Source organism: Dipodomys merriami, unplaced genomic scaffold, assembly GCF_024711535.1.
Source record: "Dipodomys merriami isolate MVZ:Mamm:240054 unplaced genomic scaffold, mDipMer1.0.p SCAF_726, whole genome shotgun sequence".
NCBI lineage: Eukaryota > Metazoa > Chordata > Mammalia > Rodentia > Heteromyidae > Dipodomys > Dipodomys merriami.
Genome location: NW_027206320.1, coordinates 216,347 through 360,525, shown reverse-complemented (window position 1 = coordinate 360,525; position 144,179 = coordinate 216,347). Strand labels below are relative to the sequence as shown.

Sequence of the window (144,179 nt, the reverse complement as noted above, 5' to 3'; positions counted from 1 at the left end):
TTTTTAAATTTAATTTTATTGTCAAGGTGATGTCCAGAGGGGTTACAGTTACATATGTAAGGTAGTGAGTACATTTCTTGTTGAACTTGTTACCTCCTCCCTCATTTTTCTGCCACTTTCCATTCCCCTGTATTCCCCCATCTCCAACATATTGTCTTATGAGTATCACTGTTGCATTGATTTACCCTTTGTCCTTTGTTTCACCCTTTTGTTGTTCCCCTTCCCTTCCCTAATTCACATAAACGTGTATCTCCAATAAATCTCTCAGAAAAGTCAAGAAGTAGCACTGGCTCAAGTGGTAGCATGTTAACCTTGAACAAAATAGAAGCTCGGGAGAGCACTCAGGCCCTGAGTTCAAGCCCCAGGTTTGGCAATAAAAACAAACAATACCACAAAGAATGATTTAAAAGCAATTTTGTTCCAAAGTTCATGCTCAGAACTAGTCTGCATATGTACTTGCTTCATAGAAGAGATACACAAAAAAGACATCTCATTGTTTGGTGTGGATTCTCAAGACAGGCCACAATTTATCACATGCATTTAGTTGTCAACAAAATCTATAATATTATTTAAGTCTGTATGTGCAGGGAAATTCTGTCAAGTTAAGGGTCATAAGGCATAACCTTGATCTGAATCCATCTAGCAGTGATCTATTCCAACTCTGAAAGAGCATTTCTGATTTAAAAAGGAGTAATTGCTGTACAAATTAAAGCCTATAAATGGTTGTAAATGTCATTGATATTAGACAAGTGCACTTTTATCTAGACTATAAAAATGACTCATTCCTTTGACCTCTTAATTTTCACTGGTTCCTAGGGTTATGGCTCAAAAATGCAAAACAGATGTTATATCTTTCACCTCTCTCATTTTCTAGTTACCAGATAAGGAATAGAGACTAGTACTCAATATTTTACCCAATATTCCTATAGCTGGATTCATCTGTTAGATAAATAACTAGGAAAAATTAGAACAAGAATGATAGGCTGCATTTAAAACTAATGATTTCATCGCTGATGTACACATAGCTTTTTATTACAGCCTAAGCTGCTAGCATTACACAATCCTGACATCACCACTTGGGAGAAAAAGCCACACATACAGTTAACTTCACAAAAGAACAGAATTGCTTGTCATAAAATAGCTGTAGCAAGAGTGGGGAAGGAAATGTCCCAATCTTTAAAGTAAGTTCAGAACAAACAAGGCTTTATTTGTACAATCTGTCATCTTTGCTGTGTACAATGTTATCATAACCTGTTTCCAAAGGCATTGTGATTAAATGGTACCCGAGCGGTGGCCTAGATTTCCTTAGAGCCTCTTCCCCTTCCTGTCTCACCTTTCCGCTCCTGGCCAGAGCTTCAGAGCTGTTTTTTCTGTGCACTTCCCTACCTGATTACATGTAATTTTATCTTCCCACTTGGATACTTTTCAGACTGCTGAATTGGAGTCACACATGTACACCAATACTATGCAGATTGCTGCAGTGCCCTCTTCATTCCAACTAGTAGCAACTGTTTGCCATTTAATTTAAAATCTACCTTCTGGCCTTTAGGACCCATGTAAGCGTGTCTGCCACAAAGAACACGGTATTATCATCTCTTCACAGCCTTCATCATGGTCAGGTGCTGGATGTTCTATTCTTGCAGCCTGTCTCCTCCAAGCATATGCTGTCTTACTTGTTGCTATTTTATTTTTTCTAGTTATTTATCGATCAGATTAATGCTGCTTGGGATGGAGTTTGTGAGAGATGAAGCCTGGGGCTCCAATCAGGAAGGGTTGAATGAAACTAATACCCTGAAAACTTCAATCTGTCTCCTATTAACATCTTACGTTCCAACGGTATACATTGTGGAATAGGTAAGGTGCCTACAGTGGAAACTAAAGAAGAGATTTGTTTAGTCATTGTTGGTGTGTAAGCTAGGTAAATTCTACCACTCCCCTGAGAGCTACACAGATCTGTATAATGCGATATGGCTTCACTCAGCCATATCACAATTACCAAATCTTTGACTCTACTTCTTTCTTCCATTACTAGATTCAAATATGTTATATAATGAAGTATGAAAAAAGTAAGAACACTTAGTGGCTGAAGCAACACCTTTAAAACAATAGCAACCTTCTGTTTATGAAATGAAAACTAAGGGAAAGTTAAATGAATTTTTATTGTCATACTCTGACTATACATTAACATACACAAACCAAGACAGTTTGTTATTTTGATTTTGATTTTTTTCACTATCTTTTGTTCAGATGACTTTTATTTCTTGCTTTTACATTGTTTCCAAATTATATGTAGTTACAGTGATTGTAGCCAAATATCTGCTAAAAATCCGTGGGAAAATAATGTTGTTTTGCAAAATTAATGTGTGTGTGTGTGTGTGTGTGTGTGTGTGTCTGTAAATACAGAATCATTTATGTTAAGAAATTGGTCCTCATAATTGGAAAGGCTTGGTAAGAGGAAACCTGCAAGGTACACAGCATTTCAGAGACCCCAAGAAAAGCCACATGTGTAGTTTATTGAGGAAAAGAAAATACTCTTATGGAAAAAGAAAATGTCAAGGACCTAGTGATCGTCTGTGTTCTGTAGAGGTTTTCTATTAAACATGGGAAGTCCAAAGAACTGTTCTAAAATTCTGCTGCTTTAATCGTTAAACACTTCCTCAGAAACAAATTTATAAGTATATCCAGAAGGATGTTTGTCAAAATATCTAGTCACCATTTTCCAGCCAATTCATCAATATGAATTTCAAAAATGAAAACAGTCCATACCTTTTTAATGCTGTATCGCTATCATGTTTATTAAATTATTTGTTATAGTTTCCAACTGAACTCCTAGTATGTTTTTCTTTGGCTGAAACATGTTTAATTACTTCATATTTTGTGGCTATTTCAGTTTAATGTAACTAAATTATACACACACCCACAGCAATATAAAAGGAAATATGAGTTAACTTCTGTTTATTAAGGAGATGTCTTTTTCTTATAAGTTTCTACAATATTCTGAATTATTAAACGCATCAAAAATTCTGAGATATGTGTAAGTCCTCAATTCATTTAAATCTACTAACTTTACCCAGATCTAAATTAAGCAAGGTGAAGTACATTCCTGAATTAATTCACATTCCCACCAATAATGTAAAAGAGCTCTTTTTTCAACCCACATTCTAATCTAAATTTGTTACTTTTTTGATGCTTAAATGAGATGTGATGGGATTTCAAGGTAGCTTTCATTTGCCTATTTTTTCTTTTTTTTTTCTTTTTTATTGAGAAAATAGTATACAGAGGGTTTACAATTACATGGGCAAGATAGTGAGTACATTTCTTATCAAGCATTGTAACCTCCTCCTTTGTTTACCCTTCCCATCCTTTCTCAGCCTCCCCCCCCCACCTAATCCTCCCCCCCCATCAAATTTGTAAAGTTCATTTTTGACATGACAACTTGTACTTCTCATTGTTGCATCTGGTCCAACTGTATCCTTATTTAAACAACTTGTTTTTCCCTTTCCCCTCCACAAATTACACAGACATCAAATACAGTGAAATCCGGGGTTATACTGTGGGGGAGGGACATACAAAGCAACAAAGAAATAATCTTATAAATGCGTTAGAAGCAAATGTATGAAAGAAAGAAAAAAACATTTAAATACATATCTTAGGGTTAATTTTCCTAACATCACTTCATCTGATCTTTTCTGCTTGACTCATACATATACTAGATAGTGCAAATAAGGGAAAGGATGGGACCTATGTTTCTTTGGGCTTGGCTTACTTCACTTAATATAATTTTTCCAAGTCTTTCCATTTCCTAACAAATGAGGCAATGTCATTTACCCAAATGTTTGCAAACAAGACCATACTAAAGCTTCCAGCACAACTATATTTATTGAAGCATTATTTATCATAGCTAAGATATGGAACCAACCCAGATGCCCCTCTGTAGATGAATGGATCAAGAAAATGTGGTCTATATACTCAATGGAATTCTATGCCTCCATCAGAAATAATGATTTGCCTATTTTTTCTGATGGCTAATTACATTATACATGTCTTTGTGAATTTACTGGCCATTTGTATTTTTTTTCAATTGAAAGTACATTGATTATTTGCCCATTTATAATTTTTGGTATTTAATTTTTTGGTTCTTTATATATGCAGGATGTTAAATTGCCCTTCACCTTTTTCAGTCACTTATGAACTATCATCTCTCTTCTTCTTTATTCAATAACACAGCAATTATATTTTTTCTCCTCAGGTATTATTGTCATTTAATTTTTTTGTTGATTATAATATCTTAATATTTCCAATTCTGTCTACCTTCTTAGTTTAGAGTATTAATAAAATGCCAAATAATATGATCTGCTTGGATGTTTATTTTGTTGATCTTTAACAACTTCTCATTGACTTCTATTTTCCCATGATTTTTCACACACATTACTTGGTTTGTATTGGCTTATACTAAATGAATTACCTTTTTATGGAGCAGAAATGTATTCATAATTTTTATTAGCAAAACTAATGTGCAGACTTGTTTAATTATGATATTTACAACATAAATGTAGCGTACTTCAAATAGTTGGGAGGTTATTACTACTTTTTATCCATAACGGTTACAACAATAAACCTATCACTCTAGCTAGCTCATAGGTTCTTTCAAGCTTCCAAGTTAGTCGACCTGATTCAAAACTTTGGCAAAGTAGCAGGATACAACATTAACCCTCAAAAATTAATGGCTTTCCTATATGCCAATAATGAGAAGAGCATGGCTGAAATCAGGAAAGCAAATCCTTTTGTAATAGCCCCACAAAAAATAAAATACCTAGGAGTTAATTTAGAGAAGTGAAGGAACTCGATGATGAAAACTTTAAAAACTTAAGAAACAAAATTCAAGCAGAACTAAGGAAGTGGGAAAACCTTCCATGCTCCTGGATTGGAACGATTAGCATCATGAAAATTGCAATACTGCCAAAGACTATCGACAAATTCAATGATATACCTATCAATATTCCAACCTCATTCTTCAAGGAAATAGAAGAAATAATCCAAAAATTAATATGGAACAATAAAAGACCCCAAATAGCAGAAAAAATCTTAGTAGAAATAACAGTGCTGGACGAATATCAATACCAAATCTCAAACTCTACTACAAAGCTATAGTAATGAAAACAGCTTGGTACTGGCAAAAGAACAGACCTCAGGACCAGTGGAATAGAACTGAAGACCCACAAATGAACCCACAGACCAATAACCACCTCATCCTCAATAAGGGAGCTAAAACCAGAGAATGGAAGAAAGACAGCCTCTTCAGTAAATGTTGCTGGCACAATTGGTTTAACACCTGTAGAAAACTAAAGCTAGATCCCTATATAGCACCCTCACTAAAATCAACTCCAAATGTATCAAAGATCTCAAAGTCAAAGTAGACACCATGAAAACATTACAGAAAGGAATAGAAGAAATTGTAGGACTCCTTCGCATGAGCCAAAATTTTCTTAATAATGACCCAGAAACAAAACAAATCAAAGAAAAGTTGGACAAATGCGAATGAACAAAATTGCAGAGTTTCTGCATGTCAAAGGACGTAGCTAGCAAGATAAATAGAAAGCCCACAGATTGGTAGAAGATTTTCACTAGCCATACAACAGACAAGGGCTTCAAATTTAAAATATACTGAGAACTCAAAAAATTAAATCCTCCAACTATAAATCCTCAAAGAAACAACTGCCCCCTTAATAAGTGGGCTAAAGACTTAATAGAGAAACTTCTCTGAAGAGGAAATAAAAATGGCCAAATGGCAACATGAAGAAATGTTCAACTTCTCTAGCCACAGAAGAAATGCCAATCAAGACAACATTGAAATTCCATGTCACCCCAATTAGAATGGTGATAATCAAGAAATATAATAACAACAGATGCTGGACTGTATGTGGTCAAAAGGAAATCCTACTGCATCATTAGTGGGAGTGTAAACTTGTTCAACCACTTTAGAAAGCAGTATGGAGGTTCCTCAAAAGACTCCACATAGAAAAAAACAAAATAAAACAAAACAAAAAACAACAACAAAAAAGACTCTAAATACAGCTCCCCTATAAGCCAGCAATCCCACTTTTGGGCATTCACCCAAATGATCACAAACAAGGCTATATTAAAGCTACCAGAATAACTATGTTTATTGCAGCATTGTTTACCATACCTAAGATTTGGAACCAACCCAGATGCCCCTCAGTAGATGAATGGATCAAGAAAATGTGGAATATAAATATAGATATTTATATATATATACACATATATGTATATATATATATATATATATATATATATATATATAATGGAATTCTATGCCTCCATCAAAAAGAATGACATCACCCAATTTGTTAGGAAATGGAAATACTTGGAAAAAATTATATTAAGTGAAGTACGTTAGGCCCAAAGAAACAGAGGTCCCATGGTTTCCCTTATTTGCAATAAGTAGTATATGTCTTGGACAAGCAGAAAAGGTCAAAAGCTATGTACATTTGATCATATAAGATGATTCTAAGTGAAATGAACCCCAAGATAGGGACACAAGAGGTTTTATCTTTCTCGCTGTTTGTTTTAATATACTTATAATGTGCTATGTGATTTTTTTTGTTTCTTGTATTTTCTTCCCCCATGGTATAACCCCTGTTGTCACTGTATTTAATTGTGGTGTCCTGTTTCTTGTATATACATTTTTCTAACTTGGGGAGGAGAAGGGAAATAACAAAATCCTGAAATAATGATACAGGATGATCCATTGTAACAATGAGGTGTACAAAACACTATTTTGAAAATGTAGTTTACAACTTTGTGGGGGGGAGGAGGAGGGAGAAGGTGGGGAGGAAAGGAATGGTAGGGGAAAAACAAATTAGAGGGTAACAATGCTTGATTGGAAATGCACTGATTACGTTACTCATGTAACTGTAACCCCTCTGTACAATATCTTTGCATAAAAATTAAATCCCCCAAAAACAAATCCTCAAAGAAACAACTGCCCAATAAATAAGTGGGCTAATGACTTAAAGAGAAACTTGTCTAAAGAAGAAAGAAGGATGGCCAATAGACACATGAAGAAATGTTCAACCTCCCTAGCCATAAAAGAAATGCAAATCAAAACAACATTGAGATACCACCTCACTCCAGTTAGAATGGCTAAAATCAAGAACTCTAAAAACAACAGATGCTGCAGGGGAGGTGGACAGAAGAGAACCTTACTGCATTGTTGGTGGGAGTGTAAATTTGTTCAACCACTTTGGAAAGTAGTGTGGAGGTTCCTCAAAAGACTCCACATAGAGCTCCCCTCTGACCCAGCAATCCCAATTTTGGGCACTTACCCAAATGATCACAAACAAGACCACACTAAAGCTACCAGCACAACTATGTTTATTGCAGCATTATTTACCATAGCTAAGATCTGGAACCAACCAAGATGCCCCTCAGTAGATGAATGGATCAAGAAAATGTGGTATATATACACAATGGAATTCTATGCCTCCATCAGAAAGAATGACGTTGCCCCATTGGTTAGGAAATGGAAAAACTTGGAAAAAATTATATTAAGTGAAGTAAGCCAAGCCCAAAGAAACATATGTCCCATGATTTCCCTCATTTGCAACAGTTAGTATATGTATGTGTCAAGCAGAAAAGTTCAGATAAGGTGATGTTAGGAAAATGAACCCTAAGATACGTATTTTAAATGTTTTTATTTCTTTCATGCATTTGTTTCTAACGCAATTATAAGATTATTTCTTTGTTGCTTTGTATGTCCCTCGCCCACAGTATAACCCCTGTTCACTGTATTTGATGTAGGTATAATTTGTGGAGGGGAAGGGGAAAAACAAGCCGTTTAAACAAGGATACAGTTGGACCAGTTGCAACATTGAGAAGTACAAGTTGTCATGTCGAAAATGAACTTTACAACTTGTGGGGGGGGAGGATTGGTAGGGGGGTAGGGAGGATGGGAAGGGATGGGAAGAATAAACAAAGGAGGATGCTACAATGCTTGATAATTAATGTACTCACTATCTTGCCCATGTAATTGTAACCCCTCTGTACAGTATTTTCACAATAAAAATATATTTTAAAAAATGAAGAGGTACTCATTTCCTTAATGTGCAACTGTAACTCCTCTGTACATCACCTTCACAATAAAATTTTAAAAAATGAAGAAGTAGGTATAAGTTTTTAACTTTGTTGCCTATTAACAATTTATGGTGATAATCACTGATGTTAAGTATTCTCTTGTTGAAGCCTAACAAAACGACTGCTTTTATCCAGCCAGAGAATCTTCCTAATCCCTATTTTGTACTTCCTCCTCCTCAGACATCATATTATTGTCCTTACTTCTCAGACAAGGTGATAATGATGATGATGATAATGCTGCTGATGATGATGAGGAGGAGGAGGAGGAGGGAGGAGGAGGGGGAGGAGGAGCAGGAGAAGAGGGAGGAGGAGGAGGAGGAGGATTTTTATTATTATTGTCCATACTGGTGCTAAGCTCAGGACCTTACACCCTTGCTTTGATTTTTCCTCACACCTTGCACTCTCCCACTTGAGCCACACCTGCTCTTCCACCTTTTTTCTGTTTATTCCAAGATAAGAGTCCCATCCATGTATTTATCTGCCTGGGCTTGCTCTGAACCAGAGTTCGCAAATCACAGCCTCCCAATTAGCTAGAGTTTTAGGTGTAAACTACTGGTGCCCAATAAAACATTCAGCATTCTCACCAGGAAAACTATCAACTGCCCCACATCTGGAATACCATATTGATCAAAAAAGTAAGGGTTAAAGGAAGTGCCAGCACATCTGTGTGTAGCCATGTCTGCTCCTGGACACTGGGTACCCTTTCCTATCATCTGCTCATTAACTCTACCTTCAATTGTCTGTCCTGCTTCTCAGGATATTAATTAGTCTCTTGCTGTCATCACCATGCACTTAAGGAGGTTCTTATCTCATATTTCACATTATTTTCAGTATCTCACAAATGCCTTTCACAGAGTTCTCATATTAAAATAAATAGTTTGCTATATATTTTATTAAGTAGTTTAATCTAAACAAATTAATCTATCTTCATATCCCAAATTCGTAGCACCCTATAGAATGATGACTGCAATTCTGCCTACTGTCCATACCCCCAATTCAGACCTATCTCTGCAAGATTTCACATCCAAAATACAAGCAAATACCATTGATAGTTGTTCACCAGTCTCTCTCCTACCTACCAACTTCCATCCAAAAATTCATTTCAATCAGATAATTGTGTTAATCTATCTTCAAAAATTCTCTCAAGGAAATATGTCTTAATCTGCACTAGACACTGGGTCTTAAACTTGGGACTTGGTTCTTGTCCTGGAGTTTCATCTACTACTTGAGCCACTGACCCACACCTGACTTTTACCTAGTTACCTCAAGTATCTTGTGGACTTGCATTTTAATTTTTTGCAGAGCTAATTTTTAACCTCAGACCTCAGACCTGACTCAGCCTCTTGAGTGGCTATGTTTACATCAGATATGAGCCACCATGTATAATTCTGCTTTAGATTTTGACATTCTTCTCTTTAAGACATTCTAATGGTTTCTCTTTCACGTAAACTACAATAAAACTCTATGGGAAGCTACCTAATGCTTCTTTATCACTTTACAGTTGTTGTGTTTTTTTCCCCTCTAATTGGATTGCTCTTCTTTCCAATAGAACCTTAACTCACTTTATTTACTAGCACATGTAAATTAGTACCCTACTCTCCACATACAATCTTACTCTGATTATTTTTATTCATCTCCCATTATCACTGCATGAACTAATAAATGTGAATGAATGTGTGTGAGTACTGATCACCTGTTGTTCTTTATCTGAAAATAATAGTTTGATTTTCCTATTATGAAACTAGCTCTGATTCATACTAACGTTTCAGTATGTATCTCATTGTATAAATCAAAGCACTCATTCATGAACCTATTGAAGAACATGCTAATGTTACATTATAATTTAACAGAAAAGTGGGAATTGGTTAGAAATATTTGTCAACTATAACTTATGTTAGAGAGAGGAAGGTTGACACTTTGAAGATTCTACTTAAAAAAGTAGTTAATCCAGGTATACTGCAAGATCATTTCAGTTGTGTTATTTACTGCAGCCTGTGTTAGAGATTTCATGCTGATTTGTCTACATAAGTGGAGAATAAAGAGAAAGGTGAGAAAAGAGTTTGAAGGTGTAAAACAGATCCAGTTCACACAAAGCTGTGTAAATTGGACCATGTTCTATGTCAATGGCTTTAAGCCATCTGAGGCCATCTAATTCTCACTTTGCAGGAAGCAATTCATAATGCCAAATTCTTTGACTAATTAGAAGGAATAGAATTATTTTTTAATATGTTTAATGCTTCTATAAGTGTTTCCCCAGTGAACTCTCAGAATTTGCTCTCTAATATTGTTATGAAAAACTACCAAGCTACTAATTTTTCTGATAAGAGTACCTAAGCTTTCTATTCTCATAATTAACAACCATAACATTCTTAGCAATGTGCTTTCATGATTGTGGATATTTGCATCCATCTTTTGATTTTTAACGAATTTGAAGGCATGTATGCAGAAATTAATTGGCAATAAAACACATAAATATATTAGTTTAATTCAATTCAACTCTATTAACTAAATGAGTTTACTGTGCAAATATATTTAAAACATAGTGATGATTGCTATTTTACCTACAGGTAGGTTCATTCACCTTCATATTTCAAAGTAATATAGCCAAGGATATATTTAATTAATGGTTATTAATTGTAGTCTACATAGCATGTAACAACAAGAGCAATAAGTAAATTAAATAGGCCATTTAGAAATGTAATGTTATACTATTCACATAGTGTGTAATGAGGAGAAGGAAATATATAGGACCATTTTATAGAAATGTGAAGTGGTTCATTTCATCAAATATGCTATACAGAGGAGAGAACTGGAGGTCACCTGATGATCTACCTAGGGAGATAATGCTTTTGTTGTTCTTTTTTTGTTTTGTTTTTGTTTTTCCTCTGGGACATTGGTTTTGATTTAGGAACCCCCCTTCTCTTTTTTGTGGAAATACCGTACTGAGGGCTTACAATTACATGGGCAAGGTAATGAGTGCATTACTTATCAAGCATTGTTGCCTCCTCCTTTGTTGCCCCTAACTATCCCTTCCCATCTCACACCCCACCCCAAAGTTGTAAAGTTCATTTTCGATATAACATCCTGTACATCTCATTTTTGCCAGTGAACAGTCCTAAGCCAGAGAATCACACCAAGTGTGCCATCACAGGACAGAGAGTTAGGCAAGAGAGGGGAAGCCAAGGCAAGGAGACACATCTGAGCGCTTGCCAGCCAGCCGTGGTGGCTGCAGGGCACCATACCTGAGCAACAGAGAGTCCAGGACGAAGGAGCCAGATGCAGCGGGCAAGCGGATTCTACTCAACACCAGCAAGAACCGACAGGGAGCAGACATCTTCATCCTGCAGTTTGCAGACCAGAGACGACCCAGGAACCAAGAATCGCTGTGAGTAGAAGCCCGACATACTCACTCCTTCTCAGGGAGCAGAGGAGGGAAGGCCACCCCTTCCCCCCCCCCAGTACCGGAGATCTCCATCTTGGATACCGACAAAGCTTGGAGGAGCTGCTAGCTCCAACTCAGGCCTTGGAATAAAACGAGTCATTTAGCAGGTCACAAGAACTTAACGGTGGCATGACCTGCCAGACTCAACTCCATCCAGGGAAAAGTCACCCAGCTTGGTCGCCAGCCATAGGAGTGGCTTTCCTCACTGGGTAATCAGAGCCAGAAGCTGCCCCTCCCTCTAGCAGCCTTGGCAATCAATTGAAAAACAGAAACCCTGAGAATGGCTCCAGGCTGGGCTCTGTGAGTTTTTCACAAAATAGCCCCAGGGAAAAACTACTGTTTGTTGAAAGGCCTCAACTCTACCCAGAAAGTAGCCTCATGACTGCATCCCCCTCTTTTGTGATTCTCAAAGCAGATCACCCTCCCATTAAACTAACCTGGGAGGGGGATCTCAAAATTTTGGGTAAAGCAGAGCATTTTTCTGCCTGTTCGAACAAAATGACTTAAGAAACCAATCAAGCCACAGGACCTCAAGCAGACCAGAGACTCCAACAAGAGGTTGGTTACAGACACAAGGGAGATACAGGATTTTCCCACCCCTCCCAAAAAAAATAAAAAAAAAATCAAATAACATTTTTTTTTCTTCTTCTTCTTTTTCTTTATGTTTTTTGGTACCTTATATATGAAAAAAAATTTTCTTTTCTAAAATTTTATTAATCTTTAATTTTTGCCTTTTTGAAAAAAAATTTTCCAGTAACTTTTTTTTCCTCTTATAATTTTTATTTTAGGGATACGTTAATGTGCGTTTTTCTTTCTTTTCTTGTATTCTTTCTCTTTTTTTTATTTTAATTATTTTTTTGTTTTTTGTTTAGCTCTACTGAACTTCTGATCTTTTTTTCTCCCTTTCTTATCCTTTTCACCTTTTCCTCTCATTTGTTCTTCTTTATGGAACTTAACTCTTGTCCTGCACATCCTCAGATAAACCCGTAGGTAACTAGAAGAACCTATACCCCATTGTGTACACACTTCATCCAAAAATTTATTACTCAATTCAAAACCTCTGAGACTTAAATTCCTTAATAGCAGTACTACCTCATTATACCTATATAATATTTTAAGTGTTTTTATTTTTAAATTTTTCACATCTCCTCTATCTCCCTCCCCTTCTCTCAATATATTCACGTTCTTCTCTAACTAGATTGTTTTCGAAACGCCATATTATTATTGATTTTTACTTTTCTATTTTTTTCTGGTCTCTTTTCTTTTCCCTTTCCCTTTCTTCATTTTTTCTCTCTCTCTACTTTCATCCTACCCAACCTATTTCGTTCATTATGATTAAGACTTGGTTAACTCTCCCTGTGCCTCCCCACACCAATCTATTCCTATTTTTTACCCACATCTCTCCCTAACCGTAATATTTTCTGGTTTTCCAAATTCTTCTCTGGGGTTCGAAGCCCATTAACATATAGTTGTATGATTTTGAATAGATATATCTGTTGAACTAGATTGTATCTGAAGACTATTGACTGTACAAATTCAGACTTTGGTTGATGGTTGCCTTAAGATAGTGTTCGAGCACAAAACTGGTGCTATTTTCATCTCAAATGGGCAGAGTAAGCCGGAAAAACACAAGAAAAATGGCAAATCCGGGTATCTCATTTCCCAATCTTGATAATCAGGGGACAGAACAGATAATGAATAAACCAGAGGAGAGTTCCCAAAAACTCTACAAACACTGCTGGCAAACATGATAAATAAAAAGATAGAAAACATACAAAGGACTCTGTATGAGAGTGATAGGGAGAGAGAGGAGGCAATTCAAAATTTTATACAGGAATATCATAGTGTGAGGAAGCTACTCAAAAACTGATACAGGATTTGCATGAGCAGCCTGAGAACACTCAAAGAGAAAGGCAGGAATGGCGGGAGCAGGCTTAGAACACTCAAAGACAACTACAGGAATCCCACAACGGGAGGAAACTAATCAAAGAGTAATACAGGAATTGAGAGAGCAGGAAGATAATACACAAAGATCACTAAAGGCATTCATGGAATCCATTAACAAAGAACTAAAGGAAGTCAGGGAGACCACAAAGGGAATGCTGAATGGAACCCAACAGAAGGAATGGGAGTCCAAAGATACCACAACCAATCAACTAAGTGATATGAGAATAAACACTGAACACCAAATTAAGGAAGTAAAGAAATTCATACAAGTTCTAAAACAGAGCTTCCACAAAGAATTTGAAGCAATTAAATCTGACCAATTAGAAGGAAAAAAGATTAAAAAAAACAAAGTAGAAAGTCTTGACAGCAGGTTAGACCATGCAGAAGATCGAATCTACGGGACTGAAGACAGCCTAGATATTATAGAGAAAGAACATACAACCATCCAAGACAAGTCCAAGAAATATGACAGATCTATCCAACACTTGGAAGACACAATCAGTAGGCCTAATCTAAGGATAATGGGTCTAGAGGAGCACCTAGAAACAGAAGTTAATGGTATAGGAAATTTGTTTAACGAGATCCTAGCAGAGAACTTCCTAAACATGCAAAAAGATAGGCCTATTCAGATACAAGAAGCTTTTAGAACCCCAAATAGACCAGACCAGAATAAGACATCCCACCGTCATAGTATAATCCAAACAGGATCAACTCAAACCAAAGAAAAGATCCTTAAAGCTGTCAAGGAGAAAAGATTAATCACCTATAAAGGGAAACCAATTAGAATCACCTCAGATTTGTCAGCAGAGACAATCAAAGCAAGAAGAGCCTGGAATGATATATTCCATGTCCTAAAAACAAACAACTAGCAACCAAGAATACTGTACCCAGATAAACTCTCCTTCATAACTGAAGGCCAAATAAAAAGCTTCCATAGCATAGAAAAATTGAAACAATACATCTCCACCAAACCAGCCCTACAAAAGATTCTTAAAGATGTCCTACAAATACAAAACCAACAAGACCACAATAAAAGTAAAGAAACTGCACCCAAACTGAGAATCCAAGAACCATAGGAAGAACCCAGTTTTCGCAGCCCCCAAGAAGTTGGATAACATGGCAGGAACTCCCAAATACCTCTCAGTACTATCTCTTAATGTTAAGGGACTGAACTCCCCAATTAAGCGACATAGACTGTCTAGTTGGATTAAAAAACAAGACCCTTCTATCTGCTGCCTTCAGGAGTCACATCTTGCCCGTAAAAACAAACACATTTTCAATCTTAAAGGCTGGAACAAAATCTACCAAGTAAACGGCCCCCATAAACAGGCAGGAGTTGCAATCCTAATATCAGATAAAATAGACTTCAAATTAAAATTTGTGAAAAGAGATAAAGAAGGTTGCTACATAGTAATTAAGGGATATCTCCTTCAGGAGGATATTACAATTCTAAGTGTCTATTCGCCAAAAAATAGAGCACCCAAATTTATCAAAGCAATCCTACTTTCCCTCAATTCCCATATAGATCCAAGACATTAATTGTTGGGGATTTTAACACACCACTCTCCCCACTATATATATCAACACGGCAAAAACTCAACAGAGAAATCGCAGATCTAAACAGCTGCATAGATCTACTAGACTTAACAGACATCTACCGAACATTTCACCCAGCAGCATCAAAATACAAGTTTTTCTCAGCAGCACATGGAACATTTTCTAAAATAGACCACATTTTAGGCCACAAAGCAAACTTGTCTAATTTCAGAAACATTGAAGTTATACCTTGCTTTCTCTCTCACCACAAGGGAATAAAATTAGAACTCAACACAAAAAGTCACCAAAGAAAGTCCGGTATCACATGGAGGCTGAACAACACACTGCTGAATCATGAGTAGATCATGGAAGAGATTAGAAAGGAAATTCAAATGTTCATGCTATTCAACAAAATGAACATACAAAATTCCAGCTCCTCTGGGACACAGCAAAGGCAGTACTCAGAGTCAAGTTTATAGCTCTGAGCTCCTACATCAACAAATTGGAGAGATCTGAAACCAACAATTTAATGACAATTATAAACCTCCTTGAAAAAGAGCAGCAAAATAAACCCCAATCCAGTATACGCAAAGAAATAATTATAATTAAATCAGAATTAAATGAATTAGAATCCAAACAAAAAACTATAGAAAGAATCAACAAAACAAAGAGTTAGTTCTTCGAAAAACTTAACAAAATTGACATACCCTTAGCAAATCTTATCAGAAAAAGAAGAGAACACACCCAAATTAATAAACTCAGAGATGAGAATGGAAACATCACCATGGAAACAACCAAGATTCAGAACATTATAAGAGAATACTTCTCAAAACTTTATGCTAATAAGTTTGAGAACTTGACAGAAATGGACCTTGTCCTAGCAAATATTGACATGCCAAAACTAAACCAAGATGAGTTAAACCATCTTAACAGGCCCATATCAATCATTGAAATAGAAACAGCAAGAAGAGACCTCCCAGCGAAGAAAAATCCAGCACCAGGTGGTTTTACAGCGGAATTTTACAAGGCCTTCAAAGCAGAGCTCACACAAATATTCCTCCAACTCTTCAATAAAATTGAAAGAGAAAGTTCACTACCAAATACATTCTATGAAGCCATCATAACCCTCATCCCAAAACCAGGCAGGGACTCATCAAAGAAAGAGAACTATAGACCCATTTCTTTGATGAACATTGATGCAAAACTTCTCAACAAAATTTTGGCCAATCGACTTCAACAATTCATCCAAAAAATCATACACCACGATCAAACAGGATTCATTTCAGGGATGCAAAGCTGGTCCAATATATGCAAATCAATTAATATTATTCATCACATCAAGGGCAGCAAGAATAAGAATCACATAGTTATCTCAATAGATGCAGAAAAAGCATTCGACAAGATCCAACACCCCTTTATGATGAAGTTTTGGGAAAACTAGGAATCCATGGAACATTCCTCAATAAAATAAAGGCTGTATATGACAAACCTACAGCCAGCATTATACTTAATGGTGAAAAACTAAAGCCATTTCCTCTTAACACAAGAACAAGAAAAGGTTGTACACTCTCTCCACTTCTCTTCAATCTAGTATTATAATGCCTAGATACAGAAATGAGACAAGATGCTGCCGGGCACTGGTGGCTCATGCCTGTAATCCTAGCTGCTCACGAGGCTGAGATCTGAGGATCGCGGTTCAAAGCCAGCCCGGGCAGGAAAGACCATGAGACTCCTATCCCCAATAAAGCACCAGAAAACTGGAAGTGGCGCTGTACTTGTGTTGTAGAGCTCTTGACTTGAGCTGAATAGCTGAGGGACAGCGCCCAGGCCCAGATTTCAAGCCCCACGACTGACAAAAAAAAAAAAAAAGACAAGATGCAGACATAAAGGGGATCCAAATACGAAATGAATAAATAAAACTCTCCCTCTTTGCAGACGACAGGATCTTGTATTTAAAGAAACCCTTAGACTCCACTCCCAAATTACTCAAGGTGATTCAAAACTTTGGCAAAGTAGCAGGGTATAAAATTAACCCCCAAGAATCAATGGCTTTTCTGTATGCCAACAATGAGAAAAGTGTGGCTGAAATTAGGAAAGCAACTCCGTTTGTAATAGCCCCACAAAAAATTAAAAACCTAGGAATTAACCAAAGAAGTGAAGGACTTCTATGATGAAAACTTTAAAATCTTAAAAAAGGAAATCAACACAGAACTTAAAAAATGGCAAAACCTCCCATGCTCCTAGATTGGAAAGATTAACATCGTGAAAATGGCAATACTTCCCAAGGCTATCTACAAATTCAACGCGATACCTTTCAAAACTCCAACGTCATTCTTCAAGGAAATAGAAGAGGCAATCCAAAAATTCATAGTGGACAATAAAAGACCTCGGATTGTAAAAACGCTCCTCAATGGAAAGAACACTACCAGAGGAATATCAATACCAAATTTCAAACTCTACTATAAAGCCTTAGTAATCAAAAGAGCTTGGTATTGGCATAAGAACAGACCTCAGTACCAATGGAATAGAATTGAAAACCCAGAAATGAACCTACAGACCTATAGCCATCTAATCTTCGATAATGGAGCTAAAAAAATAGAATGGAAGAAACACAGCATCTTCAGTAAATGGTGCTGGCAAAATTGGTTAACTACATGTAGAAAACTAAAGCTAGATCCTTATCTATCACCCTGCACCAGAATCAACGCCAAATTTATTAAAGACCTCGAAGTCAAAGCAGACACTCTGAAAACATTACAGGATGGAATAGGAGAAACCCTAGGTCTCCTTGGCTCAGGCTGAAATTTTCTGAATAGAGACCCGGAAACACAACAAATCAAAGAAAGGTTTGACAAATGGGATTGCATGAAGTTGCACAGCTTCTGCATGGCAAAGGTCATAGCTAGCAAGATCAATAGAAAGCTCACGGATTGGGAGAAGATCTTCACTAGCCAAATAACGGACAAGGGTCTCATACCTAAAATATACTTGGAACTCAAAAAATTAAATCCCCCAACAACAAATCCTCAAAGAAACAACTGCCCAATAAATAAGTGGGCTGAAAACTTGAAGAGAAAATTATCTGAAGAAGAAAAAAGGATAGCCAATATACACATGAAGAAATGCTCAACATCCCTACCCATAAAAGCAATGCAAATCAAAACAACATTGAGATTCCACCTCCCTCCAGTTAGAATGGCAAAAATCAAGAACTCTAACAACAACAGATGCTGGAGGGGATGTAGACAGAAGGGAATCTTACTGCATTGTTGGTGGGAATGTAAACTTGTTCAACCACTTTGGAAAGCAGTATGGAGGTTCCACAAAAGACTTCACATAGAGCTCCCCTACGACCCAGCAATCCCATTTTCGGGCATTTACCCAAATGTTTACAAACAAACCACACTAAAGCTACAAGCACAACTTTGTTTATTGCAGCATTATTTACCATAGCTAAGATCTAGAACCAACCCAGATGCCCCTCAGTATATGAATCGATCAAGAAAATATGTTATATATACACATGGAAATCTATGCCTCCATCAGAAAGAATGACATTGCCACATTTGTCAGGAAATGGAAAAACTTGGAAAAAATTATATTAAGTGAAGTAATCCAGGCCCACAGAAATATAGGTCCCATGGTTTCCCTTATTTGCAATATCTAGTATATGTATGAGTCAAGTGGAAAAGGTCAGATAATGTGATTTTAGGAAAATGAACCCTTAGGTATGTATTTTAATGTTTTTTTTTTCTTTCATGCATGTGTTTGTAATGCATTTATAAGATTATTTCTTTGTTGCCTTGTATGTCCCTCCCCCACAGTATAACCCCTGCTTTCACTACATTCGATATCAGTATAACTTGTGGAGGAGATGGGGAAAAACAAGTCATTTAAGGATACAGGTAGACCTGTTGCAACCATGAGAAGTACAAGTTGTCATGTCAAAAACGAGCTTTACAATGTCGGTGTGGGAGGGGGGAAGGTTTGGGTGGGGTGGGAAGGCGGAGGCTGGCAAGGGATGTGAAGGGTAAACAAAGGAGGAGGCTGCAATGCTTGGTAAGAAATGTATGCATTATCCTGCCCATATAATTGTAACCTCTCTGTAAAGTATGTTCATAAATAAAATAAAATTAAATTAAATTAAAAAAAAAAGAAAAGAAATCTGAGGTGATTCTGATTGGTTTCCCTTTATAGATGGTTATTTTCTTCTCTTTTTGTTGGTCTCAATTGATCTTGTATGGATTATAATGTGACAGTGGGATGGCCTCTTCTGGTCTGGTTTACCTGGAGTTCTACAAGCTCGTCGTATCTGAATAGGCCTATCTTTTTGCATATTTGGGAAGTTCTTTGCTCGGATCCTGTTAAAAAAATTTCCTAGACCATTAATTTCTGTCTCTAGGTGCTCTTCTACAACCATTATGCTTCTGGTGGTGTCTTCCAAATATTGAATAGATCTATCATATATCTTATCTTGTATTGGTCTTCGATGGTTGTAGGTTCTTACTCTATAATATCTAGGCTGTCTTCAATCCCCAAGATTCGATCTTCTGGATGGTCTCACCTACAGTCAAAAATTGTATTTCTAATGCATTTATAAGATTATTTCTTTGTTGCTTTGTATGTCCCTCCCCCACAGTGTAACCCCCGTTTTCACTATATTTGATGTCAGTATAACATGTGGAGTAGATGGGGACAAACAAGTCGTTTAAGGATTCAGGTGGACCTGTTGCAACAATGAGAAGTACAAAATGTCATGTCAAAACCAGCTTTACAATGCCGGTGTGGGGGGGGGAGGGGGGTATAATTGGGTGGGGGGAGGGGGGTAAAATTGGGTGGGGGGAGGGGGGAGGCGGGGAAGGGAAGTGAAGGGTAAACAAAGGAGGAGGCTGCAATGCTTGGTAAGAAATGTATCCATTATCCTGCCCATGTAATTGTAGCCCCTTTGTACAGTATGTTCTCAAATAAAATAAAATACAATTTAAAAAAAAAAAAATTTTCTACTTTTTTTTTTTGTCTATTCTTTCTAATTGGTCGCCTTTGATGGCTTCAAGTTCTTTGTTGGTGCTTTGTTATAGAACTTGTATGAACTATTTTACTTCCTTAATTTGGTGTTCAGTGTTTATTCTCAAATCACTTAATTGATTGGTTATGGTTTCCTTGGACTCCTATTCATTCTGTTGGATTCCATTCAGCATTCCCTTTGTAGTCTACCTGACTTCTTGGAGCTCTCTGTTTATGGATTCCATGAATGCGTTTAGTGATCTTTGTGTATTCTCTTCGTCTATTGATCTTCGTCTATTCTCGTCCCACTCTCTCAATTCCTGTATTACTCTGATTAGCTTCCTCACATGCGCCCAATTCCTGTAGTTCTCTTTAACTGTTCTCAGCATGCTCACTCCATTCCTGATTTTCTCTTTGTCTGTTCTCAGCCTGCTCACACAATTCCTTTATTTCTCTTTTATCTTCTCAATCTGCTCATGTAATTCCTGCATCAGTCTTTGAGTAACATCCTAACGCTAATGAGATTCCTGTACTGATCTTTGGCTTGCCTTCTCTTTCTCCGTATCATGGTTTCACTGAGTCCTTTGCAGGTTTTCAATCTTTTCATTTACCATGTTTACCAGTAGTATTTGTAGAGCTTTTTGTGAACTCTTCTCTGGATTATTCATTATCTGTTCTGCCCCCTGATTATAATGAGTGGGAGTTGAGCTCCCCGGACTTGTCATTTTTCTTGTGTTTTTTCCAGCTTGTTCTGCCCATTTGGGATGAGAGTAACACCAGCTTTGTGGTAGAACACTATTTTAAGGCAACCATAAACCAATCTCCTTAGTTGCACAGTCAAAAGTCTGCAGATACAATCTATTTCAACAGATACAATCTATTCAATATCAAACAGTTATGTATTAATGGTCCACACACAGCAAAGAAGAATTTGGCAGAAATTAGGGAGAAATGTGGGTAAAAATAGGATTAGAGATGTGGAAAGGTAAAGGGGGAGTGAAATTAACCAAGTACTTATTCTCAAAGAGGAAAATGGATTGGACAGGATGATAGTAGAGAGAAAGCAAGAAGAAAAAGAAAAAAAAGACAAGAAAAAATGGAAAAACAAAAATTTATAATTAAAAAGTGAAACACTTAAAATTATGCAAGTTTAAAGAAGTAGTATTCTGAGAACGGGGATAGGAAGAGAGGAGGTGAGGGATAGAAAGGAGACATGAAAAACTAAAAAATAGAAAATGCTTAAAATATTTTATAGGTATAAAGAGGTAATACTGCTACTAAGGAATTTAAATCTAAGAGGTTTTGAATTGAGTAATAAATTTTTGGATTAAGTGTGTACACAACATGGTATAGGGTCTAATAATCAATGTCGGGTATATCTGGGGATGAGCAGAACAGCAATTAAGTCACGCAAAAAAGAATGAAAGAGAAGAAAAAATGAAAACAATGAGAAAGAAAGAAAAAAGGATAAATAATTCAGTAGAGCTAAAAATAGCACACACAGATATACACCTAGAGTCTAAAATAAAAATTATAAGAGGAAGAAAAAAGAGATTAATAGAGAACAATTTTTTCAAAAAATTAAAAAGTAAATTTTTTTTAAAAATTTAAAAAGTTAAAAAAAGGTACAAAAGATTTCTTTTATTTTTTGGGGGGGATGGGAAGATCCTATATCACCTTGTGTCTGTAGCCAGTATCCTGTTGGAGTCTCTGATCTGCTTGTGGTGTTTGGTTTTCCTGTGGCTTGATTGGTTACTTAAGTCAGTTTGTTTGGACAGGCAGAAAAATGCACTGCTTTATCCAGGATTTTGTGATCCTCATCCCAGGCTAGTTCAGTGGGAGGGAGATCTGCTTTGAGTATCACAAAAGAGGGTGATGGCTGTTTCCTCTAGTTTGGAGATACTGTGATGAGGCTATGTTCTGGGTAGAGTTGAGGCCTTTCAGCAAACAGTAGCTTTTCCCTGAGGGGCTAACTTCTGAGACACTCACAGAGCCTAGCCTGAAGCCTTTCTCAAGGTTTATGTTTACTGAATTTCAATTGATTGTCTGTAGGGAGTGGCAGCCTCTGGCTCTGTTTACCCAGTGAAGAAAGTCCCTCCCACAGGGACATAGTTTTCTCTGCTTGGTCTGGGTGAATTTTTCCTGGGTGGAGCTGAGCCTGGCAGGTATGGTTAGGTTCCTGTGACCTGCTAAATGACTCTTTTGTTTTCTTCCAAGGCTGAGTTGGACCTAGCTGCTCAGCCAGGCCTTTGTCAGTATCAAAGATGGAGATCTCCAGTAGTGGGGGGCAGAGAGTGGCCTTCCCTCCTCGGTTCCCTGAGAAGGAGTGAGAATGTCAGTGTTCTACTCAAGACAGTCTTGGTTCCTGGGTCGTCTCTGGTCTACAATCTGCAGGATGAAGGTATCTACCCCTTGTCAGTTCTTGCTGGTGTTGAATAGAATTGACTCACCTGCTGCCTCTGGCACCTTTGTCCCGGACTCTTTGTGTTGTAGGTATGGCTGCTACAGCCATCGCTGCAGCTGCCGCCACAGCAGCAGCCATGGCCTCTGGCAAGTGTTCAGATCTGTCTCCTTGCCTGGATTTTCGCTCTCTGGCCAAACTCTCTGTACTGTAATGGCCCACTTGGTGAAATTCTCTGGCCTAAGAGTGTTCACTGGAACACTACAACTGCTTCCTATATGAGAGCTTGTTTATCCTCCAGCTTCTCCTCCTCCATCTTCCGAGAACTCCTTAAATGTGTTTCTTAAAAATAGAAATATTTTTAAATTCTCATGCACACTTCTCATTAGGCAGTTCAGATGTTAACTGAATTGTTGTCAGATTTATTTGTGTATATGTAAGATTGTCTTTGAATATGAAGTTTGGCCCTGGATGCTGTCCTCTGTCCTCACCTTTCCTTTTGTTTTTGCTTGCTCAAGGTTGGCACCTTCTCACTTTCACCACATCTTCCAGCTTTTTGGTTTTCAGTTGGAGGTAAGAGTGTCTTTTTTGCCTGCCTGACCTGGTTTTCAACCATGATCCTCAGATTTCAGCCGTCAGGTGATCTATTGAGTGTTTTCCTGTCCTCTTTTGTGAAAATATACACCCCCCTGGCATTAAAGGTAAAAGAACAACTTAAAAGTTGTTATGATACTCCCAACCCAAAGAAGATACCTGATATACTTGATTTAAGTGTTAAGATATAAAATTTGGATTTGTGGAAAGACTGAGTCTCTTTAGTGTCATTTTGGGAAAAGTAAATCAAATATTCAGAGCATTCCTAAATAAAGGGAATAAAGTAAACCTCTTTTCATGAGGAGTATTAATGAGAAGAACAGTAGTTTTAGTCATTACTGTAGCCTACTTGAAACAGTTTCAAAGAACAGATGGTCAAGTATATTTTCTGTGTAATAATCACTGAATTCTAAAATTATTTGTTTTCCTTAGCATTTTCTGTTTGTCCTCATCCGCTATCTCATTTGAGACATACACCTTGTACAAGGGCATTCTGTAGTCAGTTTACATTTTATAGATAAATAATTTTAGGTTTTTAAAATTATATAATTTTAGGTTTTTAAGAATCAGAAAAGTTAATAATAATAATAATAATTTTCTGATGTCCTTCACATTTCTCCACATTTTATTATATTGGTTTCATATGCTATCAGTATATTTATAGGCTATGAAGTATGATTTTGGTTTCAGTTTTTGTGCTGATATTGGAGATTGAAATCAGTACATTGGTCTGTCACTAATGCCAGCATTGATGGCACACATTCCTGTGATTCAGGCTAATCAGAGGCTGAGATCTGAGAATAAAGGTTCAAATCCATCGTGGTCAGGACAGATTATGTTGCTCTTATCTTCAATTAATGACTAAAAAGCCAAAAGTGGAGTGGCTCAAGTGGTAGAGCACCAGGATTGAGCAAAGAAGCTAAAGTGTAGTAATGTATAGTTCCTAAAGGATAGTTCCCAAGGCCTGATTTTAAGTACCAGTACCAAAACACAAGCACACACAAGCACAAGCACACACACACACACACACACACACACACACACACACACACACACACATGTTTTCTTTGTCCCCAAAGCACTAAGGTTCTCTTTATGTGCTCCTGAAATCTACTTTGCTTTATTTTTCATTCGGTTGGTGATGTTTCCACAGGGAGAGCAAAGAAATGGCTGTTACCTGAGTCTTGGCTGTCTGTGCTTTTGCTGGGATGACTGAGGTCTGCCTTATTGAGCATTGAGTCACAGAGAAAACTCCATGAAGCACATGGAGGGAAATATATGAGAAGACATTCATTCAGGTAATTCTTCAGTCTATCTTTCTCCTGCCAAGGGTTTTTCTCTCTCTGTAGGGTGAGTTCCTTTTCTTTCCACGTAAAGCTGAACATTGTATAGCTTTCTGTGTGTGCCCACATGCAAATAAGGCTTTTGTAAAATATCAGCCATTGAAAACTTGCTCTTTTTTCTCCTCTCACCATTACTGAGTTTCTTGCCAGCCTTCATTGTTCTGAGAAAAATGGAATGATCTAGAAATTGTCATAGGATGTTTATAGATGTAAGTCAGAATTTATAGTTCTTTTGCTCTAGTGAATTGAGCATCATCTATGTGAATTTATAGACAGCCTTTAGGGAACTTATTTATATGGTATAGATGAAGTTTTGGATATGATATCTCTATGGAAGTCCAAAGATATCTTTAAGTACTTTGTCCAAATTAAACAGAAACTGAAAACACTTTAAAGTTTTTTGTTTTAATCAGAGTCTTCTATTAATTTGGGATGTAGGATTTTTAAGTGCTGGAATCAATTAATTTTCATTTGTAGGAAAAGTGGCAGAAAGGAATATACCTGAAGATACAATATATGTTTTCCCTTTTGATGAGTTATGAAGTTTAAGTTTGATTTCAGAAAAACTATTGTGAGAAGTATCAATATACAAATCCAGTTTCTGAGATTAATTAGATTAAATTAGTAGGAAAGGTATTTTGTTTGCAGTAACAATTACAATATGCTACATTGAAAAGTGTGTGACATGTTTGTGTAGTTGTGTAGTTAGATAACATTAAGGTGGTGTTATAGATTTTAATAAATTTCTGTAAGCACAAGAAAAAGTGTGAGAGATGTTAGAGTTTTACACAGAGCAGAGAAAATACCAGATGGTCTTCAATAAATGCTCTCATTTTTCCATTCTTTTTTGTGTATGTGCTGGTATTGGAGTTTCAACTTAGGGTCTTGTGTTTTAATTAGCTTTTCCCTTAAGGCTGGTGCCATACTACTTAATCCATACTACCATTTCCAGTATTTTTGCTATTTATTGGCAATATGAATATCACAGATATTGCTGCTTGCTGCTTGAGAGCTCTTCGAATCTGGATCCTCAGATCTCTGCCTCCTATGTAGCTGGGATTACAGGTGTGAGGCACCAGTACTCTGAGAGATGCATTCATTTAGTCATGTTATGTGGCAAATTACCACAAATATATTTGTTTGTCCATTAAATACCAACAATAGTAGGATATAAGTTTGGTAGTTTGGGTGTAATTTGTCTCTAGCAGCTGCTCACTTTCTACCAGGGGCCACCAGGCTATAGTCTCTCATGGAATGTAGGGATCTCTTCCAAGCTTAAGGGATGCCTGGTATGCTTTAGGTTCTGTGGTTGTGAGACTGTGTTTCTGGTCCCCTATCATACAACCACTTTTGTCAGCTCCTAGCCACCTCCGTACATTATTGACAAACATATTCTCCTTACTGTTTGATTCATTCTGTTGGCATCACTGACTTCTAGAAAGGCCTTATTTTGCACTCACTCCTTGGAAGTAACTCACACCCAAATCTTGTGGGAACTCATTACATTTGTAGAATCTCTTTAATTTTGTTGTCTAGCAGGGCATATTGTGGGGTTAGATCCTTCCCAGACTGGAAGATACAAGATATCTCAAGGTTCTGATTTGTTGTGTATCACCTGATACACATAAAAAGCTATTTATTAGCTGGAGGGCGGTGGCTCATTCCTGTTATCCTAGCTATTCTGGAGGATGTGATCTGAGGCTCCCGGTTCAAAGCCAGCCATGGCAGGAAAGGCTGAGAGACTATTATCTCCCATAAACCACTTAGAAAACTGGAAATGGCACTGTGACTCAAGTGGTGGAGCACTCATCTTGAGCTGAAGAGCTGATGGACAGCGCCCAGGCCCAGAGTTGAAGCCCCGCAGCTTAAAACCTAAGTAGAAAAAGCTATTTACTCTTCTAAGTGTCCTCAATTTCAGACACTGGTAATGTTTTGTTATTCTTTGATTTTTAGCCAATGAAGTGTGAAATTTAAGAAAAGGAAAGATACTTCCTTTGGTGGAGTGGAAAACAATTCAGCAGTTATAGGGAATGAAAGGCAGTTAGGAGTAAAACTGAGGATAGATTCAAGAGCAGTGGCAGTGGTTTCAGAGATGGGACAGAGGTAAACATGACAGATATATTTTAAAAAGAGATTATGTGGCTGAGAATGTGGTTTAGTGGTAGAGTGTTTGTCCAGCATGCATGAAGCTCTGGGTTTAATTACTCAGTACCACATAAAAAGAAAAAGCCATAAGTGGCAACGTGGCTCAAGTCAAAGGGCGCTAGCCTTGTGCAAAAAAGAAGCTCAGTGACAGTGCCCAGGCCCTGAGTTCCTGCCCCAGGATTGTCAAAAAATAAAAAGAGAGAACATGTTAATAATGGATGAGAGAGGGATGCAGAGAACAAATTCATCACTGAATGTTTCCTCTATTTCAAAATCAAGACATCATTGCAGAGACAAAAATGGGGCATAAAGATGGTCCAGAGAGAACATATCTTATGAAGAAATACAAGAATTTTACTGCAACTGTCCTGTACAGATAATCCATTAGACATAATTGTGACTTTAAATAGCACAAGAGCTCATTTTAATAGCATAAGTGTTATCTGTAGATTTTGTATGGGTGCTGGTCCTCAAACTTGATAATACCCTAGGTGCTATTCCTATTTTTTCCTCGAGAATATTACTCTATTACTTAAGCCACAGATCCACTTCTGACATATTTGGTGATTAAGTGGACATAAGCGTGTCATGGACTTTTCTTGACTCACCTGACTTAACAGTGTTATCTCAAAATCTCAGCATTCTGAAGAGCTAGGATTACAGTTGTGAGCCACTAGCACGCAGAGAAGCATTTCTTTTTCTGTGAAAGGAATTAAAATGTAGAATCATCAGGAAGATTCACCCTCAGTACAAAATAAATCATCAAGACCAGTTCACGAATACACACACACACACAAGCACACAAACAATCACACATAAGCTTCTCAGGTGTCTGTATCTCTTTCCCCAAAGGAATAGTATATTCTAAGAGGTAAATTGTGGTGTCACAGGCTCTAATCCCAGATATTGAGAGTTAGAGGTATAGAAGGATGGAGTAATGAGGGTGGCTTGAGTGAAGTTAACACAAGACTGTATGAAAAGCCAACTGAAAAAGAAAAAAAAAATGGTTGAGGGAATGCAGGCACAAATGGTAACGTATTTGCCTAGTAAGTGTAAGGCTTTCAGTTTATTCCTCAGTTCCATGAAAAAGACAAAAAGAATAGCATCTCAGTCCATTTTGTCATGGTTTAACAAAATCCTTGAAGCTGTATACTTCATACGGAAAAAAAGGTCTATTTCAATCACAATAATAGTGGATGCAATGTCTAAATAGCAGGCTAGCACATGGGCTATGGCCCCCTAGGTGCATCATATCACAGAGGATCTTGGCATCATGGCATGTGCTAGAATGACGATGATGTTAGTCCCTTCAGAGTTGATGAGATGGCATTAATCTATTTATGACTGAAACCTCTCTTAAAGGTTCCACCTCCTGACACTGCTACATTGAGAAGTTAAGCTTCAGTGTGAGCTTTGATGGTGACAGACCATCAACAGGCTTCTGACAGAAGCAGGTGTGACCATTGGAAGCCGAAGTCATTCATAAACTAGGCACCTTGGACAACTGCTTCAATCTCTTTGATTCTGATATTTTCTGTATTTGGGGCCATCTCACAGCTAGGATCCATCGAGTTCATGTCTGTTCCATGTGCCAGCTTGTTATGCTGAGTGTGATATAAGCTGTTAAACAATAGGGAGAACAAGGACGGAGATGGACACAAAAATGGAGGTTTGTCATTCTTCATGACACTTAATTAACATTAATAGATTTTATAGGTAAGTCATTAGAAAGCTCTATGTCATTATACAATACTTACATAGAGCCATGTAATACCTACTGTATGACATGGAAAGATACCTTGTAGAGCAGCCTGTTTACACATAATACAGAAAATCCTATGAACACAAAGGATGGGGAAAAAATAAGTTCTGGCCTACAAAATTAATTGTCAACCTCAGAGTCAAAGCACACACCCTGAAAACATTACTGGAAGGAATAGGAGAAACCCTAGTTCTCCTTGGCAAAGGCTGAAATTTTCTTAATAGAGACCCAGAAACAGAACAAATCAAAGAAAGGTTGCACAAATGGGGATTACATGAAAGTGCAGAGCTTGTGCATGGCATAAGACATAGCTGGCAAAATCAATAGAAATCCTGTGGATTAGGAGAAAATCTTCACTAGCCATACAACAAACAAAGGTCCCATATCTAAAATATGCTTGGAACTCAAAAAATTAAATACCCCTACAACAAATCCTCAAATAAACAACTGCCTGATAAATAAGTGGGCTAAAGACTTAAAGAGAAAATTCTCTGAAGAGGAAATAACAATGGCCAATAGCCACATGAAGAAATGTTCAACTTCTCTAGCCATAAAAGAAATGCAAATCAAAACAACATTGAGATTCCACCTTTCCCCTGTTAGAATAGAAATATAATAATAGATGCTGGAAGGGATGTGGCCAAAAGGGAACTCTACTGTATTGTTGGTGGGAGTATAAATTTGTTCGACCACTTTCGAAAACAGTATGGAGGTTCCTCAAAAGATTCCACATAGAGCTCCCCTATGACCCAGCCATCCCACTTTTGGTCATTTACCCATACTAAGGCTACCAGCACAGCTATGTTTATTGCAACATTATTTATCATAGTTAAGATATGGAACCAACCCAGATGCTTTTCAGTAGAGAAATGGATCAAGAAAATGTCATATATATATATATATATATATATATATATATATATATATATATGTAAATTCTATGCCTCCATCAGAAAAAATGACATCGCCCAATTTGTTAGGAAATGGAAAGACTTGAGATAAAAATATATTAAGTGAAGTAAGGCATGTCCAATGAAACATAAGTCCCATGGTTTCCCTTATTTGCAGTAACTAGTACATGTCTTGGACAAGCAGAAAAGTTCAAAATCTATGTACATATGACCAGATAAGATGAAGTTAAGCGAAATAAACCTCAAGATAGAGACGCAAGTAGTTTTTCCTTTCTTGCTATTGTTTTTAAACTATTTATAATGTACCATGTGATTTTTGGTTGCTTTGTATATTCCTCCCCTATGGTATAAACCCTGTTTTCACTATATTTGATTCTGGTAACCTGCACCTTGTTCATATACTTCTCTAATTCGGGGATGGTAAGGACAAACACAACATAGTTAATTAAGGATACAGGATGACCCATTGTAAAAATTTGATGTACAAGACACTACCTTGAAAATGAACTTTACAACTTTGGGGGGGGTAGTTGTTTAGGTGGGAGGGAATGGATGGTAGGGGAAAAAAAGGAGGAGGCAACAATGCTTGATAGGAAATGTACTCATTACCTTGCTCATGTAACTAAAACACCTCTGTACATTATTTTTGTAATAAAACACCTAGAAAATTAATTTTATATATGGTTATGGGTCAGTACTAGCACTTGAATTTATGGGCCTTCCACTTACTTTCACACTTCCACCTGGGATCTGTATCTGTGTTTATGTTTTCATTAATCTTTTTGTAAACGATAAATCTAGTAAACACTGTCCCCTAATATATGTATGAAATAAGTTTTGGAAATTTTACAAGGACTTAAATCTTTTATGTTACATTCATCATTCTACTATCTTTCAGTTTCTAATGTTTGTTGGAAGTTAAAGACAGGCTCTCTGTTGCATTTATTAGGAAATATTTTGCCTGGCCCCAGTCTATAATCCTAGCACCTAAAGAGGCTCAGATGAGGAGAATGTTGGCTTGAAGCAAAAGCAGAGAATTCCATGAAACTCCATCTCCAAAACTATGTATATTTACGCATATATAATTATATATAACATATTTAATATGTAATATATTTGTGAAATATATACATATATACATACTATATATCTGCAGAAGATGGGCACACTGAAACAATTGAAAGCACTGATTTAATTTCACTGCTGTCATTCTACTTTAATGATTTCATTGAATGTCCTGTCCAATATATATTTGTACATATCAGGCAAGCTGTACCCCATGTCACATATGAGTGTAAGAATAATAGGGTTTAGCTTATTATATAGTAGCTCATCAGGACAGAGGAAATATTCCTCAACTTGCTTGAGCCAATCTTTATTGTTTGTTCCATACTGTGCCTCTCCTTTGGGTCTGCAGTTTTCAGTTTCAAGATGATATTTTGTTCTTTTAGAGACAAGTGAATGGAGAAATGTATGTGACCTCCAAGACAATTACCTCTATCTGGCTAAAATTCATATATTCAAATGGGAAATGTGCCATCCCCATAGAATACAAACGAGGACTCCCAAGCACCAGATGTCTACATTGCAACAATTGTAATTTCCATGCAGGAATATTTTATAGGGACAAAATTAAGGTACCAAATATGTCCTTCAGCAACTACCCTTGGGAAATCCTCATGCTCATGCTAAAGTCATTGACCTTCACATTGCCTTTGTTATGCAACACGATGTTATTGGGTTTAATGTCTCAGTGTTCATTTATATATTCATTAAAGTAATGCACAGTACTCACAATCTGAACAATCTCGTGACTTCATTCTTGAATAGGTGTTATGATTTTCACATATATGTCAGGAGGTCTCTGGATGGCCAGTTCCACTACCAGGTATTGCTGCTGATCCTTTTCCCTCACCAGGTATGACCTAATCATGTGTGAGTGATGGAAAAACTTAATAATATCCATCTAATTTTTTAATTTTTTTGTGGGTCCTAGGGCTTGTAGTCTGGGCCTAGGCACTGTGGCCGATCTCCTCAGCTTAAGGCTAGTGCTCTACCACTTGAGCGACAGCAACACTTCCAGCTTTTTCTGTTCTTGTGATGCTAAGGAATTGAACCCAGGGCCTCCTGAGTTCAAACATCTACTACTGATCCACAATCCTGGCCTGTCCATCTCATATTTGATCTGACAATTGTTGAACTCTCCCTTTAGGATTATTTTCATTACCACCTTAGTGTCTATGAGGTGGTGCTAGGTCAACTTTACATATCCATAGCTACCATAGTCAATGATCTCCTCCTTCACACTGTATTGTTCAGGGAAAATCTCCTGCCATGGCCAATAATCTCCTTCATACTGTCTTGTTCAGTGAAAATCTCCTTTTCCTAAGAGCTTGAGGATAATTCACTGTGTTCCCCCATCTTTTGCTAGGATAGCAAGAAGTAAATCTACCTAAATTTAGCTAAGCAAATAACAACCCCAGAGCAATAACCAAACGGAAATACTCAAACCCAAACAAAACATAGCCCCCCTCCAAATAAAAAAAAAAAAAAACTACCACACACTCAAAATTGTCAATGTAGAACTGAGTCCAGCAGGTCACCAGGAAATCCCAGCACTTTAATGGACTGCAGAGACCACTCACAATGGCTGCAATGGACCAATCACAGGTTGGCATAAACCCACTGGCTCTTTTAGTCTTGAGCCTGTAGGACTGTTGCCAAGGATTCTACAGGTATGCGAGGCGCACAGAATGATGCCATGCTACAGCCATGGCAGTGTTGCAGGAACTACCAGGGCATCAGCCAATGCCTTCTGTCCTTGGTGGCTGCAGGTCCTAGTGTTTGATCCTATAATTTTTTCCTTCAGTACCATCCATGTCCTCATGTCTGATCCAGTTAGAACGCTGGCCATGTGCAGGAGCCAAACATACACCAGTGGTTTCCATTCAACATATGTGCAGGTCTTGGAACTTGCTCCAACAATTTAAAAACAAAGTGAATTCTTATGTATTTTAGGTGCAGAGGGTACATGACAAAGGGTCCAATTGGAAATTTTCACTAAAGTGGATCCAGATTTTTTTTTTAACTTGATAATAAAGAGAAAATTCAAAGAAGTAGTGAAGGCATATGAGGTGTCCATATTTGTTGAATTATAACCCCCTTACACAACTGCTTAAAATAACATTAAAGTCTTTATTTGTTATGGACTTTATGTATTGTTGGAAACATACAATAGATCATTTTTGGTCTTTAAAAATCGTAATATCAGAGCCGGGCACTTTTGGCTCACGTCTGTAATCCTAGTTACTCAGGAGGCTGACACCTGAAAATCACAGTTCAAAGCCAGAACATGCAGGAAAGTCTGTGAGACTCTTTTCTCCAATAACCCACAAAAAACCGGAAGTGGCACTGTGGATCAAGTGGTAGAGTGTTCGCCTTGAGCTGAAGAGCTGAGGGATAGCTCCCAAGCCCAGAGTTCAAGCCCCATGACCAACAAAATAAATAAATAAATAAAAAGTTATAATATCAGTATGAACTTTGGTGTTTTCTTAATGGAATCCAAGATTAGCTGCGTAGCTCTTGAGAGGAACTAAAAGAATAACACACGTTTGAATAATAACATATAACAATAACATGCGTTTGAAAGATGGCAGGAAGTATCAGCCTACTGCAAAGTGACTATTGCCAGGATGAATCCCCTATAGAAATACTTTTTTTCCTTTTCAGTATTTACTAATAAAATCCATCCTTGTATTAATGGCAATACATTACTACTTTAATATAAATTAAGCACGTTCTCTATTCAACTCAGTAAATTTTGACAACTATTTAATTATGTAATCTTGAGTCCCTTATAAAGTCAATAAGTTGGCACTTTTGTCATTTACCTTAAAATGCAACGTAACTAAGACCAAGAAAGTTTTATAGTTAGGTGGGTCATGAAAGCAGCTGTTTTCTCACTTAAAAATTAAATCCAGTAGGATACTTCATGGAATCCAAAATCTGAACAGCTGCTCTAACTTTTGGATTTTAAAGACCTCATCAATTTACTCAAGATATTCAAGGTCTTTTTCTTTAAATCTAGAATGATTGATGTTAAAATAATAGTGTATCACTTCAGAATCATCTGATACTGTAGCAAAATGCCTTATGCCATACAGCTCCATGAAACGGGTTATTAACATCTATAAGAGTGAGAGAAAAGAGAGTATTATCCTTTCCAAAGACAGTTTCTTAACAGATAGTTTACATCAGCATTCTTGAAATCCATAAGGCAGTGTGTTGATATGCTCAAAGTGAAGAACAAAGGTTGGAGTAGGGGACTTATGTAATAAAACCCCTGCCTAGAATATTGGAGGTCATCAGCTTGAACTCTCCTATGGCCAAATCCATCAATATTCCTTTAGAGAAAGAGTTATAGCTGTGTATTTCAATTTCATTGTGATGTTATAAAAAATTCCTTAACCCGTAAGAAAGCCCCCATTTGACCACAGGTGTGCATTGTAGGAAAAAAGATAAATCAATAAAAGCAAATTCAAATAGTCTGAGACACTTACACAAGTTCTGGACATCATTTTCTCTTGGGCTGCTGCTGTGCAGGCCCAATATTTGATCTGAAGTGAAACTTGGAATTACAACAGTTAAAACCCAAAGTCTAGTAACCTCTAAATGGCCTGTGTAACTCCTTAGTTCTCATACCTGACACTGTGACTTAGTGGGAAAGGCAGAGGGCAGATTCCCAGCTATTGCAGACTTCTGCCATAGTGAACAATGAGCTACCAACTTCAGTCATGTGTTTCCAGTACAGACTTGGTTCAGGTCTTTGAACCTGAGTGTAGAAGTTTGACTCTCCATAGTGTGAATTGGAAATTTGGCCTCTTAGTAAGATAGGTTTGGAGGACCTTGGGTAACTGTGGGCTAGTCTATTTTAATAGCTTCTCCTTTATGCACATTTGGTTTAGATGCAGAGATACATAACTAACTAGTAGGAGTGGTCACCTAGGGTAGAGCAAGAGAGCCACAGGAGAGGGACAGAGATCAAACTCATGCCATCTGCCATTTTATGCTGCTTGAATTGACAAGTTCTGCATGAATTTTAGTAATTCAAGAATAAAAACTATGGGTTGGGAAGGTGGCTCAGTGGTAGATCACTTGCCTTGTATGCATGAGGCCCTGGGTTCCATTCCTCAGTACCATATAAGCAGAAAAGTGCCCGAAAGTGGCGCTGTGGCTCAAGTGGTATAGCTCTAGCCTTGAAGTGAAGAGCTGAGGGACATCGTCCAGGCCCGGAGTTCAAGCCCACGACTTCCCCCTCCAAGAAAAGAATAAAAATTAACATTACATATAGATTTTTTAATTGCCTCTTTGCTTCTGACAAAAATTTAAAGTAAAAATGAATTTAAATGGAAAGGCAGTATGGTAAGAGCAGGGAAAAGTAATGGAGCACTGATTGTGGACAGCTCCTGAAGTCCAATCAGGAGGCTTTATTTACCAACAATGGGAAATAATATGAAACTATGTAACAAGAGAGGGCCTGCCTGCCATTTCTCAGCAACAATGCAGCCCTGTCTGCTTTCCTTAGCAACAGCCCTGCCTGTCTTTCCTCATTTATGCCAGAGCCAAAGGGCTCAGTATACCATGACTATGGGAGGATGTTAGAGCTGTCTTTGTAAGATGAAAAAGAAGAAGCCCTGGATCCCTGGATATGTCTGGAAACCTAGAAAGCCTCTGGAGCCTTAAACTTTTAGGCTTTTAGATACCAGTCTTCCACAGAAATTAAACATTTAGAGAGAAAGCCAAGATGTGCTCTGAGGTATGTAGATTCCCTTACTCAAAGAACATAAAGACCTCCTAATGACACAATCCTCCCTGCAAACAACAGCCCTTCCTAGTGAGGCTCGGATTAGAAGGCACATTAATCTTTTCTACCTGCCAGAAACCAGCCCACACCCTGAGGGCACCAGGACAGCAGGGAGGGGGGCTCATCCTTGTCACAAACCAAGGATGAAGCTCAGAGGAACACACATAATCTAATAATTTACTCAGACCTCCTAAAATTCCAACACCTTCCAGAAGGTGTTGGATCAAAAAGATCAAGCTGTCATGCCCAGCTCTAAAGCCCAAATTCCCCACCCAGTGTGAGCCCAATTGAGTGACATACAAGCCAAGTACGGCTCTCTGATAAATTTCCTAAAACCATTAGACTCCATGCCAGCATGATGTCACTTGTCTTCTGGTGACAAAGCCTCGGGATCTTTCAAGAGAGAAGCTGTCAGGACCTTAACTCCACCTGCCATGGGCAGTTCAGAAGCTTTACTATTTTGCTCCCTCAGCGACTAGTTTAATTTTGGGATAATCTCACCAACACAGTCTCCTAATACCACTGTCCCCAAGGGGAGACCCTCCATCCAACCAAACAGTCAAACAAACTGGAGGTGTTCTCTTTGGGCAGGACAGACCAGCCTTTCCATGAGTCTATTTCCAGGGGCTCCCTTTCCCCCCAGATGCCTTGGAAGGGACATCTGCTCCCTCCAGCAGCAGGCCTGCCATTCCTCCCAGACCTGCACTGACCACAGCAGCTTCTAGACAGCTGGACACTGCATGTCCAAGTTAGGAGAAGTGTTGTCTCCAAGTTGTATGATTCAGGAGATGCTAGGCAGTTTTTTGTGCTGGCAGGTGTGCCAGGTTGAGGACTCTGCAAAGCCAACCAGCAAGGGTTCACCTACCAGCCTGCCCAGTGTGCAGCTGGCCAAGCCTGGTGTCTGCTTGGGCTCTTGTTTCTCTAGATCTGCAGAGTTAAGGAACCTTCAGATTCCCTCTGCCAGAGCCAGCACTGAATTGCCCACAAAGAGTGCCAACTGCTCCTGGTCCATCTACTGCTCTCTTTAGCAATTTCCCCCCACTAGCATGGAACTCTCTGGTGCAACCAGTCTTAGTGGGATATGTCTGGGTAGCAAGCACGCACCTGTTTTCATTTGTAAGCCAGCAGACTACTAATACAGGCTCATCATCTGCCTCGTGCCAACCTGGACAGCCCTGCCCCTCCCAGCTTCAAAGCCCACCCTGTGTTTAGGGGTCCCCTGAGCTCAGGTTCTGCTCCCGAACCTGCCCATATATTCTGAAAAAAGCCCAGAGAAATACTTGGACTTTTTTGTGCCCCAGAAGTCAGGCCACAGTGAGGCTTATTCAACCCCTGCCTTGCTCCAAGCATATCTTCCAACAGAAGAACACCCCCAGGCTCCACTGCAGACTTCTGATAGGTAAAACAAGAGGCTGTGCTTGTGCTGTCCACAGTCACTAGCCAGCAGTCCTGTCAAAGGGGCATCTGCTAAGGCCTCCCAAGTAGATACAGGGGCTCTGACATGAAGACAGAGGCAGGCAGGTGCATCCGTGCAGGCTGACTTTGGAGCAGCTCCTCTTCCAGGTGCAGACCTCGTGCCTTTGAATCAGATCATGACATTGCAAAGATCACAGCACACACTAGAAGAACCCAATAAGCAATGACCCTGTGCTCAAAAACCTGACAGAGGTGGGAAATCAGAGAGAGAGAGAGAGAGAGAGAGAGAGAGAGAGAGAGAGAGAGAGAGAGAGAGAGAGAGAGAGAGAGAGAGAGAGTGAGAGAGAGAGAGAGCGAGAGAGAGAGAGAGAGAGAGAGAGAGAGAGAGAGAGAGAGAGAGAAAGGCTAGCTGTGCTTTGATGCTGTTTCAATATCCTTGCCAAGAAAAGCATATTTTTATCTAGAAATAAAGAGGAAAACTTCGAACTCTAATATAGATCAATCTAAACTTCCTACCATAAACAATCACAAAAGTGGAAGCTGTTTGATAATAAATATATGTATATAAATGTACATGTAATATAAATATGTAGGTATGTATATGTATATTCAAATATACAATTTGAATATATATGTATAATGTATAGGTGTTTAAAGTACAGAGGGAAAAAAGTAATACATACTATTTGAAGGAATAATAACAAATACCTTCCAAATTTTGATTGAAAGCATGAACCCTTCTATGCAGGAATCTAGCAGCTCAAAAAGTCAATTAACATAATTACCCAGGTCCACACTAAGATACATTCTAATTAAATAAAGACAGAAAACCTCCCAAAGCACAGAGACAACTCATCACACCCAAGTGATCTTCAATGTTATTATGAAAAATTTCTCATGAGAAAATAGGTTAACTATTGGACAGCAAGGGCAACAAATTTAAAGAGCTAAAAGGACATATCTAAAACCCACCTTTCTAACAAATATACTTCTTCCAAATGTAAGAGATGAGCTAAGTACCCACTGATGGCTAAGGCCTATAATCCTAACTACTCAGGAAGGTGAATTGTGAGGATTGTGGTTCAAATCCAGCCTGGAACTTGTCTCTCAGGAGGAAGTTGTAGCACACAGGTGTCCTTGAGAAGAAGGGAGGCCTTTGTGCAGGGCCATTGCTGGAACAAGACATAGGATAAGGTGGCCATCAAGAATGGAGGTTATTAGCTAGTGTCTCCACTGAAGCAATTTATAATATGCAGTAGTCCTCTAGAAAATCACAGGATTTTGACCACTGTCCTAGTGGTTTCAGAAATGCCATGATAAAGACCAGAGCAACTTCAAACCCACCTGGAGTCCTTAGCAACAGTCTTTGAGTGTCAATTTTGGCAGGCTATGATTGCTCCACTATTTCTCTGACCTCACTGGCCCAGACTCTGATTGGTCCATTTACTCCATGATATCACTATGCCTGGTTGTGATTGCTCCAAGGTGTGAGGCCCTGTAGAATATATAGGAAGCCACCATGTTCCAACCTATGTCAGTTAACAGATCTGGGAGCTCTTGCTTGATGAACTGCTGGACTGACTCAAAGCTGATTGTTTTGGTTGTGGGGACTGGTTGTTGTTTGGATTTTGGTATTTCTTTTTACTTTTTCTGGGTTTTCCAATATTTTATTTAGTTTATTTTAGGTAGGATTGCTACCTAAATAGCAGAAGGATGGAAGAACACAAGAATCAAGCTCAAGCTCCTTGAAGGAAGAGATCACCAAACAATACCAGATGAAAGAGCTCATCCACAAAGGTACCTATGGACAAGTGAAGCTGGCACATCCCCAACTCACAGACAAGGATGTGGCATTTAAAATACTCTAGAAGTGAGAGTCCTCATCATTGGATAAAGAATGAGGTGGACATTTTTAAGAAGGTATGGCACAAACACATCATTAGGTTGTACTAAGTGAAGGAGAAGGAAGAGTATGTATATCTCATCATGGAACTGGCCATTAGGGGATACCTCTTGGGGTGGATCTGAAAATCCTGCCATCAATATGAGGATGAAACCAGGAGGCTCATCATACAAATTGTAAGTGTTGTTCACCACCTATACCAAAACAGAATCACACGGACCTTAAATCCAACAACATCCTATTGGACACCAAAGGCAATATCAAGGTCAGTGGTTTGAGTCTGAGCATCTGGCTCACCCCGGGGCAATTCCTAACACATGTATGTGGTGCTGTGCTATTCTATCCCCCTGAAATATTCCTGGAAGGAAGAAATGATGCCAGGTGCAAGGGAGACTGAGATCTGAGGATCAGGGTTCAAAGCCAGCTCAGGTTGGCTCTACCATCTGAACAGATTCATACTGATACCAAAGACTAATTTGAGGAGGAGAAGGCAGAGGACAGAGTTGGCTAGCAAAATAGCTGCCACTCTTCTCAGAACAAGCTGCTGAATTTGGGCCTAGGAACAGAGCAATTCCAGCCAAGAGATATCAAAGATAACCTCACTTGAAAGCCAGCAGGCTGTTATTGGGATGGAAGAGATTTGTAGGGGGTCTACTAAAAAAATATTTGTAAGTGGGACCCAAGAATGGAGATCAAAATATTGTTTGCCCAGCAATGCCCTCAGTCCATCCCAGAAGATAGGTGCACCAACTGCCTTCGGAGGGATTCCAGACAAGGGGCACCTTGTACTGCACTGATAAACTGACATTGTAGTTATTAAAGCATATAATTTTTGTGCATTATATCAGTTCCTTGCACATGCAAAACGATTTGAAATATATTTAAACTACACCTTAGTCTTTAAAAATGTAGTTTATTTTATTCTATGTTATTCAAGATGAGTCTCATTATGTAGCCAAGACTGTTCTCAACTTCATAATTCTACTGCCTAGGTACAGGTGTGTACCTCCATGTCATCCATCATACTATAATATGCACCTTTTCTTAAGTTTTAATATTTTATTTATCCCTTGGCAGTACTGGGGTTTTGATTCAGAGGCTGCTAGGCAAGCAAGTGCTCTATTCCTGCCCCAGTCCTTGCTCTTCATTTTACTTTAGATAATCTCTTATTGTGTTATTTTGCCTGGGTCTTTATCAGACTGTGATTGTAATGTATTTTTCTGCTGGGAAGCTGACATCTACCTCAGATAGTTCAAACCCTTTTTGTCTTTTTATAGTTTTAGTAAATATATTTTTTCTTATAATAAAGATGGTACACAGAGTCATTACAATATATGTCATTTTAAAATTCAAAACCTTATTTTAAAAGAGTTAACGTGCATATAATCACTAAAATTTATCTCTAGAAAAAATGACTACCAGAATAAATGTTTTTGGAGGCTGGGTCAGTGGCATTTTGTATTGTTCTCACTTCAGCTCTAGACAATGCTACATAGTTCCAGACCTGCATGGCCTAAATAAAACCAAGTAAAAAGTAAAAAAAAATTATCCTTGAGGGCACAGCTGTGGAAGATTTGAAATACTTTTGTACATTTTATTGACCATTTGTACATTTCTGTGGTGATGAAAGTGATATAGCAATAATGTTAGAATTTGACACATTCTTCTAACATAGCATAGCATTACCACATGTCCCAGCAATTCCGTTGCTCATTGTATACCCAAAAGAACTGAAAACAAAACCAATAGCTCACATGCCAACGATAACATCAGCAATGTTTACAATAGTCAGGAGTTGTAAACACCTGGAGTGTCTATCAGATGAATAGGTTTATAAAACGTGAGGTATGCATAAATGATGACTCATCCACAAAAGGCTGCAATTAATATATATCTGTCATGGAAGGACACAAAAATAATCTATTATGTGAAATATATTGACTAAACCATTTCATAAGAGAAAAATGGAAGATTAAAAGTTTCTGGGGCAGGTCATTGGGGGTGATTAATACTCAATGATTGTGTGGATTCCATCAGTATTGAAAAGAAAGTTCGCGAACAGAGGTAATGGTTACAAAGTAGTGTGGATATAATTAATATCACTGAATTGTATTCCTTCCTAGCAATCATAAGGCCCTGTTTTCAACCCCCTGCACATCCAAAAAAAGAAATGCTAAATCTTCCTTCTGTTACCTGCCTTGAATGGTCGGTGCTCTTCTACTGTTATGATTGTATTCCTCAGAGGATCTCTGGTGGATCTCTGATGTTTATTCGTACATTTACATATGATCCATCATTTGAATATTGAGTTTGAATTTTAAAGGATTTGTGAATTAAAATGAGTGCAGTGGCTGTAGTTTAACTCGAGGCTAAAGAAGGAAGATCCCTATTCAGACAAGGCTGCATAGAAAGATCATTTCCAAATCACCATACTAGTGCTGAAATTGGAGGGACAATTGCTTGTAAGTAATTACAAGTGAGAGAAAAGTAAGAGATAAGTTTCTGATCACATTAGATTTTGGTCATGTCAGTTTAGATTTAATATTTGCATGAATTTTAAAAATTTTCCTTTCCCTTTACTTTCAGTATGTTATTTTGAAATTTTGTAGTGTGTTCTTGTTTGCTGCATTTAAAAGAAACATAGTTTTCCTTTGCATTATATTAACATTTTTTGTACTACATTGTGTTTTTACTTTTGAAAGATTTTATGGTTTTTTTTCTCAATCTAGAGAATGGCCACTGCCTCAGAGATTTTGCTCAGTTCTGCCAACTGAGTCACAGCGCAACTTCCAGCTTCTTCCTTTTTGAAAAGTCTCAGGCAAAGCCCAGCATGACTAAGGAAGTTGAAATCTGAGGCTCTTGGTTTGAAGCCAGTCTGAGCAGCAAAGTCTGAGGTTCTTTTATTTTCCATTGGTTGTGGGGCCTGAACTCTAGGCCTAGGCGCTGTCCCTCAGCATTCCAGCTTAAGGTTAGTGCTCTATCAATTGAGCTGCAGCACCATTTCCGGCTTTTTTTTTATATGTGGTTCTGAGGAAACAAATCCAGGGTTTCATGCATGCAAGGCAAGCACTCAACCACTGAGCCAACTTCCCAGCTGGAGTCTGAGATTCTTAACTCCAATTAATCACCAAGAAGCTGGAGTGGTAGGATTTTAGCCTTGAGTAAAACAGGGCAAGTTCAATTCTTCGTACTGGTAATTACATGCACAAGTCTCATGGACATTTTTGGTAGGTCTGGCTTTGAACTGCAGCCCTTAGATTTCAGCATCCTGGGTAGCTAGGATTTACAGGCATAAGCAACCAGCCTCTGTCTTATTTTACTATTTTTATCCAGCTCTTCCCTTCAACCTCAATGCTTTTTTATTGAGGTCAATAGACCTAATCTCTGGGCCTCATTGCTGTTTCTTAACTATTTTTACGGAGGGTAGGGTTTGAACTCTAGGCCTGAGTGCTGTCTTTGAGCTCTTCAGCTTAAGGTGAATGCTCGAGTTATTCACCCATAGTGTCACTTAAGGTTTTCTGGTGGTTAATTGGACATAAGAGTCTCATGAACTTTCCTTCCCAGGAAGGCTTTGAACCGTGATTTTCATACCTCAGCCTCCTGAGTAGCTAGGAATACAAGACAGAACCACCAGTGTCCTTGTGTTTCTTAGCTTTTTGGCTCAAGGATGATGTTTTACAACTTCCACAGCTCAGCTTTTAGCTTTTTTCTGGCTTATGGACATAAGATTCTAATGTACTTTTCTGTGTAGTCTGGCTACAAACTGATCCTCAGATTTCAGATTCCTGAGGTGCTCCAATTATACACATGAAACACATAACCATTTCCCATTTTAAAATGTTAATATGTTCTTTTTCCACTTAAAAATTTTTTTCATTTTTTAAAAATTTTTTATTGTATATGTGCTAGTCCTGGGGCTACAAATCAGAGACTGGATACAATGCCAGAACTTTTCCTTCAAGACTAGTGGCTTACTAAATGAGCCAAAGGAAAGCTTGTAGATATACTTGTTTTGTCTTGGTGCTTGAACTAAGGCCCCAGGTGCTGTCCTAAAAAGTGATTAAAAAGTGATTGCCTAGTTTGCCATTTAAGTCACAGCTCAACTCCTTTTTTAATTCTTGGTAGCTAATAGGAGATGAGCCTTATGAAAAGCCCCGCATGAATCAGTTGCCTGAAATCTGAGGATCATGGTTCAAAGCCACCCAGGGCAGGAAAGTCCATGGGACTTTTAGCTCCAATTTATCAATGAAATGTTGGGAGTGGTGGAGCTCTATCCTTGAACAAAACATTCTCAAGCCATAGGATAGCACACAGATGCACACAGAGAGAAAGCCTTATGGACTTTCTTGTATGGGCTAACTTTGACCCATGCTCCTCAGATTTCATCCTCTCTTCATCCTCTCTCCGTTTAAAATGTTATTGGTCCTGCGGCTTCACCTCTGACTCTGGGACCTATATCTTAGCTTTCACAATCAATGCTGGTGTTTTTAACATCTCTGCCACAGCTCAAGGTTTTGTGCTGTGTAACTGGAGATAAGAGTCAAAAGCAGGTTCCTGCCCTGGCTGACTTGACACTGCAATCCTCAGATGTCAGCCTCTTGTGTAGTAAGGATTACACACATGACCAGCAACATTTGGGTCATTTTAAAACTTTAATATGTGCTTGCTTCCACCTCCTTTTATTTTTATTATTTTTTTTATTTTTGCTTGTCCTGGGAGTAGAAATTGAATTTCAGATGCTCTCTCAGTGCATACATGGGACTAACCATAACATTTGGCATTTGTGGGGAAGTTAATTGGAGAGAAGAGCTATGCCAGATTCAGGAGGCTGAAAATTGAAGAAAGTCCTTAATGCTCTCTTCTATAATTAACCACTAAAGGCTAACTTGGACTTCCTATCACTCTACAATCCCTCATGACGGACCTGGTCATCTACAGACACTTTCTTGTAAATGTCATCCTTTGAAAACATGTACAATTCTATTTGTTCCTCATCTTAAGATCTAAACCTACATAGCGCTGATCTCAATTAGTCATGGAATACCAAATATGATAGGAAGACAAACCTGAGAGAGACACATGCAATACAAAAGCAGAGCTTGCTCAGTTCCTCAGCACTCAAAGAGGGGAGGATTTGGAAGGGGGAGGAGAACTTCATGAGCCTTTCTACTCTTTATTTTAGCAGTAGGTTGTGGGAAATGTGTGGTTTTATTTCAACATGAAAATATCTCAATGCATGGCGATCTTGCCTGATGGGTTTATATTTTCTGCATAAATGTTATGGAAACTCATACATAACTCTCTTTTCATCCTGCAGTAAAGGTCAAAGCAGCAGGAAATGGAGATGATAACAGATGATCGCCAGAGTCACAACTTAAGAAGGTTTCAGAGGATGGGGATTTTCCCTTGACTCCTTTTCCACTTTCTTCTTATAGCTTGTAACTGTAGGGTTGATGTTGACAGTTGTTTGTGGGAATTTTTGTTTTTCTCCATATCCAAGTCTTATCTCTGCTTAGTTTGCTTCTCTATGCAGTATTTGACTTGCTCAACTCCTGCCTGATTGCATCAACGAACTCCTCTTTCAGCTTGGTTAGTTCTTTTCTGATCTCATCTAAAATATCCTGCTTCAGTCTGTCACAGTCAAGGCTTTCTGTCTGGACCCCGTCGGCACTGGGCTGGGACAAGGGTGTGGACTTATAATGGCTCATAGGACCTGTAGTCAAAAACAATCTGATTTTTCCTTGGAGAATCTCATCTGGAGATGACGGGTGACTTGCTGCCATTCATTGTATTTGTTCTTTCCCAAGGTTTCCTGGTTGGTTCAGGTGTACTTGTTGATGAGACCTTAGAAGTTACAGGTTCTGATTCTTCATTTTTTGCTTCTATTATTGATCCCTTTTCGGCCATTCTCCTTCTGGCCATCAGGGGACTCATTTCCTCCATTAAGCTGCTACCTGCCAAGAGAACGGGTCCATTTCCACCACCCATGTCTGTTTTAGCTGACACGGAGTTCACATCTGTGAACATCGGGCAAAGAGACATCTTCCACCCATGACAATTTCCTAAGCTTGGCTCCAGCAATTGCAGCTGCAAGTCCAGTTAAAGGACGATTGTCTTCTGAAAAGGATCCCAGAAAAAAAAATACGGATGCTGGAAGGGAGGGGCAGGAGGTGGTACAGGAGAGGGGCTTGATTAGGAAGAGGGGGTGGGGGAAGAGGGCCAGAGGCTAGCAGTGGGGGTTAAGGAGGAGAGAATACAGAGGCCTGGGCTGGACCTGGTGGGAGTGGTGGAGGAGATGGAGATGCAGGTGGTCCCAAGATAACACCCTGCTGGGCTGGAGCCTCCGACAACTGAGAGGCTTCCTGAAAGCCTGGCTCAGAAGCAGAGGGTTCTCCCCGCTCAGAGTTTACAGGGGTCTCCACAAAGGCAGAGGTGGCAGTACTCGGCACTCTGCTCTCTTGATCCCATTCCTCTTGCTCCAGCTGCTCCATCTGCTCCCGCTCCAGCTGCTCCACCTCTCTCTTTCCAACTTCTCTCCAGCCTCTCTCTCTCTACTTTTCTCTCTCTGGTCTTTCCCTCTCCATTTTTTCTCTCTCCAGCTTGTCCCTCTCCAGCTCCTTCTGACATTTCTGTTCTTGCAGTTGTCTTCTTTGGATGTCCAACTCTTCTTCGTATGGGCCATTTTGAATTTGATCAGGCAGTTGTGAATTTTGTCTAGGCAATGTTGGTCCTGCCTCCTGTGAATTCAGCACTTCTAAGACAATGCATGCCTTAGATGCCTATGATGCACATAGCACTTGCGAAGACATTAGCATCCTCTTTGCTGCCATAGTTAAGACTGTACATGTGCTTGGCATCTCACCACTGGTGGAAGGTCTGTGTTGCTTGATTATACTTTAATCCTTTGGGGATGGCACAGTTGATCACCAATTGATGATCCTGGATCTTCCTGCCCAGCACTCTGAATGTGTTGTTGCCTGTATGATGATGGATATGAACTCTGCTGAACCACAGCTGGCATCCACTTTTATTGGCATCATCACAAGCCAATGCAGCAGCTCTTGCCTGACTCATTGAGCCAGCAGGCCTGATGCATGCGGCACGGGAGTGGGCTCCTCTGGGACCGCAGGGTTGGCTCATTCAGTGCTTCTCTGCTATACTGGTGGCCAGCTACTCCATCACCTGCTGTCGCGCCGGCCAGGCCTGGGTTGCAGGGTAGGTGGGCCGCTTTGGCTGCCTGCTGCTGCCGCTGCTGCTGCACAGGCCCCTGAGGACTGCGAGGACCAAGAGGACTGCAGCCGTCCCAGCCGTTGGAGGATAGTGGGGCATGCCAGGAGGCGCTGGTGCGGGGCGTGTGGAACACTCAGGCTCTTCCCTCGCCCCTGCCCTCCCCTACCGCTGTTGCCCTCCCCGTCTCTTCCCCCGTATAAGTAAACTTTTATATCTTACAAAAATAACTTTTACCTGGGGACTGGTGGTTCATGCCTGTAATCCTACTCAAGAGGCTGACATCGAGGATCACGGTTTGAAGCCAACATAGGTAGAAAAGTCTGTGAAATTCTTATCTCCACTACACTACCAAATATACTAGAAGTGTGGCTATGACTCAAGTAGTAAAGTGCTAGCCTTCATCAAATTATCTCAGAGCCCAGGCCACGAGTTCAAGCCCCTGTACTGGTAAAAAAAAAGAAAAGTTTCATTAGTTTATATTATACTAGGATTATGGTGTGTGACACCAGTGCTGGGATTCAGAAACAACTTTTGTAGTAGCTGCCACTTTTGATCTTTTCCCTAGGAGTTTTTAGGATTGTTTTTATCCATGCCTTATATTTACATTCCACTAATGGAATCATTTTTTTGGTTGGAGGCACATTTCAATAATTCAATAACATATCAAAAAGACATTTTTCGTTATTTTAAATAGAGAAGGGAAACATATGCTGAGTCTGAGCCCAGCAGAGAATGAATGATGGTTTGATTGCAGATATGTGGAATGTATTCCAAGATGTGGGAACCTACCAATTTGGGTGCCTCAGTTATCAGGTCTTCCTGAAGCTTCACAATAAACTTCTATGATGTCATAGCCACCTTTGCTATCACAACCGATAGATGTCAGGCACTGATCTCACCCTTAGGTGGACTTAGATACACAGGGAGGAAAAAATAATATTTAGAAGAAATGACGATTGACCACAAGACCACAGTTTGATGAGCTTTCCTGATTGAACTTTGAGATTTCATGAGCAGAACAGGCTCATCTCCACACAAGACTACTAAGCACTGAGGACCAGGCATTATTGTAGGCAACTAGACAGACAGATGTGAATACAGATGTGAATGGCCTGCCTCCATGCACATGTCAAGCTGTTGGAGAAAACCATAAATCAAAATGATAATGTCAATAAATCAGAAGGATGGCCATGCGGGGAGACAGCTTCACTTTGAGGATTGGAGAAAAAGACATGATATAATAGTAGGAGGCATCATCCATGCAATGATTGCTTTTCCAGGCTGGCTCCAATCTCAATCACAGATCTCGTCCTCCTGAGTTGCACACTATAGGTGTCAGGCACCTGCAGTGGGCTCTTTAATATAAATATCTATAACCAATGTGTGTTAAGTTTCTTGGAAGTTTTTTGTGAGAAAGGTTAAAAATTAAACATATCATGCACCCTAAACTTTCTTTTCACTATCTTCTAACTATTTCAATATGAACCGTCTTACTCACTTTTTGGAAAAGTCAAGACTTTTTTTTTTCATTGTTCAAATCCTAGGGAGGGAATAAAAATGACAGCTTCTTTGCCAAAGTACTAGAATGTACTAGTCACTTTAACTGACCAGTTTTGCCAAATAATATGTCTTGCCCTTCATGGATTTTTCATCTTCAATAATGTTAGATGAATAAAACTATAAATAGGAGAAAACCAACCACATAGTAGCAAATTTATCACAATTACATATATAAGCTGTCCACTTTTTACCCAATGAAAACAGTTGCCACAAGCATTAAAAATTTGAATAAAAACTTGGAGATTCTTCCTCTTCATAAAGTTGTTTTTTTTTCTTTTTTTCTTCTTGCTTTGTTTGTTTTGGTTGGTTGTTGGCCTTGACCTTTTGGTCTGGGGGCAGTCCCTCAGCTATTCAGCTCAAGGACAGCGCTCTACCACTTGAACCACAGCACCACTTCTGGTTTTCTGGTGGTTTTCTGGAAGTAGGTCTCACAGAGTTTCCTGACCAGACTGTCTTTGAACTGCAATCCTCAGATCTCAGCTTCCTCAGTAGTAGGATTGCAGATGTTAACCACCAGCAAATGGTCAAAATAGTATTTTTTTCAATTTGGCTAGCTTGAATGATTGCCACGGAAATAAATAGAATGTAAAATTGTTAACTTGTGCTAAAATTTGCAATAGTTTTACCTTGAAGAATAGTGAAACATTTAGAATTACATATTTTGAGAAAATGTAGCTGATTAGCTTTTATTGATTTAAAATACTAATATACATCTCTTTTTATTTAAAATACTAAAATATATCTCTCTTTGAGGACACTGAAGTCTGAGTTCAAAACTTGTACTTGTTGGCAGTCACTCAGAGTTAATTCTGTAAGCTCATTTTTAAATCAATCATAGATTAAATAACTTGAAGCTTACAAGGTGTCTTTTGTTAAGAATAAGTGAAATAAACCTAAACTCCTGCCTTTCAAGTAACAGAAGGAATCTTAACGTCTAGAATGTATAGACTCAAAATATGAAACACACAAAGAACATTAAGGGAAAAGAACAAATAATCTTTTCAATAAATAGGTAAGTGAATTGACTAGATAGGTCCCAAATCAAATATAGATGTCTACGGAATACACGAAAAATATTCAATGTCTTTAGCAATCAAGGAAACACAAATCAAATCTATGTTCAAGTTCCATCTCTGCCTAATGAGAATGCCTATTATCAAAGAAAACACAAATACTGGCAAAGAGGTGGGGAAAGACACTCTACACAGTGTTGACAATTAAATGAATCAATGTATCCACAACAGAAATCAGTGTGGAAATTCCACCCAGGAAATCCTACATATACACCTGAAGAAATTTAAGTCAGCGTTATAGTAGAGCTGTGTGCACACACATTTTTTACAGCAGGATTCAAAATAGTCATGTTTTAGAATAAGCCACCACAGGCAGGAAAGTATGTACTACTGTAATCTCCAATTAACAATAAAAACAAATCTTGGAATAGAGCTGTAGATCAAGTGGCAGAATACCAGCCTTGATGTATAAAAAGCCAAGCAAGAGATGAAGACCCTAGGGTCAAGCCTCAGGACTGCCAAATGTGCATGTACGCACGCATTGCCCCCCACCCCCGCACAATGCTGCTTATATTTTTTAGCCAAGCTTCTTATTCCCCTATGATTCATGCACCTATGACAGAGCTAAATATAATGGGAAAGTGATATTTAAAATGGTAAACTTATACTGAATACCCAGGTATATTTCTCATTTTTTTTGTGGTCACTGGGCTTGATCTCACAACCTGAGTGCTTTCCTTGAGCTTTTTCACTGAAGGTTGGCTCTCTACAACTTGGAGCTACAGTTCAACTTCCGGTTTTGTGATGGTTCATTATAGATAAAGAGTCTTAAGGACTCAGTCCTCCACACACTTTCTAACGGCATTTCTCAGATTTCAGCTTCTTGAATTGATAGAATCACAGGCTTGATTCACCAACACTGGGCTAGAACCTGAGTATTTTCACCACTGTTCATTGGAAGAATTCAATTCTTTTTCCTCCGGAATGCTTGCCATGCACATTTCTCTCTGGAAAGCAATTGAGCAAAGAGAGAGTTTCCAGTAGCTCTCACCTATACATCCTATCTATGGAACAGTCTGATATCTGAGGATAGTCGTTCAAAGCCAGCCCAGACAGCAAAATCTGGGAGACTTTTCATCCCAATTAACCATAAAAAAGCTGTATGCTGAGCTGTGCCTCAATCAGTAGAGCTCTATGTTGAACAAATACCTCAGGGATAGACCTCAGGCACTGAGTTCAAACCCCAAGATCAGTGAACACGGGTACACACATGATGTGCATACACACACATACACACACACACACACACACACACACACACACACACACACACACACACACACACACAATTTTGTAACAGAGTTCTCAAACCTAAGAAAGTGCCATTCTAATCCCTTAATGTCATGCTTTGCCTGGTCTGCAATCCATGCTGGTAAACAGCATCTACAGGGATTAAGAAGCTCAGAGCCAATCTGGACCCACCCAGACGGGAAGCAGGAGTGAGGTAGCACAAGCATGAGGCCCCCACTCACTCACACTGAAAGGAGGAGTGAGGTGACACAGGCATGCAGCCCCCACTCATCCAGAGTGGACATAGGAGTAAGGTGACACAGACAATGGCAACTACCCAGCCAGACCAGAAGCAGGAGTGTTATGGTGAAAGCCCACAGCCCCCACTCTCCCAGACCAGAAGCAGGAGTGAGGTGGTGCTGTCAAATGGCCTTACCCACCCAGACAGGAAGTGGGAGTGAAGTGACACAGGCATGTGGTCAGACTTATCCTGCCAGGAAGCAGAAGTGAGGTGACGGTAGCATGCCACACCAAAGGAGCCTCACGAACCATGGTGGCCCCCTGAGAAGGAAGGTATGTCAATCCAGCCTTTTCTCCTGGCCTTTTGTGAAGGGCTGCTGGGTTCAGTGGTGCACTCAGTAGGTCATAGGGCTCAAGCTATGGACCCTACTGTCCTCTCCCAACTGGTACTGCACCTGCTGAAGCTTTGGCAGCAAACTTAATAAGTTGTAATTCACAGAATGTATACCATGAACCATTAGTGTCTTTAGGTACCATGTGACACTTGCTAGTCACTTAATATTACAGTTGCCAATGTCTTAAGTGCTTTCTGAAGAGAAGGGGAAGGGGTCATAGATCCAACTGTTCAAAAATGCCTTTGGATGACACTGTATTGGCCCAAGAATGAGTCGACACAGCTGGTATCCAGGTATTTTGGGAAAGTCTTTTTGGCCATGCTTTCTGTTTGGCCTTGGAGAGTCTCAGAATATTCTTTGTTGACACAGAAGATGGGAAAGTAATTGCTAAGGCTTATATAGTCAGGAGCCATTTCCTTTCTGCCCTTCTGAGATGGCATCTCACTACATAGCCAAGACAGCCTTGAACTTAATGTGTTTTTTGCCTCAGCCTCCCAAGTGATGGAATTACAGGCTTACACCACCATGCCCAACTATCTGTCATGGGCCATTTGAAATAGAAAAATCATGACATGTGTTCTATATCTACTAACAATCTTGTGCAAAGATCAAATAAATTACAGGCTGGTTGTTAAGAATAGAGACTCAGATTCAACTGAATTTCAAATAAAATTCTGGTTTCTTACCTGCTTTTGGTTAAAGAGGAAAACACTATATCACTGAGCTTTATTCACTTGTATACAAATGTGAATGGAGCCAAGAACAGGTGGCTCATGCCTACAATCTTACTCAGGAAGCTGAGATGGAAGCATTGTGTTTCAAAGCCAGCCCAGGCAGAAAAGGCCATATGAGATTCTTAGTTCCAATTAATCCTTCAAAAACCATAAGTGGGCTGAGAAGGTGGCTCAGTAGAAGCGTGCTTTCCTTGCATGCATGAGGCCCTCGGTTGGAATCCTCAGAATCACATAAGAAGAAAAAGCTGGAAGTACACTATGGCTCAAATGGTAGAATGCTAGCCTTAACCTGAAGAGATGAGACACAGAACCCAGTCCCAGAGTTCAGGCCCCATGACTAGCAAGAATAACAACAACAACAAAATAAAACAGAAATGGAGCTGTGGCTCAAGTGGTAGAGTGCTAGAAAGTGGATCAGGGAGAGCACACAGGCCCTGAGTTCAAGCTCCATGACCAACTAAACAAAAACAAAAACAGAAATGGAGCTGTGGTTCAAGAAGTAGAGTTCTAGAAAGTGAATCAGGAACAGGCCCTGAGTTCAAGCACCACAATATACAATTGGATACTGGTATTTCCCATCTCCTAAGGTTGTCATGTTTATTCAATGAACAGAATTTTTTGAGCATTTCCTATTGAAAAGAGGGATTTTTAATGACCAGCAAGTGATTTATGATGCTGCAGAGCATTCAATGTATAACCTCTACTTGAATGTTAATTTTGTGAGTCCAGAAGCCAAACTGATGAGCCAGATACTCTTTTGGAAAATGGTTTCATATGGTAGATTCAGTTTCCCACATGTCAGTTTGCTCTTCTGCTTCTAGTCAGAAGATCTCTAAGACTCAGGAAAGGATTCAAGCTCTCTGTTAAACCATGCTGTAGCCATTTTACTTTTATTAAAGGAATAAGTAATCTAGATATTGGTGGCTCATGCCTATTATCCTCGCTGCTTAGGAACCTGAGATCTGAGGATCATGATTTCAGACCAGCCCACGCAACAAAGTCCATGAGACTTGTCTCCAATTAAGCAGAAGAAGAGGTATGGCTGAATAGAGTATCTTTACTAAGAAAAAGCTCTATTTAAGCTGTCCCATATGTTGGGACATTGCCACCTACAATACTTCTGGACCATTTCTTCCTTTGGTGTATTGGCCTATGGCCTGGCTTTCACTCCTGTGGATATAGGCTGGTTGGCCATCCACCTTGGGGGTGGAATGATCCGTTTATCGAAAATACTGCCCAGAAAAAACAACTATGATGTAAACAATGTTTGATAAGTTGTTAAGTCCAAAGTTAAAGTGGTAAGGATGATTATTGTTTAGCTTTTTTTCATTAAATAGTAATTACTTTTTAAAGTTTATCTGCTTATTTAATGTGATGTAGGAAACCAAAAGTTAATATTTGGGTTTTTTGGTGAAATTTGAAACTAGGCAAGTAAAAGCACTCATTGTCCCCAAACTCAACATTTAAAAAGATTAAAACATTGTTCATATGTTTTAGTCACCAGAAATTTGGGACAGGCATGGTAGCTCACACTTGAATTGCTAGATACAGAGAGGATTATTAGGATTTGAGGCTAGCCCAGGCAAACATTCACTTTATTGGATCTCAATCAATATCTGAACCAAATTCATTGTGCTTTTAATTTCATCTACTCACAAAGGGTAAAGAGAAGGATTGTGATCCATTCTGTCCTGCTCATAAACAGAAAACCCTGCCATAAAAATGGCTAAAGCAGAGCTGGGCACAGGTGATTAATGCCTATACTTTTATTTACTCAGGAGGCTGAGGTCTGAAGATCACAGCTCAAAGCCAGTCTAGGCAGGAAAGTTTGTGAGACTCCTGCCTCCAATAAACCAATAGAAAACTAGAAGTGGAATTGTGGCTCAAACAGTATTGCACTCGCCTTTAGCTGAAGAGTGCAGGTACAGTGTCCTGGCCCAGAGTTCAAGCCACATGACTAACAAAACAGAAGTAACTAAAGCAAAAAGCGCAGGTGTATGGTTCACCTTGTAGAGCACCTACCTAAAATGCATGAAGCCCTGAGTTTAATTGCTAAGATAGAAAGGAGGAAAGCATGTGAAGGAATGGAATGAAGAAAAGAAAGAAGGGAGGAGTTATGATATAATCAAATACTAGAATGATGTGAAGTATTAAAGGGATTACAAGTATTTTATATAAAAATATACTGATTGTTTACAAAAAAGCAAATTTTAAAATGTGGAATTCAGGTTAAAATACATGTACAACTTTTGTTTTTCTATAAAATGATACTTATGTGCTCCTTTAGTTTAAAAGTAGTAAATGAGTTTAAAACAATACAAGAGTGGTTAGAATGAATAATTATTTCTTATCACTTTTTCTGCTATATCCACCACTTATAAAATCAAAACAATGTTGATCATTTTAATTATTAATTCATTCGTATAATCTTTCATCTTTAGTGTATAGTCTATTGTACACATCATTTAAATGTTTGAACTCTTTTTGTTGTTTGTTTGTTTTTGTGGGTCATGGCTCCTAAACTCTTGGCTTGGGCACTGTCCCTCAGCTCTTCAGCTCAAAGCTAGCACTCTACCACTTAAGCCACAGTGCCACTTCTGGCTTTTTCTGCTCATGTGGTACTGAGGAATCAAACCCAAAGGCTCATACATGCAAGTCAAGAACTTTACCACTGAGCCACCTTCCCAGCACTGAACTCTTTTTTTTTTTTTCCTTCAGATATGGGACTTGAATACAGGGCATGGGTGCTGTCCCAGAGCTACTTTGCTCAAGGTTAGCAGTATAGCATACCAGTTTAAACCACAGTGCCATTTCTTGTTTTTTAGGGGTTAATTGGTAATAGGAGTCTCTTGGGAACTTTTCTGCCCAGGCTGGCTTTGAACCACCATCCTCATTTCTCAGCCTCCTAAGAAGGTAGGATTACAGGCATGAGCCTCCTGCACACAGCTGCTCATTTTTTTCTTTTAACAGTTATACAAGTTTAGTTCCACCCCAAATACATGCAAACTGAGATGCAAATTGGCTTTAAATAAACCACGAATTGAGGATGTTGAGATCACAAGTGATTGCAAATTCGTTTTTACTTTTTTTTTTATGTGGAGCTTGAACTCAGGGCCTGGTTGCAGTCCCTGTTCTTTTGTGCTCAAGGCTATCACTCCACCAGTTTGAATCACAGTGCCCCCTCTGGTTTCTTGCTAATCAGTTAATGAGATAATAGTCTCACAGACTTTCTTTTTTTTTTTTTTTTGTCGGCCGTGGGGCTTGAACTCTGGGCCTGGGCGCTGTCCCTCAGCTCTTCAGCTCAAGGCGAGCGCTCTACCACTTGAGCTACAGCGCCACTTCCTCCAAGACTTTCTAAACCAGGTTGTCTTTAAACCTAGATTATCAGATCTCAGCCACCTGAGTTGCTAAGATTACAGGCATGAGCCACTGGCACCAACTTGTTAAAAAAAGAACGACAATTCATAAGCCAGGTACCTTGGCTCATGTCTGTAATCCCAGAGGCTGAGATCTGAAGATAATGATTTGAATCTAATGATGATAAAACATCTCTGTGATTCTTTTATCTCCAATAAACTCCACAAGAAAATCCAGAAGTGAAGATTTGGCTCAAGTGGTAGAGTGCACTCGAGCAAAAATAAAGCTCAGGAACAGCACTTAGATCCTGAGTTCAAGCTCCATTTCTGGCACACACACACAAACACACACACACACACAAAACAAAAAGTAAATAGAAAATGTGAAGAAATCAAGGGAAAAAATTGAATATTGTAAGGACTTTTGGGTTTAGAGGTATGACTCAGTTGGTAGGAAAAAAGCTAATGATTGAAACTATCAGGTACCAAGGACTTACAAAAACATAATTATCTTCTCTTTATTTCACTTTTCTCATATGTTCTCATTTGGGAGCTCTCTTCTTTTTGAAAAAATAGTGTTGTTTTAGCGGTGATATACAGCAATGTTATCTTTCTGTATGTCAGGTAACTAGTATATTTCCTTCCTTTTACATAGTCTAATCTGTTCCCCCATTCTGTTCCATTCCCTCCCTCCCATGTCGATCCGCAAGTTGCATGGTTCACTTTCATCAATATCCAGTACAGCCAGTGGGCTCTGCGGCTGGAATTTTTCTTCCAGTTTCCACTGATTCTGTGCCCTTTTCCCATCTTACGTCAGATATGCATGCATATATAGTGTATATTGGGTAAAGAATACAGAGTCATCAGAAAATGAAAAGAGCAATTAAGAAAAGTTCCTTGTTTCTTTATCTTTACAATTCAATTCAGTATATATATATATATATATATATGCATATGCATATATATATGTATATATAGTTTTATATACATAAGAAGAGATGCTTGTGTATTATAACTTGGTGATTTTCTACAAAGGCTTTTCCCTACTGTATTCACGGTACATGATGCCTAGAATCCTGTACAGTTTTCATATCCCATTGTGTTTTAAATCTAACTTCCACATATCAGGAAGAAAATGTGCCATTTGTCTCTTTAATCTTGGCTTAACTTTATTAACATGGTTTATTCTAGTTCCTTCCATTTCCCTGCAAATGACATTATTTTATTCTTTCTAATGGACCTGTCTGTAAAATTTCATTGTATATAGATAGCATAATTATTGGATCCATTCATTTATTGTGGGGCATCTGGGTGTGTACATATCTTGTCACTGTGAATTGAGCAGCAAGGAACATGGTTGTGCAAGTGTCCTTGCCATATTCTGGTTCATGATGCTCAGGGTAGATGCCTAGAAGTGGTATGGCTGTAGGGAGGGTATTAGGGAAGGTCTGTGTTGCGATTTTTGAGCAACTTTCAGATTGCTTTCCAGAGTTGCTGTATTAGTATACATTCCCACCAGCAGTGCAGTAGGATTCCTTTTTTCTCCACTTTCTGATCAGCATTTGTTGTCAGAATTCAGAATATTTGGGTAAGATTGTATCTCAGTATTGCTTTGATTTACATTTTCTTTATGGCGAGGGATAATGAAACTTTCCTAATATGTTTCTTTCCCATTCTTTACTTTTTCTTCTGAGAAGTCTCTTCTTGGCTCCCCTGCCCATTTAGTAATTGGTTTATGAGGTTTTGGAGGGGTACTTTCCAGAGATCCATTTATACATTGAATATTAGCCCTATGTCTGATGTGTTGCAGGTAAATATCTTTTGCCAATTCCTTGGCTGTCTTTTTAGTTTAGTGGCTATGTCCTAGCCTGTGCAGAATTTTTTTCCCTTTGATGTAGTCCCATTTGTTGGATCTATCTCCTATCTGTTCTGCCCCAGGAACTCTATTCAGGAAGTTCCTGACTGTACCTATAAGTTTTAATATCATTCCTATTATGTCTTACAGTAGTTTGGCTGATTTTAAGGTAGTTAATCCATTTTGAGTTGATGTTAGTGAAAGCACAGATCCACTTCTAGTTTTCTGCATATGGCTGCCAAGTTGTCCCAACAGGAATATTTGAAGAAGCTGTGATTTGTGTGTGTGTGTGTGTGTGTGTGTGTGTGTGTGTGTGTGTGTGTGTGTGTGTGTGTGTGTGTGTGGTCGGTCATGGGGCTTGAACTCTGGGTCTCGGCGCTGTCCCTCAGCTATTCAGCTGAAGTCTAGTGCTTGCGCCAAAGTTCCGGTTTCCATTTTCTTGTGGTTTATTGGAGATAAGAGTCTCATGGACTTCCCTGTCCCTGCTGGCTTTGAACAATTATCCTCAGATCTCAGCAGTTACATAAGCTAGGTAATGAGTATATTTCTTATCATCATTGTTACTTCCTCCTTTGTTTTTCCCTACCATCCCTTTCCTCCCCTAACCAAAACTACACTCTCACCCCACCCCCGGCCTAAATTGTAAAGCTCATTTTTCTGCATAGTGTATTGTGCATCTCATTATTACAATGGGTCAACCTATATCTCTATTTAAGCATTTTGTTTTTCCCTTCCCATCCCCAAATTAGAAAAGTGTATATAAAAGTTGCAAGGCACCAATAACAAATACAGTGAAAACAGGGGTTTTACGATGGGGGAGGAACATACAAAGAAAAAAAAATTACGTGGTATATTGTGAATACGTTAGAATACGTTAGAAACAATAGATAGAAAGAAAAAAAACACTTCTGTCCCTAGCTTGAGGTTCATTTCTCTTAACATCATCTTATTGGGTCATATGTACATAGCTTTTGAACTTTTCTGCTTGTCCCTCAGATCTCTGCTTGATGTATACTAGTTATTACAAATGAGGGACACCATGAAACCTATGTTTCTTTAGGCCTGACTCACTTCACTTAATATAATCTTTTCCATTGGTCTTCGGATTTTTTTTGTATTTTTCTTTTTTTATTGTGAAAATACCGTAAAGAGGAGTTACAATTACATGGACAAGATAATGAATACATTTATTAACAAGCATTGTTGCCTGTTCTTTGTATCCCCTTCCCATTCCTTCCCATTCTCCATCCCACCCACTACTACCCCCCCACCAAAGTTGTAAAGTTTGTTTTTTGACATAACTACGTGTACATCTCATTGTTGCAATGGTTATGCCTGTATCCCTAGTTAAATGATTTGTTTTTGCCCTTCCCCTCCACAAATTATAGCACCATCAAATACAGTGAAAGCAGGAGTTTTATCATTGGGGAAGGACATACAAAGCAACATAGAAATCATCTTATAAATATGTTGGAAACAATTTTTATACCAATAACAAGCTGTTTTTGTTATTGTGGCTCTTTAGTAGAACTTGAAGTCTCCTATAGTGGTACTGCCTGAATGGCTTATTTTGCCAAGAATTGCTTTGTCTCTTCTTGGTCTGTTTTTTTTTTTTTTTTCCATATGAACTTTTGGATTCTTTCATTTATCTGAGTAAAGTACATCATTGGGATTTTGATGCAGATTGCCTTGAATTTTATATCATTTTTTTGCATTATGGCCATTTTCACAATATTCTACCTATCCATGAACATGGAAGGTCTTTGCATATTCTGATATACTCTTTGATTTTTTTCTTTAGATTTTTGCAATTTTTACATCTTTGGTTAGGTTAATTACTATTTTTTGAAGCTTTTGCAAATGGTGTCAGTTTCATTATTTTCCTTTCTGCTTGTATATTCTTTGCCCAACAAATGGTTCAGTAACCATTTGTTGTTGTTTTGGGTCGTAGTGCTTGAACTTTGAGCTGGGCGCTGTGGGCGCTGTCCTTCATCTCTTCACCTCAAGGCGAGCAAAAGCGCCACTTCCAGTTTTTTGGTGGTTAATTGGAGACTCATGGACTTCCCTGCCTGGACTGGCTTTGAACAACGATCCTCAGATATCAGCCTCCTGATTAGCTAGAATTACAGGCATTAGCCACTGGTGCCTGGCCAAGGCTACTGAATTTTATGGATTGATTTTGCATTCTGATACTTTGCTAAAAGGATTAATTAGCTGTAGGAGTTTTGGAGTTGAGCTTTTGGGTCCTCAAGTATAAGAAATGGTCATCAGCAAATACCGTTAGTTTAATTTTTGCGTACTCTGTGTGGCTCCTTTAATGTCCTTTTCTTTCCTTATTGGTCTGGCTAAAAATTCCAGTATAGATTGAAGAGGAGGGGAGTGAAGGGGCATCTTTGCCTTGTTCCTTATTTTAAGGAAAATAGTTTTAGTTTTTCCCCATTTAGTATGGCCTGTTGTCTATGGCTCTTATTGTTTTAAGGAATGTTCCTTCTATTCCTTGTTTCTCCAGAGCTTTTAATGTCAATGCGTGGTCTTTTGTCGAAGGTTTGTTCTGCATCTACTGAGATGAGTTTGTGGTTCTTGATATTGGCTCTACTGATGTGAATTATTGATTTGTATATATTAAATCAACTTTGCATCTGTGGGATGAAGCCTACTTGATCATATTTTTATGACTTGTATTTGTTTCTGGGTTCTGTTGGCTAATATTTTATTGAGGAGTTTTGCATCTATGTTCATCAGAGAAATTGATCATTCATTCACATGTTTTGTTGAATCCTTACCTAGTTTTGGGATGAGTGTAATATTGGATTCATAGAATGAGTTTGGGTTTGCTCCATATTGTGTCTATTTCACAGAAAAGCTTGAGGAGGATTAGTATTACTTCATCTTTAAAAGCCTTATAGTGGGCTTAGAAGATGGGTTAGTGGTAGAATGCTTGCCTAGTATACATGAAGCTGTGTGTTCCATTCCTCAATGCCACATACACAGAAAAGCCAGAAGTGGCATGGTTGCTCAAGTGATATAGCACTAGTACTAAAACTAGCCTTGAGCAAAAACAGCTCTGGGACAGGTTCAGAACCTGAGTTCAAGCCCTAAGACTGGACAAAATAAAATGTCTTATAGAATTGAGTAATGAATCCATCTGGGCTTGGACTTTTTCTTGTTGGAAGACTTCTGATTACTTGTATGTTATTCCTTTGTTTAGTTTGTTGATATTTTCTTGGTTCAGTATAGGAAGTTTGTATGGGAAACTCTATTTATGGTCATGGGTCACTGTCCCTCAGCTCTTCAGCTCAAGGCTAGTGCTCTACCACTTGAGCCATAGTGCCACTTCCAGCTTTTTCTGCTTATGTGGTGCTGAGGAAGCGAACCCAGGGGCTCATGCGTGCAAGGCAAACACGCTTCCACTGAGCCACCTTCCCAGCCCAGAAATTCCATTCTAGGTGCTGACACCCAGACAAAGAGGCTTGTTGGGCTTTTTGAACTGATGATGGAAAAGGGGATTGTATGACAACTATTTCAACAAGTAAGAACTTGATTATGCTTACTTATTACTCAAATGACTGAGGAAAATATCAGCATGAATTCAATTTTGAGTTAATAAATGTATATGCACATCATTATTATCTGAAAGACTTTCAAAAAATCTACCATGCTGACTAAGATTCAAAACTCAAAATTAAATAAATTTACTTATTTATTTTGGTGCCAATCCTACGACTGGAACTGAGGGTACAATGGTAAGCACTTACTACTTGAGCAACCACTCCCATTCCAGGTTTTCCTGGATAATTGGAAATAAAGATTATTAACAAATGTTCTGGCCCAGGATGATTTTGAAAATCTGCGCCCAGGTCTTAGCCTCCTAAGTAGCTAGGGTTATAGGTAATTGGTCAGAGATATTTATTTATTTATTTATTTATTTATTTATTTATTTATTTATTTATTAATTTATTCAACCAGACTTGGGACTTGAACTCATGTTCTGGGTCATTACCTGGACTTTTGTGCTCTAATACTTGAGACAGAGCTACAATTCCTGTTTTTTTTTAAAATAATTAATTGGATATAATTGTCTCCCTGAGTTTTCTTCTGGGTCTGGTTTTAAACCTAGATTATATGATCTCAGCCTTCTTGATAGCTAGTATCACAGGCCTTAGCCACTGCTGCCTTGCTCAGAAATTTATTTTTAAAATATCTTTTCACTGGGTTTTAGGGGGAAACAGAGAAATGTATACATTTCCTGAATTGTGAACACCTTACAGTACTTTAATAATAACAATAAATTATGTTTTTTTCCATTTTGTAGTAATTTGGCATTTGCAAACCACCAAAATGAACTCATTCTCTTTCAAAAACTATCATGTCTTTATGAAGTTGAAAATCACATATTAAGTTAGGTGATGGTGGCTCAAATCTGTTAGACTAGCTATTCAGGAGGCTGTGTTCAAAGCTAGCCCAAACAAGAAATTCTGTGAATTTGTAGGCAGGGGCTAGGTATTCCTCCTTTCTGATCATAGTGAGCACAGTCCTTCACGTACTTGGTTCTTAAAAATCATACTTAGGCCAGGCATTTGGTCACTCATGCTTGTAATTGTCACTGGCCAGGATACTGAGATCTGAAGATAAAGTTTCAAAGCCAGACCCGGCAAGAGTGAGAGTCTTATATTGAGCTAAGCATAAAAAGTTTGAAACAGAGTTGTGTTTCAGATAATAGAGTGCTATCCTTGAGTGACAAAACCAAGCAGGAGCAAGAAGACCTGAATTCAAGACCCAATACTGGTAAAAAATATATATAAATATATATAATAAAATAAAATAAAACCACCAAAAAAGTGCCTTTGTTCTTTTTAAAATTTTTGACATTTTTTTCCTTACTTTTTTATCTGTATGTTACTATATAAACACACAGAAAGTTATGGAACAAAGTTAAATTTTAAGAATATTCTTCCATTATCGACCATTATACCTTCATTATACTTAAGAAAATTAATGATATTTTCATAATACTCTTATTATATCAAATACAGATACACATTTCCTTGTTTGAGACAGATATTATTCTTGCTATTTTTCAAATTAAATTTTCAAATTAATTTTTCAAATTAATTTTTCAAATTAATTTTTCATTAGGGTTCATTTCATGTTGTTATGTCTCTTTTGTTTTTAGTTCTCTAAAATATCATCCCAGCCAGGCATTGGTGGCTCATGCCTATAATCCTAGCTACTCAGGAGCTTACATTGAGGATCGTGATTCAAAGCCAGCCCAGGTAGGAAAGTTCGTAAGACTTTTTTCTCCAATAAACCACCAGAAAAGCAGAAGTGGGGTTTGGGTCAAGTGGTCGAGCACTAGACTTGAGCATAATAGCTGAGGCACAGTGCCCAGCCCAGATTTCAAGCCCTATTCTACTCCCAAAATAAATAAGTAAAATAAAATAAAATAACATGCAACCCCAGTCTTTCCTTTTCATGATACTGCCCTTTAAGTCAAAATATTCTAAATTAGTTTTTTAAATAAGATATTCTTTATATTTTACTCGCCTAGCTATTTCGTTAAGGTGGATTCTCATTCGTTTTCCTTTTTTGTTGGTTGTGGGGTTTGTACTCAGGTCCTGGATCCTGTCCCTGAACTTTTGTGCTCAAGGCTAGTGCTCTACCACTTTGAGTTACATTGCCACTTATGGTTTTCAGTGGTTAATTGGAAATAAGAATCTCATAGATTTTCTACCCAGTCTGGTATTGAACCTTGATCCTCAGATCTCAGACTTCTGACAAGCTAGAATTACAGATGTAAGCCATTGGCTATGGGCGCCGATTTGTTTTTCTTTTATTTAATTTTTTGTCAGTCTTAGTGCTGTCCCTGAGCTCTTCAGCTCAAATCAAGTGCTCTATCATTTGAACCAATGCCCACTTTTGGTTTTCTGGTGGTTAATTGGAGATAAGAATCTCATTAGCTTTCCTACCTGGTGTAGCTCTGAACTGCAATCCTCAGATATCAGCCTCACTAGTAGCTAGGATTACATGTGTGAGCCACCTGTACCCAGCTTCCTCATTTATTGTCTTATGGTGAGTTTTATCTGATTTCTCTACTTCTTGTATTTCCTAGCAACTACAAAGTAGGCCTAGAGTTCCTCATTCATTACAGTAGTTCTTAGGTCCAAGTGATGGCTGACTGCAGGAATGGAGATGAGTCCAATATAAAATAAAATGCTGTCTTGGTATTGAAGAAAACTAACAATCACATGCTAGTGGTTCACATCTGTAATCCTAGCTACTCAGAATGCTGATCTGAGGATTATGGTTTAAATACAAGATAATTTATGCTGAATTTCGATAAAAGCTCCCTTGGTGTTTTTAAATGTAGGCTTTTATTTATTTCTTATTTTAGTTTTTCTTATTGTGACTACCAAAAAGGTGAGTGACTTCAATGGCTTCTATTGATGGCTGACTTTTGAGGTGCTTTAGAGACTTCATTAGAAGCCAGACATGTTGTAATCAATTGAGTAGCCAGCCACAAAGCTGTGACAATACTTAAAGTAAGCAAAATTACATAAAACCAAACATTCACTCAGTTTCAATAGCCATATTTCAAATAAAAATAAAATTCAAGTTTCAGGGAATGTTAGTAATGTTTTAATGCATTCATTCTATCTGTGTCCTCTGTCATACTGCTACAGCAGAATGAAATACTGACAGCATACCATGTGGCTCCCAAAGTCTGGACATACTTACTCTGATCTTTACAGAAAATGTTTGCCTGACCTTTTTCCCTAGTGAACATCATTTATTATGCAGAGCTACCCTCTTTTCTATATGCAGTTATCTCTCACCTTTCCTCCCTCCTTCTCTATTCCCTCCCCCAATCACTTCCACAATCCCTCCCTTCCCTTGTTTTAGGGATCAAAACTCATGCATGTTAAGCTGCTAAGCTGAATCCCAGCCCTGTGTATGATTTTGTTTTTGGTGAGGGTATAGCTTTCCAGGGGCTTAAACTTTGGTCCTGGACACTTTCTTTGACCTATTGTCCTCAAGGTTAGTGCTCTGCCACTTCAACCACAGCTTCACTTTTGTGTTTTTGATGGTTAATTGGAGATAAGAGTCTCACAGGCTTTCCTTCTTGGGCTGTGTTGGAACCACGATATTATAAGCTTGTGATTACAGGAATGAGAATTGGCATCCACCTTACATCTTTTTAAGTTTTCAAGTAGAACGTATATCCAAACAAATTCTATACCTTCTTTTAATTTAAAAAAGGACAAGTGTGAGAACCATTCCAGAGAAGTAAACAACTTTAAACTGTGTAAATTTAAATAATTCTGTAAATATGTTAGAAAGAATGGCAAGAAAGAAAAAAAAATTTGAATACTTATCTTGGGGTTCATTTCACCTAACATCAACTTATCTGACGTTTTCTTCATATGTCTCAGACATATCTTCGTTATGGCAAATAAGGGAAACCATGGGACCTATGTTTCTTTGCACCTGGACTACTTCACTTAATATAATTTTTTCAAAGTCTTTCCATTTCCTAACAAATGGGGCAATGTCATTGTTTCTGATGCAGGCATAGAACTCCATTGTGTATATACACCACATTTTTTTGATCCATTCATCAAATAATTCTGTATCATCACAAAATTGCTAAATAATTTTATTACTAACATATTATAAGGTGAATTTTCAGGACTAACACTAATAAAGTTATGTAAATGGGGAAATGATATTGCTTTATTTTTAGGCATCCAATCCAGATACTTTATTCTATGTCTTAGCTGAAGAAAATCTGGGTCATTGTATACAATGATTCCTAGCAATTTTGTGAGGTACATAAAAATAATGACAGAGCTGGTTTAGTCATTGATTTTAGAGTTCTAAAATGATACCTACAAGATACTCTGTATTTTAAGTCATATAGTATAGCGATTTTGTCTAAAGCATGCTTTACTGACACACATCACTAGAAAAAATTTCCTTAAAAAGATAGTCAATTTGGAAAATCAGTCTATACTCAAATCTTGTCAAATTAAGAATATATTTGAATAGTGATGATATATGGCTAAGCAATAACTTAAAATAATTATCACTGTCCTGACAGGTAGGATTAGTAGCTTCTTAAATTTCTCGTTGTCATAGTATTTATACTTCAGTAATGCTACAGCTGTATTAGAATACTTGACAATTTTGAAATAGGCTGCCTCCAGGGACAGATAAGCCAGACACCAGTGGCTCACACCTATAATCCTAGCTACTCAGGAGGCTGAGATGTGAGGATCCCCATTCAAATCCAGCTCAGGCAGGGAAGTTTGTGAGACTGTTATCTCCAACAGACCACTAAGAAAATAAGAAGTAAACCAGAAGTGGTGTTGTGGTTCAAGTGGTAGAGCATTAGCCTTAAGCTGAAGAGCTGAGGGACAGCACCCAGGCCTAGAGTCCAAGTCCCTTGACCGATAAAACAAACCAAAACAATACAAAACAAAACAAGCCCACACAGGTTGAGAACTGACTATGTTTTCTAGATAAGGTATATTTAGGGCTAGTTTTTCTATATTTTGGCTTATTTCATATATTAAATATTTTTTCCAATCAACTGAAGAAGGTTCTGAAATGATTTTTAAATGAATAACTGAGTTTGTAGTAAAATCATTTTCGTAAAACATTGTTTATTTTCACTATTGCTTTTTAACTTTTAAATCTTCCTCTCTTCTGCACCACCTTCCACTCCAAAGACGTCCACAGATTTCCAGGGTGTACCATAAGAAGTCTGTGTACACTTTAGCCTGGGGTTCACCAGTGCCTTACACTTCATTTGGTAAGGCTATGCAACATTCTTTAACAAATATGTAGGGTGTTTCTTTCCCTTTAATCCGAATGCATTTAAATTAGAAGTTAAAAAAGTTCTAAATCAGTGACTGCACTTGTGTTTTGCTGTGTACCCAGAGATCGATGTAAGCAGTAGTAGCATGTGATAATGGAGCATCTAGGAGTTACTATTTACCTGTAAGCTCCACTAACCTCTAAAGCACTGATAGTGCAGATATTTTTCATTTTACACATGTTTCTTTTCAGTGTCCTGACCTTTGATTAATACATTTGGTTGCTTTTTCTCTTCTAGCCAGTGTAAACATTGTCTTTGTTATTTTTTTATTGTGAAAATACTGTACAGAGGATTTACAATTGTATAGGCAAGGTAATGAGTACATATCAAGCATTGTTACCTCTTCCTTTGTTTTCCCCTTCCCATTCCTTCCCATCTCCCCATTCCGCCCTACACTCCCGCATTCACCCCTTCTCCCGCCAAAGTTGTAAAGTTCGGTTTTTGACATAACGTCTTGTACATATCCAAGAAATAAGTCAAACAGAGCATCAGTAGCTCATGCCTATAATCCTACCAACTCAGGAAGCTAAGATCTGAGCATCATGGATCATGGTTTAAAACCAGCCTAGGTAAGAAAGTCTATGTGCTTCTTATTTCCAGTAAAATTATGGTATTTCTTTATTACAATGAAATATCTTAAACATCTATAGTTCTTTCCTTAGATAGAAGAGCAAGATTATTAAGTCATCAAAACTTAATCAGATTTTTCCAGCAATATAAGAATTGCTGTATATATGAGGGAAATACATGCTTTAGAAATGTTATAGTTGCTAGGCACTGGTGGCTCATGCCTCTAACGCTAGCCACTCAGGAGGGTGAAATCTGAGGATCATGCTTCAAAGCTAGCTTTGGCAGTAAAGTCCATGAGACTTTTATCTCTAGTTTACCACAAGATACCTGGAAGTGGTATTGTGGCTTACATAGTAGAGCACTAGTCTTGGGCTGAAGAGCTGAGGGACAACGCCTAGGCCCAGAGGTGAAGTCCTATAACCAACAAAAAAATCTTATTGTTTAGTCATAGCAATTCTCGCAGTTCTGTAAATTAAAATACCCAAAAGGTAGAATACTTATTTGTGTGTGTGTGTGTGTGTGTGTGTGTGTGTGTGTGTGTGTGTGTGTGTGTGTGTGTGTGTGTGTGTGTGTGGCCTTAGCGGAACTTGACCTCAGTGGGCTCCCTAATTTTTTTCCAACCAAGCCTGGTACTCTACCCCTAGAGCTACACTTCCACTTCTGGTGTTTTTGTTGCTTAATTAGAGATGAGTCTCAGGATTGAGTTTCCTGCCCATGCTAGCTTTAAACTTCTATCCTCAGATGTCAGCCTTCTGAGTAGTAAGGATCACAGGCATGGATTTCTGGTTCTCAGCTTAGAATGCTGATTGGTTTACTTGTAAATTAGAAAATTAAAGATTGGTTTGCTAAAATTTTAGATTTTTTATGAAAATTGAAATAACTATTTTAGAAAGTCTTAAAAGTTTTAAAACATACTTTTAAATAAAGGGAGTGCGCAAAGACTGGTTAATTTATGAGCAATTAATTTTATTTGGCTTAAGGTATTAGAAATTTCAAGAGCATGGTGTTCACATATGTGATTGAGGTATTTTTTCTGTCTCTCCCCATGAAGGAAGGTAGAAAGAAAAAAGAGCATAAATGAGAGGCTGAGAGGATAAGATGGAACTGATTTTGCAACAGGATCATTTTCATAATGAAGTCATCTGTCTATGAGGGCAGCATTCTCCTTCATGATCATCTCTTAAAGATTCTACCCCTTTTTTTCTGTTCTTTTCTTTTTTCTAGATATAGGGCGAGAATTCAGGGCCTGGATGTTGTCCCTGAGCTCTTTTGCTCAAAGCTAGTACTCTACAACTTAGAGCCACAGTCCACTTCTGAGAATGCCTGGGTACCCATGTCTCACACCTATAATCCACGAGACTCTTATCTCCAATTAATCACAGAAAAATCTGGAAGTGGCACTGTGATTCAAGTGGTGGAGGACAAACTTTGAATAAAAGCAGCTCAAAACCCAGGACCAGAAAAAAAGAAGAGAATGCTAGACAGATACCTTGAAGGAAAATATAGGAATGTCTAGAAATAAAGCAAGGCTTTCCAAAAGCAGTGATGATTAGGCTACGACCTAATATATTAGATAAGAATTATCTGACTTAATACTGAAGCTGTCTAAAATCCTAGACTCTTTTCCCAAAATAACAAACAAAATTGAAATAAAAAAGGTTTTGATATCAAATATGGTATGATTTTAAAAGTATGAGTCTTCATATATTGGCTGATAAACCTGCATGACCAAAATAATTAATTTCAGGGGATGTGGAGTATGGGTTACAATTCACAATTTTTGCTTTAGGAACAATGTCTTTTCAGATTCCATCTTTGATGTCCCAGAAAAGATGTTTAAAGTAATCATTTTCTGTCATAGAAATTATCACTGAATTAAGAATATCTCTTTTAATCTCCCTCCAACTGTGCACAGCATCGTAAGGATAGTTTATTCCAGTGTATTAGATTACTTCAGATTTTTATTTTTTGATTTTCCTAGTGTTATAGTTATACTCTAAAATCAAATCGTTAAGATGTTGTAAGCATTTCTTGTGCTACAGGAGTAGGAGACAGAATTTGCTTCACTTTATACAGCTGTGGAGGGGAAGGGATTGTCCTACAGCATAACTTTGAAAGCTTAGTGGTGAGGTCTTTGACATCAACATTCACATCAGGGACACCAATTCAACCAAAGTGAGTTGCTGTGATCTGAATTCTCCCCTCCCCTTTCTCTGTTGCCATTTTGCAAGCTACATTTCCCCATGTGATACCCCCCATGCTAGCCAGACTACTTAAGTTTTGGTGAAAGGCTATGCGTGAATGAAGGTGTTATCTTATGGTACTTTATCATTGAGTGACATGAACAAATTAAACACAATAGAAATCAGTCCTCAACTGCAGTGATTTATGAAGAGATTTCGTATCTTAAAAATAAAGGTTTCTTTTATGCCAAGTACTTTAACTTGAGCCAAAATGATGTCATGGCAAGTAGAAACTATAACAGGGTTTTAAAATCCAACCAATAAGTTTCTGCACATGAAAACATACAGTGAGCTAGCCTCATTTCCAGATTTAATAAATGATTGACCATATGAAAATTCTTCATTATGACTAAAATTTTAATCTATTTTTAAAAATAAAAAATATTTTAAATTCCCATATTTGCATCCCATTGGGAAGTTGAGGTGAGGCCCAGAAACACTCAGAACTGAAATTATGTCACTTAGATTTCTTTATGTGTGCTAGTCTTCTTTTTGTTGGTTTTGTTTTGGTTTTACTTTAGGCTAGTGCTCTACCACTTGCCATAGATTTATATTCAAATGTCATTTTTTCTAGTGGAGGTATAGAATTCCATTGTGGATATATACCACATTTTCGTCATCCATTCATCTACTGAGTGGCACCTGGGTTGGTTCCATATCTTAGCTATGGTAAATAATGCTGCAATAAACACAGTTGTCCTGGTAGCTTTAGTATGGTCTTGTTTGTTTTAATTTGGTTAAATGCCCCAAAGTGGGATTGCTGGGTCATAGGGGAGCTCTATGTGGAGTCTCTTGAGGAACTTCCATACTACTTCCCAAAGTGATTGAACAAGTTTATACTCCGACCAACAATGCAGTAGGGTTCCCTCCTGGTCACATCCCCGCCAGCATTTGTTGCTATTAGAGTTCTTGATTATAGCCATTCTAACTTAGGTGATGTGGTATCTAAATGTTATTCTGATTTGCATTTCTTTTTATGGCTAGAGAGGTTGAGCATATCTTCATGAGTCTATTGGCCATTTGTATTTCCTCTTCAGAGAAGTTTCTCTTTTTAAGTGTTTAGCCCACTAATTTATTGGGCAGTTGTTTCTTTGATGATTTGTTGTAAAATGAAACTTACTGTTATGAAATGGTAGCCATTCTATACAACACATTAACAATATCATAAAATTATTATTATTATTAGGAGGAGAAGTAGTAGTAGTTTGTATGGGGCTTAAACTCTGGGCCTGGACATTGTCCCTGCACTCAAGGCAAGTGGTTTTCCATTTGAGTCACAGCGTCACTTCTGGTTTTCCAATGGTTAATTGGAGATAAGGATCTCATGTAGTTATGGGAAGTTGGCACAGTGGTAGTGTTTGCCTGGCATGCATGAGGCCCTGGGTTCGAGTTCTCAGCACCACATAAGCAGAAAAAGCCGGAAGCGGCACTATGGCTCAAGTGGTAGGTCTGTAGCCTTGAGTTGAGGAGCTGAGGGACAGAGCCCAGGCCCCGGAATTCAAGCCCAGGTCTGGCAAAAAATAGTTTCATGGACTTTCTTGCCAGTTCTGGCTTTGAACTATGATCTTTAGATCTTACCTTCTTAGTAGCTTTGATTACAGCCATGAGAGACCAGTGCCAAGCTAAAATTATTTTTAAACTATAATTAAAATTTCTTTTATCATAATGTGGAAATTGCTGTCTATAATGCTTGTTGTGGAGCCTGATGGATGGCCTCTTGTTCCAAAAAAGCAGTTGTTTCTGTGCCCAATCTAAAAACTTTCTTTCATCCTGGATTCAGTCACGTCCCATTCTGAGATTTGGTTTTTAGTTCTTTTAGGCATTATTATTTCAAAAATTCCATTTGTTTTACTTTAAAATTCACGCATGCCAAAATGGATAATGTAGAAACTAGTTTCTAGTCACCAGTGGCTCATGTTTTTTATCCTAGCTGCAAGGGATACTGAAATTTGTAGGTTCTCATTTAAAGCTTGCTGGTCAAAAATTTTGAGACACAATTATATCTGAATAACCAACCAAAATCTAAAAATAGAGATGTGACTCAAGGGGTAGAGTAATAACCTTGAACAAAAACACTAAAATTACTGAGAGGACTACTTCAATCTCCATTTCTCACTTATGGCAAAGTGCATGCACACACACACACACACACACAACACATTTCTCTTATAATCTCATCCTTTAGTAGTAATCAATGGTATAAACAACACCAATTTTCTGCAACTTTTTCAGATATTAACCTAAATATATATATATATATATATATATATATATATATATATATATATATATATATATATATATGATAATATGTAGTTTTGCATTTCTGTGTACTAATGTAAGAGAACATTCTGCTTCATTTGATGTTGAAGTCAAGGAATTGTTTTGTCCTTAACCTGTCCTTAACCCTGAGGGTTCTCTCCTATACATTCAAACCTAAAAACTAAGGAAACATCAAATTCTATCTCCCTTTGGCCAGTTATGAACATGTTCTCCCTCCCTTCATGTCATCAGGTCTGAGCTCTAGAAGCCATTTTGCTTCTTCCAAACCCTTAAGGTAAGTCTGGATTTTATACTTAGAAAAAAAAGAAAGGTTGTGATAACTATAGCATCCCTGTAAATCATCTCAAAATAAAAAAAAATTAAAAAGGATGCCAGAGCTGGAATTTCAATAAAAATCTGATAACTGCTAAAGCTAAGAGGATAAACATTGTAATTTATGGCTATTCAATATGGACGCAGAGGACTTTTATTCATCTACAAGGAGATATCAATCAATTTTTCAGTATGTTGATAATATTGTATAGGTTCACACACCACTATTGGGTATGCATGCTCCAAATCACTTGGATATATAAACTTTAATTGTTTCTTTTTTCATCTTCTCATAAAAAAGAAACATAGTGATAAAATATTTTTACATATTTCATTCTGATTTTCTTTTTTGCCAGTGTAGGGGCTTGAAGTTAAGGTCTGCGTACTGTCCTTGAGCTTCTTTCGCTGAAGGCTACCACTCTATGACTTGAGCCCCAGCTTGGTTTCCAGCTTTTTTAGTTTATGTGTTACTGAGGAATCATACCCATGACTTCAGGGTAGAGCCCCAGTGGGAGCAAAGCAGGAATGGAAAACAAAAGCTACATCCAAGAGATGCTGGAAGCAATGACTCAAGAATTAAAGCGAGAAATAGACCAGAAATGTAAAGAACGCATGGTCAAAATATTGAAAGAGATGCAGGATATCAAACAGGAGATGCATGCAAAAATAGAGGCATCACTCACCTCACTAAGAGGTGAGATTAGTGTAAAAATAGAGGCAGTACACACCTCATTAAGAGGGGAGATTAGTAGTTTGAGACCATACATCGAATGCATAAATGAGTCCATTTCCTCCATGTAAACCACAATGGAAGCCATAGATAACAGAGTGAATGAATTGGAATTTAGTGTCAGATACAAAAGACAGAATACACCAACTAGACCAAAAAATGACAGATATGGAAAAATCACTTAAATTATGCCAAAGGAAATCCAAGAGCAAGTGGATAGTGCCAAGAAATTTAACCTTTGTATAATTGGAGTGGACAAAGGTGGGGAATATCAAAGCAAGGGACTGCAACAAATATTCACCAAGATAATCGGTGAAAATTTCCACCATCTCAAAAAAGAATATCATACCAACATAACAGAAGCATATAGAACACCAAAGATGCAAGATCCCAGGAGAAACACTCCTAGACATATTATAGTAAAAATGATAGATCTGAATAATAAGAAAACAATTTTGCATGCAGCAAAAATGTAGAAGGAGCTATACTAGAATGGGGAAAAATTAGAATCACTGTAGATCTCTCCACAAAGACACTGAATGAAAGAAAGGCCTGGCAAAATACCATGGGCCCTGAAAGCCAATAACTGCCAACCCAGGCTGATATACCCGGCAAAGCTATCATTCACATTTGATGGAGAACAGAAAAATGTTAATAGCAAAGAAAAACTAAATGAATACATAAACATTAAGCCAGCATTACAAAGAATACTAATGAAGGGAAACACAACCTAAAGAAAGCAACCAGGAACAGGTACCCGCACCCAGACAGGCATTAATAGAAGTCTAACTGAGCAAGCACAGGAGGAAAGGTAAGAAGAAAAACTGAGGAAAACAGGAATGACAGGGACCACAGTGCATCTCTCCAAACTATCTCTTAATATTAACGGTCTTAATTCACCAATCAAAAGAAAAAGAACTGCAGATTGGATAAAAAAAAATGACCCATCCACCTTTTGCCTTCAGGAGACCCACTTCTCAGCCAAACATACAAAGAAACTCAGAGTGAAGGGTTGGAAAAGGATCTACCAATCAAATGCCCCCAGTAAGAAAGCAGGTGTAGCAATCCTGATATTGGACAAAATAAACTTTTCACTAAAATCAATAGAAAAAGACAAGGAAGGACACTACATATTAAAACAGGGAACAATCCAAGAGGAGGATATTACCATAATTAACTTATATTCCCCAAACATTGGCACACCCAAATATGTTAAGCAAATACTCTCAAATTTACAGAATAAAGTAGATCCTAACACGATAATACTAGGAGACTTTAACACCCCATTTTCACCAAAGGACAAGTCTACCAACCAGAGGATTGGCATAGAAGCTACCGAATTAAATGTGGCCATACTTCAAGCAGAACTGACATCTATCGAGTATTTCCCCTAAAACAAGACAGTACACATTCTTCTCAGCAGCTCTGGGAACTTTATCCAAAATAGACCATAACATAATTCATGCAAGGAACTCAAGCAAATACAAGGGGATTGAAATAATCCCCTGTATCATATCTGACCACAGTGGAATCAATCTAGTTCCTAAAAACAAAGCATACCACAGAAATTACTCAAATACATGGAAATTGAACAGCACACTTCTAAGCAATACCTGGGTAACAGTAGAGATTAAAGAAATAATTAAAACATTCTTACAACTCAGTGACAATGAAAACACATCACAAAGAAACTTGTGGGACACAGCAAAAGCAGTCCTGAGGGCAAATTTATTACCCTCAGCACCCCCATCAAGAAAATACAGTCAGACCAAGTATATAATCTCATGTTGCAATTAAAACAGCTAGAAAAACTTGAAAAAAATGGAATCTAAAGTTACGAGACAGAGCCATGTGGAGCACATGGGCAGCAAAGATGGCGCTGGGAGGGGGTTGAGTGGGCAGAGCCTAATTTACTGTAGAGCACATGGCCAGCCAAGATGGCTCTGGGAGAGAGTAGAGTGGGAAGACCCCAATTGATCTTCTGATCAGTACCTAACCAGCCCATGAAGGTTCAGGTGAATTATAGGGTGTGACCTTGACAGTGATTGGTCTTCCTCCCTTACCATACCACCCACCCTTTTTATTTTTAAAAGGGGCTACTCTCTGTTAATAAACGAGTTTTTTGTTTTTTTTTTTTTGCCAGTCATGGTGCCTGAACTCTGGGCCTGGGCACTGTCCCTCAGCTCTTCAGCTCAAGGCTAGTGCTTTACCACTTGAGCCACAGCACCACTTCCAGCATTTTCTGCTTATGTGGTGCTGACGAATCGCACCCAGGGCCTCATGCATGCAAGGCAAGCACTCTACCACTGAGCCACCTTCCCAGCCCCAAATTGGATTTGGCTCCCCGCTGTGTCTGATTGTCTCCTGGGCTGAGGGAGGCTGGGGAATGGGTGAGCGCCGCACTTACCTTTCCTCGGACCCCGTCCATCTTTCGTGGGATGGACGAAGACCGAACATCTGGCACCCAACGTAGGGCATGAAAGGAAAAGATACCGGCCGAGGCTAAGCGGTCTTTTGGGGTAAGTGAAACCCTAAATATGGGTAATGCTATATCACAGAAGAAGGAGGAAGATGCAACATTAGGCCTAAAAGGAGTACAGGAGGACTTGGGAAATGAGAAGGAAAAGGAAAGGGTCAAATCAGATCGAGAATGCACTGAGACCTGCCCAGTAGAAGTCAAAACGAGGGTAAAAATTACCCCCTCTGACCCAGCTGATACTGACGGTCCTAGGACCCCTCCCTATTCCCCCAATTGGAGGGGAGGTACGGCTCCCTACAAGACCTGTGAGAGGGACTTGCCAGACCCAGACCCCTACCAACCTTCATTGGAGGGGCCGAGGGTCGGGAAAGTAACCTACTCAGAGACCTCCTCCGGAAAGGAAGGGCCACTCGAGACTCTAGGCCACAGGATTTGCTTCCCCCAGCATATCCGGTCAATCTGGCTCCAGGAGCTAACAGGCCCTTGGAATGGTATCCATGGGAAGCTGAGGATCTTAAAGAGCTCCACAAGGTGGTGGTGGAGGATGGCCCAAGCTCTCCCTGGGCCCAGACCGTATTACAAGACATTGCCTATCACCCGTGTGCCCCTAAGGACTGGATGGATGTGGCCAAAGCCATTCTTACTAGTTCTCAGTTTATTAAATGGTGTGCTTTCTTTAAGGAGGAATGCAGAGTGTGAGCAGAGAGTAACCAGCAGGCTCAACCCACGATATCTATTACTTATGCCATGCTAACAGGGACGGGGGAAGGGTACTCCACTGGCGTCCAACAGGCTGCAATACCTGGCCCGTACCATGACCAGGTGAGGCAGGCAGGACTTGCCGCATGGTACAAACTGGATGATGGGCCTACTGAGTCCCCCATAGCAGGAGTGAGACAAAAACCAGGTGAGCCTCTACCTGATTTCATGGACCGAGTTCAACAGAGTGTTCACGGCAAGCTGCTGACAGGGAACCTCCGAGATCAGTTTGTGAATGCAGACCACCACATGGCCTGGGTGGGATTGAGAGAGAGTTCCCTGAGCAGATGGGTGGTGGCCTCACAGGATGTGGGAACGCAACAGCACCAGTCCCAATCACTAGCTTTAGCTTTACAGGCTCAGGCATCTGCAATGACTGAGGCTATTACTCAGGCGCTGGCATCCCAGGACCAAGGAACCCCAAGATTATCGGGAAGAGGGACTTGTTTTAAATGCAGGCAGGAGGGGCACTTTAAGAGGGACTGTTTACAACAATCACCCGCCAACTGGCCTGAGGGCAAACCGCCCCCTACATCCTGCCCCAGGGGCATGGAGGGATACAAGTTTGATTTAGAGGGGAAGTCTTTAAACTTGGTGAGGGGCATCCCCTAGCCCCTTTAACTCAAGGAGGAACCCCCTCTGCTGTGAGGCCCAGGCAGCCTCATGGCAGGGCAGCCCAGGTCCATTGGACCATCCCCCTGGTGGATGGACTCCACCCTAAAATGAGTATTCTCATAGGCAGAATGAGGTTTCACTGCTTAATTGACACTGGGGCAGACCGAACCATACTCAGGGAGGAGGAAGTGCCCTTGGACTGGAAGCTTGCACCTGGTCCCCCGATATTGGGGGTAGGGGCAATTCCCAGACCAAAGAGATGGTTGCCCTTATGACATGGACTAGCCCAGATGGAGAACAGGGAAAGATACGCCCTTTAGTGGCAAAGAACCTCACTGCCAATTTACTAGGGCAAGATATGCTAAGACAAATGGATGCCGTGGTCACTACAGACCATCGAGCATCATATGATGATATTCTGGATGGGGAAGAAGCACAAAGTCTTAAACAGGATCGAGAGGGAGTTAAGGAAAGGGATTTTTTTTAACTTTCATAAGAAGAAGAACATAGGGGACCCACTCGGGGCCACTGCCCCCCCAGTACCTCCCATTAGGTGGAAGCCAGGAAGCCCAATCTGGGTGAAGCAGTGGCCATTGACCAAAGCTAAACTTGAAGCCCTCCACCTTCTGGTGGAGGAACAGATAATCCTTGGGCATATCCACCCTTCTGTAAGTCCTTGGAACACACCCGTATTTGTTATTCAAAAAGCCTCCGGGGCGGAAAAGGTCAGATAATGTGATGTTAGGAAAATGAACCCTTAAATAATGTATTTTAATGTTTTCGTTTCTTTCATGCATGTGTTTCTAACGCATTTATAAGATTATTTCTTTGTTGCTTTGTATGTCCCTCCCCCACAGTGTAACCCCCGCTTTCACTATATTTGATGTCAGTATAACATGTGGAGGAGATGGGGACAAAAAGTCGTTTAAGGTTTCAGGTGGACCTGTTGCAACAATGAGAAGTACAAAATGTCATGTCAAAACCAGCTTTACAATGTCGGTGTGGGGGGGGGGGAGGGGGGTATAATTGGGTGGGGGAGGGGGGCGGCGGGGAAGGGAAGTGAAGGGTAAACAAAGGAGGAGGCTGCAATGCTTGGTAAGAAATGTATGCATTATCCTGCCCATGTAATTGTAGCCCCCCTGTACAGTATGTTCTCAAATAAAATAAAATACAATTAAAAAAAAAAAAAAAAAGCCTCCGGGGCTTGGCCGATGCTAAACTTGAAGCCCTCCACCTTCTGGTGGAGGAACAGATAAGCCTCGGGCATATCCACCCTTCTGTAAGTCCTTGGAACACTCCCGTATTTGTTATTCAAAAAGCCTCAGGGGCTTGGCCGATGCTCCAAGACCCACGTAAGGTAAATGAAAGGATGGAGCTGGTAGGAACGCCCCTAAGAGGCATGCCCTGGACTCCTGCTAAGTCTTCAGAATATACTTTGGTTGTGATTGATATTAAAGATTGTTGTTTTTCTATTCCTCTGCATCCAGATGACTGCGAGAAGTTTGCTTTCTCTATACCTTCTCTTAATTTTTCCCAGCCTGATCGGAGGTTTGAATGGATGATGCTGCCACAGGGTATGGCCAATAGTCCGGCCTTCTGCCAACAATACTTGACTACACTTTTAGGGCCTGTGCTGGGTTCAGATAACTCCCTTGTCTATGCCTACATGGATGATATGATTCTGGGGCACCAAGACCCAAGCTGCCTGGAGGGCCTTCTGACCCAGGTTCTCGACATATTAAAAAAAGGGGGGGGTTACTATAGCCCTTAATAAAATTCAAAAGGTAGCTCCTTTTAAGGTCCTCGGGACCCACCTTACATTGACTCAGGCCAGCTCCCTTAAGCCTTTGCTGGATATTCCAGCCTCTCTGACCTTAACCCAAATTCAGAGTCTTTTAGGGGAAATCAATTGGATGTTGCCATGGGTTTCTGTCCCTAAAGATAGTCTTGTGCCCTTATTTGCCCTGCTAAAAGACAGGATGCCACAAGAAGTTATTACAATTACAGACAGCCATAGGGCAATATTTTTGCAGTTCCAAAGAGCCCTGGATGAAGTTTCCCTGAATAGGTATTCTATTAGTGAGCCCATTTCCCTTTGGTTGTTTGCAGGGGTCACATTAATATCTGCAGTTCAAAGTGCGGAGCCATAAGAGTGGGTTCACACTCCCCTGGGGGGCACACCTCGGGTGTACTCTCAAGAAGACCAACTTGCAGATGCTATTGTCAAGGGAAGGACGCAAGCCCAAAGGCATTATGCCCTCGACCCTCATTCCATTGTTTTTCCTTTATGGATGGCAGATGTTAAGTGGCTCACTCGAGCCAATGCTCGTCTTGCTCTCTCCTTGGAGTGGTTTCTAGGCCAAACTGACTCCCATTATGGGCCATCCAAATGGACTGTCATGTTATGGCGACTTCCGCTCAAAATAATATCTCTATTTTCTCCTACGCCTATTCCTGGTGCCCTCCATGTTTTTACTGACGGAGGTAAAGCAGGCTCTGCATATGCACCCTTTGAGGAGCAACAAAAGACCCCGAGCCAACAAAGATTTCAACCTTGTCAAGGGTCAGCACAATATAAGGAAATGCTGGCCGTAATTATGGCTCTTCCGAACATTCAAAAACTCTTTAATTTGTATTCTGATAGCCTATATATGATTAACTTGTTCCCTCATATTTCCCAGGCACATATTAAGCTTTATGAAAACCTTATTTCCCCCCTTATGGTTACCCTTAAGGGCCTATTAGAAGGGCGGGGAGCCCCTATTCATATTCAACATTTGAGAGGGCATTCAAATCTTCCTGGGTTTTTCTCCCTAGGCAATAAGTGGGAGGACCAGTTAGCTACTGGCCCACAAGCATTAACATTACAAGAGACTACCTGTTTGCATGATTTAACCCATATTAATTGGAGAGGTCTTCAGCATAGATTTCCTCAGATTCCTGTAAAAGACCTTAAAAGGATAGTACATACCTGGAAAACATGCCAGCCTTTCTTAAAAGTACCCCTGTTACAACCCCCGGGGGTAAATACCAGAGGCCTTAATCCTAACGTCTTCTGGCAAACGAATGTCACTCATTTCCTGGCCTTTGGTAAGTTTAAATATATCTTTGTCTCTATAGATACCTACTCAGGAGCATGCTGGGCCACAGCACATACAGGAGAAAGAACTAAACATTCATAAGCATATTTTCTTCAATGCTTTGCCACCTTGGGTCTATCAGCACAAGTTAAAACCGATAATGGACCCTGTTTTATTAGCAAAGCAATGTCAGAGATTTTTGCAAATGGCATATTAATCATACTACAGGAATTCCCTATAATCCCAAAGGCCAAGCAATTATAGAAAGAAATCATCAATGTCTTAAAGAGCAATTATTAAAACAAAAAATGAGAGTTAGCCCCCATGTACAGTTACCGATAGCTTTGTTTATTAACATCTTAAATTTTTCAAAAGGGGCAACTGAATCCAGATTTCAGAAGCACTGGGAACAACTAAGCCCTAAGCCCCAAGTGAAAGTCAGGTGGAAGGACCCCCTGACACAGCAATGGAGAGGACCTGACCCCCTAGTTACTATGGGAAGGGGATTTGGATGCGTTTTCCCCATAGGGGAGTCCGCTCCCATTTGGATCCCTGCCAGGAACCTTAAGTTTTTACCCATTACCTCTATACAGGAGGATGCCCAAGAATAAGCTAACCAAAAAAAAAAAAAAAAGGCCATGGCCGAGGCTTGTGTTTTAAAGATAAAAGCCAGAAAGACAATCATTAACAATCCCCGAGAAGCTCTTGTGTTCTCTAACAATTGCAGATGGCGATACTCGAGCTGTTGGCTGTCCTGACACTCCAGCTGTTGGCTGTCCTGACTCTCCCAATCCTGTGAACGGCCCTATGGAATCTGTATCAACCTCAACGAGTGACCTGGGCAGTGATCAATGCTGGCAATGCAGAAATCGTCAGGAGCACCACAAGAGAAGCTGTCCCTTCGACCTGGTGGCCTGACCTTCATTTTGATCACCACCCTATGGACTGTTTAATATTATTTTAATGTTACCTGCTTTAATTGTTCTTTTACTAGTTGCTTGTATAGCAGCATTGAACCCATACTTATTGTTAAACAACCACCTTTTGTTATGCTTCCAGCTTAGATTTTGTCCAATCCCACAGGCAAATAGCTGGATTAGAACAATCCCCACCTCTGGACTATGAAGTGGCAAAGACTGCTATCCCATCCTTCACTAAGGTTAAAGGACTAGTAGTGACATTTCCTGGCCTGGGAATGCTATTGCTGATGGTTTTTCTATGCCTTCCTTGCTTTATACGTGCACTGCAAAACTCTTATGAGCTTAGCCAGCCAGTTATCAAGCTCCAAATGAATGAATTTCCACCCCCCCGAGAGGAATCGGAGCCAGAGACGGGTAAGAGGGGGTGTCAGTCTGACCAACCTAAGACAGGGTCTTCAGCTTCGCTCTGAAGAAGTTCCTGATGACGGCTAAGGCAGACAAGGCGATCCACCCAACCTAAGATAGGCGGGTTCACTTCTTTAAGCAAAGACGGGGGTGTGGGGAGGAGATGTTTGGAGAAATTGGGAGCTGATAGTAAAGCTCAAAGTTCATCTTGACCCCTGTGCTAGCTTAAAGGCATGTACAAGGAACTGGCTTACTTAAAAGACACCAGGTACCCAGGAATTAATTGAACTGCTTTGGACATTTCTAACTGTGGTGGGACTGATGTTTATTACTGTGCTAGGTGGGTCTGCCATTAAAACAAAAAAGGGGGAATCTGTGGAGCACATGGGCAGCAAAGATGGCTCTGGGAGAGAGTAGAGTGGGAAGACCCCAATTGATCTTCTGATCAGTACCTAACCAGCCCGTGAAAGCTCAGGTGAATTATAGGGTGTGACCTTGACAGTGATTGGTTCCTCTTCCTCCCTTACCATACCACCCACCCTTTTTGTCTTTAAAAGGGGCTGCTCTCTGTTAGTAAACGAGTTTTTCTACCTGCTGGATTTGGCTCCCCGCTGTGTCTGATTGTCTCCTGGGCTGAGGGAGGCTGGGGAACCGGCGAGCACCGCACTTACCTTTCCTCGGACCCCATCCGTCTTTCGTGGGACGGATGAAGACCCAACAGAGCCAGATAACCAAATTAAGAGTGGAAACTAATGAAATAGTAAGAGAATCATAGCTAAAATTAACAAAACAAAAAGCTGGTTCTTTGAAAAAATAAATCAATTTGATGGACCATTGGCAAGATTAATTAAGAAGAGAGGAATCCCATATTAACAAGATAAGTGGTGCCACGCAGAAAATCACAACAAGTACCCAAGATATCCAAACAATTTTAATGGACTGCTTTCAAAAGTTATACTCTCTAAAGAAAGAAAACCTGTCAGAAATTGATGCATTTTTAGAGAAATACAAGTTGCCCAAACTGAGCAAAGAAGAAATAAATCAATTAAATAAGCCAATATCTTACAACGATATACAGGAAGCAATCAGAAGTCTTCTAACAAAGAAAAGCTCAGGACCAGATGGATTCACAAGGGAATTCTATAAGACCTTGAAAGAAGAACTAATATCCATACTCCTTAAGCGCTTCAGAGAAACAGGAAACTAACTCAAACTCATTCTATGATGACAATATCACACTCATCCCCAAACCAGGCAAAGACCCAACGATAAAAGAGAACTACAGGCCAATTTCCTTGAACACAGATGCAAAGATCTTTAACAAAATGCTAGCTAACAGAAGCCAGAAACCTATAAAAAAAAATCATACACTACGACCACGTAGGCTTCATCCCAGAGATGCAGGGATGGTTTAACATACGTAAGTCAATCCAACACATCAACAGAACCAAGGTCAAGAATAACATGCTTATCTCTACAGATGCAGACAAAGCCTTTGATAAAATTCAACATTCATTCATGCTAAAATCTCTGGAGGAGATAGGAATAGAATTTTAAATAATGAGATTCATCTACTCACTCTTATCTGCTCAGTTTCCAAATAAGGAAGCTGAAGTTCTCACAAATATGGTGAAAAAGTATAATCAAAGTGAAGAAAGTTCCATTGGATCCTAATTGCATGAATGTGAATTATCTGAGCTTTGTGTCTTATAGAATTCAGTCATCACTCACCGAGTTTCTCTGTCTTTATTTTTTGTCGGTCGTGGGGCTTGAACTCTGGGCCTGAGGGCTGTCCCTCAGCTCGCTCAAAGCTAGAGCTTTTCTGTCTTATAAAATTCATTCATCACTCACATAGATTGACAGCTGGGACGAAAGGGGCTGAGATAAACACAAGCTGCTTAAGATACAGAGAATTGCTCCCTGAAGGTGAGGGTTGAGCATGAATTTTTGTATTGTTAGTAGACAGCAAAATGTGAAGAATCCTGTAGGTAGAAAAATAATGTTTGTATTTCAATATGTCAAACAGGTGCTTAGTTTATCAAAATGGAGAAAAGTCAGAGAGGTGAATTCTATAAATATACAAATAAATATAGAAAAATTGCTACATTCTATTCCATGATAGGGCCTGGAATGAACTTTGATTCTTTGAACATACTCTGTAAATATGCACACACTAAAAAACAGAAATCCTTTATTACTGTTAAGATGCATAGAATATCTTCTTAAAATATATTTGTGGATGTATTTTTCCCTTAATTTCTTCCACACCTGCATTAAGAAATGGGTGTAAGAGAAAAGTTTCTAGATGTGTAATATTTGAACTCCATCACTTTCTTTTGTTGAATTGTACTCTAGATAGGATTGAAGTCCCTATTTCAACTTAAGGCTTAGAACTAGAAAAAGAATAAGTATTCTCAATAAATTGTCATGCCTCATTTTTAAAGAGAGCTATGTATTTAATAGGAGAAATATGTATTGGTCTTGGTAGCTAGGAACCTTCAAGAAACAAAAGAAAAAGAAAAATTCCATGGCAGTCGCAAGTACTTGCATATCTAGAAGTGAACACTAACTCTCTATATTCTATAATACATTTTCAAGAATATTTTTACAAGCTATTTCTCAGATATTGTCATCCTCCAATGTAAAGTTCAGGCATGCCTATTGCTCATTATATAGATCATAGTTGCTCAAAGTCAGAATCCATTGTTTGTATAGGTTTCACATGGCTATCTTTACTTAATGGCACTGAGGGCTGGGAGATTCACTTCAAATATATAAATACACATACAGACACAAATATACACACATCATAAGTCGTCTAGCATCTTTAAAAATGTGACAAGTTCATTACTTCAAGTAGCTTAGATCTCTAGCTTCACAAAATTCTAAATACTCATATGAAGAAAAATATATACCTAGAATTTTGGTGTAATTCTATATTATGAAGCTCTTATTTTTCATTTTATTTGCCCAGAGGAGGCAACAATGCTCCATAGGAAATGTACTCATTACCTTGCTTATGTAACTGTAACTCCTCTGTATTCTTACAATCAAAAACGTACAAAAAGGAAAAAAATGTAATTGAAAGTCACATATTTCCTATTAGAACTAACTAAATTTTAGGGCTGTAACGTTCTACATGATTTTAAGTACCTAATAATTTGTAGATATTCCCCAAGGCCTTTACTAAAAGCTGAAGGAGAGAGATCCAAAAGTGGAAGTAGATTGGCGACCAGAGCATTATTATGTAGCTTTAGTTCACTGTTACAATAACAGAAGTGTAAATCAATATGATGGTTCATAGTTAGAGGACCAGAAGCCATACATTAAACTGACATCAGAAAAGGATTATTCATTGTAGGAAAACACAAATAAGAATGCACCAAAGGATGCAATCAACAGTGTCCCAAAAAGAATTTATGTTGTGACAGATGATATATTATGGATGAATCTTTGGGACACTCTGCTAAGTGAAATAAGCTAGTCATAAAAAGTTCAAATATTGGGGCTGGGAAGGTGGCTCAGTGGTAGAGCGCTTGCCTTGCATGCCTGAGGCCCTGGGTTCAATTCCTCAGCACCACATAAGCAAAAAGAAAAAAGCCGGAAGTGACGCTGTGGCTCAAGAGGTAGAGCACTAGCCTTGAGCTGAAGAGCTGAGGGACAGTGCCCAGGCCCAGAGTTCAGGCCTCATGACCGGACCCAAAAAAAAAAAAAAAAGTTCAAATATTACATGATTCTACTTATATCATTTACACAGAACAGTAAAATTCATAGAGACAGGAAGCAAAATCGAACTTGATGCATATCTTGAAGCAGAGGAGAGTGGAAAATTGTTTTAATGAATATAGAATTTGCATCGTGGAAGATGAAAATAGTGTGGACCTTGAACTTGTGCAATATTGTACATTTACTTACAACTATGCAGTATTCTTAAAATGATTAAGATAATAAAACCTGGGAGAGGAGAATGAGAATGATGAAGGGGTTAGTATAATCAAGGCACATTGTATGCCTATGTGGATATATCAAAATGAAATCCACTTATTTATCTAGCTAATGCTAATACAGTGTTTATAAAAGATAATAAATTCTAAGTTGTTTGCGTTTGAACACATATATGGTTAAAAAGGAAAAAAAAAAAAAACAACCACAAGCTGGGAAAACAATTAAAATTGCCAGCATTCACGAAACCTGAGTTCAAAATTATATCTTACTTAAGTGTGTAAGACCATTTGTTTAAACATGTTTTTATTTTTATTATCTTTAAGTAGTTGCATAAACAAGTTCCCATTCTACAAAACAGCCTATGAATACAAGGGGCCTGACAATATTATCACCCATCCTTCTTAAACCAACCTTTCTCCCACTGTTTTTTTTTTTAATTAAGATAAGTAATTACATTTTACTCATATATTTCACAGTATTGTGGAAGCATGGTAGTTAGTTAAAGTCATAAACATGTTTTAAACTACACAAGGAAAATTATCATTTTCATGCTCAATAAAGTTTGTGAATTCTATGAGCTTTGACAATACAAATTATTATTCCACATCAGGTAATGTTTACATTTCTTGCCTTATGCAAGAAACTTAGGCTATTCCTTCTTTCACTCTTATTCTTCCCTTCCTTTCAGTGTTTTTGGATTGCTTAGTTCTTTTCCTTCTTTGAGCAGTGCAGCTGATGGGCCTCTTGGTTGTATATTCTGTTTCCCACTCATCCCTCCTCCTGGCTTCCCTCCATACAGTGCGGTGAGACTGTTTTTTAATGTAATGAGAGTAGGCTCAGGGAAAAAAAAAAACACCTTTTGTCAAAATACATTGTAAATTTGCTGTAATTTGGATGTTATAATACACATTTTCAATATATTATAGCATATGTAACATATAAGGTACCTTCTTATTTTTCTTATACTTGAAAGTAGTTTCTAATTGCAAATAAAATGCACCATGTATTCCCTATGAAAAATAGTAAAATATTACACGTGAGGTCTAGAGCCCTCGATATACATAGCAAAGCATCTCAGGTGCCTACCATAATATCCACTCTTCTTTTCGGAATCAATAGAAATACCTTGATTGATATCACTCCTTTTATCATTTTTCTTTCATTTGTTCATCAAAATGTCATTACCAGTTATATATTGAACATACTGTTCTGCTACTAAGAACTTGCTTCATCTGCAGTTTAGACTCCTAGGTATATGCTTTCAGATGCACAAATATGATCTTTGGCCTGACTGCAGCTCAGAATGTACCTTCTGGAGAAATTACTTCCCACATCAAAATATAGGACTATGAATATAATACATGCACTCTGGGAAGGTGGCTCCTACTTCAACTGACTTTAGAAATACAGTCCATTTATTTCTCTGCCCTAGCTTTGCTAAAGTTATCTTACTATGTTGGCTCAAACCAGAACTGAATTTGCCTTCTGCAAGTAGAAATCAAATTGCATTCAGGGTAAGTGTGCAATTTTAAGTCAGAGGGCTTTTCTGTCATCATAGTGTTTCATGGGACACCACAAGGTACAGTGCCCTGTGAGTGACAAGTGGAGATGTGCCACTCAGAGGGAGTTAAATCACTTCAGCTAGGTAGTTATGGATAAAAGATGATGGTTAGAACAGGTTCCAACCAGGCGTGGCTGAATGGCACAGCAAAAAATACACACCTTCCTTCCATCAAGCTTTAAGAGCTAACACATGCACTGTTTCTGACTATGGTCTGGGGAGTGTCCCTCTACTTCCCATCTAATCAAAAGTGTTTTACGCACTTGTGCTCTGAGATGGGGCATCCAATAAGGAAAATTCCATCCTTATGCTCTGAGACTGGGAAACCAAATATGAGACGCCATGTAGCACAAGCCCACCCATTGACCAGTCAATCCAGGAACACGCCGTAAGGAGCAGAGACAAAGTGCTCTACATATACCTGAGGGATGTGGGCCCCTTCCAACCAGCTCTTGTTCCTCTTTTCCCTGAGGTGTCTGTTTCACTGCTCTGTTTTCACTTTGATGAGGAGTCTGTTTCACTGCTCTGTTTTCTGTTTGAATTAGACGGGCTTTAAAAACTTTTCTGCTCTCGAATTCTTTAAAGAAAACAAAGGCAAGACATAGACAATACTGCTATTCTGAAGATGTTGGTTGGAGGGAAGCCTTGGTCTTCAGCTTTGAGACTAGATTTAGAATTTGATAACTTAGATGGTGTGGTTTCAAATTAATCTGAACCAAGCTAATGTCTGCATTGGCTCAAGTCTTCTTACTAGAATCTCTAAAAGAATTAGCAATGAGATGTACAAGATGTTATGTCAAAAAAAGAACTTTACAATTTTGGCACAGCAGGAGGGGGGAGGAGGGAAGGTGGGAGATGGAGGTAGATGGGAAGGAATGGGAAGGGGAAACAAAGAGGAGGCACAAAAAATAACATTAAAAACAATTAGGAAAAAAAAAACAAAACGAAAACAACAAGAACCCAGTACTAGGGTAGCAAAGGGTCCAGAAATTATCAGCATTTCTTTTTTTTCTTCTATGAATCTAACAATGAAATCTTAATGCAGAGGCTAGTATGTTTAAGAAGTTAAATTCTGTAGAATGTGATTTCTTTTCTTCCTCTTGTTCTGACATAGAATTTTATCTATTCTAAAGCCAAAAGCTATGCTTTCCTCACCAGCTAGATCAGGTTCGCTGACATTTTTCTGTCTTAGAAACTGCTTAACTCCTGTAAGAGCAAATTGAAGACTGCCGAGCAGGAGGGATTGAGTGTAAGTTGTGGGCAGTGTTCTCATCCTTTGCAACTAGAGGGCTAGAAAACATGTTGATTTGCTAGCTACCTCAAGAATTAGAAAGTGGCTTGCATTTTCTAAAATCTAATTCCAAACTTTCACCTTCTCCTTCCCACCAAGAATTCTCCCTCAGGCCTCTTCCTACCATAGTGTCTTAGCAGCTTAGAACTGCTTTGCCTCAGAAATGTGGCATCAGAATTGTGCCTTGTGGTCAGCCAAGCAGCTGGGATCTGACTGATTCATCCATGTCTCTGAAAATGCTGCAGCCCAATCTGTGCTCAGGGTTCAATATGTGTCCTCCAGCTGCGTGCCTCCAGAAAGAGCAGGCTTTCCTCTTTCTATTAGCAGTAAGAGCAGAGGTACAAGTCCGTTTCTTTGTGATGAAGCAGCCACACACAGCTGTTGGTTTCATAACCACTTGCGAGGTGATATATATATTGCCAAGGCAATATATGAATAAGTTGTTTTTACCTAGAAGCTCGTAAGCCTCCATTCCAAAGAGGGAGCTGCTGATAATAAATTCTGTCTGAAAATGAACTGTGTAGGAGAATCTATTTTCTCTGAATGTGATTGCTTGAGGGAAAGCATTAACTAAGGGTAGCCATCATCTTACAAAAAGCTATTTTAAGTAAAGTTTATCCTGTAACTAAAATCGTTCTAGGGACTTGAGGCATAGTTTAATCCATAGTGTACAAGCTGAACAAGAACTTTCTAACAATTTCTGGTCTGGTTGTCCTGGTTTAGTGGAGTGCTCTGAAACTGTTGACCCCTTTCAAACTGGCCAGCTGAACTACAAAAGAGACAATTGAGCAAGTTTGTGAACACAACTTATGATCAATACCAGAATTAGTAACTCAATATGGGTAAAACCTGGACAGAATTACTACTAAGAGTGGTTGTTTAATTGGCTTCCTGTCAATAACAAGCCCTTGAACAGAACTAAACAATGCCGTGCGAAGTTCCTTTCAAGTTGGTGATCTTTCTTGGGATATTGGGTTATACTGTGAGAGTAGTCGACCAATTTGGGGAGTTGTCATGCAAGGGGAATGCGGGGAGCCCCTCAGGAGGAAACTCATTTTGCCTTGTTGAAGTAACTCAAGGTTTGGTTAAACACCATCCATTATGGTTAATGATGGAAAGCATATCAGCAATGTCAAGCAAGGGCCCAAGGAAGAACACAAATAACAAGCAACCTCATGCATTGGCTATTTAGAGGAAAAATTGGACTGGAGCATATTACCATATTGTTTGGGATTTTCATGGGCTGAGTGAGTCTTAAGCACAAATAGAACATGAGTCTTGATTTGTGTTTTCATTCTCTGACCCAAGAATAAAAATTTGGGAGCTGGAGGAAGCCATTTTTTAGAAATCTCCAGTATGGGGAGAGTTGAGTATTAGAGGGGTGCACAAGAAACGTACAATAGGGAGGATTAAGTGCATCAAAAAATCACAAGAGACTTGCTAAAATGGGGAATAAGAATTCTCGGCCTAAAGAACCCAAGAAAAATGATCCAAGGACAGGATTCTGTTAATCCATTGGGAGAATGGTCAAAAAGTTCTGAGAACACTATTTATTATTTAATGGATGATTTTCATTATTGAGCTCCATAATGTGCACTTGTCTAAATGAAAACTTGTTATTCATATGTGCTTGCATGTGTGTGTTTTTAAATCTTATATCCTGAAAGGGGAACTCAAAATGTTCTACTCACTAAACTCCTTCAGCTGCCCACTTTGACTCTGAAGCCTGGATTGATCCTCTAGCTGATCCAAGGATATATGGCATTTCAACCTCAGTTTCAGAAGCAGACTCTCTGGGTAGACTTGCAATTCAAGTCCAAAGTCAGGAGCCAGTGACTTGCACCTGAATTCCTAGCTACTCAGGATCTGAGGATTGGGGTTCAAAGTCAGCCGGGCAGAATAGTCCTTGAGACTTTTACCTCCAATTGACCGCCAGAAAACTGGAAGTGGCGCTGTGGCTGAAGGAGTAGGGCTTTCACTTTGAGCTGAAGTGCTCAGGAACAGCTCCCAGGCCCAGATTTCAAGTCCCATGACTAACAAAAATTAATGCTTGTGTGAAATGGATTAAATATTCTGCCCACCATTACTGTTAAGATTGTGTGGCACAGAGACCAGAAAAATAAGTGTTCCACTTCCCAGGGAAAATAAGTGATGGTATTGTGGAGCACCAGTGCTGGAGACCTTCCTGGCCAACTAGAGTAGATCCTGTGCTTTGGTTCAATTTGTCATCACTTACATCCTAGCATTTCATCCACCTGTCCATTCTCAAACATTTTATACTAGTTAGGAGAGACCCTTTCCCTAAAGGGTCATTCGTATTTCATATTTACATAGGTACTATTCAGGATCCTCCCCCAAAAGTTTCCAAAAATTCAAGCCAGGCCCCAGATAGCAGCTTATGAATCAGTATAATTAGTATAAATAAATTAGTATAATTAGTATAAATAAAATGTAGTTTGGAGGCTAGGAATATGACTTAGTTTAAATTGTTTGCCTAGCATGCATGAAGCCCTAGGTTTTATTCCTCAGCACCACATAAACAGAAAATGTTGGAAGTGGCACTGGGTCTCAACTGGTAGAGTGCTAGCTTTGAGCAAAAGAAGCTCAAGGAGCAACAGGACTGGCCAAAATAAAATGTAGAGTAGAACAAGATCAACAGAGATTTGTTAAATATACTAAAAGATTTTTTAAACCCATAAATTAAAAGCTCTAGTCGGATGGCATTGGAAAATTAATTCTAGAAACCTTATCTGTAAAGGGTAGAGTTTGTGTGGTGATTGGAGGCAAAGCTGCACAAAGGCCTTAGAAGAATTCCACATTGGCAAGTGAGTGAAATAAAAACTCAGATAAAGGGCTGAGAAAGTGGCTCAGCGGTAGTGTTTGCCTTGCATGCTTGAGCCTCTGGGTTCGATTCCTCAGCACCACATAAGCAGAAAAAGCCAGAAGCAGTGCTGTGGCTCAAGTCGTAGAGCGCTATACTTGAGCTGAAGAGCTGAGGAACGGTGTCCAGGCCCAGAGTTCAGTCCCAAGACTGACCAAAAAAGAAAAAAAGGCAAGCTACACATAAAGGGTTTCCTACCAAGAGAAACGGAGGGTTTCCTACCAAGAAGGAAGGAGTTTGGTAGATTTCTATCTAGTAGGAATGCAAGTTCCCCTTCTAGTGGGAGAGGGATTGTCTTCTAATAAGGAGGGTGTTAATGATCAAATTGGTCAAAATCATCATTCAGTTTCATAATGCCCAGATAAGTGTCTAATGTTTGTCAGGTATTGACTTGTGATAACACCCTGCTTAGGGAACTCCAAACAGTCTTAATGCCCTTAATGTGACCTTGCTTAGTTCCAGGGCCTCAATGGACCCTCTAGTTAATGCTACAATATGATTGCAAATTCAGTCATGGAGCAGACACTCTGTATGACTTCCAATTTTCAGTCTAGCCAGATTGAAATTGTTACTGGATAAGCGAGGTAAATATTGTGGTGATTCTGTCCACATACTGAGTACTGCTATGACTGTGTGGCACGGAGGCCACACAAAAGGTCCTCTTTGTGGTGTCATGGAGCTCAGATAGATGGGCATGAAATTCATGATAGGTCAGCAAAATATGATATGAGAGAACTTGGAATACACTGTTGCTCTTATCAAAAGAAAGTGTCTATTTCAAAAACCCTGAAACTGACCAGCTCCATTCTTTCAAGGTCAAATATATCTAGGGAAAATTTGACATTTCTGGGAAATTTACCTGGATGTAGTGAAGGCCAACCCTTTGAGATGAGCAATAAGTACCAATAGCCAGGGGAAATGTCTGGTGGTATTTCAGAAGACCACTATTGGAGAGGTTACTGGCCAAGTGGAATGGAATCTGTGCTTTGGGTCAATTGGCCAACCCACACCTGACCATTCTCAAACACCTTAAATTAAGTAAGGAGAGACTTCAGAGTTAGGTGGTCATTCAAACTTCATATTTACAACTGTGTTATTTAAGGGCCCCTGAAAATTTCCCAAAGAGCTGAAAACTAGAAACCAGAAATAGCAGCTCAAATTAATTTTATTTTGTTGATCTCCACAATCTATGATCTCCACAATCGAATTATGCCCATATGTGCTTTTATTTATCATCAGGGTTTGTTAGTTGGAAATTCCACCATGGAAAACTAAATAGGAATCACTGGGAGGATTGAATAGAAAAAATTAGGTCAGATAAGATGATGGTATGAGAAATGAACCCCAAGATATGGAAACGAGTGGTTTTTTTCATTCTTGCTATTGTTTCTAACATATTTATAATGTTCCCTGTGATTTTTGTTTCTTTGTATTCCCCATCACCACCACCACGGTATAACCCCTCTTTCCTTTGTGATTGATGTTGGTGCCCTGCATCTTGAATATACACTTCTCTAATTTGGGGAGGAAAAGGGGGGAAAACAAAATGCTTAAATAGGGATATTGGTTGACCTATTGTAACAATGAGATGCACAAGACACTGTTGAAAAACAAACTTTACAATTTAGGAATGGGTGGTGGGGTCTGTATAGTGTAGTTGTGGAGCTGGGAGGTTAGGGATGGTAGGGGGAAAAAGGAGGGTGTAACAATGCTTGATAGGAAATGTACACTTTACCTTGCTCATGTCATTAACTCCTCTGCAGTATTTTACAATAAATGTATTACAAAAGAGAGTAAATATAATTGAAAGGGAATCTGTGTCGTGGTTGGAGGCCAATGCTACAGAAAGACTTACAAGAATTGAATACTGGCAAACAAGTAACCTAAAAACTGAGATGAAGTTGAGTGTAATCCTAGATGTTCTGAGGATTTGTGTTTGAAAGCAACGCAAGCAGGAAAGATGAGACATTTATTTCCAATTAACCTGCAAAAAGATACTACTGGAGTTGTGGCTAATGTGGTAGCCTTGAGCAAAAATGCTCTCTGACAATGCCCAGAGCATGAGATCAAACACAAGACCAACCCAGAGTCACTTTAAAAAAAGGTTCTGTGTCTATGTGTCATGGCAGATCTCATTACTAGGTTGATGATGGAACAAGCATTTTAAAAATGAGTCATTATGTCAATATTTACCTCTTTAGTAATTGTTTTCAATGTAATGTGTGGATGGGTGCATTATCGCTTGTATAAGAAGTTTTGTTCAGTGACTCAAAAACTTAACCAAACACTTTTTTAATGAAAATATCCTATTGGATACTGCTGGATAGGAAAGTCAGTGCTTACTAGGTTGGAAGAAAAGAAAGTAAAATCACATGGGAGAATTGTAGAAGGTAAATCATGAAGTGGTTGACTGATACGAGCACTGCCCTTGTAAAGGTATTCACAACTTTACCAATGCTATTTTAGAGAAGTGCTAGAGGCTAGAGGGCATGGCACTAGTGGTAGAACACCAGCTGGGTAAAAGTTGGTTATTTTTCTTTTACTATGGCCGTGTGTTCTTGATTTGGTTATTAATGCTTTTGACTAGTGTGAATGGGGTCAAAATTTTGAGCCACCATGAAAGACGATCCCAAATTTCAAATTCGTGGGAGGCAGTGGTGTGATTATTTAACTTGGAGATGCGACAGACCGGATGCCTTCTGCAGGAGTAAATGTTGCCTGGCTGAATTGGTGTTGGTAGGATACCTTAATTTCCTTCAGTATTTCCAACACAGATCTTCAATGCCATTCATGAGGGATCCTATGAATCCTACCAGAGGAGACACATCCAGCTGCCCTGTGTAGCTGTAAATGGACCTGAAATGTAAAGTTAATCCACATCAGGAAGAGGCCCAAACAGGTACCCTCAGAAGCAAGGTAACTCATGCATTGGCCTTAGTAGAAAAAAAAATGAAACTATAAATACTGCTTTGGTGGTTGTGCTTGAAGGGACTGTGTATGAGAGAAGAGTCTTAGATTCAGGCTCTTCAATTCTTTGTCTCTAAGAGTATTGATGTGCAGCTTCACTTGTCCAGCTGGGAAGAATGAAAAGTTGGAGATAGAGTCAGCTCTGAAAAAATCTCTAATAAGGGAATTGAGAAAAGCAGTAAACAAGAAACACATTTCTAAATTCTAAACCTAGGAAGCCCAAGAAAATTGGAGCTAAGAAGGCTCCATCAGACATACATAATATTGCTGTCTTTTTGGGAGATTGTGGGGAAAGGTATGAAAATATTTGTTAAGCCTGATTTTTATTTTTGTGCTCTAATTTTTATGTGCATTTGGTATACTAAATCCTCTAGATGCCTGTCTCTGTGTAAATATATTCAGAATCTGTTACAGGCATTCACTAATTATTTGAGTAGCAAAAGGCTATTGAAGTTGTTATTTACAAAGTTCCAGGTCTAAAAAGTTCTTTTTATGACTACTGTATAAAAAACTTCATATAGGATTACTTTTTCCTATATTTTATTGAAAAGTATGTTATTTATGTTTGAAGGTTTTAAAGACCAGCAAATAGAGGAAACAGGAATGATGAGTACATGTTTTTGGAATAGTTATATATTAAGCCAGTCAAGATTGTTTCAAAGGCTGGGAAGTAGCTCAGTGGTAGTGCATGCTGTGCATACATGAGGCATTAGGTTCGATTTCTCAGCACCACATAAACAGAAAAAGCCGGAAATGGTGTAGTGGCTCAAGTGGTAGAGCACTAATCTTGAGCTGAAGGGCTGAGGAACAGTGCCCAGGCCCAAACTTCAGGCCCCACTACTGAAAAACAATGTTTCAAACAGCCTTGGGTGAGGAATGCGGGTGGAGGGAGGGATGATTTACCATCTAAGCAATTGTGTAAAACCAACAAAATATTTAATGGGAGGGCTGATTTCAGACCTTATCAAGCATGACTGTCAGAACTTAAAGAGCCAGAAAAGATCATCCTGGACATGTAAGAACTTTCGTTTTTATAAAGATAAGCTCTCTGTTTATTCCTGGATCTTCCAGGGTAATTGAAAAGGTGGGAACCACATCTCAGTTGAGCCAGGCCCAATACTTATCAGTCACTCAAATCCACCAACTTTTATGAGCAAGGTTTGATCATCAAAGGACAAAATAGAATCCAAAAACAACTTTATTATTTAAGTCCTACAAAGTTGCCTAGTATTGCAGAGGACCAGTGTTGAAGAACTTACTGGCCAACTGGGTTGGAAACTGCACTTTGTTTCAACATACACCCATTTCACTCAAGCTGTTTGGACTGGTCATGTTGAGAAAATGCTAACCACGTAAGAAGAAAGATCTCATCCCCAGAAAGTCTTCCAACCCTCATATTTATGTAGATGTTATTGGAGTCTCCCAAAGTGTTCCTCACCAAAACCTGCTATTTTATTTCCAGCTTTAAACTGGTAATACCTATAAAATGTAGGTTGGGTTAGACTTTTGTAGATTGGATTCGATTTATCAGCAGAGCCTTGATAATTATACACCATCAAGTCAATAGCAGAACAACTGAATGCCACTAGTAGGATGTCATGGAAAGGCTAGCTCTAGGTAAGTTAGCTGGAAAGGGAATTGTCTCCGTGGTGATTAGAAACCAATGCTGCACAAAGGCCTTACAAAGATTGAAGGCTGGCAAAAAGTAAACCATTCACTAGCTTGTTTATCAATATTTTGGAAGACAAAGGAATGCTGCAATCCATATTTGCCTCTAGTACTCATTTTCATTGCAATGCCTGTGTTTGTTTTGTAAACTGCCCTCATTCATACAGCAAACAACACCCATTTCTTAAATATTTTCCCTTTGTATACTGGTGAATGGGAAAGTCTATTAAAGCTGACCAGGTTTGAAGAACAGATAAAAGAAGGCAGAATTGTAGGAGTTAGAATCTTTTCTGCCAAAGTACTTGACATATGAACTGCCTTTTAAAGGATAGCTGTTATCTTACAAGAAGTTAAGATTGCTTTTCTGACAAACTTTGCCCAGATGTATTGGTTTTGTCTAGTTTGAAAGTTTGTCTGAGCAAGAAAGTTTATGATCCCGAAATTGTGATGAGTGAGAGCCAATGGTAGACTGCCTGTTCAACATGCTTGTTTGGTTTCCTGTCAGTAGCACATTATTCTACAGAAGTAGATTATGCCTTACTGGGTTCCTTTCGATTTGGGATATGAGGTGTTATATAGGAGAAAATACCAAGGTATTGTCAACAACTGCTCTGATACACTTAACTTATTATATGGGATAGCTTTGGAAAAACACAAGTTAATATTGTACATTAATTATACAAAGGGATTTTAACTGATACTTCCATGCATACAAAGTGTATTATAAAAACAGAATTTGATCACTCTTCCCTTCTCTTTTTATGGCCACTCTCACACTTTATATAATGCATTTCAATCATCTTCATCTCTATCACATTCACCTTTCCTGTTCTCCATCTAGCTGCTTCTTGCTCGAGTCCTAGAGTGTTCTTGTTTACCTTTAATATCTTTTACATAAATGATTGTAAGCAAAACTACTTACAGAAAATAAACTATAGATTGTGCCAACAAGTTTAAAAAGTCTTAAAAAGCAAGAAGCTTTATGTTAACTCAGATAGTGCCTATATTCTAACTTTTCTATTTCATTCTTTTCCATGAGGGGCCTGCTTTCAATTCTCAAGTTTCTTTTTGTTATTTTCTGTTTAACATTTGAATTATAAGCATCTCCCATTATTTATTCTGAAAATGTAGGCACCCATTTGTGGTGAGCCTTCTGGATAGTGAGCAAATGTAGGGATTTTTGTTTTGTTTTGTTTTGTTTTGGTCGGTGTTGGGGCTTGAACTCTGGGCCTGGGCAATATCCTTCAGCTCTTCAGCTCAAGGCTAGCACTCTACCACTTGAACCACAGCACCACTTCCGGTTTTCTGGTGGTTTTTATTGGAGATAAGAGTCTCACAGAGTTTCCTGCCTGGGCTGGTTGTGAACCACGATCCTCAAGATCTCAGACTCCTGAGTAGCTAGGAATACAGGTGTGAGCTACCAGTGTCCAGTGGTAGTTTTTATTTTATTGGAGCTTTGGTTCTGGTTATCAGCTTTTTATCTGCTTCTCCCTCTGCAATCTGCTTTTCACTCTGCAAAGCTTCCTGGAATATAGCTAAGCAGTGGCTGAGAAAGTAGTCAAATGCCATGTTCACTCAGCGTGCTAGTCACCAATCTGCAAAGTGGGTGTGTGCTCAAGGTGCTCCATTGATGCATATGTAAGTTATAAATATATACACACCAGACAGTAATTTGTCTTTAGTAGAGATGACATGAATTCAAGATTTTGAAAATATTTTGCGGACTTCTCTATAATTGTGCTTGAGTTACTTAATTATTGGTTGCTCTAATAAATATTTGAGATCGACACCAGAAAAAGAAAGGCTTATTTGGCTCAAAAATTTTGAGGTACCAATCCATAATCAGGCAGACCTATTGTGTTAAGGCCTTGTATGTGGAAGTTGGGGATGACTTGATGGGTGTATGGTGTAGGAAAACTATTCATTATCAAGAAAAATCTGGGGTCCTATTTCTCATTTCAAGGATACCACCTAGATAAGCAGAAGATCTCCAAGACACACCCTAAATAGACAGAAGACCTCCCACTAGGCCTTACATTCTCATTTGCACCATCTCTGAGAATCTAAGGGCTGAATCTTTCATACATAGGTGTTAGGTAGACACTTAAGATCCAGACTATAGCATTGCTTTATTTATTTATTTATTTATTTATTTAATTATTTACTTACTTACTTACTTTTATTGTGAAAAAACCATATAACGGGGTTACAATTAAATGGGCAAGATAATGAATACATTCTTTATCAAGGATTGTTGCCTCTTCCTTTGTTTCCCCTTCCCATCCCTTCCCATCTCTCAGCACCCCCACCCCCGCCAAAGTTGTAAAGTTTGTATTTCTCTATAATGACTTGTACATATCATTGTTGCAATGGGCCCACCGGTATCCTTATTTAAACGATTTGTTTTTCCCATTCCCCTATACAAATTATACTGACATCAAATACAGTGAAAGCAGGGGTTATACCGTGGGGGTGGGACATACAAATTAACAAAGAAATCATCTGATAAATATGTTAGAAACAATCGCATTAAAGAAAAAATCATTTGGATACTTATCTTGGGGTTAATTTCACCTAACATCAACTTATCTGACCGTTTCTGCTTATCTCAGATGTATACTAGTTATTGCAAGTACGGGAAATCATGGGACCTATGTTTCTTTGAACCTGGCTTAATTTAATATAATTTTTTCCAAGTCTTTCCATTTCCTAAAAAACGGGGCAATGTCATTCTTTCTGATGGAGGCATAAAATTCCATTGTGTATATATACCACATTCTCTAGATCCATTCATCTACTGAGGGGAATCTGGGTTGTTTCCATATCTTAGCTATGGTAAATAAAGTGGAAAAACCTCCCATGCTAATGAACCCTAAGATATGTATTCAAACGTTTTTTCATCCATGGGACTGTTTCTAACACATTTATAAGATTATTTCTTTGTTGCTTTGTATGTAGCTCCCCCACAGTATAATCCCTGCTTTCACTGTATTTGATGTCCGTATAATTTGTGGAGAGGAAGTGGAAAAACAAATCGTTTAAATAGGGATACAGGTGGACCCATTGCAACAATGAGATATACAAATCATTATGTTGAAAAATGAAATTTACAACTTTGGTGCGGATGGGGGGAGTAGTGGGGAGGACTGAGTGGGGGGCAGGAGGTGGATGGGAAGGGACCGGAAGGGGAAACAAAGGAGGAGGCTACAATGCTTGATAAGAAATGTACTCATTATCTTGGCCATGTAATTGTAACCCCTTTGTACAGTATTTTCACAATAAAAAATAAAAATTAACAAAAAAGATTTTTGTTTCACTATAATGTACATTGTTCTACACATGAACTTAGATATATGTACATATTTCCGATGACAAATAATCTCTAAAATTGTATGTCTTTCCACACGTAACATATATTATATGTATGTATGTATGTATGTATGTATGTATGTATGTATGTATATATATATATATATATATATATATATATATATATTTCTGAAGAAAGACTTCCTCTAAAATTTTTTGCTTCTATTTTTGACCTTTTTCATTTGAATGATAGAGTCTATTTTTCTTAAAGTTTCCTAGAATAAAATAAATAATATTCCAATAGAAAGTATAATTATTATTTTCAAGGGAATTTTAGATATACACATGATATTATAGTAACATTTATAGTATATTACTTGAAAAAATTGTGTTCCAACTCTTAAATATTTGTGTGTAGTTACGGAGAGAGAGTAACTTAATTCATAATGCTTAGGAATTTGGAATGCTTCAAAAAGCTATTCAATAATTTGTTATAAGCACATAGTCAAACTACCTGATATGTTTTGTTGTTGTTTTTTCTTTATTTGTTCAAAATTTTGGTATGGCTGCATGCACAATGGTAACATTAAAATTATTAATCACCCAGAACCTAGCCTCATCACAACATCTCCAAACTAGAAGAAGCAGCCATCTCCCTCTTTTGTGATACTGAAATCAGATCTCCTTCCCATTGAACTAGCCTGGGAGGACAATCACAAAATCCTGGGTAAAGCAGAGCATTTTCTGCTTGCTCAAACAAACTGACTTAAGAAACCAATCAAGGCACAGAAAAATCAAACACCACAAAGACCAACAAGAGACTGGTTTATGGACACAAGAGAGATATAGGATCTTCCCATCCCCGCAAAAAATCAAAGAAATCTTTTTTTGTACCTTTTATAAAAATTTTTTTCTAAAACATTTTTTAATATTTAATTCCTAACTTTTCAAAAACATTGATTTCTATTAACTTTTTTTCTTCCTCTTATAATTTTTATTTTAGGAGTATATGTGTGTGAGCTTTTTTTCTTTTTTAAATTTTTCTGTTTATCTCTACTGACATTTTGATCCTTTTATTTCACTCCTCATTCTTTTCACCTTTTCTTCTCTTTTGTAACTAAATTGCATAAGTAAATTGCTGTTTTGCTCATCCTCAGATATACCTGGAGTCGATTATTAGACCTTATCACACATTGTGTACACACTTAATCCAGAAATTTATTAGTCAATTCAAAACCCCTTAGACTTTAATTCTTTAATAGCAGTACTACCTCTTTATTCCTATATAATATTTTAAGCATTTTTATATTTAAGTTTTTCACATCTCCGTTATATACTTCCCCTTCTCTTTTTCTATCCATGTTCTTCTCTGAATATTACAATTTTAATTTTGCATATATTTAAGTGTTCCACTTTTTATTTTTTAATAGTTGCTTTTCTATTTTTTTCTTGTCTCTCTTTTTTGTCTTTCTTCTTTTTTCTCTCTCTATTATCATTATATCCAACCACTTTCCCACTTTGAGTCTAGGACTTAGTTAACTCTCCCTTTCCACATCCCTCTATTCCTATTTTAACCAACATCTCTCCCCAAACCTAATAATTTCGGGTTTGCCAAATACTTACGTGCAGTTCGAAGCCCATTAATACACAGTTCTTTGATGTTGAATAGGTATATCTGTTGAACTAATTTGTATCTGCGGATTTTGACTGTGCAACTATAGACTTTGGTTGATGTTTTCCTTAAGATAGTGTTCTAGCACAAAACAGGTTTTACTTTCATCCCGCATGGGCAGAGCAAGTAGGAAAAACACAAGAAAAATGGCGAGTCCAGGTATCTGATCTCCCACTCATGATAATCAAGGGACAGAACAGATAATGAATAATCCAGTAGAGACTTCCCAAAAAGCTCTCCAAACACTACTGGTAAACATAGCAAATGAAAAGATTGAAAACCTGTAAAGGACTCTGTATGAGCGTGATAGGGAGAGAGAGGAGACAAACCAAAGGTCAATACAGGAATATCATGAGCCAGAGGAATCTACTAAAAGAATCATACAGGAATTGCGTGAGCTGCTTGAGAACTCTCAAAGATAAATAAAGGAATGACATGAACAGGCTGAGATCAGTCAAAGCGAAAGTCAGGAAGGCCGTGAGCAGGCAGAGAACACTTAAAGAAAACTACAGGAATTGCATGAACATGAGGAAGCTAATCAAAGAGTAATAGAGGAATTGAGAGAGCAGGATGAGAATACAGAAAGATCACTAAAGGCATTCATGGAATCCATAAACAGAGAGCTGAAAAAAGTTAGGGAGACCACAAAGGGAATTCTGAATGGAACCCAACAGAAGGAATGGGAGTCCAAGGAAACCACAACCCATCACCTGTATTGGATAGATCAACATCGTGAAAATGGCAATCCTTCCCAAGGCTATCTACAAATTCAACGCGATACCTATAAATTCCAACGTCATTCTTCAAGGAAATAGAAGAGGTAATCCAAAAATTCATATGCAACAATAAAAGACCCCGAATAGCAAAAACGCTCCTCAATGGAAAGAACACTGCTGGAGGAATATCCACACCAAATTTCAAACTCTACTATAAAGCCATACTAATCAAAAGAGCTTGGTACTGGCAGAAGATCAGACCTCAGGACCAATGGAATAGAATTGAAAACCCAGAAATGAACCTACAGACCTATAGCCATCTAATCTTCGATAAGGGAGCTAACAAAATAGAATGGAAGAAAGACAGCCTCTTCAGGAAATGGTGCTGGCAAAATTGGTTAACTACTTGTAGATAACTAAAGCTAGATCCTTATATATCACCCTTACCAGAATCAACTCCAAATGGATCAAAGACCTCGGAGTCAAAGCAGACACTCTGAAAACATTACAGGATGGAATAGGAGAAACCCTAGGTCTTCTTGGCTCAGGCTAAAATTTTCTTAATAGAGACCCAGAAACACAACAAATCAAAGAAAGATTGGACAAATGGGATTGCATGAAGTTGCAGAGGTTCTGCATGGCAAAGGACATAGCTAGCAAGATCAATAGAAAGCCCACGGATTGGGAGAAGATCTTCACTAGCCATAAAACAGACAAAGGTCTCATATCTAAAATATACATGGAACTCAAAAAATTAAATCCCCCAACAACAAATCCTCAGAGAAACAACTGCTCAATAAATAAGTGGGCTAACGACTTGAAGAGAAACTTCTCTGAAGAAGAAAGAAGGATGGCCAATAGACACATGAAGAAATGCTCAACATCCCTAGCCATAAAAGAAATGCAAATCAAAACAATATTGAGATACCACCTCACCCCAGATAGAATGGCAAAAATCAAGAACTCTAACAACAACAGATGCTCGAGGGGATGTGGACAGAAGGGAACCTTACTTCACTGTTGGTGGGAATGTAAACTTGTTCAACAACTTTGGAAAGCAGTATGGAGGTTTCTCAAAAGACTTCACATAGAGCTCCCCTATGACCCAGCAATCCCACTTTTGGGCATTTACCCAAATGTTTACAAATAAGACCACACTAAAGCTACCAGCACAACTATGTTTATTGCAGCATTATTTACCATAGCTAAGATATGGAACCAACCCAGATGCCCCTCAGTAGATGAATGGATCAAGAAAATGTGGTATATATACACAATGGAATTCTATGCCTCCATCAGAAAGAATGACATTGCCCCATTTGTTAGGAAACAGAAAAACTTGGAAAAAATTTTATTAAGTGAAATAAGCCAGGCCCAAAGAAACATAGGTCCCATGGTTTCCCTTATTTGCAATATCTGGTATATGTATGAGTCAAGCGTAAAAGGTCAGATAATGTGATGTTAGAAAAATGAACCCTTAGATATATATTTTAATGTTTTTTATTCTTTCATGCATTTGTTTCTAACGCATTTATAAGATTATCTCTTTGTTGCTTTGTATGTCCCTCCCCCACCGTATAATCCCTGCTTTCACTATATTTGATGTAAGTATAACTTGTAGAGGAGATGGGGAAAAACTAGTAGTTTAAGGATAAAGGTGGACTGGTTGCAACAATGAGAATTACAAGTTGTCATGTCGAAAATGAGCTTTACAAGGTTGGTGTGGGGGGGAGGCGGGAAGGATTGCGTGGGGGGGGTGGGAGGGGAGGCTGTGAAGGGATGTGAAGGGTAAACAAATGAGGAGGCTGCAATGCTTGATAAGAAATGTATGCATTATCCTGCCCATGTAATTGTAACCCCTCTGTACAGTGTGTTCACAAAAAAAAATAATAATAAAAAAAGAAAGAATCAGCCAAACTTTTTTTTTACATTATGTATAATTGGTTTCCATTTCAGTAATGATGTACATATACTTTGGTCATCTTTAAAAAATCTTTTTGCTTTATAGAAGAAATTGAATTGAAATATTTCTTTCTAATTATTTTTGGCTTTTAATTGAATCCTACATGTAAATAAGTTACTAAAATTTCCCAGATAATGTATGTAATAAATTTGAATCATTCAAAAGCAAAAAAAAAAAAAAAAAGGAAACCATAAACAGAGAGCTGAAAAAAGTTAGGGAGACCACAAAGGTAATACTGAATGCAACCCAACAGAAGGAATGGGAGTCTAAGGAAAACACAACCCATCAACTTAGTGATTTGAGAATAAACACTGAACACCAAATTAAGGAAGTAAAGAAGTTCATACAAGATCTAAAACAAACTCCACAAAAGAATTTGAAGCCATCGAAGCTGACCAACTAGAAGGAAAAGAAATTTTAAAAAAAGTAGAAAGTTTTGATAGTAGGTTAGACCATGCAGAAGATCAAATCTTGGGGATTCAAGACAGCCTAGATATTACAGAGAAAGAACATACAACCATCCAAAACAAATCCAAGAAATATGATAGAGCTATTCAACATTTGGAAGACACCATCAGCAGGCCTAATCTGAGGATAATGGGTATAGAGGAGCATCAAGAGACAGAACTTAATTGTCTAGGAAATTTGTTTAACAGGATCTTAGCAGAGAACTTCCCAAACATGCAAAGAGATAGGCCTATTGAGATACAAGAAGCTTTTAGAACTCCAAATAGAACAGACCAGAATAGGACATTCCACGGTCACATTATAATCCACACAGGATCAATTCAAACCAAGGAAAAGATCCTTAAAGCTGTCAAGGAGAAAAGAGCAATCACCTATAAAGGGAAAGCACATAGAATCACCTCAGATTTCTCAGCAGAGCCAATCAAAGCAACAAGAGCCTGTAATGATGTATGCCATGCCCTAAAGACAAACAATTATGAACCAAGAATACTGTACCCAACTCTCCTTCAAAACCGAAGGTCAAATAAAAACGAAGGATTTTTTTTCAGGTAAGGGCTAGGTTTATTCAGTACACCTGCTGGGACCAGGCAAGGGTGGCACTTCACATGGCTCAGAAAGGCCTGGGAAATAGAGAGCTAGGAAAGAGAGAGAAAATATCTAGAAAAGAGCTAGAAAAGAACAGAGAGAGGGTTTCTGGGCCTGGGCTAGGCCTTATCTAGGGTATGGGCAGAGAAAGGTGTGGCCACATCAAATTCAGATGTGACCTCAGCGGATGCAGATGTGAGCTCTTCCTGGTGCCCCAGTTGCCTAGGTAATGCAGGTACTGGGTGGAGACTTTGCTGCGAGGAGGGTGGAGTCTGCTAGCTATCCAGGAACAGACCTTACATTCCAGCCTTTTAATAATCATGAAATAGGGTGCGGATTCTCTCTGGCTCCTTCCTGCTGACAAGGGGCGTCAACAATAGTGGTAAAAGGCTGGAATTTGGTACCCTCCCAGAGAAAGCAGTGAGCAGCAGCTGTCCGTTGTTGGTGTGAGTCCTTAGTTGAAGTCTGGAAAAGTCTCATGAGCTTTGAGGGGCTGGAAAAAAAAAATACTAGAGAGCAAATAAATGGCAAGAGGAAGGACTTGGGGATAAAAATGTTGGTAGAAATGTCCCTAGCTACTTCTGACATCTGGCGACTAGGTAGAGATGTCCGGTGACAAAGGCAAGAATATAAATTCCAGTTCAGTTAATAGGTAGACAGGTATAGACATCGGATGGGCAGGCTTCTTACTTCTACTGACCACCCAGCTCTGGTTAATTTTGAAAGGCAGGCACAAAGTTGCTGATGTGACATCATCTCTTACTCCTCTCCATGGTCCCATGTTCCCCAGACTGGCTGAGTCTAGGTGCTCGTTGCTGGGATGGCTTGTCCTAGTTTTTATTCAAGGAGGTTTTAACTCAAGGCCTGGGCACTGTCCCTGAGCACTTCTGCTCAAGGTCAGCACTGAACCACATTGAGTTACAGTACCATTTACAGTGTTTGCCGGTTAGAGATGGGAGTCTTGAGCCATGCTTCCAGCCTGAATCTATGCAGGTTAGTTGGGAGATAGAGTCTTAGTGATTTCTCAGCCAGGGCTGGCTTTGAACTGCAATTTTTGCCATGAAAGGTCTTTATTATTTCCAATTAAAGCAACAAGGAGATCAACTAGAATAAGTAGAGCTTACCTGTTTCTTATCAACAATTGACCAACACATATTCTGAAATGACAAACCTCGTTGGATGTGATAAGAATTTTAGCACAGATATAGTATTGCTTTCTTTCTGATAACCCTAACAATTCTTAACTTAATCAACGTTACAGAAAGAGCCTTAGCTTTTACAAAGCCAAAAAAATTTTTCACCAGGAAATAAGCTGCATGTGATGGAAACTAACAAGACTCGAGACTACTTTAACCATGATGGAGGTAGTCAGGATGGTCTAGTCAGGAGTGAGGCTTGTCTTCCAGGTTGGAGGAGATGGACTGGATTTGGACTGCATGTAGACTGGCTTTCACTGAACTATGAATCCAAACTAAATACACTTCAAGAATCTGACAATTTAAGAAATAACCTGATAAAAATGCCAGATAAGAAGTTTACACAGACACACACATACACACATAGGCATATACACAAAGAATCAAGATGAGGTGGTGCAAAATCTAGTTGGTGGGAAATAGCAGCTGAGCTCTCAAGATGCCAAGATGGCACATCCGCCACTTGGTCAATAAAAACAAAGGTTTTTATAGCAAAGAAAAATTGAAACAATATATCTCCACCAAACCAGCCATACAAAAGATTCTAAAAGATGTCCTACACATAGAAAACCAACAAGACCACAATAAAGGCCAAGAAACTGCATCCAAATTGTGAATCTAAGAACCATAGGAAGAACCCAGTTGTTTTAACACCAAAGAAGGTAGATAAAATGGCAGGAACTCCCAAAAACCTCAGTACTATCTCTGAAACTTAATTGACTTAACTCTCCAATTAAGCGACATAGACTGTCTAGTTGGATTAAAAAGCAAGATCCTACTATCTGCTGTCTTTAGGAGTCACATTTTGCGGATAAAAACAAACACATTTTCAATATAAAAGGCTGGAACACAATCTACCAAGCAAAGGGCCCTCATGAAGAGGCAGGAGTTCCAATCCTAATATCAGATAAAGTAGACTTCAAATTAAAATTAGAGAGAAGAGATAAAGAAGGTTGCTACATGCTAATAAAGGAATCTCTCCTTCCGGAGGATATTACAATTCTAATTATCTATTTGCCAAGCAAAAGAGCATCCAAATTTATCCAAGAAACACTACTTTCCCTCAAATCTCACGTAGATCCAAAGACATTAATTGTTGAGGACTTTAACACACGGCTTTCCACACTAGATCAACTCGGCAAAAACTCAACAGAGAAATCACAGACATAAACAACTGCAGAGATCAACTACATTTAACAGACATCTACCGAATATTTCACCCAACAGCATCAGAATACACGTTTTTCTGAGCAGCACATGGAACATTTTCCAAAATAGACCACATATTAGGTTACAAAGCAAACTTGTCCAAATTTAGAAACATGGAAGTAACACCTTACATTCTTTCTGACCACAAGGGAATAAAATTAGAACTCAACACCAAAAGCCACCAAAGGAAATTCTTTAACACATGTAGGATGAACAACACACTGCTGAATCACCAGTGGGTCATGGAAGAGATTAGAAAGGAAATTCAAATGTTCATGATATTCAATACAAATGAACACATAAATTACCAGCTCTGCTGGGACACAGCAAAGATAGTACTCATGGGCAAGATTATAGTCTGACTTCCTATATCAACAAATTGGAGAGCTCTGAAACTAACAGTTTAATGTGACATCTGAACCTCCTTGAAAAAGATCAGCAAGATAAACCCAATCCAGCTGATGGAAAGAAATAGTTAAAATTAAAGCAGTATTAAATGAATTAGAATCCCCAAAAAACATAGAAAGAATCCACAAAACAAAGAGTTGGGTCTCTGAAAAAAATCAAAGAATAAAGAGACCATTAGCAAATCTTATCAGAAAAAGAAGAGAACCAACCCAAATGAATAAATCAGAGATGAGAATCGAAACATCACCACAGAAACAACCAAGATTCAAAAATTATAAGGGAATACTTCTCAAAACTTTATGCTAATAAGTTTGAGAGCCTGGCAAAAATGGACCTTTTCCTAGCAAAATTGACATGCCGAAACTAAGTCAAGATGAGTTAAACCATCTTAACAGGCCCATATCCAGCATTGAAATAGGAACAGTACTAAAAGACCTCCCATCTAAGAAAAGCCCAGGACCAGATGGATTTACAGTGGAATTCTACAAGGCCTTCAGAGCAGACTTCACAACAATACTCCTCCAACTCTTCAATAAATTTGAAAGAGAAAGTTCACTACCAAATTCATTCTATGAAGCCATCATAACCCTCATCCCAAAACCTGGCAGGGACTCATCAAAGAAAGAGAACTATAGACCCATTTCTTTGATGAACATTGATGAAGAACTCATCAACAATATTTTGCCCAATCGACTTCAAAAATTCATCCAAAAAATCTTACATCATGATCAAACAGGATTCAATTCAAGGATGGAAAGTTGCTTCAATATATGCAAATTGATTAATATAATTCATCACATAACAGGAGCAAGGATAATAGCGACATGGTTATCTCAATAACTGCAGAAAAACATTTGACAAGATCCAACACCCTTTTATGATGAAGGTTCTGGACAGTTTGAAGTCAGCCTGAACTGGAAAGTCCATCAGTCTCATCTCCAATTAACCATATGAGACAGGAAGTAATAGTTTTAAACTTGAGCAAAAATCCTCAAGTTCAAACCCATGTCTAGCACATTCAAAAAGAATTTAGTTGGGCTTTCCTGCAAAGGCTGTCTTCGAACTGTGATCTTTAGATTTCAGAATGGATTAAAGGTATGACTCTATATTTTAAAAACTAATTGGCTCTTTTCTTCTTCACATATATTTATTGGTTTATTTTGTTGGTTCTCTGGCTTGTTTTGAGGGCTGCTCCTATCTTGCTTAAGGATAGCATGCTCTAAAACTTTAGCCACAGTTTCACTTTGGTTCACTTTTTGGTTTTAGTGGTTAGTAGGAGGTAAGTATAGAAACTCCCACAGGGTCCTGAATTGTGCTAATTGTGATTCAACATCAGGGGGCAAGGAAAGTCCATGAGACTCTTTTTTTCACATATTTTTTATGAAAATACAGTATAGAGGAGTTACAATTACATGGGCAAGTTCATGAGGCTCATCTCAAATTAACCTCCAAAAAACCAGAAATGATCAAGCAAAAACTTGTATTGTAGTTCCTATCTCAGAAAGGAGTGTGCACACGTGCACACACATACACATACACACACACGCACACACACACACACACACACACACACACACACACGCACGCACGCACGCACGCACACATGAATACACGCACACACAATGGTTTTTCCTGTCCAGGCTGGCTTGGAATGGTGATCCTCAATTTCAGTGTTTTGATGACCTAGAATTACAAGTGTGAGCCAGCAGTTTCTAGGTCATTTTATCATTTTTAATAGACTGTGCTCTCTTCCAATTTTTAAAAAATATATTTTGTGGTTGTCTTAGTGCTAAATCTGATTTAAACTTAGCTTTTTAAAGCCTTTTTTTCTTAGCTTTTTCTTAACTTTTTTTATGCTCAAGGTTGCTGCTGTACGAATTCAGCCCCAGCTCCACTTCTGCCTTTTTGCTGATTAGTTGGAGATAAGAGGCTCATAGATTTTCCTGCCCAGGCTGGCTGTGAGCCACAGTCCTCAGATTTAAGTATACTGTGTAGTGTCCTTGGTTCCTGTGGTACATTTCTGTCCTATTTACCACCAAAGGAAAAGAGGGTGGGGCAGAAGTTGATCTGTGGTTCAAATAATAGAGCCTGCAAGCCTTGAGTTAAAAAAAATGTAGAAGTCTAATTCTGGTACTAATTGTACTCACTGCTTGATCTATTCAAACAAAACAAACAAAGAAACAAAAAAACTTATGCACAGTGACCAGGTAATTAAGGATTCCTGACTGATAACCAGGAACTAATTCTTGAACTCATCTCCTATAGCCTTTTTTTAGATATACATGGCCATTTGTGTAAGCTGAGGAGAGATTAAAGACCACAGTTTGAGGGTCAGTTACACAGTACTTGGAAATCAGGATACATTTACTAAGCTTTTCAGAGTGACTAAAAATTTACTCTTCAACATTGCAAATGGTTCTTCCCTCTGTGCAAGGGGAAGAGTGATGAGAAGGTATAAATATGGGAAAACTAAGAAACCTCAAACAAGATTAGTAATGTTAACTTCATAGATGAAGTAAAACCTAGGTGTACAGTTTGCAATCCAGAAAAGGACATGTCACCTCTGTGTGGATCCCAGTTAATTTAGTTAATAAAATTAATCAATGGTAAGGAGGAAAACCCACTAATGTATTTATGGAAAGGAGGTACATGGCAGGCAAATCAGTTCACTAACCTCCAGGATTTTGAACACAAAGGAGTGAAATTGTTTGGCTCTGCTTGAGAAACAGGAAGGAACCGAGCTGAAGAGGACTGAGATGTGCGGACATTCCAAAGAAAGAAATCACTGACATCAAGTCTTCAGATGCGTGCTGGTTGCTAGGGGCTCATGCTTGTAATCCTAGCTACTCAGAAGGCTTAGATTTGAGGATTGTGGTTTGAAGCCATCTGGGATAAGAAAATTTCTAAGCCTTTTATGTTTTACACTCAAGAATGGTCTTATTTATTGCTAATCACAACCCAAGACAGTGCAAATGGATACCAAGCTGAAGAAAATGTAAAAATACAGAGACAAGTGCAGAGAAAAAGAACAAAATCAGTGAGGACACGGGATCCCAAGGCTCACTGGCACCTGGGCCCCAGCTCACACAAGCAATCATATTTATTTGAATTCACACTGGGAAGGTTACTATGGATATATGAAAAAATGAAGCATTGATACTACAATCAGAGCCACACGGTGAGTGAGAAATACTGGCTCCCTTGTTGTTTTGAGAAAGAAGACTGCAACCCAGAGAAAGTCCAGACATGTGGTCTACTTTATCTAGCCTCCTAGGTTAAGTTGTCAGCTCTTTTACCTCCTAGGCTTCAAGGACTTTAAAGCTCCATGTGTGTGAGGGGGGCAATAGATTTACTCTCTCCAGAGTTGTGTTTTAACCCTTCCAAGTACAGATCTCAGGTTTCTATGTAATATTGAGTTGGCGTTCAACCTTTCAAACCTTTTCCAGGTTCAACATCTCAGCTTGAGTCCCCTACTCCTATTAATATTAATAGCATGGATTACAAACACAGTAAAAATAGAAAAATAACATTAGACATTTAAACAGAAATAACTGACTGCATTCTTTTATCCAGTACAAGAAAGTTGGTACTGCTGTTTAAGTCACTAATAACACTTTTTAAGGTATAATTTCATGGCTTTCAAAGAACCTCCTATATAGTCCTTAGAGTGTCTTTTTGCTTCCCATTTTTATTTGTTCCATTTGCCTAGTAGTATAGTATATCATCTTTAAAAGCATATTACCTCATAATTAAAGTTTATCTTGTAAGTAAATACTTGTGAGGATCAAAAAAATTAAAAAAGCTGGAAGTGGTGCTGTGACATAAAAGCTATAGTGCAATCCTTGAGCAAAAGAAGCTCAGGGGCAGTGTCCAGGCCCAAAGTTCAAGCCCTAGTGTCCACACATACACACGTCCCCACCCGCCACTCCCACAATCAGATGATAATGTCTATCAGATTCTTCCTTAGGATGATCTTTGTGATATCAGCAACTGTATCAAGATTCTATCTCTCTTCCATGCATTTGTGGTAATAGACAGCAGAGTCACTGTACTAAAATATGTGTCCAAGTCCTGTCCATTAGTAAAGGCTGTCATGTAACATATCCAACACAAAGTCCAACTCTCTTGATGGTAGATCTGCACATCTTGGGACTTTGATGGGACCCATGTACTCTTCAACTGGCTTTCCCATATTCTCTGCGACCTGCTTCAATGATTCACCATCCATGCCAAAGAGGCTTTCATAAACTTTCCCAAATTATCTGAATCTTGAATGCCAGAGATGTCATGGAAAACCTCTGTGGCTATTCCCCTCCCTGACAGGCCATTTTACCTCCTATGCTCTCCTCGCAGATGTGGGCAATGGTCTCTGAGAGACTTCAGTGCCAGATCTTGGAGAGATTTAGTTTCATTGTGTCCATAAGCTTTGGGAAATCATGCAGAGAAGGGTCCAGTTTAGAAATATAGGAGTATGCATATCTCCTCTTCCTGGAAGTTTTCACATGTGTTCTCTTGGCCACTGAAAGGAAGTGGGGTCTCTGAAAGGAAACTTGTATGGGGATCTCTGTCTGCCTTGGTCCATACAACATAGAACCACTTTCTCATCCCTTCAGTGATTTTGACATGCTCCATGTTATTTGTGCTGAACTGCTCTCAATGCTTTAAAAATGTAGAGGTCACAACTGGATGGTGTGTGGATAGCTGTCCATGCTTAGGCATGAGTCTCCTTGCCAGGCAGGGCCCATAACTCCATGCTAGGAAAGTGAGAAGATGATTAGCTGGCTTATATCTTTGTAGTCTGAATGACCCCAGTAGGCATTGAGGCCTCATCTTCTTGTCCAAGGCCCCTCAGCATATTGATAAACACTGGTACAGCATGGCCAGTCATTATCAAAATTCTTAGCTGTTCCTGGGCATTATCTCCAGCATCTCACCCACTTCTAGCAACTTCCCTTCTTTCAAGGTCTTGCCAATTCTCCTATTTGTGTTCTCAGGTAAAATGCTGCTGTCAGTGAGTAAAGAGCTGAGGACAAGGAAGCAGGTACCATAGAGAAAGTGAAAACTGGAGCCTCTTCCATGGTGAGAAGACAATGCAGCCTGCCACTATAGAATAATGAAAGAGTTAAAATGGTTGTGCACAGTTTGTGTACAAAAATTCCAGACCTAGTATGCCCAGTTCAGAGTTTCAGTCAATAATCTTCTGTAACAAAGGCATCACAACTTCTGTGACATTCTGGGTCTGGCACTCAGGAAATGGACATTATCCCTGAAGTTTATTTTTTCCCTTTAAGGCTACTGATTTACCACTGGAGCCCCAACTCTACTTCTAGATTTATTTTTATTTATTTTTTATTTTTTTATTTTTATTTTTGTGCACATACTATACAGAGGGGTTACAATTACAAGGGCAAGATAATGAGTACATTTGTTATCAAGCATTGCAGCCTCCTCTTTTGTTTACCCTTCTTGTACATAATTGGAGGTAAAAGTCATACAGGCTTTCCTGCCCAAGTTGGCTTCAATCACTGATCCTCAGCTTCATGAATAGCTAGGATTTCAGGTGTGGCCGCTGAGCCTGGCAGCAACTCTCTTCCTTTTTTATTTCCTTTTCTATATTTTCTTGTCAGTTATGGGCCTGAATTCTGGGCTTGGGCACTGTCCCTCATCTCTTCAGCTCAAAGCTAGTGCTCTATCACTTGAGCCACAGCGTGACTTCCAGGTTCCTTTCTGCTTATGTGGTACAGAGGAATTGAATCCAGGGCCTCATGTATGCAAGGCAAGCACTCTACCACTGAGCCACCTTCCTAGCCTCATCTTTCCTTTACTTAAAAAAAGTATTATTAGGAAGATGATGTTCAGAGGGTTAACAGTTAAGTAAGTTGAATTAAATTGTCATCAGGTAAAGAATACATTTTAGGATTACAGGCTTGAGCCTGAAAGACAGGATGACTGTTCTGAAGGTTGTTCTATATTGGCTATAGGGCTTTTGGCCTGAATGGATTTAGGCAGTGAATGCCGGGCAGGTCACTCATCTGGAAGCATGTGTCCCTTTTTAACCCTGACTGTCTCTCAGAACAGATAGGTGATTCTTTCAGAGCAAGAACCAGTGTGTACTAGTACAAAGGAGGTCCTCATTGTATTTATCTTATTCAACAAATATTGGGTTGCTTATATTATCAACATTTTTGCTTTCTTAAGAGCATTTTATTGTGAGATTGCAATAACTACAGATTCATAATGGCCTAGGAATACATGTCTTTTATCAGCTTTAATATCTAAGCCACATAGCAGCTCCAAATCATGTTTTGTTGATCTTAAAGTCGTTCTTGAATATTACTTTTTATTAGTAATGATATTATTAATATAAGTATTAAAGTTCTTCAAACATATTTCTCTTATTAGATGAATCCTTACAGTGACATTGAAAGCATCTTCTGGAGCAGCATTGGAAAAGATACTTGGTTAATACTAAGAATGAAGGACGAGAAGTGTGAAAACCAGAACTAAGAGACTTACCAGTGTGACTGGGAAACATCTTCCACAGAGAAGAATCTCAGACTTCTGGAGGCATGTCAGTTTGAGAACAGGTCTTCAACCAGTACACGTGACCACATGGGTGAGTCTGAATGTTGCCACATAGATGTTATTCTGATTCTTATATAAAAGTTTGATGTCTGATGGGCTTTCACATACCTAGATTTATGAAAGTTTATTGTCTTCTTTCCTTCAATATTACTTCATACTTTTCTTTTCTTTTTTTTTTTTTTTGGGTCCGGTCGTGGGGCCTGAACTCTGGGCCTGGGCGCTGTCCCTCAGCTCTTCAGCTCAAGGCTAGCGCTCTACCACTTGAGCCACAGCGCCACTTCCGGCTTTTTTCGTTTTGCTTATGTGGTGCTGAGGAATCGAACCTAGGGCCTCAGGCATGCAAGGCAAGTGCTCTACCACTGAGCCACCTTCCCAGCCCCTACTTCATACTTTTCTATTGAGTTCAATTTTTCTTTTAAAACATGAAAACTCAACACCATCTCTTGGACTGAGGCATTTCCTGTCTCTCTGTGAATTGGTCTGTTATGTAAGAGGCTTCCTGACAGGTGCCAGTGCCTCACTCCTTTAATACTAGCTACTCTGGAGGGTAGGATCTGAAGACCACAGTTGAAGCCTCCTGGGTATGAAAGTCCATCAAACTCTCATTTCCAATCAACTACCAAAAAAGCCAGCAGTGGAGCTGTGGCTGAGGTGGTATAGCACTAGCCTGGTGCAAAAAAAGCATAAGGTCAGGCAGCACCCAGCCTGAGCCTGGGCCCCAGACCACCCTTCAGGCACACACACACACACACACACACACACACGTAAGTGGCTTCCTGACAGACTTGTCCATTTGGTCCCTGAAATGGTTGGAGACCTTTCTTCAAATGGATGTGCCCTTCCAGTAATGTGCAAATTGACAATCAGTCACCTATAGGTCCATTGGTTCAGGTTGTGTACATTGTACCCAATTCCTCTGCTCCTTTTCTGAGGTGAGTCTTGTAGCTCAACACAGCTGTCCATACACTTCAAGATGCTACTTATGGTCTCAGGGCCTGCATTCACACTCCAAATGGAAAAATAAAAAATGACCTGAGACCCTCTGCTTACTTTGAGGACCAGCTATCCAAGCAATGGCAGCTCCCTATGAATGACATATTAGAATCCAGGCACAGGGTGTTCACAGTAGAAAGAAGTGAGGTGTGTGGGGATTGAGTTGGTCTAAGGAAAAGCAGAGAATGGAGGAAGACAGAGGAACAGGGAAAAGACAATCTATTTTCCTATGTTTCCTTGCAGTTACTGATCCACAGTATAACGTTTGCTAATTGCTCTGCTGTGTATATGTGTGTGTGTGTGTGTGTGTGTGTGTGTGTGTGTGTGTGTGTGTGTGTGTGTGTGTCAGTGAATGTCTGCATGTGTACAGTGGTTCTGGGCCTTGAATTCAGGGGCTTCACACTGGCAAGGCAGGGTGAATGTGAGCAAGTACATCATATGCATTTATGGAATTAGCTCCATAAAACCTCTTACTGTGTACAACTAGTATATACTAATGAAATTTAAAAAAAAAGATTAAGCAATGCTCAAACTCCTTCATAAGCTATTTAGAGATAACTTCAGAAAGGGTATCAGAAAGCATGGTTGGTAGGGGATATGAAAACAGCTGTAGTTAAAACTATGGGATTATTCAAGCCAGGTTGTGGTGGCTCATGCTTGTACTCCTAGATACTCAGGAGGCTGAGATCTAAGGATCATTACTTGAAACCTGCGTAGGCTGGAAAGTTATGACATTCTATATAAAATATACTACTCAGAAAAAGCTCAAAGTGGTGCTATGAGGCTCAAGTGGTAGAGTGCCCAGTATTCAAATCACAGGACTGGCAGAAAAAAAAGAAATAGCCCAAACTTAATATATCTAGGGAGTTTTAGGTTAATGTTCTATAAAAACAAGTTACTATATTTTGGGATTCATTTGTTGTTATTTTAAATATATAAGTTTTTGGTTTCCTTTGTATATATTTCCCCCTATGGTATATCAACTTTTGTCACTGTACTTGACTTTGATACTTTGCCTCTTTTATATACATTTTTCTAATTTGGGGAGGGGAAGGGAAATAACAAAATGCTGAAACAAGGACACAGGACGACCCATTGCAACAATGATACCCATAAGACAGTATGTGGGAAATTAACTTTACAACTTCAGGTGGGAATGGGAAGAGGGGGTGGTAAGGGATAGCAGAAAAAAAAAAACAGGGAAGGGGTAACAATGCTTGACCACGAATGTACTCATTGCCTTATTCATGCAACTGTAGCCCTTCTGTAGAACCTTTACAATAAAATAAAATTAAAAAAATGAAAAATAACTAGTTACAGATAAAGTAGGAAAGGAAAAAACCTTTCACACATTGGCCTGTGGCAACAGAAATTACAAATACAAAGTCAATATATATTAATTGCAAACCCTCCACAGATTCATGCCCATAGCTACTTCACCCTCCTTGTACCCAGAGGAAAATCAAAAGAAATCAGTACAAGCCTCCTATCCTATGATAGTCTACTCAATTCCTGTACCATCTGTAGGACATCAGATGGTAAAAGTTAACATTCCTTCCAAAAAGGTCTCAAATGAACCTTAAAAACCATAGCCTCCTACTGTCTTGATTTAAATCTTATTTTCCTTCCCAACTACAAATACATATAAACTTGTGGAGGGTTCTAGAGAGATGGACAAAGACTTATAAAACATATACTATGTTTCACATCTGTAGAAAACTAAAACGATATCCTTATATAACACGATGCAATCGAATCAACTCCGAATGGATCAAAGTCCTTGAAGTCATAGCAGATACCCTGAAGACATTACAGGAAGGAAGCGGAGAAACTCTAAGGCTCTTTGGGACATGCCGAAATTTTCTTAATAAAGACCCAGAAACACATCAAATTAAAGAAAGCTTGGACAAATGGGATTGCATCAAACTGCAGAGCTTCTTCATGACAAAAGACATAGCTAGCAAGATCAATAGAAAGCCAAAAGACTGGGAGAAGATTTTCACCAGCAATAAAATGGTCAAGGTCTCATATCTAAAATATATGTAGAATTCAAAAAATTGAATCCCCCAAAAACAAATCCTCAAAGAAACAGCTGCCAGATAAATAAGTGGGCTAAAGACTTATAGAGAAACTTCTCTGAAGAGGCAATATGAATGGCCAACACACACATGAAGAAATGCTCAACTTCTCCAGCCATAAAACAAATGCAAATCAAAACAACATTGAGATACCACCTCATCCCAGTTCGAATGACTATATTCAAGAAATCTAATAATAACAGATGCTGGAGGGGATGTGGTCAAAAGGGAACCCTACTGCATTATTGGTGGGAGTGTAAACTTGTTCAACCACTTTGGAAAGCAATATGGGTAATCTTTAAAAGACTCCATAGAGCTTCCCTATGACCCAGCAATTCCACTTTTTGGCATTTACCCAAATGATCACAAACAAGGCTATATTAAAGCTACCAGCACAGCCATGCTTATTGTAGAATTATTTACCATAGCTAAGATATAGAACAAACCCAGATGCCCCTCAGTAGATGATTGGATCAAGAAAATATACACAATGCAATTCTATGCCTCCATAAGAAAGAATTACATCACCTCACTTGTTAGGAAATAGAAAGACTTGGAAAAAATTATATTAAGTGAAGTAGGCCAGGCCCCCAAAAATGTAGGCCCTATAGTTTCCCTTTTTTACAATAACTAGTATATGTCTAGGACATGCAGAAAGGGTCAAAAGCTATATACATTTGACCATATAAGGTGATGTTAAGCGAAATGTATCCCAAGACAGGAACAGGTTTTTTTTCTTGCTATTGTTTTTAACGTATTTATAATGTACTATGCTATTTTTTTATTTCTCTGGTATGTTCTTCCAACACAGTATTACACCTGTTTTCACTGTATTTGTTTCTGGTGACCTGCATCTTGTATGTATATTTTTTATTTCAGGAAGGGAAAGGAAATAACTTAATACTTAAATAAGGATAATACCCATTGTAACAATAAGATGTATAAGATAGTATTTTTTAAACAAACTTTACAACATTGGGGGGGGTGTTGGGGGAGGAGGTGGTGAGGTGGGGAGGGAAGAAATGGTAGGGGAAAAAGAAAGGAGGAGGTGACAATGCCGTTAGGAAATGTACTCATTACCTTACTCATGTAACTGTAACCCTTCTGTACAATATTTTTACAAGAAAAACATTTTTAAAACAGCTTAAATAACATATACTATTTTTCAACAAATTGAATGAGAAATCAAAGCAAGCATGTTTTGATTTTTTTTTATTTTTAAAATAAAATGAGGGCTGGTAAGGTGGCTTAGGAGTAGAGTGATTGTCTTGCAAGCATGAGGTGCTGAGTTCGATTTCTTAGCGCCACATAAACAGGAAAAAGCCAGAAGTGGTGCTGTGGCTCAAATGGTAGAGCACTATCCTTCAGCTGAAGAGCTGAGGGAGAGCGCCCAGGACCAGAGTTCAGAATTCAGGCCCCATGACCAACAAAAGGAAATAAAGAAAGAAAGAAAGAAAGAAAGAAAGAAAGAAAGAAAGAAAGAAAGAAAGAAAGAAAGAAAGAAAGAAAGAAAGAAAGAAAGGAGGAAAGAAAGAAAGGAGGAAAGAAAGAAAGGAGGAAAGAAAGAAAGGAGGAAAGAAAGAAAGGAGGAAAGAAAGAAAGGAGGAAAGAAAGAAAGGAGGAAAGAAAGAAAGGAGGAAAGAAAGAAAGGAGGAAAGAAAGAAAGGAGGAAAGAAAGAAAGGAGGAAAGAAAGAAAGGAAGGAAGAAAGAAAGGAAGGAAGGAAGAAAAAAGAAAGAAAGAAAAAAAGAAAGAAAGAAAAAAGAAAAATGGAAAGGAGGGATGGAGGAGAAAGGAAGGAAGGAAGGAAGGAAGGAAGGAAGGAAGGAAGGAAAGAAAGAAGGAAGGAAAGGAGGGAGGGAGGAGGAAGGAAAGAAAGAAATAACGAAGGAAGGAAAGATATAGAGAAAGAATGAAAACACACTGAGTCTGATCATATCAGGGAATGTTTGATGGTTTGGTTGCTGCGCTGTTGGACTGGCTTCAACGTGATTGTTAGATTTCAGCGTCCTGAGTAAGATTCCTAAGTGTGGAACCCCACTGTCTTGTGTGTCTCAGGTGGGGGTGTAGGTGGTGGTGGTGGTGGTCCCCCCTCACATCTTCAAAAAACAATAGCCATATATTACTTCTTTTATTTTGCCAGACTTGGGACTTGAACCCAGTGTGTGGGCACTGTTCTTGTGCTTTTTTTTGCTCAAGGCTAGCTCTCTACCACTTGAACCACAGTGACCCTTTTGTCTTTTTCTGTTTGTGTGCTGCTTAAACATTGAGCCTAGGGTTTTATGCATGGTAGGCAAGCAGTCTACCACTAAGCCAAATTCCCTAGCCTAACTTCTATGATATCACAGCCACCTTTCCCATGGCAACAAATAGGTGTCAAGCACTAATCTTGTCCTATAGTGGACTCAGCTATCCAGAGAGGCAAAAATAATGAGAGGAAATGACAGCTAGCTACCAGACTACAGCTTGATGAGTTGTCCTGACTGGATTCTAAGATTACCAGAGCTGAATCAGGTTCAATTCCACAAAATGCTCCTTTGATCTAAAAGACCAGGGACTACTGCTCTCTTTGGAGAGACAAAAGTGAGTGCAGCTGCCTCCATGCAGCTTTCACACTGGAGAAGAAAATCAGAAATCACTATGATAATTTCTGTAAATCAGAGGCATGAGGTTAGTGATGTGGTGGGAATAACATCACAGTAGGGATGAGAGGAGACATCCCTGAGGAGGAGACATTTGATCTGAGAGCAAGGCCATCGTCCATGCAATTATTCAGGAGCAGGTTTTCCAGGCAGTGAGAACAGCAAGTAAAACCCCAATGAGGGGAATGGACCTGACTTGCTTCACAAAAGGTAAACAGCACTGACATGCTGAAGCTCACGAAGCAAGAATGGAATGGTACAAAAGAAAGAAATAGAACAGATGTGAAGACAGGAGTAAATTAGATAGATATTGTATGCTACAAGTTACAAGGAGAAACAATTGATTTTGTTCTAATTGTTTTGTTACCCACTGCAGCCAAAGTGTTCAAATGGTAGCCACACATATCAGAAAAACCTAGAGAATACTTTTTAAAAATTTGTATTGTGAAAATAGCGTACAGAGGGGTTACAATTACATGGGCAATGCAATGAGGACATTTCTTATCAAGCATTGTTGCTTCCTCCTTGTTTCTTTTTCCCATTCCTTCCCATCTCCCATCCTGCACTCCCACCCCCCCACCCCCACCCGACCCCTGGAGAAAGTTGTAAAGTTCGTTTTTCCACATAATGACTGTACCTCAAATTGCTGCAATGGGTCCATCTACAAATTCAATGCGATACCTATCAATATCCCAACCTCATTCTTCAAGGAAATAGAAGAGGCAATCCAAAAATTCATATGGAACAATAAAAGACCCCTAATAGCAAAAACGATCCTCAACAGAAAGAACAGTGCTGGAGGAATATCAATACCAAATTTCAAACTCTACTACAAAGCCATAGTAATCAAAACAGCTTCGTACTGGCACAAGAACAGACCTCAGGACCAATGGAATAGAATTGAAAACCCAGAAATGAAGCTAAAGACATATAGCCAACTAATCTTTGGTATGGGAGCTAAAAAAATAGACTAGAGAACAGTTAAAATGTGATTCTAGCCAAGTTAAGGTGCCTCAAACCTGGAATCGCACCTACTCAGGAGACTGATATCTGAGGATTAGATTTTCTTTTTGGCGGGGGGAGTCTGGTCGTGGGGCCTGAACTCTGGTCCTGGGTGCTGTCCCTGAGCTCCTCAGCTCAAGGCTAGCATTCTACCACATGAGCCACAGCGCCACTTCTGGCTTTTTTTCTTTTTGATTATGTGGTGCTAAGGAATCGACCCAGAGCCTCATGCATGCAAGTCAAGCACTCTACCACTGAGCCACATTCCCAGCCCCCTGAGGATTAGAGTTGAAGCCAGACCAAATAGGAAATTCAATGAGAATCTATCTGCAATTAAACACCAAAATTTTGAAGTGGAGTTATAGTTCCAGTAGTAGAGAAATAACCTTGAGCAAAAAAAAAAAAAAAAAAAAAAAAAAAAAAAAGTCAGTGACAGTTCCAGGGTCTCAGTTCAAATTCCAGGATAGGGATGAACGAACAAAATGTGAATCTGATTCCTTATGATTGGGGGTTCTAGTTCATGAGCCCTGGAAATGATATCACTACCAAATGCTCTCCTCCCAATCCTGCTTCACAGACACTTTTCAAGGCTCCAGCATCACCATTGACTCCTGACAGTTAGCATAGCAGTCTACCACTGAAAATTGGAAGCCACAGCACCACTTCCAGTTTTCTGGCAGTTCGATGGAGATAAGAGTCTCAGGGTCTTTCCTGTCAAGGCTGGCTTTAAATTGTGATCCTCAGATCTCAGTTCCTGAGTATCTGGTATGACAGCCATGAGTTACTGGCACCGGCCAAAGATACTTTTCCATGCTTTCATCCTATCTCCTCAGGAGACTGAGATCTGAGGACTGCAGTTGGACGCCACCCTTGGCAGCAAAGTCCATGAGAATTCTTGATCTCCAATTAAACACCCAAAAAAGTTGGAAGTGGAGCTGTGGCTCAAATGGTAGAGTGCTAGCTTTGAGCATCAAAGACAAGGGACAGGACCCAGTCCCTAGTTTCAAGCTTTTTCTATCATACACCCACCCAAGAAAAGGAAGCAGATGGGCACACGGGAGCTCAAAGCTCACACATAATACTCAAGCCTCCTAGAACAGACCCCATCCTTCTCTGATTCTCTATATTCTATGTCCTATATCATGGCAGTCTTAGATGGGAATGACCATGCACCAAGTTAGGACGTTCAAGTACAATCTCATACTGAGGATCCCCTGACCTTATCAAAGACTCAGGATTTCTCATTGTCCTGCTTGGACACTGGGCAGTGATGTGAGGTCTAGTTATCCAACCACACGATGTGTGAATGAAAGGATTTCTCAGCCAATTGATGCAGATTGGAGGGCTCTAGGTCCCTCTCTCTCAGGAAGGAGAAAAGGGCTGATCCATCCCAGCAATGATCCTGGGTTGTGAGTATCCTCAAAGAAACAACCCTGCTCAGAGCCCAGGGCCTCTTGTTTTCCCACCAGCCTCTACCCAACCCTGCCCCACCTTCAGTTGGCCCTCTCTGCATCCCAGATCTGCCATCTAGACTAAAGGCTGAGCCAGAAAAGCGACCCACCTCTGCCTCTGAGAATGGCAGTCAAGGGGTCCTAGTGGCCCATAGAGGAAGTCTCAGGGATACATGGGTCCCGACTCCTGCCCTCATTCCCTGGCTGTCCTGTGCCAGTGGCACACTTACCTCTGTCTCTGGTGGAGGAATGAACACCGGGGGTGTTGTAAAGCCTAATTCAGGAATCCTTACCCAAAAGACCACCAAAGACCGTCACCAAGCCAATGGTTGCAACAATTTTTATACACTTTTTTAGGGAAGGCAGGGTTTTGCATACATAATAATTTCTTGTAACATATCACTATAAACCACGGGAAAAAATCATAAAACAACTCTATAGTATGATTGGCACAATACAAAGTGGGAAAGGACCAGAAACAAGCTGTTGGTTAGGTGATGGGTCCCAATGTTCTTTAAACTGTGGCTTGCACCACAGGGGAGTCTCAAGAGGATACATGATAAACTGCAGAGCTCCTTTCTTAAACAAACACCACCTGTGGCCTGACTGCTGTTCACCAAGCCCTCCAGCACCTGCCTGCCTGTGGTTTTACCAAGGATTGTTTATGTTCCTAGTCACCTGGGAATTGCTTCTTCTGTTCATTCCCAGGTAGGTTTCATGGTCAGCTGCATAACTCATACATCAGAAGATGCTCACTAACTCAAGATGGAGTCACCCAGGACTCATGCTGCTCATGGTCATCCTCAAATTGAGCTTGGGAAAGTCCCAGTTCCCAAGCATCCTGCAGCAGATGACAGCCGGGTGGTCAATGGCGAACCCAAGGTGCCAGGACTTTTAATACCCATGTGGCTGGGTTGAATGTTCTATCAATGATGGTCTAGGTTTCAGGCAAGGTCATGGCTTTAATGTCCTGACACACTTGACCTGGGATTGTCCTCCCTCTTCATCTTCCTGCTTGTACCTTGCCCCACCCCCTGCTTGACACTCCCTCACCCCAAAACCTCCCTAGCTCTTGGACCAGAAAATAAACTTGTTGGGGCTAGGGATGTTCAAAACCTAGTGACACACCCTGAGCCCTAGGGTCTACCTGAGGGTGCTTCCCTCTGCAGTCGGTGACCACAAAGCTCTTGGATGTCATGAAGTTGCTGAGGGGTCAGTGGCTTTGTCCTACATACTGGCTTTAGGCTCTGAAACTGCCCCCACAGAGATTGTGAATGGTTGGCTCCCTTGATCCAAGGACTCCAAACCAAGGCTCATATACTCCTTTCTTCCTTCCTTTCTTCTTTTTCTCCCACCATCCTTCCCTCTTCTCTCACTCTTTCCTTTCTTTCTCTGACTCCTGTGCCTTGAACTAGGAGCCTGGTTGCTGCCCCTGAGTCTTTTTACTCAAGGCCAACAGACTACGGATTGAGCCACACATCCACTTCTGGCGTTTTCTTTTTGGCAGTTAGTTGGAGATAAGAGTCTTACAGGCTTTCCTGCCCAGAATTTAAGCCTCAATCCTCCCATCTCAGCCTTCTAAGTAGCTAGGATGACAGGCATGAAGCAAAAGCATCCAGCTCAAACCAAGTTTTCTTCATGTGTTGTGGAACCAGCACTGGAAATTTTCATCATCTATGACCCCCCGGAGCATGGCGCACACTGTAACCCTGTTGGATAAATAAATGAGCATCTATCTACGACAATACTACAAAAAAGTCCCATCCAATTCTGGCAAGAATCTTGTGTGGGGGCAAAGCCTCATGTAGCTCTCCCACATTTCTCCCTACTCCCTCTTCCCGCCTTTCTGGTGCTACTGCACTTAACTTTTTGACTCCGAGGATGTAAGCCACTATGTACTCGCTGGATTCTGGGGCGTCTTGGATGCCTGTCTTCCCAAAGATCTCTGCCCAGCGGCTGAGTAGCTTTGTGGCACTCAATTCCCCACTCAGGTGTGAACAAGTTTGCCGTGAGCTGAATGCCTGGCTCAAGGGGCCTCCTTTCCGCCCCTGGGGCCAGACAGGATGGTCCACCATATCCGGCTCCCAAGTTTCATGTTGCAGAGAAAGGATCCTTGAGGCATCCCGGGTCTCTGAACCTCCCAGAGTCCAGTACAGGTGCTGGGAATCATCTCTGCTCAGAGCTGGCAGGCTGGGGATGGTGAGGCCACAATCCCTTCTCCCCACGATATCCTTGACTGTGGTGGTCACCCTAGAGAGGGCCAGAGGCTAATCAGTAGCTGCTGGAGAAAGGCAGTCAGGGCACAACGTTCATAGCAGGAGAGCATCTGGCTTGGGAACTCTGCCTGTGCTGCTTTGAACATCATTGTTTGGCAGCTGAAATGGTCAGTCTAATTTGACCCATAATCCCAGGTATTAGTGGAAATTGCTAACTTCAAGAAAAAAAAAACCCTGGAAAAAGTGGCATTTCACTTTTCCCAATCAAACTTAAAGGGTTCCAAAATCAGTGGGCGCTTTTCCTTCCAGACAGCCCTTCAGCAGGCTACAGAAACTGGCATTCAGAGAGTCCTAGCTAAGTGCCATGTACTCATACTGCGTAGGCTCCAGCAGGGAGAACACACTTGCCTACCACTTCCCAGCTGGAAATGGCCTAGTCGGAACACAGATTTGAGTCTACAGGACTCCAGGGAGGACTGCTCAGTAGTGCACTGACACAGAAGGGAATCCACACCACCAATGGGGCCTGGAGACCTCGCCCAAATGCCCACGGACAACATTAATGCCCTGGGTAAGGTTCCCCTCTCATCCTCTGTCGTGGTGAACCATCTGCCATATCACACCGTTCGCCACTTCCCAGACCCTCCTAGCTGCACAGCCCCTGCCCTACCCCCTCCATCTCATTCCATAATTATGTTTGGCAGACACATTCCCAACCCTTGAATTAGTTCCAGCTATACACAGGAGAGCAGAGTGTCTGGCTGGAAGAGTGCGTCTGTGGTCACACTCGCCTCATGAGCCTTCTGGCTGAAGACAGAAGGACAGATGTCCACTCTGGTCTGCGGTTCACACAGGCCTCCTATGGGAGACCCACACAGGCCCAGCAGCTACAGTGGGCTATGGAAAAGGAGAAGAGGGAGGTGGAAAGAAATGGAAAGGAAATCTACTGAAAACTTCCCCAAAGGAGCCATGAAACTTTGAAGGAGAAAACACAAATTGTGGCTGGGCTTGTACTGGGTATTCATAAAAAAGAACAACATACACACAAATAAAATGCTTTTGCTCTTTTTAGACATGGTGACTTAAATATATTTTTATTGTTCTCATCTCCCTACTCTCCCAATACACACATACACACACACACACACACACACACACACACACACACACACACACACACACACACACACACACACAAACACACACACACAGAAATCTAAACCGGTGACAGAAATTTGCCAACTGATCATTTACCTGAGCACAGTCAGGCTGTGATCTCTCTCTCTCTCTCTCTCTCTCTCTCTCTCTCTCTCTCTCTCTCTCTCTCTCTCTCTCTCTCTCTCTCTCTCTCTCTCTCTCTCTCTCTCTTTCTCTCTCTCACACACACACACAGACTCAGAGCAGTGTCTCTCCTGAGTTAGTTGGTTCCTCATCTGGGAAATGTACAAGCTTGAGCTTGTCAGAACCACGGCTCCCACCCAAGGGGAACATTGCTCTAATAACGCAGAACCACACTGCTTTGCCCTTTCTCCAGGTCCAGACCCTACCCCTTGGGAGCAACCAGCTTTGACTCCCCATTCACTAAAACCCTAGTCCAGGACGCTGGGTGAAGGAGTCCCGAGACAGGTGGCTCCTCAGAGCTGGGAGAGAAAACAAAGCTGGGGGTCATGGTGCCTCCAGAGGGATGTCTGACCTGGACTGGGGGCATTGTTGGGGAATTTGATAGGGTCCTAAATGCTATATACATGGATGACCTCCCTACTTCCATCCTAGGTGCTTCTAGGTGACTTTGTGGATTCTTGCGGAGAATGAGGAAACCAGATGGACTAGCAGAGCTGGCAGAACTGGGAAATGTGATCATCCTGTGAGAACTGTTAACAGCTGGGGTGGGGGGAGGACAGGACAGGTGTATGTGTGTCGGAGGGGGTGTGTTCCTCTGAAATACTCACCTCCTATCTTACCCCCAGTGCCTTTACCTCCCCACTGGGCTCTTCTAGGACCCTCCTCGGGTGAAAATATGACTGAGCAAAGAAGACAAGGGCTCCTAAAGCAACGGGGGGCTCCATGGCGGAGTTCTCTACGTGGTCAGGAACCCTGACCTCTCCTTTGACAGTTTCCAAGCTGTATTGAAGTTGCAATTCTTCAAAACCTTTCTGCTCTTCCCTCCTTTAGCCCATTCCAGAGCCTGAGACTTCTGAAGTGGCGGTGGTGTCGGGGGCTCAGCCTGTGCTGGCATCTGGAGCATGCTGTCCATGCCTTCCCCTGTGAGGAGCAACAGCAGCTCCCACAGCTCTCTCTTTTTCTCCATCTTCTCCTAGGAGAGCTGGCAAACGTGCTTAGCTTTCTCCTGACACAGCTCAACCAGGACAAACATCTGCTCTTTACACGCCACGATGGACTCTGCTATGATGCAAATGTGTGCCAACAGCTCTCTGCATGTATGGTGGAGTTCATCCGCTGAACTATGGATGTCCACCTCATCATGCAGGTTATAAACAAAGAAGATTTTCTTCTCAGATGCCCACGTGTGCCACATCCTATCCCCACCCTTGCTGTGGTGGAAGCTCACGGGGTGGGGGTCCTGTGGCTCCAGCTCTGTCTGGCACTGAGCTGCCTGGTGGGCCGGGCACCTACACCAGTGTCGCCGCTACTGCATCAGGAGTTTCTGCCTGTAGATCTCAGCCTTTGAGAGTGCTTGCAGAGCCATGTCACTCTAGGTCTGGGGCATGTCTCCAAACTCTGCGATGGTTACATTGGGAGGAGTCACCTCCTCACATTTTGCTTCTCCTCCAGGGCTCACACCTTCCCCTCCACAGGGAAAGCCAGGAAGCTCAGTTGGGCCTGCAGGTGCTCCTCTTGTGGTCTGGTCACTTCTAGGCACTTGAGAGTGTCCTGCCACTTTCGGGGCACCATCTGGTCCCCCCAGTTGGTTGGGCCCTGCACTTGCTTCAGCTGCACAAGCAGATGGGTCTGCCTCTGCAGGTGCTATTGCAGGACCTCCTTCTCACAATTCAGCCACATCTTGGAGGCAATGTGCTGCTCACAGGTGGCTCTGAGCTCCTGTAGGTTGTCCAGAGACTGCTCCTGCCGCTCCTGCATCTCCCAAACCACTTGGCTCTCTCGCTCAGCCAACTCTTTCCATTCCTCTATCTTCTCCTCTGGGTAGTCTAGCTGTTCCAACAGATGTTTCTTCACCTGCTGATATGAGTCCAGGATGCTAGTGAGCTCCTCCTTCTCACTGCTCACGCTGTGGAGAGCATCCCACAGAAGAGCCAGCTGTTCCTCTTGCTATGGGTTGCACACACATGCACATCGTGGGATCTCGGGGATCTCCTGCAGATCCTTGACCTTCTCCTCTAGTCTCCGTAGTTGCTCCTGGTGCTCTGCATTCTGGAGACAGAGCCTCTGGTTTTCCTTGACCTGGATGTGAAGTTGTTCCTACAGGTTTTTCAACTCCACCTGCGTGTGGTAGGCCTGGGCCAGCCACTGCTGCTTGGCTTGAGATGGTTCTGCCGCTTCCTTCTCAGTTCCCCCAGCTCATTCTCTATGTCCAGCACCTGCTTCATCCTTCGCTCCTTCTCCTCTGTCAGTTGGTTTACCTGGTCGGTGAACCACTGAACCTCCTCCTTCCATGCAGACCTCTCAATGCTCAGATCCTCCGTGATGGTGTCTCTCTTCAGAATTGCGGAGGTCATCATCCAGCTCATGTTGTCCAATAGTCCGTTCAGTACACATGCCTCGCCAGCACTTGTTGGAATTTGCAAATTATGTTCTTCCTGTTACTCTTCTCTGTCCAGAACACTTCCAGCTTCTCCTGGAACTCTGTGTTCACTTGCTCCAGGTCGTTGAAACTTTTAGTCTTTTCCTAGAACTGAAGTGTCACATCTTTCAGCTGTTTGAAGCACATTTCTATCTCCTTCTGTGCAGTAGTGACCACAGAAGCCGCCATTTCCAACTTTGCCATGTACCACTTTGCGACCTGCAGGCAGCTGGTGAGAGCTTCTCTCTCCATTTCTCTGCTATTGGCTGAATGCTTGACTTGGGCTGGTGCAGATTGTAAATTGCTTTCTGCTGAAACCAAACTCTGTATGGGTGGCTTGTGGATCTCTAGCTCTGATTTTGGTGCTTCATGCACCTGAGCTATCTTCTCCCTCTCTTTCTCCAGTCAATCCCACAGGTCTGTCTTTTCCTGCTTCAGTGGTTGGATCTTGGCACAGAGTGCCTGGTTTCTTTTGCTGCAGTCCAGGGTGGGCATCACGTGTCACTAGCACCTCTGCAGATCCTTGGTGGTATCGGGAATATTGACACTCTGGACCCTGGTGTCTGTGACTGTGTCAAAAGGCAAGGGAGGCCCACAATCAGGATCAGCTTTGGCCAGACCCTCCATTGAATCACGCTCCCCAGTGGTGTTTGTCTTGGGGATCCCTCCCTTTTTCGTGTTCTTTGTTTTCTTGATTGTTGCAGGTCTGATGGGAGGATTCTTCCACTGGTGTTCTGGCAGTAGTTTCTTGTCCGCAGTTCTCTCATGGAGTCTTTTTTCAGACATCTGAGAACTGGAAAGATGGGATGGCCACATTCCCAGGCTCTGGGAAATCCTCTATTCTCCCACTCACTGACTAGGATATCAATTTCCTATTCTAATCCAAAGTCTCCTCGAATCTCCTGCTCCCCTCTACCTTCCTCAACTGCTGGTGGTAGTGTCAACCAACTGAGGGAATCCTGGTGGTGGGCAGCATGGAATGTGGGCATGGCTATGATTCTTGTATCGCATTGATCAGAAAGATCCATGAAAGAATGGGGGTGTGGCCGGAATTCTGTGATGCAAGCAGCATGGGCGGAGTCAAGCTGACAGAGCCTTCCCAAGTTCCTTTCCCAGGGAACTCGGTCCAATTTAGTTGGGTACAAGAGGGTGACCTGCTTTAGACGGATGGCTGCACAGATTGTTGTATATAACTGTTTGTTGCCAGTCCTGGACCTTGAACTCAGGATCTGGGCACATTCCTTGAGCTTCTTTTGCTCAAGGCCAGCCCTCTACCACTGGAGCCACACAGCTCTACTTCTGGCTTTGTTGGCACTGAAGTTGGACAGCGGTCTTAAGGACTTTCCTGCCTAGGGTGAATTATACCATGATCCTCCTATCACAGCCTTATAAATATCAAGGAGGACTGGTGAGAGCCACTGGTGCCTGCCTAATCATTGATCTTGCTGTTCTTGGACATACCAGTGAGTACCCTATCCTCAGGTTTAAGTGGTGGGAGCAGGAGCCCACAGTTGGAATCTTGGTCCTACCACCAAATGGCAGGAGAGCCATAGAATCTCATTTCTATGTATATGAATACCAGTGGAATGTGATGTATGTTATGACTGAATAGGCAGTTCTTGAATGATTCTAGGATAAAATTATACACAATTTTATTATAGGATACTGATTGATTTCAATGAATACTTTATGAAGCATTTAAACAATCACATCATTGAATGTAGGCATAATGAAATACCTAAGAATTGGGCGTCACATAGTATAAAGGTGCCAATTTTTTCTGCCAGAACTAGGATTGGAACTCTTGGTCTGCATAACTCTGTTGCACTGTGTGGGTATGGGAAGCTCGCTTCCTTGATGTCAAGAAATTCATGTGTGCTCCTTAGATCTGAAACGATCCCCAGCAGTAGATAACATCCTATTCATATACACTTTAAATATATGATATATATATTTACACACATATGTTGACTCCATATTGCATTCAGTGTATTCATTTTATGTTTTGTTTCATTCATGTAGTGACTGTTTATTTTATTGATTATTATAGCACATAGAACATTGATTACATTGATTACATAGGATGTAGGTCTGCATATGTATTACAGTTATACCTGACACCAAGGACTTTCACAGGAAAGGACAACATGTGTCACCATCAGCTTCTTACTCCATGATTCATTGTTTGAACTTATGGCCTATAGGGCCAAATTCATGAATGGGTGAGGGTCAGCATGCCATCCTGGGACAAATTTAGCTGACAGGCAGTTCCCAGGACCTGAAATAGAGCCCCAGGGTTTGACAAAATATGAACAGATTGACATTCAGATTGCAGTACACTAATAAATAAATATGTTTATAGAGTGCCAGAGATGTCTATACATTATTCAGTTATAGAGACTATATTCCTACCAATTCTTGGGTATTTATTATGCCTCCATGTAATTAATGTTATTATTTTCATCCTTAATAAACTATTAAGTGAATTAGTGTCCTGAAATTATTGCATTCCTGTGAGAATTAGTATTTTTAATACTTCATAAGATAATTAAATAAAATCAGCCAACTGATATCATGATGTCTAATTTTATATGAGTATCATTCATGAGCAACTTATTCAACCGTGAACATTGATAACATTCCATAGTTATTCCTGTGGATGGGAACGAGTCTCTTAGGATCCCCCACCATCCAGAAGTGACATGACTGGGATTCGAACTGTAGGGCTATGTTGCCATGCGGGACTATGGCTTCCCCAATAGCCACAATTAAAAAAATTATTTAGCTCCCTGGTTCAGAATTCGTGCAATTTTTTCTGCCAGGCCTGGGATTTGAACCAAGGTCCGGGTAAATATGCAGCACTATGAGGGAAGGGAATCTGACCATTCTTGAAGACAAGAAATTCAGGCCTGTTCCCTAGGCCAGAATTCAAGCCTCCGGCCTGGAAAACATACTCCTTATATCCATTTTAAAGATAGGATTTATACTTCCATACAGATATTCAGTCCATATCGTGTTTGGTGTGGTTATTCATTTTATTTCTTGTTTTATTCATTTATTTACCATTTATTTTATTGAATCTGATGACACCTCTACCATTTATTACATTGTTTACATCCTATCACATAGCATCTAGATTTGTAGATATGTTCTCCATTATGCCTGACACCCAGAACTCTCCTAGAAAAGGAAAACATGTGTCACACTCGGCTTCTTATTCCAAGATTAAATTTTTGGCAGTGCTGGGATCTGAATTCAGTGCCTAGCAGGCCCAATTCATGAATGGATGAGTGTGAGCATGGCAGCCTCTAGACAATGAAGCTGTCGGGTGGTTCCCAGGTGCTGACATCCAACCCCAGCTTTGGCCAAAACAATGATACATGGATATGCAGAGGGTGGTACACAAATAAATATATATGGGTAAAGAGCACCAGAACCGTCTATCTATGATTGAATGACACCTACTACGTTCCTACCAACTATTAGGCATGTATTATCCCACCATTGAAGGAATATTATTCTTTTCATAGTTAATAATCTATTAATTAGGATCAATCAGCTTACTAGGATTATTGCATCCAATTTTAGACTATAACAAAACATGACCTACTCTTTCAATTGGTATTCCTATGCATTGGAACGAGTCTCTTGTTATCTCCTGACATTGGTAGGACCAGGATTTAAACCCAGGGCCTACGTTTACAGGTTGGCCTATGGTTTCCCTGATAGCCCACCAGCTTCAGCAATGGTAGGTCAGGTCCACTTTGTAACTGTGTCATCCAGACCCAGGATGTTCACTGCAAAGAATAAAACGTAAAACCCCCCAGCCTTCTGCAGTTCACTACGTGTTGTTCTATAGTATTTTTTTTCTTCCTGCAAGCCCTGTGGGCCTAGGATCCCAGGATTGGCTATGGGTCCAGAGGCTGCACTCCAGCCTAGGGAGATTGAAACTGAGGCAGAGTTGCCACTACCTGAATTCAAGCCCCTTGTTGGCAAAATAAAGAATAAATTAAAAATTAATTCATTATTTAACTAAATTAAAAAAGAAATAAAAATCCCTGGTTGGGAATTTCTGCCAGTTTTGTTTTCTAACCTGGGATTTGAATTCAGGGTCTTGGTAAATCTGTAGCAGTGTGCGGGAAAGTTCAGATTTGCCACTTCTTGAGTTCAAACCCGGTGTAAAGCCAACAATAAAAAATTAACTCACTGAGTTCAGCAGGGGGAATAGATGTGGAGATGGGAGGAAAGGGATGGTAGGTGGAAAACAGGAGACAACAATGCTCAAAAGGAACTATACTCATTACCTTGCTCATTTAATTATAACCCCTTTATACAACATTTTTACAATAAAAAATGAAAAAAAGTAGTGCTCAGAGAAGCAGTTCGGGGGTAAGAGAAAGACATCTGAATAGATGTACAAAATTTTACACTGCTTTTATTTTAATGTTCAGTATGGAACTGAATAAACATAACTGCTTCCATTAAAAAAAATAAGTCTCTGTTTTGGAACTGGGGCCAGAATTCCCTTCAGTGCTGGGATTTGATCTCATCATCCAGGTAACATTTTTGCACCTTGGGTGAAAGCAAACTCACTGTCCTTGAGGAAAAGTAGTTCAGGTTAGAGTTACCAGGGTCTGAATGAAGGTCCTGCAATGGAAAAATATTTCTATATATGTGTAATATATGATATATTTATGTATGTATGTTTATAACATATTATGATTTGTATTATTGATTTTGTATTTATTTTAGTTTTTACTTGATTCATTTATTTTAGTTTTTACTTGACTCATTTATTTATTGTCTATTGTATTTAGAATTATTATTTTTTTTTGGGGGGGGGGTCCGGTTGTGGGCCTGAACTCTGGACCTGGGCGCTGTCCTTCAGCTCTTCAGCTCAAGGCTAGCACTCTACCACTTGAGCCACAGCACCAATTCCGGATTTTTTTCTGCTTATGTGGTGCTGAGGAATCGAACCCAGGACCTTGTGCATTCAAGGCAAGCGCTCTACCACTGAGCCACTTTCCCAGCCCCAATTTGGTATTATTGTACACATAATATTTAATACATGTTGCACATCTATTATAAAATAATACACAATAATATAGGACATTGACTCATTTTTATTAAACTTTTTAAGTGTTGAAACATGATACATAATTAAATGGAAGCATTTGTCATAGTTTCCACATGTTTAGAGTCCCTCCCAAATATAAGCTTTGTCTTCTGTATCTTTGGACACCTTTCTATAGGGATTTCTTTAAATGATTTATACTCAGAAGCCTTTTCTTGAGGACAGGCAAGCTGAGGGATAAAATTGTAAGGGTGGGGCTAGAAATGTGGCTTAGTGGTAGAGAACTTGCTCAGCATGCATGAATGCCAGAGTTGAATCCTCAGTGCCACATACAAAGAAAAAGCCAGAAGCTATGGAGTGGCTAAAGTGGTAGAGCGCTAACCTTGAGAAAGAGAAGCTAGATACAGTAACTAGGCCCTAAGATAAAGCCCCATAACTGTCAAAAACAATAGGCCAGATGCCAGTGGCTCACAACTGGAACACTAGCTTCTCAGGAGGCTGAGATCTGAAGACCACAGTTCAAAGACAGCCTAGTCAAGGAAAACCTCTAAGATTCTTACCTTCAATGAACCACCAAAAGACCCTATGTGGTGTTGTGGCTCAAGTGGTAGAGTGTAACCCTTGAGATGAAAGGCTCAGGGACAGTGCTCAGGTTTGAGTTCAAGACACACAACTGGAAAAAAATAGGGTTAAAGTACTTTTTTTCTATTTTCTAAATAGGAGAACATTCTCTGGAAAATGAATGCTGATGTACACCAGAATTGGAGTCAGAGCTCAAGGTTCAAGTGTAGCAGATCAAGATGCCCAGCCTCTCAGACTCTAGCATTATAACCTTGTGTCCTACAGGGTTCCTAAAGATCCAATGTTGAAAGGGTTATTATACTCCCCAAGCCTATTGTGATGAGCAGTTGACTTGTATTGTCAATGACATTACAGTTCTGAACCTAGCAGAGCACCAGTAGCTCATGCCTGTCACCCTAGCTCAGGAGACTGAGGTCTGAGGGTCACAGGGTGAAACCAACCAGGGACGGAAAGTCTATGGGACTCTGACTTCCACTTCTGAAAAGTCAGATGTTCTTAGACTTCTTAAGCTATAGAAGCAGGAAAGAAACATTATGTACCAATCCTGTGTTCAAATGACGTTCTCCGGATCTGAGTACTAGCTCTGTTAGCAGGAAGAATTCCAGTGTAACACTGTATTTGAAGGACAGGAAACAGTTTCAAAATCCAGGCTAGGAGAAGAGACCCAGGCCTGCAGGATTAGGAGGCAGAATGTACACACTTAACAGGGAATTGTGCTACAAAACCACTTCATTCATTCCAGGAATGCCAGCAATGAGGGGAATCCTGAAACATTTGTTAGAGTTACACCAGGGTCAGGCTTTTCTCAGCCTCTTTAAACAATGACTAATTAACCTTTCTCCTTCAGGTGAAGGGAGCCTCAGGCTATCTTTGTTAACAATAGACTTGGAAAAAATTATATTAAGTGAAGTAAGCCAGGCCCAAAGAAACATAGGTTCCATGGTTTCCCTTATTTGCAATATCTAGTATATGTCCCAGTTAAGCAGTAAAGGTCAGATAATTTGATGTTGGGGGAATGAACCCCAAGATAAGTATTCAATTTTTTTGTTTTATTTTCTTTTCATGCAATTGTTTCTAACATATTTATAAGATGATTTCTTTTCTTTTTTTTTTTTTTTTTTGTCGGTCTTGGGGCTTGAACTCTGGGCCTGGGCGTTGTCCCTTAGCTCTTCAGCTCAAGGCGAGCGCTCTACCACCTGAGCTACAGCGCCACTTCCAAGATGATTTCTATGTTGCTTTGTATGTCCCTCCTCCACGGTATAAGCCATGCTTTCACTGTATTTGATGTAGGTATAATTTGTGGAGGGGAAGGGCAAAAACAAATCATTCAACTAGGGATACAAGTGGACCCATTCCAATAATGAGATGTACAAGTCATTATGTCCAAAAATGAATTTTACATCTTTGGGGGGCGTGGGGGTAGGATTGGGTAGGGGGAAGGGTGAGTATAGGAAGGTATGGGAAGGGGAAACAAAGAGGAGGCAACAATACTTGATCAGAAAGGTACTCATTATCTTGTCCATGTAATTGTAACTCCTCTGTACTGTATTCTCACAATAAAAAAAGATTAAAAAAATAGAGAGTCAGTTTAATGGGGGAGAGGGGAGGATTTCTTTGTTGCTTTGTATGTCCCTCGCCCACCGTATAACCACTGCTTTCACTGTGTTTGATGTTATTATAATTTGTGGAGGGGAAGGGAAAAACAAATCGTTTAAATAGGAATACAGGAGGATACATTGCAACAATGAGACGTACAAGTCGTTATGTCGAAAATGAACTTTACAACTTAGGCAGGGGGACAAGAGGAGGGTTGGGGGGGGCGGGGGAGGATGGGATAGGAAGGGAAAACAAAGGAGGAGGCTACAATGCTAGAGAAGAAATGTATTCATTATCTGGCCCATGTAATTGTAACCCCTCTGTACAGTATTTTCACAATAAAAAAAAGTATAGAAAAACACTGCTCTCTGATCTTAGGGAGTGGGTTTTTGAATCTCCATCTGTCAGATTTGAAGGCCCTTCTACTTCTGCCAGTCCATTTTCCTTCCTTCCTTCTCCACATAATTAATGCAAATCCCCAGTCGAAGGAGATGCAGGGTCCTTTCTCTACTGTGTCTGAGCACTTGGGTTAGAACCTGGCTCTGCCTTCTTGGCTTTGGTGCCTTCAGCTGCCTGAGAAGTGGGACAGAGACAGTCTTCCTGCTCTGTGGTTGTGTGAAGGCGATTCTGGTGTCCTGGCACATTGCAGAAGGCCTCATAACTGGGAATTTTTCCCTTCTTTCCTCCTGATGTCCAAGACCGCATTAATCTGTCATCTATCTATCTATCTATCTATCTATCTATCTATCTATCTATCTATCTATCTATCTATCTATCTATCTATCTATCTATCTATCTATCTATCTATCTATCTATCTATCTATCTATCTATCTATCTATCTATCTATCTATCTATCTATTCCATCCACCTACATACTTACCCACCTATCTCTTTGCCAGTTCTTGGGTTGAACTCAAGGCTGGGGTATTGTCTCTACCACTCTGCTACTTGAGTCACAGCATGAATTCTGGCTTTTTCTGTGTATGTGCTTCTGAGGAATCAAACCCAGGGCTTCTTGCATGCTAGGCAAGCACTCTCTCAGTAATCCACATTCCCAGCCCCCTCATCTTTTTCTTAGTGGTAGTTTTTACATAATTATGCTACCATCTTACATTTCCAAGTTTAATTTTCTGAATACTGGTTATTTCCACGAAACTGAACCTTCTCTTCCCCTACCTGATTTGTGACTCTACTGGCCTTGGTCTCATAATAAAATGTAAATAAAGGCTGCTGAGCGTTTAAGTTTGCATCATATACGGACACAGACCTGGAACTCTAAAAGAGAAAAGCAATGGGCCTGAAATGAAGAGAATGATGTGGTATGTGCAACAAACATATCTGAAAAATAAATCAGTAAATAAAAGCAGAGGCATTGCTTATGGTCTGTTTGCACTCTGGGGGGTAATATACACACATAAGTTAGTAGAGCATTGATACATAACATGGCCTTCACTTTTCAAATTTTTGTGGCCATCCCAGTGCCTAAAGTCAGGGTCCCATATGTTCCTCAGATGTTTTGCTCAAGGCTGAGGCTCCACCACCACCACCACAGCTCCATGTCCAGCCATCTGGTTATTAATTGGATATAAGGGCCACACAGGCTTTCCTGGTCTGTCCTGTATCTCTTAATCGGCTCTCTAAATACTGGAGCTCTACCCTCTGAGCCACTGCTCCACTTCTGGTTTTCTGGTGGTGTATTTGAGATAAGAGCCTCACAGACTTTTCTGCTTGGGTTGGCTTTTGATGGCAATCTCCTGAGGAGGCTTCAAGCGGCTTTCCTCAGGGATTCATCGAGGAGTTGCTCAACACAAAACATTATTCTAAATCTCGAGGGTACTAGAAAAAATCAGAAACATGAAGATGCTTCTAGTGTGTTCTAGATACTTAAGTTTGGAGACACATAACATTCATAAATATTAGATCATTTTATAGACAAAAGCACCAATGAAGACAGTGTGTGGATCACTCCAGCCTTTGGTCCTCTAATCCGGAGACAGTAAATTTACTGCAACTCAAAGCTAAGTGACAGAGCTAACATGAACTGTGGACCTTAGCTTCCAAATCCTATGACACTCATTTCTCATTTTTGGCTTCTAACCTGTGATCAGAGGGGAAGATGAGGAAAGAAAATCCTTCTCAGAGAAAGCAGATATAAAGAACATTGGGTAGTTTGCTTATAAATTCAAACCATGGGAATGACCCGGTGAAGAAGTCAGATTGTCCAGATTAAAAAATGAAGAAAAGAAAGGCAGGTGCCAGTGTCTGCTGATTATAATCCCAGCTCCTCAGATGGATGAGATGTAGAGATTCTCAGTTTGAATCTAGCCCAGGTAGGAAAGTCCTTAACATGCTTATTTCTAAGAGATCACACACACACACACACACACACAAAAAAACCCAGAAGTGGGACTGTGATTCAAGGGTAATGAGCTACCCTGGAGCAAAATGACCTCAGGGACAACCTCTAGGCTCATAGTTCAACCTCAGGACTTTCCCACCAAAAGAGCCTGTACCTCCATGCCTTTGTGTATGTATGGATGCATTCCATATATGCATTCCATATATATGTGAATCTCCAGAGTAGCTATTATGAATGGTATCAAGCTAGGAAATTTGTTCTCAATACAATGATTTCATAGCATAGAGATGGCTTTCATGACATTGTTTGTTCTGGGGCTCCCATCACTGTTCCTACTGTAACCTGAGGGTTTCTCTCCTCCTCAGGCCTGCTGGAAGAAGTCTTTCATATTGTCTGAACAGGCACACTAAAGGCCTCACTCCTGTACAGCTATATAACAAACAACTCCATCTGGGTCAATTAGTGAGGATGAGTCTGAGCAAGCTCTGAAGGTCAGGAGAAAAAGGCCTCTTTGTACCCCAAGCTCTCTCTCTCCCCAGTGCTCTGTTTTGACAGGAATCCTTTTTTGTGCCACCTTCCATGGCAGGCCAAGTTCCCTGCACTTATTCTGCCTTTGTGAGGCTATGTTCTGGTGTTCATATACAGTGCTAAATGTAATTCAGGAATCATTCAGGAACTCAACTAGGGCACGGAAGCTAATGAAATGTTTCATTGCAGATGAGGATGGGCCTTTGATGCCTCTCCTAGGATTCCTGAAGCTTGGGAAATGCAAGCACATGTCAGATATCACAATACTTCCTGTCATATGGGGCTGGTGAAGCTCATGAGGTTTTGAAAACTTTGACCTCTCCTAGTTGCGCCCTAGGTGTCTAGGTTTGATTGTGAACACAGGGCATGGATGCTGTCCATGAGATCAGAGCAGAAGACTAGTGCTTTATCATTTTGTGTCACAGCTTCACTTCTCCTTTCTCTCTGTGTGTGGGGTGTGTGTGTGTGTGTGTGTGTGTGTGTGTGTGTGTGTGTGTGTGTGTGTGTGTGTGTGTGTGTGTGTACATACACTAGTCCTGGAGCTTGGACTCAGGACTTGAGCACTGTACCTAGTTTCTCTTGTACAAGGATAGCCCTCTACCACTTGAGCCACAGAGGTACTTCAGGCTTTTTTCTGGTAATGTGGTACTGAGAAATCAAGACCAGGGTTTCATACATGCAAAGATCTCTACCCCTAAGGTACATTTCTAGCCCTCTACTTCAGGTTTGTTAGTTTGTTTATGTCTTTTTGTTGTTGTTGTTGTCAGTTGTAGGAGTTGAAGTCTAGGCCTGGGTTCTTCAGCTAAATTCGTTTGCCCTACCACTTGAGGCACAGGGCCACTTCAGGTTTTCTGGTGGTTCATTGGAGCTAAATGTCTCAAGGACTTTCCTGCCCATGATCTTCAGATCTCATCCTCTTGAGTAGCTAGGATGACAGGCATGAGCCACAAGCACCCAGCTTCCACTTCAGGTTTCTTAGTGGTGAATTGGAGATAATAGTATCATGGGACCTTTTGTGTCCGGAATAGTTTGGAACCCAGGTCCTCAGATCTCAGCTTCCTGAGAAGGCAGAAGGATTGTCCTCAGCTATAGACCCCTAGATCATGGCACTCTGTTGCAAGGGGGTCCTTGGCTCCACATGGTAGAGTGCTGGCCATGAGCACAAGAGGTAAGGGTCAGCACCTCTGCCCTGAGTTCAAGATTCATGACTGAGGAAAAACAAAACAATTGTCTGCAGGAGACAACTCACTGACACTTTAGTAATACATAATTTTGTCCCTGCCAGGGGACATATCTGGGCCTCAATATTCGTGTCTTCATAATCATCTCAGTTGTGGAGCTCTTACAAGAACCAGATGAAAGAATGCACCCTATGAAGGACACAGCACATAGCACTCTTTGAAGGACTCAGCCCACAGCATCATGTGATAGACTCAGCACACTGAACCCTGTGAAGGACTCAGCACATAACTCTATTCCACAAGCTGTCATTAGAATTAGGGTGCTTTCATCATTATCACCCTTCTTTGAGGAACATTTTATAAGCCACACAAGTTCACATCTAATGGTTTATTGGGCTGGTTTTTGGGGGGTTATACATGGGAGTTGTACTCTATGCATAGGGATACTGTTCTAATAACATTTGCTCAAAGCTAGAAATCTACCTCTTCGAGCCACATTTCCAGGATTCTCACAGACTTCCTGAAAGGGCTGGGTTTTAAAGCCCCCAAGCAGCCAGAATGATGGGGGTAAACCAGCAGTGTCTGGTTTCTTGGAGCTGGGTTGCAGCAGTTTACATCTGGCTGTCAGGTTAAGTGGCAGCTGTCAGCACCAGACTCCTAGCTTGCTCTGTGATGAGATATTTGCAGTCCTAGCCTTCTATAGTTGCAGTTAGAACATTCTACCTTTTTTGGCAGCAGTCCTGGGCTTTGAGTAAGGGCTTAGACACCGTCCTTAAGTGTTTGTGCTCCAGGCTAGCACTCAATTGATTGAATGACAGCAGAACTTCTGGGTTTTCTGTTTATATGGCACTGAGGAATTCAACCCAGGGCTTCCTGCTTACTAGGGAAGCACTCAACCATCGAGCCCCATGACTGAATGAGGTATAAGTAGGTAGACAATGCTGTATATAAATATTATGTACACAAAAAGAGACATCCCTATATTATTAACATAGATATTACTTCCAATTATTAGATATTAAATTATGTCTCCACTTAATGATGTGTGCCAGTTGAACAATTAATAAAGCATCAATTATAATTACTCAATATCCTGTTATTATTTATCATATATGTACATATATACATACATATATTTACATACTTTATAGAATAAGACAGATGTCTATATATAATTAAATATACATCATGTGTCACTACCAATTACTAAATGACTCCATGCAATTTTTATTCTGTTAGTGCTTAATAAAATATTAATAAAACTTAATACACATCCTATAATTATTGTGTCTCATTTTATCTAGAATGATTCACTAATTCAACCCTTCATCATTTATGGTAGTGACAATTATTCCACCTATGACATTTATTACATTTATGACATCCTATTACATAGCATATAGATTTGCATCCGAATTATACATCCTACCTGACACCGAGGACTTTTGAAGAAAAAAAAAAATGTGTCATGTTCGGCTTCTCACTCCAAGAATACATTTTTGGCAGTGCTGGGATCTAAACTCAGGGCTTAGAAATTCATGAATGGGTAATTTTCAGCCCAGCAGCCTCTAGCCAATTCAGCTCCTAGGCAGTTCCCAGGCCCTGAGATGGAGCCCCATATTTTGACTCCATATTGTGCCTAGTGTAGTTATTCATTTTATTTTTGTTTTATTCACCTATTTACCATTTATTTTATTGACTGTTATTACACATGGAATATTTATTACATTTATTACAGAGGTTATAGATATTCCTATGTATGAAACTTCATACCTGATACTCAGGACTTTCACAGCAAAGGAAAACATGTGTCACCATAGGCTTCTTACTCCACGATTCAATTTTTGGGAGTGCTGGCATCTGAACTTACAGCCTACAAGGCTCAATGCATAAATGGGTGACTGTCAGCACACCAACCTGGTGAATATTGAGCTGACAAGTAGTTCCCAGCACCTGAGATCGAGCTCCAGGGGTTGAGAAAATGAGAACAGATTGACATGCAGATGGTAGTACACCAAAAATATAGATCTTTATAGAATGCCAGAAATGTCTATACAATATTCAGTTATATATGCTACATTCCTACCAATTCTTGGGTATTTATTATGCCTCCATGTAATTAATATTGTTTTCATCCTTAATGAATTATTAATTAAATAAACCACTGTCCTGGAATTATTGTGTCCATGTAATTAAAAGTATTCTTTTAATGTGTCAAAAATATTCAGTAATATCCACCAGCCTCCTAAAATCACTCTAATTTTATAATAGTATCATTCAGTAACAACTAATTCAACCTTGACATTCATAACCTTTCATTGGTATTCCTATGAATAGGAACAAGACTCTTAGGATCTCCCACCATTGGTAAAGGTCAGGACCGGGCTTCAAACCCAGGGCCTATTTTGTCCTGTTGGCCAATGGCTTCCCTGGAATCCCACCAGCCTTCAGCAATGCCAGGTTACCAGCACTTTTCATGTCAATCAAACCCAGGAAGGTCACCTTGCAAAGAAAACAAATGTAAAACCAGCAGCTATTTGGAAGTTGCTGGGTTTTTGTTTTTGTTTTTTTTTTTTACCTGTTTTGTTTTATTTTATTTTTTCCTGTCAGCCTTTGGGCCCAGAATCCAGGTTTGGCTGTGGGTCCAATGGCTGCAACATAGCCTAGAGTGATCGAAGCTGAGGCAGAGTTCACGCGACCTGAGTTCAAGCCCTGTCTTTGATAAATAAAAATACATACAAAATACATACATACATTTAAAATATTTTTAAATTTTTGAGGCTCCTTGGTTTGGAATTCATGCCATTTTTTTTCTGCCAGGCCTGGGATTTGAACTCAGGGTTAGGTAAATCTGCAGCATATTGCGGTAAGGGGAAACTCACCATGCTGGAAGACAAGAATGACAGGCTCCCAGGGCCTGACTTCAAGTCCTACCACTTGTATACATTTTAAATACATGATTTATATTTACATACACATGTTTACTGCATATTTCAATTAGTGTATTTATTCATTTTATTTTGTGTTATATTTATATATTATGTATTTTAGTGAGTATGATTACACATATAATATTTTTTACATCCTATTACACAGGACATACATTTGCGTATGTATTATGCATCATTCCTGAGACCCAGGACTTTCACTGATAAAGAAAATAAGTAGGACAGTTGGCTTCTTCCACAAGGATTGTTTTTGGCAGTTCTGTGATTTGAACACCAGGCCTAGAAGGCCCAATTCATGAATGGGTCAATGTTATCCCACCAATCTGATGCAAGTGAAGTTATCGGCAAATTTGAGGACTGGAGATCAAGCCCTAAGAGTGGCCAATATATAAGCACATACATGTGTAGATTGCTGTGTGTGTGTATTTACATATGTATATGCATATATAAATGTATACAGAGACAGATAAACATTTATGTAGATTCTAGTGTATAACTCTATATAAAGAGTGATGTCTATATCTTATTTTCATATGTTCCATTGCTACCAATTATTTGGTCTAAAATTATGCCTCAATTAAATAATCACAGAAGAAGACTTAATAAATTATTAAATTAATCCATGACCTGTATTTATTGCATACAATCTTATATTAGAATGACTAGCTAAGTAGTAATTCTATTAGTACATGTCAAGCATTCTATTAGTGTTCCTATACATAGGAATGAGTTTTCTAGGATCTTCAGCATTGTGTAGGTGCCATTCCCAGGATCCAACTCAGGGCCTAGGTGTGTGAGTTAGGCTCGGGCTTCACTGACATCCCACCAGCATTTAGCCAGGCAAGGTCACGTTCAATTTTCAAGCTGAGTCATTGAGACCCAAGCCGGTCAAGTTCAAAGGAAACAAAGGTAAAACGGTTGTGTAAAACTTCCTGTTTTTTTTTTCCTTCTCCATATGTGTTGATTTGATGTTTTTATGCCAGTGTTGGGAGTGGAACTCAGACCCTAGGATCCCCGGATCATCTGTGGGTGTAAAAGCTGCACCCCAGCCTAGGGTAATCATAGTTTAAGACACAATAAAATGCTTCCTTTAGCAAAAAGAGCTCACAGAAAATGTCTAGGCTAACATTTCAAGCCTCAGGACCTGCCACACAAAAATAGAGCCAGTAACTCCATGTGTCTATGTATGCATGCATGCATTTCTATTGGTGAACATCCAGAGTCTCTCTGAAGAAAGGCACCCAGCTAGCAAATTTCCTTTGAATAGAATGATTTCATAGTACAGAGAGTGCTTTCAATACAGTGCATGTTCGGGGCTCCCCTCACTGTTCTCGGTGTAGCCTGAGTGTTTCCCCACACCTCAGGCTGCTGGAGGAAGTCTGCCTCATTGTTGGAACAGGCAGACAAAAAGCCTCTCTCCTGTACAACTGTGTAACAAACAATTCATCCAGGGGCAATTAGTGAGGATGAATGTGGGTGGGCTCTGAAGTCCAGGAGATAAAGGCCTCTTTGTACCCCAAGCTCTTTATCTCCCCAGTGCTCTGTTTTGACAGGAAGCCTTCATTTGTGTCACCTTCCATGGCAGGCCAAGTTCCTTGTACTTATCCTGTCTTTGTTAGACTATGTCCCATTGTTGAAACAAACTGCTACAATTAATTCAAGAGTACTTCTGGCAGACAACTGGGGAGCTGAACCTAATGAAATGATTCACCATTGGCAATGGTGCCTCACTTGCTTTCCAGAAGCTTGGTAAATCTAAGTATATGTGTAATATCACAATGCTTCCAGTCATCTAGGGCTGGTGAAGCTCATCAGGTTTTGAAACCTTTGACCTCTCCTAGTTGGGCCCTAGGTGGCTAGGTTTTAAGGTTGAGCACAGGGCCAGGGTGCTGACCATGAGCTCAGAGCAGAAGCTCTTTGCTTTACCATTTGTTGTCACAGTTTCATTTCTGGTATCCTTATCTGTGTGTGTGTGTATGCGTGCATGTGTGCTGTGCTCTGTGTGTGTGTGTGTGTGTGTGTGTGTGTGTGTGTGTGTGTGTGTGCGCGCGCGCACCAGTCCTGGAGATTGAACTCAGGACCTGAGCACTGTACATGAGTTTCTCCTGTATGAGGATAGCACTCTACCACTTGAACCACAGAGCCACTTCAGGCTTTTTTTCCCCTAGGGATGTGGTACTGAGGATTCAAACCCAGAGTTTCATATATGCAAGGCACTCTACCCCTAAGACACATTCCCAGCACTCCACTTCAGTTTTCTTGCTTTATTTTCTTGTAAGTGGAAGGAGTTGAAGTCAGGGCCTGGGTGCTGTCTCTGAGCTCTTCAGCTCAAATCTAGAACTCTACTACTTGAGCTACAATGTCCCTTCAGCTTTCTGGTGTTTCATTGGAGATAAACATCTCAAGGAATCTCCTGCCCAGGCTGGCTTTGGACCCTGACCCTCAGCTCTCAGGCTCCTGAGTAGCTAGAATGAGAGGTGCAACTCACCGGTTCACAGCTTCCACTTTAAGTTTCTAAGTGGTAAATAGGAGATAATAGTCTCATGGGACCTTTTGTGTCTGGGATAATGTTGAACCCAGATTGTTAGATCTCAGCTTCCTGAGTAGGCAAGATGACAGACCTCAGCTACAGATGCCAAGGGTCGTTGGCTCCACGTGGTAGGACACTAGCCATGAAACCAACAGGGAAGGGTCAGTGCCTAGGCCCTGAGTTCAACATTTACCACCGGAAAAAATAAACCAAGACAATTGTTTGTAGGAGACAACTCATTAGAGTTCAGAACATCCAAAATTTTGGCCCTGACATGGGACATATTTGAGCCTCAAATTTCTCATATGCACAATCATCTTACATGTGGAGCTCTTACAAGGACCAGGTGAAAGAATGCACCCCATGAAGGACTCAGCACATAACACCTCATGAAGGACTAATCACATAGCTCTATCCCACAAGCTGTCATTAGAATTAGGGTGTTTTCATCAGTATCACCTTTTTTTCAGAAACACATCACAAACTGCACAAAGTTCACATCTAATGGTTTAATGGGGTGAGGTTTTTTAGGAGGAAGTTAGCCATGAAGATTGCACTAGAAGTTTGGGGCTACTGCCCGAAGATTTTAGCTCAAGGCCAGAGATCTTACACTTTGAGCAACAGCTTAGAGTTTCACAGACTTCCTGCCAGGGCTGGGTTTTAAAACCACCAGTGTTAGATCTCAGCACCGGAGTATCTTGGATGATAAGGGTGAGTGAGCCAGAAGCATGTGGTTCCATGGAGCTGGCTTGCAGCAGTTTACCTCTGGCTAAATCATGTTAGATGGCAACTCTCAGCACCAGACTCCCAGCTTGCTCTGTGATGAGATATTTGCAGTCCTATCCTTATATAGTTGAGCTCAGAACATTCTTTTTTTTAAATTTAATTTTATTTTATTTGTGAACATACTGTACAGAGGAGTTACAATTACATGGGCAGGATAATGCATATATTTCTTACCAAGCATTGCAGCCTCCTCCTTTGTTTACCCTTCACATCCCTTCCCAGCCTCCCCCCTCCCCCCCCAATCCCAATCCTTCTCCTTCCCCCCTCTTCCCCCCCCCCCCGCACCGAGGTTGTAAAGCTCGTTTTGGACATGGCAACTTGTACTTCTCATTGTTGCAACAGGTCCACCTGTATCCTTAAACAACTGGTTTTTCCCCATCTCCTCCACAAGTTATACTGACATCAAATATAGTGAAAGCAGGGGTTATACTGTGGGGGAGGGACATACAAAGCAACAAAGAGATAATCTTATAAATGCATTAGAAACACATGCATGAAAGAAAAAAACATTAAAATACACAACTAAGGGTTCATTTTCCTGACATCACATTATCTGACCTTTTCCGCTTGACTCCTACATATACTAGATATTACAAATAAGGGAAACCATGGGCCCTATGTTTCTTTGGGCCTGACTTACTTCACTTAATATAATTTTTTC

General features: G+C 39.7%; 1 pseudogene; it reads right to left on the bottom strand.

The window, feature by feature from the left end:
- Positions 1–43,946: 43,946 nt before the first annotated feature.
- LOC138818273 (protein enabled homolog) lies at positions 43,947–45,495 on the bottom strand (annotated as a pseudogene).
- Positions 45,496–144,179: the final 98,684 nt, after the last annotated feature.